Here is a 144,179-nt window from a genome sequence, read left to right on the forward strand (position 1 = left end):
AAAGGTGCAGGAGCAGGCCGTCCCCACGTGCCAAAAGATGAGCCGGAAGGGAAGAAGACCGGCCTGGCTGAACAGAGAGCTTTGGCTGGAACTCAGGAAAAAAAGGAGAGCTTACCACCTTTGGAAGAAGGGGCAGGTGACTCAGGAGGACTAGAAGGATGTCATGAGGCTATGCAGGGAGAGGATTAGAAGGGCCAAAGCCCAGCTGGAACTTAATCTGGCTACTGCACTAAAAGACAATAAAAAACATTTCTACAAATACATTCACAAGAAAAGGAGGGCTAAGGAGAATCTCCATCCTTTATTGGATGTGGGGAGAGACATAGTGACAAAGGACGAGGAAAAGGCTGAGGTACTTAATGCCTTCTTTGCCTCAGTCTTTAATAGTCAGACCAGTTGTTCTCCGGGTACCCAGGCCCCTGAGCTGGAAGACAGGGATGGGGAGCAGAATGAAGCCCCCATAATCCAAGGGGAAATGGTTAGCAACCTGCTACACCACTTAGACACACACAGGTCTATGGGGCTGGATGGGATCCACCCAAGGGTACTGAGGGAGTTGGCGGAAGCACTCACCAAGTCACTTTCCATCATGTATCAGCAGTCCTGGCTAACCGGGGAGGTCCCAGTTGACTGGAGGTTAGCAAACGCGACACCCATCTACAAGAAGGGCCGGAAGGAGGATCTGGGGAACTACAGGCCTGTCAGCCTGACCTCGGTGCCGGGGAAGGTTATGGAGCAGATCATCCTGAGTGCCATCATGTGGCACGTACAGGACACCCAGGGGATCAGGCCCAGTCAGCAGGGGTTTATGAAGGGCAGGTCCTGCTTGACCAACCTGGTCTCCTTCTATGACAAGGCGACCCGCTTAGTGGATGAGGGGAAGGCTGTGGATGTTGTCTACCTGGACTTTAGTAAAGCCTTTGACACCATTTCCCACAGCATTCCCCTGGAGAAATTAGCTGCTTATGGCTCGGATGGGCATACTGTTTGCTGGGTAAAAAACTGGCTGGATGGCCGGGCCCAAAGAGTTGTGGTGAATGGAGTTAAATCCAGTTGGCGGCCGGTCACAAGTGGTGTTCCCCAGGGCTCAGTAGTGGGGCCAGTCCTGTTTAATATCTTTATCAGTGATCTGGACGAGGGGATCGAGTGCACCCTCAGGAAGTTTGCAGACGACACCAAGTTGGGTGGGAGTGTTGAGCTGCTGGATGGTAGGAAGGCTCTACAGAGGGATCTGGACAGGCTGGATCGATGGGCCGAGGCCAACTGTATGAGGTTCAACAAGGCTAAGCGCCAGGTCCTGCACTTGGGTCACAACAACCCCATGCAACGCTACAGGCTTGGGGAAGAGTGGCTGGAGAGCTGCCCGGTGGAAAAGGACCTGGGGGTGCTGGTTGACAGTTGGATGAATATGAGCCAGCAGTGTGCCCAGGTGGCCAAGGCGGCCAATAGCATTCTGGCTTTTATCAGAAATAGTGTGGCCTGCAGGACTAGGGAAGTGATCATCCCCCTGTACTCAGCATTGGTGAGGCCACACCTCGAATACCGTGTTCAGTTTTGGGTCCACTCACTACAAGAAAGACATTGAGTTTTTGGTTACTTACAGCGGAGATAAGGTTAGAGGAGAGAGAAATTTTCACTCCTCCTGACAAATATCTAACAATAGAAGCAGCAGTGATACAAACTTCACACCTCTACACAGAATTATAAAACATGAGAAGGAAAATTTCAAGAGAAGTGAAATAACCAGACTTTGAAGTCGAGTCCATATAACTTCAAGCACTTCCAAATCTCTAAAAAAACCAAAATGATTCCTCTTAGTAATACAACTTGACTCAGTCAGCCATCTGTCTTCCCACTGAGTCTAAAGGATTAGAGAAGCAGAAACCTGGAGCCTTAGGATGCAGCATGACCACAAGGAGATGTATGGATGCTGATTTCCTTCATGGTCTGTGGTAGCTAGAATTTCTCTATTTTAATTTCTGTCCCACTTCTCCGCAATGACAGCTATTTTAGTCCTTCCTGATTTCTGCTGACTGCTCACGAGCCTCAGGCCACTTTGCGCTGTCATGAACACCAAAAGAATCTGAAGCCATTGACAAGCAGCACTGCAAAGTTTTTCAAACCATCCCTACACTTCCACAACAGAACTCCCCCAACCTTTCCTAGGAAAACAAGCTTCTTTTGTTAAAATATTTTAAAAATGTAATACAAGTGAGGACAATTTTGTTTTGCTGAAGTACTCTCTACATTTTTTTCTTTTTTAATCAAATCTTAAAAATTAGGAAGCTTAAATTTGCAGACACTATCCAACCAACTTGCATAGCATCTATATACAGCACTGAATACAGCTTTTACCGTGACAGTTGTGAAGATATGCACATAGCCTGGTTGGTACTCAAAAGACAAAAGCAGCACTCTTTACATGTTGTTCTGTTTGATTTGCTATGAACTTTTAAAGTGCATCAGTCTAAGTATCAAGATCAACATGATCTTGAATTTTTCAAGCGATGGCTTAAATTAGAAGGGTGGGTTGATGGGTTTTTTTATTGTTGCTCTTTTGAGGCGTTTTTAATTCGGGGTGTGTGCATGCTAAGATTTTAACCAAGATACTGAAAAAGCACAAAGTCAAAATTATTTGTTGGAAATTCCTTAAGCAATGTTACAGTTTGAACAGGGAAATTCTGGACAGCTGAATTGCTTGCTACATCTATGCATTATTTACTTTCTTAACCTATTAAAAGAATGCTGATTTTGAAAGACACCATTTTCTAGGGTAGAATAACACATACAGAGAACCGAACATGGCGTTTACTGTAACAGTTGTGAAGATAAGGATAAAGCCAGGTCAGTATTCAAAAGAAAAACAGCACTCTTAGCATACAGAATAGCATAGATACGATGCCTTTCAAAATCACAGCCACAGGAAAAAAAATTAGAAGACATTAGAAAAGCTTCTAATAACCACTATTCAATATTGCTAACCACGTTAAGGACAAAGACCAGTGTAGGGTGCGAGAAGACTTTGTCACGGTAACCCAGGATAGTTCATCTCCCCCATCTGAGTATGTAGAGTCCCAAGCACATCAGCGAGCTCGCTAGTGAGCAAAACAGGACATTGCATATGTATGATATGTTAATCGGCACAAGTTTTATTATCCACCTCTGCAGCGCTTTCCCTTGAGCTTCACTCCCGAGCAGGGCTCCACTGCGTCGGGTCCCCATTTGATTAGTGTCGGTGTCTCGGGGCTCCCACCGTGGTAACACTATGCTTTCAGTAAAGCCAAAGCTTTCACTTGCTGAGTGTCGTACCTCGTCCCTGGGGGTCCGCACCTGCTTTTTGCTCGTAACAACCAGCAGTTCATCAAACTATCACTCCAATTTAAATTACCCTTCAGATCAAAGAAACAGCAACAGACATAAGAAACCATAGAGAAGTGTCATGGTTTAACCCCAGCCAGCAACTAAGCACCACACAATCACTCACTCACTCCCCCACAATGGGATGAGGGAGAGAATCGGAAGAGTAAATGTGAGAAAACTCATGGGTTGAGATAAAGACAGTTTAATAGGGAAAGCAAAAGCCGCGCCCACAAGCAAAGCAAAGCAAAGCAAGGAATTCATTCACCGCTTCTCATCAGCAGGCAGGTGTTCAGCCATCCCCAGGAAAGCAGGGCTCCATCATGCGTAACGGTTACTTGGGAAGACAAACGCCATCATGCCGAATGTCCCCCCTTCCTTCTTCTTCCCCCAGCTTATATACCGAGCATGACATCATATGGTATGGAATAGCCCTTTGGCCAGTCTGGGTCAGCTGTCCTGGCTGTGCCCCCTCCCAGCTTCTTGTGCACCTGGCAGAGCATGGGAAGCTGACAAGTCCTTGACGGGCGTAAACACTACTCAGCAAGAACCAAATCATCAGTGCGTTATCAGCATTATTCTCATCCTAAATCCAAAACACAGCACTCTACCAGCTACTAAGAAGAAAATTTACTCTATCCCAGCTGAAACCAGGACAAGAAGACAGAACTTTACTATGGCAACCACACGCTTAGATGATGCTTGGCTTACCATTAGGACAGAAGATTACATCTGAATTTGAATTTCATTAGAGTTTTTATGGGTTTGGGTGCAAGAGTTTGGTTAGAGAGGATATCTTAGTAAACAACATACTATTATTTTCTATAAAGCAAATTAAATTAAGCCATGAAAGTTGAAAAGAGCCAAATTTAAGATTAAAATCTCAATATTTAACACACAATGCAAAAGTGAGGAATAAAAAACTTGCCAACTTACAACTTGCTAAAACAAGTGGAATTTTCTGCAATATATTTACCATTTATAGCTTGGCTCTATATTTAGACAGATATTTGCTACAATTCCTTGTATTTAAGAAAAGGCATTTATTTATGAGATCATTTTTATTTGTATATAGACTATGACAGCAGACAAAAGGAGAAAGAGGCACCACTAAATGGCTCCATGGTCAGTATTTTTCTCCAACCACACACAAAAACCAAGCTTAAGAACAGAAAGCTTTATTAAATGGTTCTCCAATGATAAATCTTACTCTCATTTCTAACTGACACCACATAGCAGTATTTCTCTAGAATACTTCTAAAGCACTGAAAACAATTAAAATATTTTTCTATTGAGTTATTACACTTTGTATATAAATGAAAGCATATTCCATGTGATACCTGACTTCATCTCAGCAAGTGCTATCAAAACTTAAAATTGGGAGTTTTGGCAAAGGTTAAACAGATACAGAGGTTGAAATTTCTCTTCCTAGCAAGTCAATGAAAAAAGCAACAATAAAAAAATGTTGATATAGCAAAAAAATACATTAAATTACTGCACTTACTCTGTGGATTACAAAAGGCATGGTCAAGTTAAAAATCATAACCATTTAAACAATGACAAAAACACCAGTATTTTCAACACAAACTATCATTGCAGAACATTGGGGGGGTTCCATTAGTAGGTCTGTACTTCCAGCTATGAATTTAGATGAGAGAATTAACTCTGTTAACTTATTCATGTTAACAGGTTTACTTCTGTTTTAACCATTTCCTCTTTCTTTACAGGTAATTTAGAAATGCCTGGGTACCATTCCTACTCCTGAAACTCCTTCTGAAAGACAATTCCTGTATCCTCACAGCAGGATTTATCATCTACAAATTTAAACCCTATCATGAAAAAAACGGCATCTGTGTCAGTGGTCTCTAGCCCTTAAATGATTGTTTCCAACAAAATATAGACCAGTATGGTAACACTTATTTATTCTTTGGGTTAGAGTTGGTAGAAAGATATACTTCAAAGAAACACGTACAAGCTAAGATATTCTAATAACCCAAACACTGCCTCAGACTAATAATATACAAGAAGTATACAATAATGATTAATACCACTAGTAACTGCAGTGCCAGAATGTTTTCATTCCACCCCTCCCTATGTCATTACAAGGTAATGCATCATTACAACATGATCTTCCTCTGGTAAAATCTAACAGAAACACACAGTAATCATCAAATTCTCCACCACTTCTACAGCCAAGAAAAGTGTTGAGTAGATGAACTGCTTGCAGTTATCCTCAGCTAGGGATTACAGCCTACTACACTACTCAGCAAGAACCAAAACACCAGTGTGTTATCAGCATTATTCTCATACTAAATCCAAAGCACAGCACTCTACCAGCTACTAAGAAGAAAATTAACTCTATCGCAGCTGAAACCAGGACAGTATCCACCTCTTATTCCATACCATATATGTCATGCCCAGGTCTTACACTTTCAAATACATTCCAATTAATCACTACCACTATTCCTGTCTTTTCTTATATTTAAATATATATATATACACACACATAGATATAATTTCCCTAGTCTATAGGCTATCCCTCTAAAATGTTTGTTGAGTTCATTCAGTCCATGACTTTGGGCTTCATCTGTCATAACAGTCTTTCAGGGCAGGAGAGATGGTGTGTGGTGTTGGACTGTTGCATGCTGAAGCCAGTTCTGGTTCCATCACCTCTGCACTTTGCTTGGTTTCCTCAGAGTTCATTCTTCATTAATTTGGGTGATTCTTACTGTATACTGTTGATATGGCACATAGTGATCATTGAAGTGATGACATCTAGTATTATATAGCAACTAACATCATACCATTCAGTTCATTGGCTGTTTTCACCCAAAATCAAATCTCCTTGAGGTACACATCAGAATTCCCCATCCTCCCGCATCACCCACCAAATACAACCAGGTCCTTGAGCAAAAGCAATCCCACAAATGGGCTTGCTTCTTCCTGAGGCAGGAGTAACCCAGACTGTCTTCCCCAGCATCTTTTTTACATGCACTACAGGGACTTTATCCCCCTCTACAGTATGTAAAAGTTTTGAATGGGCAGGGCCAGCTCGATTGGCAGATCCCCTAGTGTTGACTAACCAGGTGGCCTTTGCTAAATGTGTATCCCAATGTCTGAATGTCCCACCACCCATTGCTCTCAGTGTAGTCTTTAACAGTCCATTGTATCGTTCGATTTTCCCGGAGGCTGGTGCATGATAGGGGATGTGATACACCCACTCAATGCCATGCTCTTTGGCCCAGGTGTCTATGAGGCTGTTTCGGAAATGAGTCCCATTACGTGACTCAATTCTTTCTGGGTGCCATGTTGCCACAGGACTTCCTTTTCAAGGCCCAGGATAGTGTTCCGGGCGGTGGCATGGGGCACGGGATATGTTTCCAGCCATCCGGTGGTTGCTTCCACCATTGTAAGCACATGGCGCTTGCCTTGGCGGGTTTGTGGGAGTGTGATATAATCAATCTGCCAGGCCTCCCCGTATTTGTATTTCAGCCATCGTCCTCCATACCAGAGAGGCTTGAACCGCTTGGCTTGCTTGATTGCAGTGCATGTTTCACATTCATGGATAATCTGTGCAATGGCATCAACAGTCAAGTCCACCCCTCGATCACGAGCCCAGCTATATGTTGCATCATTGCTTCCTTGGTGGCCTGAGGTGTCATGGGCCCACCAAGCTAGAAATAATTCACCCTTATGTTGCCACTCCAGATCCACCTGAGCCACTTCAATCTTAGCAGCCTGATCCACCTGCTGGTTGTTTTGATGTTCTTCAGTGGCCTGACTCTTGGGTACCTGAGCATCTACGCGATGTACTTTTACAACCAGGTTCTCCATCTGGGCAGCAATGTCTTGCCACAATGCGGCAGCCCAGATGGGTTTGCCTCTGCGCTGCCAGTTGCTCTGCTTCCATTGCTGCAACCATCCCCACAGGGCATTTGCCACCATCCATGAATCAGTACAGAGAGAGAGCGTTGGCCACTTTTCTCATTCAGCAATATCTAAAGCCAGCTGGATGGCTTTCACCTCTGCAAACTGACTCGATTCACCTTCTCCTTCAGCAGTTTCTGCAACTTGTTGTACAGGACTCCATACAGCAGCTTTCCACCTCCGATGCTTCCCCACAAGACAACAGGACCCATCAGTGAACAGGGCATATTGCTTCTCATTTTCTGGCAGTTTATTATATGGTGGGGCCTCCTCAGCATACGTCACCTCCTGCTCTGGCGATATTCTGAAATCTGTGCCTTCTGGCCAGTCCACGATCACTTCCAAGATTCCTGGGTGACTGGGGTTTCCTATTCGAGCCCACTGTGTGATCAGTGCGACCCACTTACTCCACGTAGCATCAGTTGCATGATGTGTACAGGGGATCCTCCCTTTGAACATCCAGCCCAGCACTGGCAGTCGGGGTGCCAGGAGGAGCTGTGCTTCAGTACCAACCACTTCCCAAGCAGCTCGAACCCCTTCATATGCTGCCAATATCTCTTTTTCAGTTGGAGTATAGCAGGCCTTGGATCCTCTGTATCCCTGACTCCAAAACCCTAGGGGTCGACCTCGAGTCTCCCCTGGTGCTTTCTGCCAGAGGCTCCAGGTAGGGCCATTCTCCCCGGCTGCAGTGTAGAGCACATTTTTTACATCTTGTCCTGCCCGGACTGGCCCAAGGGCTACAGCATGAACTATCTCCTGTTTAATTTGTTCAAAGGCTTGTCGTTGCTCAGGGCCCCATTTGAAATCGTTCTTCTTGCGGGTCACTTGATAGAGAGGGCTTACGATGAGACTGTAATTTGGAATATGCATTCTCCAAAAACCCACAATGCCTAAGAAAGCTTGTGTTTCCTTTTTGCTGGTTGGTGGGGACATGGCTGTGATTTTGTTGATCACATCCACTGGGATCTGACGACATCCATCTTGCCATTTTATTCCTAAAAACTGGATCTCCTGTGCAGGTCCCTTGACCTTACTTTGTTTTATGGCAAAGCCAGCCTCCAGAAGGATTTGGACTATTTGCTTCCCTTCCTCAAAAACTTCTGCTGCTGTGTTGCCCCACACAATGATGTCATCAATGTATTGCAGGTGTTCCAGAGCCCCACCCTGTTCCAATGTAGTCTGGATCAGTCCATGGCAAATGGTGGGGCTGTGTTTCCACCCCTGGGGCAGTCAATTCCAGGTGTACTGGACCCCCCTCCAAGTGAAAGCAAACTGTGGCCTGCACTCTGCTGCCAAAGGAATTGAGAAAAATGCATTAGCGATGTCAGTTGTGGCATACCACTTGGCTGCCTTTGACTCCAATTCATATTGAAGTTCTAGCATGTCTGGCACGGCAGCACTCAGTGGCAGCGTGACTTCATTCAGGCCCTGATAGTCTACTGTTAGTCTCCACTCTCCGACTTTCGCACTGGCCATATGGGACTGTTAAAGGGTGAGCGAGTCTTGCTGATCACTCCTTGGCTCTCCAGCTGACGAATCAGCTTATGGATGGGAATCTGTTGGTGCGATATTGCCGCCGGTGCACTGTTGTGGTAGCAATTGGCACCTGTTCTTCTTTGACCCTCAGCAACCCCACAACAGAAGAGTCCTCCAAAAGACCAGGCAGGGTAGACAGCTGTTTAATTTCCTCCGTCTCCAAGGCAGCTATACCAAAAGCCCACCAGTACCCTTTTGGGTCCTTGAAATACCCTCTCCTGAGGTAATCTATGCCAAGGATGCACAGATCCTCTGGGCCAGTCACAATGGGGTGCTTCTGCCACTCCTTCCCGGTTAAGCTTACTTCAGCCTCCAACACAGTCAGCTGTTGGGATCCCCCTGTCACTCCAGAAATACAGATGGGTTCTGCCCCTTCATAGCTTGATGGCATTAGGGTACACTGTGCACCGGTGTCTACTAAAGCCTTATACTCCTGTGGGTCTGATGTGCCAGGCCATCGAATCCACACAGCCCAGTACACCCGGTTGTCCCTTTCCTCCACCTGGCTGGAGGCAGGGCCCCTCTAGTCCCGGTCATAGCATTCGTTACTCACTTCTTGTAAATGCGAATCAAAAACCCCTTTATTGAGATCAGAAGCAAAATCAGCCCTTCTACCCTGTCTAGGGAACTGCTCACTGGAAATTGGAGCAGCAATTTTCCTGGAAGAACCACCTTTTGTAATTGTTTTTCCTTGCAACTCACGTACTCGTGCCTCTAGGGTCGAGGTAGGTTTTCCATCCCACTTCCTCATGTCCTCTCCATGGTCACGCAGATAAAACCACAGGGTGGCCCGTGGTGTGCATTCACTATATCTTCTCTCTTGAAGAGAGGGATGCTTACTCCTGATGGCTGAGATACTGGTCCGTACAGGTGAGGAGTAGGACCTCTTTGAATCGCTGGAACTCCCGGGATAATTTCTCAGCTAGCACGTCAGGCAGTTTCTCCACAGCCGCGACGCAGGCCCATAGGGAGGAAGAGAGACTTTCTTTGTAGTGTCGGAGTTGGCCAGCCAATTCATCCACCGTTGGTCCCTCTTCATCTTTCCAGGTCATTATTGCCAAAGAGTTTGCATACAATGATGGTGTGCTCCGCACAAACTTCCACCACATGGGCCGTGTGCACCGGACTTCATCTGGATCTTTGGATAACTGCTCATTGTTCAAGTCATTATGCATCACCTCCAGCACGGCTCATTCCCTCAGGTACTGGATACCTCTCTCCATGGTGGTCCACTTGCCTGGGTGACATATAACATCTTCCTTGAAGGGATACCTTTCCTTCTTTCCTTCACACCTGACAGGAGTCGCCTCCAGAGGCTGAGGGCTTGTGCCCCTTTTCCAATCGCTTTGTCAATGCCCCCTTCCCTAGAAAGGGATCCCAGCTGCTTGGTTTCCCTACCCTTTAATTCCAGGCTGCTGACCCTGTTATCCCAGCATCGGAGCAGCCAGGTGATGATGTGCTCGCCTGGATGACGACTAAAATCTTTTCGCATATCTCGCAGCTCACTCAGGGACAGAGATCGGGTTGTTACCATCTCATTTGTGGGTTCTGCCTCTTCCTCCTCCTGTTCTTGTGATGGCCCTGGTTCATCATCAGCCCTTACTAAACGAGTTGATTTCCTTGTGTATTTTTTCTTCTGTATAGGGGCGACTGATACTGGCACGGGTTGGTTCTCTGGTGTAGCCACAGCGCCTGTTGCCGGGACTGGCATAGCCACAGTGCCTGTCGCTGGCATAACTGCAGCACCTGTCACAGGGGCTGGCGTATCGGCAGTGCTCGTCACAGGGGCTGGCATAGCCACAGTGTCTGTTGCCGGGGCTGGCATAGCTGCAGCGCCAGTTGTTTTGTTGTCAGATCAAGAGACCTTCTCTTCCCCTTGAGGGTTCTGAATAGTGTTTAATACGGCTCGGTAGGCATGGGCCAGGCCCCAGCACATTGCAGTGATTTGTGTCTCCCTAGAACTGTCAGGATGACAGCATACTTTTTCCAAATGTTCTACTAATTTTTCAGGATTCTGCACTTGTTCAGGGGTGAAGTTCCAAAACACTGGAGGGGCCCACCGTCCTAGGCATTTGCCCATGCTCTCCTGGCTTCTAATGTGGATTACACAATAGGGATGTTTTCGTTGTTCTATTAAGAATAATAGCTCCTTAAACTTCAAAACCAAGGCTTCTTTCAGTATATGTTTTAGTTGTGCCCTTTCAATGCGTTGCACAATTCCTACAGCATATAGTGAGTCTGATACAATATTTAGTGGAGTTAGAGGCCATTCTCTAAAAGCCATGGTAATAGTGTGCAACTCGACTAATTGAGGTGAACCCTCAATTTGTTCTATTTTGTGCTGCCATTGACCTTGTTTTTTCCATGTGATGACTGCTTTTCCTGTTTTCCCTGAGCCATCGGTGAACACCGTTTGACCCTTAACCGGTTGCCACTGGTATAGTGGCGCCTCTTCAGTTTTTACATCATTATTGTAAAAGGTGAACATTTTATGAGGGGGGTGATGAGTATCAATTCTTCCACTAAACCCTGCTAAGGCCGTTTGAAGTTCTAGACTATTTTGTAAGCACCAATCTAAGTAGTCCTTTACGACAGGAAGGACAATGAGATGAGGCTCTTCTCCAGCCATTTCTACAATTCGTTCTCTGCCCTTTTTTATCAAGGCGGCGAACATTTCGATACGAGTAGCCAGGGTTTTCGCAGGTTGATGTGGCAAAAACACCCATTCCAACATTATGAGAGGGTCTATTCCTTTGTTCTCCCATTGTCCGATGATTGCTAGAGGCTGTTGTTTTTGGTTGCAGATATATAATTGTATGGGTAAATTTTCAAGTCGTCGGTGACATTGTTGTAGTGAGAGTTTTTCATTTATGATTCTCAGTGCGTTTTTTGCTTCGGTCGTCCATTGGCATGGTGCGTTAATATCGGTATCTCCTTTAAGTAGCTCAAATAAGGGTGTTAATGTGTAGTTATCAATATCACACTGCGCTCTAATCCAATTTATGTTTCCCAATAGTTTTTGTACATCATTCAAGGTTTTTATGTCTGCTGAAATGATCACATTTTGAGGTTGGATACTTTGTTGTAAGATTTTCCACCCAAGATATTTCCATGGTGCTTCCATTTGAATTTTTTCTGGTGCGATTTGCAGTCCTTTGCTTTGCAATGCATATTTTAAAACAGGTAGTGCTTCACGCACCATGGTGTTCGTGGGGCCTGCTAGTAAAATGTCGTCCACATAGTGATAGATATACATTTCTGGGAATTTTAGTCATACAGGACGTATGGCTTTAGCCACATATGTTTGACAGATCGTTGGAGAATTCTTCATTCCTTGAGGCAGGACAGTCCAGTGGTGTCTATCCATTGGCTCACCTCGGTTAATTTTTGGTACCGAAAACGCAAAACACGGTGCATCCGTAGGATGTAGTGGGATAGTAAAGAAGCAGTCTTTTAAGTCTACTATGATTATGTCCCAATTTCGGGGTATCATTGTTGGCGAGGGCAAGCCGGGTTGGAGCGCTCCCATTTCTTCCATAGCTTCGTTTATTTGTCTCAAGTCATGTAGCAGTCGCCATTTTCCACTCTTCTTTTTTATAACAAATACAGGAGAATTCCAGGGGCTGGTTGTAGGAGTGATATGTCCTTGTTGAAGTTGTTCTTTGACCAGTTCTTGAAGGGCAGCGACCTTTTCTTTGGGGAGCGGCCACTGATCTATCCAAATGGGTGTTTCTTTTTTCCAAATAAGTTTCATTGTCGGTCGCTCATCAATGGCCGCTACTGAAAATTTTCAGGGCAATTTAAGGTGAATCCGCATTGGGACATTACGTCTCGCCCCAACAGGCTCATGGGCAAATTTGTCACATATGGCCGTACAGTAAATGTAGACCCTTCTTGGGTATTGATACTGAGCAGGTGGGTGCTTTGAAAGGTTTGAGAAAGGCCGCCGACTCCAATCAAGCCCTCTGTGGGGGTGGCTAACAGCCAACTACGTGGCCGGTCCTTAAGAGCTAAGACAGTAACATCGGCTCCAGTATCCATTAAGACTGATAGCTGGGTACAAGAAGGAGTTGCGCGTGGGTTGTGTAATGTAACTGTAAGTGTCGGTCTTGTAGTGGCGATGTCTGTGGCCCAAAAAATCGCAGGAGGCCCTGTTGATCCGAATCCCGCGTTGTGCCGCGTGCGATTTTCAGCTCGCGGAACTGTAGCTTTAAACAGGATTAGTTGAGCAATTCTGGTTCCCTTAGGTATAAATACTGGGGGAGAAGGAGTCCAAACCATTGCTTGAATTTGCCCCTCATAGTTGGCATCAATTACTCCAGGCAAAACAAAACAGCCTGTTAAGGTGGTGCTTGATCTACCTAATAATAGTGCACTATATCCTTGTCCAATGGGTCCTTTCACGTTTAGCGGGGTTTTTTGCACATGGGATCCCCAAAGGGTAAGATCTGCTATTGTGGCGACATCCAGTCCGGCACTCCCTCTGGTCTGGGCAGCGAGGGTGCCCACGGGGACGATGTCTGTTGCTGTCACTGTTGCAGAAACCGGCCTCTCGGCCAGCATTGCCCTTGGCCGGAAACCTGGCGTTGGCCGTCCTTTCGGTCCGGGAGGCGGTGGAGCTTGTGTCATTGCGCGGCTCCGCCCCGCACTCCGCCTCCCGTTTCCCTGCCGTGCTGGCAGGGGTTGTCCTTCCGCATTATATTTCGAGCATCACTGGTTAGCCCAGTGCCACCCTTTTCCACATCGTGGACATAGGGTAGGAGGATTGGGAGCGGCACTTCGGCTGGCCCGCTGTGGGCAATCAGCAGCTAGGTGTCTGGTGGCATGACACCGATAGCATCGCCGTTCCCCATCGGTACCCCTCCCAATGTTGAGGGCTGCAGCAAACGCTCCTGCCAACGCGGCAGTATGATGTTCAATAGATCCGACTCGATTACAAGCCTCTACCATCTGCACCAGTGTGGCGTTTACAGGTAGCGCCTGCAGTAATTTTTTACAATCGTCCCCTCTGGACGCCGCCTCCCAAATCGTCTCCCCTGCCTGTTCCCAAGTTTTCACATCAAATACTGCAGAGACTGTAGAGGGAGCCCCTTGCTTTTGCAATAACTTCAGTAATAATTTTATTTTATATGCGTCATACTTCACTCCTCGTTTCGCTAATAGCTGCATTAAAAGTTTAACTATAGCTTCTTCTTCAGCTGATATGTTAGCTCCCATGATTACTGCCCAGCTGCTCACCTGTTTCTTAAGGTGATGTCCCGGGATTAAAGCCGCAGTCCTGCCGTCAGCTTGAGTCGTTCAGCTGGGTTCCCTCCGGACGCTACTTGCAGTGCTGCCTCCTCCGGATCACATCGGGGTCACCATTTGAAGGGAATGAGACACGGACTCCGCATATGAGTTCAGGCGAAGACCCTTTATTTTTACAATCTATCCCTTTTATAATATGATCTAGTGTTCACGAGCAAGCAAAACTTATTTCATTGGTTACTGCCTTACGTTCACGCGTCTCTTCCGCGCTGCTTATTGGTTCTTCAAGTTGGTGCACGCAACTTTTCTCTTTCAGAAACGTATCTAATCACATCCTTATTTTGCTGCCTCTAAGTTTCACAAACTTGTTTGTAACAAGCCTCAAGGGCACAGCTGCATCCCTTCAAACCTGTTTGTAACAAGCCTCAAGGGCACAGCTGCATCTCATCACAGTCAAACACAGCCTCATTTATTCCCACAGGTATAATTGCTAATTGTCTCCATGAGGTGGTACCTGAAGTACAGTAATGGCTTCATTACAGAACCCAAATACCAGATAGCACTCAAGGTCAGTGTTTTAATAACAAATCTCCCAGGCAAAACATCACTAATCACGGCAGAGCACAGCAAACTGCAACACCCAACACCAATCTTTAACATGTACTGCAAAAACAAGAGCATGGTGCAAATCAGGGAGACTAATACCGAGAGCAGATGAATCAATATTATGACCAGAAACTGTTAACAGATACAAATTCCTTAATACACTCTGATTAATCTGTTATTATCTCAAACCCTTCGTGTCCCATCTGGGTCACCAAAAAGGACTGTCGTGGTTTAACCCCAGCCAGCAACTATGCACTACACTCGCTCACTCCCCCCCAGTGGGGTGGGGGAGAGAATTGGAAGGGTGAAAGTCAGAAAACTCGTGGGTTGAGATAAGAACAGTTTAATAATTGAAGTAAAATGAAATAGAATGGTAGTATAATAATAATAATAATAATAATAATAATAATAATAATAATAATAATAATAAATACAATAATAATATACAAAGCAAGTGATACACGACACAATTGCTCACCACCCACTGACCGATGCCCAGCCCGTTCCTGAGCAGCGATCGCTCCCCCCCCCGGCCAACTCGCCCCAGTTATATACTGAGCATGACGTCATATGGTATGGAATAGCCCTTTGGCCAGTCTGGGTCAGCTGTCCTGGCTGTGCCCCCTCCCAGCTTCTTGTGCATGGGAAGCTGAAAAGTCCTTGACTGGTGTAAGCACTACTTAGCAACAACTAAAACATCAGTGTGTTATCAACATTATTCTCATACTAAATCCAAAACACAGCACTATACCAGCTACTAAGAAGAAAATTAACTCTGTCCCAGCTGAAACCAGGACAGACACTTGTAAGATAAGCTCCTGGATACTCACCTTTAGACAGCTAGGCCTTGGGAGAGCAGATATGTGGAGCCATGAGGATAAGAAAGTTGCAAGATGACCATTAGACCAGAACAAACTGACCTTGAAGGACATAGTATACATGATCCCAGAACTGAGTTTGCGCAGAAGTAAAGGTCAGTCAGTGAACACAGTGAAGAAGACTACGAGCCTTCATCTGAAGACCCCCAAAGACCACCTGAAGACCACCATGGAAGATGATTGTGCATGCGGATCGGACATTTACATATGTTAATAAGTTCCAGGAAAGCTCATGTTTATGTAGACGAATTCTCGGAAATCCTATGAATATGTATATTTTCATAGTATATAGTTACTGAAAGTCTATCAAGCCTTCGGAGCACTTATGGTGGAATTATCCCCAGTGCTGCCTGGCGCCACAATAAAGAATGCCTGCTTTCTAGAACTCCAAAATTAAGTTTTAGAGAGTGAATTATTTTGCTGCTTTCCGGTAACAAGGCCAATGAAAAGATGAAAAGGTGAAGGCTTATTGCTGTATAGATCCCTTTCAGTGTACTATGCTGGCCTCTACTTGCATGTCCACATACTGGCTTATGTTCCATAAATATAACATGGTAGCACTCCTACCCCCCCCAGATGGCTGTTGTTGGGGAATTTTTATTGTAACCCTTGAGGCGAATTAAACACATTTTTGCTCAAGTATAAAGAGATTTAATGAACAGTGCATTGGACAGAGTCCTACCGCCTTAAGCAGTTCTACAAGGAGTCTGCAAAGATGTGGCACCAACGGATTCCTTATATGCACTTGGGCCAGCACCAATAGTATTGTTACAAGTCAATACTGTGGCATTTCTTATCTTATCAGCAAGGGAATCTACATTCCCCTATATGGAGTTGTTCCGCCTTTGGTATTCCTGCTTCTGTTGTTTAACCTGGTTCTGCAGTTAGGCCTTCTTGCCCATCACACCAGGTCATTCCTTGGTCTCGAATTACCATTGCTGAGCAGTTACAGTTTGAATTTCCCCTTCATTGTCATCAGAGGACAAAGAGATATTCAGCCCCCCTCTATTCAATGGCTTATGTATGTGGTGAAAAAGGAAAATATTGAAATCCAGCACATGTTGCAAGGCTGTTAATATCAAGTGGGAGCCTACTTCTAGGATGGCTATGCAGTCATTGACGGGGTGCTGATAGCTTTTGAACGTAATGGGTGCTTTTTCCATGGCTGTATCAAATGCTACCGTGAAAATGACTAGAACCCTCTGGCTGTTGGGCCACCTTCAGGTATTTGTCTCAAAGGATACAGAAAAAGATGGACCACCTGAAGAGTCAGGCTTCAACATCAGATATATATGGGGGCACAGATGGACCACCATGAGAAAATCAGATAAGGAGCTTGCAGAATTCTTAGCCAGAACCAAACTGCCTAGGCCGCTGAACCCCAGAGACTCTTTAAGAGGCAAGACAAACACCATGTTTCTGTATTACAAATCAGCCCCTGATGAAAAGATGATTATTGTGCTTTTACTGCTCTATATCCCCTTATCAACAAAACAAAAAAAATGCCCTCCTTGGGCACCTTGAAGTTATTTTTGAGAATTACAGCACCCTGATGGCCTATTTTAGGATAGTCAAAGTAAAAGCATAACCACCTCAAAGGCTCTTCCACCCCCCCACTTCCTGTGAGGGTAAACAGCAAGCTAACTGGGGGGGGTGTGTGTGGGGGGTGTGTTGGCTTCCTTAGTTTCATTTGCATATGAAAGCAGGGGGGGAACACAACAGTGCTTTTCAATAAAATGAAATGAGCTGATCCAGCATCCTTGCACTGCTATGGAGGCAGGCCTGGGAACATGATGTCCCAATGTCTGAAGAGTAACCTGTCCCTCCTGGAGCTGTTGACCTGGTGGTCCTGCTCCCGGCAGAGGAAAGCAATACTCTGTGCTGCTTCTGATGACCTGATAAAGGCCATTTCCGAAATTACTGTGAATACCTTGAAAGGGGAAAATTCCATTAACACCCTACGAGATACACATAGTGAAAAAGGGCTGCAAATTAATTAAAAGCCTGAGTAGTAAAAGTGTGTCCTTCAAAAGAAAGAAGCTGCTGGTGAAGCAAGCCAGAGGTTTTAGTAGTCCCCATCTGAGTTTTGCTCGTCCCTTCAAAACAGGGCTTTTGGTAAAGCAGTGATAGAATATGCTGAAAAGATGTATCTGGTACCTGCAAAACAGCTGGGGTAGCTAAGGACACCTTCGCTACCTGGGGAATATATTAGGACTGGTGGGACCCACTCCTTGGATGATGAAATGAGGGATATTATTCAAAAGCAGGCTTACTGGCACATGAAAAAGCCAAGCTGTGTACACCACCACTCTTCAGAAGTACTTGGCACACCTGAAGCAGAGTGAAAAGGGGAAATGAACTCCCATTATTCTACCATAGCAAAAGACAGAAAGGTTAAAGCCCCCTTAACCTCCCGAGAACTCTGACCTCATTGTTCAGGAATTCTTGAACAATGTGCACCCTCAGAATAGGAAGAATGGACAAGTGCTCCTTCATAAACTAGGCAAACACACTTTGGAAAACCAGGGGAGATCTGTATACAAAGGAGCAGTCATCAAGGGATCCAACCTGCTTGATCTCATCTGAAGAATACTTCTGGCCCATATCCCTATCAGCATGAAAACATCTAAACGCTGGAATGCTTTTATAAATGCAACGGCTGCTGCCAATATCCCATCTTTTTTCATGGGTAGTACCAGGAACTACTTAAACAATTGAAAGCAGGAGTGAACGAATGTGCTGGTTTTGTCTGGGACAGAGTTAATTTTCTTCATAGTAGCTAGTATGGGGCTATGTTTTGGATTTGTGCTGAAAGCAGTGTTGATAATACAGGGATGTTTCAGTTACTGCTGAGCAGTGCTTACACAGAGTCAAGGCCTTTTCTGCTTCTCACCCCACCCCACCAGCAAGTAGGCTGGGGGTGCACAAGAAGTTGGGAGGGGACACAGCTGGACGGCTGACCCCAACTGACCAAAGGGATGTTCCAGACCATATGACGTCATGCTCAGCAATAAATCTGGGGGAAGAAGAAGGAAGAGGGTACGTTCAGAGTTATGGCATTTGTCTTCTCAAGTAACCATTACGTGTGCTGGACCCCTGCTTTCCTGGGGATGGCTCTAAACACCTGCCTGCTGATGGGAAGTGGTGAATGAATTCCTTATTTTGCTTTGCTTGCGCGCGCAGCTTTTGCTTTACCTATTAAACTGTCTTTATCTCAATCCACAAGTTTTCTCACTTTTACCCTTCCGATTCTCTCCCCCATAGCACCAGGAGGGAGGGAGTGAGTGGCTGTGTGGTGCTTAGTTGCCAGCTGGGGTTAAACCACAACAACAAATTAAAACTTAAAGCCCAGTGGCTCACCCAGCAAGGTTTAATAATGAAAATAATCACAGAATCACAGAATGGTTGAGGTTGGAAGGGACCTCTGGGGGTCATCTGGTCCAACCCCCCTGTTCATGCAGGGCCACCTAGAGCAGGTTCATAGAATCATATCATAGAATGCTTTGGGATGGAAGGGACCTTTAAAGGCCATCTAGTCCATCCCCCCTGCAATTGGCAGGGACATATTCAACTAGATCAGGTTGCTCAGAGCCCCATCCAGCCTGTCCTTGAATGTTTCCAAGGATGGGGCATCTACCTCCTCTCTGGGAAACCCGTTCCAGTGTTTCCCTACCCTCATCGTAAAAAACCTCTTCCTTATATCTAGTCTGAATCTACCCTCTTTTAGTTTAAAACCATTACCCCTTGTCCTGTCGCAAAAGGCCCTGCTAAAAAGTCTGTCCAGACTTTCTGAAAGAAATAAGTCCTAGATTTGGGGCTCCAGAGGGATTGTCCTCTGATGATGGACCCCATTTTATTGCAGAAATAGTCCCCAGCCTGTATTGATACCGGGGATTGCCCCGACCCGAGTGCAGGACCTTGCACTTCTCCTTGTTGAACCTCATGAGGTTCACACAGGCCCACCTCTCTAGCATGTCCAGGTCCCTCTGGATAGCATCCCATCCCTCAGGTGTGTCGACTGCACCACTCAGCTTGGTGTCATCTGCAAACTTGCTGAGGGTGTACTCGATCCCGCTATGTCATTGACGAAGATGCCCATCATTGGGCATCATTGGGCCATCATTGTCATTGATGAAGATGCCATTGATGAAGATGCTTCATCAATGTTGCCCACGAACATGTTCAGATGGCTTTTGGATATCTCCAAGGATGGAGACTTCACAACATCTATGGGCAATCTGCACCAGTGCTCAGTTGCCCTCACTCTAAAAAAGCATTTCCTGATGTTCAGAGGGAACTTCCTGTGTTTTAAGTGTGTCCTGAGAATTAATTCCTTATTTTGCTTTGCTTGCGCTCACAGCGTTTGCTTTACATATTAAACTGTCTTTATCTCAGTCTGTTGAGGGTTAACTAGAAGTTCATTATTAGGAAACAGGATGTACTTAATAGACAGTTAGATTGTAGGAGTGTAGTCTGATGGATGGTGTTCATATATTAAAAGTTTAAATATAACCAGGATGTCCTTTGAAATGTCAGTAATAATTGATTTTGGATTCTTTGATGTAAACCAACCAAGGACACTGTGGAAACAGTGGACAACATACCTGTCCTTTCTATGAACTATCCTCATTATAATACTAAAAATCACACCCCCTACTGTGGGACCCTCCTCTGATTAAGGGGACCCCTATTCTCTGAGCATGCTCTGTAAAGATGTACTTATCTTGTTACCAAATTAGGAATGTATATTAACATATACCAATCAGGTAGCAAAAAGGCTATGTAATGGATTACATATGTTATGTTTGTGCTGTATAAAAAGGGCTGTTGGTAGAAATCTCGTGTGCTTGATTTGTGGGAAACCACCGAGCACCCAGGCTTGTGCAAACCTGAAATAAATAATCAATGACTCTCCTGAGTGTGTGATCATTGGCCTATGGCACACCGGGCAACGAATCCGCTTTTCGGACAACAGTTTTGGTGACCCAGATGGGACAGCCGTGAAGCCTTGCCTGGATCGACTTGCCAGCCACTGGAGGGGAGAAGCTGCTCTTTGGATTCCAGCGTGCACTGACCTGTTTGTTCAGGGACTCCGTGAGTGCTTTCCTCATCCGGAGCGGGTAAGTGACTCAAAGGTGCAATGCGTAAATTAGAGACATTGTAAGGGGGTTGTATAAAAGGTAAAAGTAAAAGGTATTCGTGCACGCTTGACGGTGACGACTCGAGTGCATGAAAACGTGGTTAAGAACGTTCTTTTTGGGTAAAAGTAAAAGGTATTCATGCACACTTGACAGAATAAGAACGTTCTTTTTGGGTAAAAATATGGGAGCGGGACACGGGGCAGGACAGTCTGTTCAACCTCCCCTCTGCTCTCCATTAGGATGCATCCTGAAACACTGGGATAAGTTTGGTGGGGATCCCCTAACAAAGAGAAAATTAAGAGAGTACTGCAGTCAATGGTGGCCGATGTATAAATTGGATGATGGGGAAAAATGGCCAGAAATGGGAATCTTGAACTGTAATACTATTTTGCAACTCATGTTATTCTGTAGAAGGCAGGATAAATGGGATGAAATCCCATATGTGGATTTGTTCTTTTCTTTAAGAAATGATCACGAAAGAAGAAAGAAGTGTAAATTATTGGTATCTGATTCAAATGTTTTAATGATGATGGAAGAGAAAAAGAAGCTACCTCGTTGTTGTTCTGCTTGTAGTATGGGGAAAAGATGCATGAAAATAGATGATGAGGAAGATGATGTACAATTGTTGGTTTCTTCTAGTAATGAACAGGATAATGGTTCCCAGAAGAGGGGTGATGAATTTAGCCCTATCGCGGGCAGGACTTGTGCCCAGCAAAATCCGGTGCTACAAGCCCCAAAGCGTGAGGCAGTGGGACTGGACGGAATGCCGGTACATGTAAAAGTGCCGTTTTCTACCTCAGATTTGATGAATTGGAAAGAATCTGCCGGGTTGTACCAGGAAAATCCAGAGAAAGCATATCGGGCTTTCCAGATGATAGTTGAATATCATAACCCAGATTGGAAAGATATGCAGGTGAGCTTTTGCTCAGGAGGAAGATATGAGGTTAAATACCAGGGATGGTCCAGATCGTTTTATGCCTGCACAAGAACCTGATTGGAATCCAAATACAGGAGCAGGGTGACTGATGGTTAAATAATATCAGCAGTTAATTTTGTGTGGGGTAAAGCATGGGGTACCTAAAAAATCTTGCAAAGTACAAGTGGTACAGAGTAAAAATGAGGACTCCTCTACTTTCTATGAGAGGATGTGTGAAACTGCGCAAAAGTGGACTGATTTGGATCCTGAGGATGAGGCTAACAGAATGACTTTTACTGTTTTGTGGTGCAATCAGCTCCAGATATAAGGAGAAAGTTACAAAAGTACATGGCACGTCTGGAATGTCAATATCTCAGTTAATAGAGATTGCTTATAAGGTTTATAACAACAGAGAAGAATTGGAAAAGAAGGAAAAAACAGAGAGAGAAAGTAAAGGAAAAGAAACAAAATGCTGCAATTTTGGCAGTCGCATTTGCCCAAGTGCAAACCTCCTCTCGGGGAAGAGGTTTTCCGAGAGGACGAGGGCATGGCAGAGGACAAAGAGCAGGAGGAAATATAGGGAGTAGAATCCCTTTGGGAAAAGATCAGTGCACAATTTGTCAGGAAAAGGGACACTGGAAAAATGAATGTCCAAAGAAACGATCAATTAATTGGATTCCCCCGTCTGCACCTGTTCCGGAGGCAGATCTGCTTATGATCGGTACGGAAGATTCAGATTGACGGGGACCGGGGATTGAGAAATTAGATTCCCCAGCCGAACCCCTGGTTTCAGTTAAGCTGGGGAATGAGACTGTTAAATTTTTAGCTGACACAGGAGCAACATATTCTGTATTAAATAGTTGTAAAGGACCTATGAGTAAATTCTCTATGTCAGTAATTGGTGCCACAGGAAAATGAAAGATTAGGCCTTTCTTTCAACCGATTAAGCGTGAAATTGGAAACAAAACACTTACACATGATTTTTTGTATATGCCAGAATGTCCCCTACCTCTGATGAGAAGGGATTTATTGAATAAATTGGGAGCACAGATAACTTTTGGTCAGAATAAAGTTCGAGTACATATTCTGCAAAATAATGCCTGGGAGGCACAAGTATATATGTTACAGGAATTGTCGGAAATGAAGAATGCTGAAAATAAGTAGGAAAAAATTGAAGTCCCCTCTGAAATCATGGATGGAGTGGTTCCTTTTGTCTGGGAACTGAGAAACCTGGAAGAGCCAAATCGTCAGAACTGGTAAAGGTGGAATTGAAACCAGGAGCGAAGCCAGGAAGATGAAAATATTCCATGAGACTGGAAGCTCGGGTTGGACTGGAGCCTCTAATTAATAATTTTCTAAAATATGGACTGTTGCGAGAGTGTAAGTTGGAATATAATACCCCGATTCTGCCTGTTAAAAAGCCACATTCACAGGAATATCAGTTATTACAGGATCTAAGAGCTATCCATCAAATAGTGATTGATGTACACCCGGTGGTGCTTAATCCCTTCTTTGGACACTCTCCAGCACCTCAATGTCCTTCTTGTAGTGAGGGGCCCAAAAATGAACACAGTACTCGAGATGTGGCCTCACCAGTGCTGAGTACAGGGGGATGATCACTTCCCTAGTCCTGCAGGCCACACTATTTCTGATAAAAGCCAGAATGCTATTGGCCGCCTTGGCCACCTGGGCACACTGCTGGCTCATATTCATCCAACTGTCAACCAGCACCCCCAGGTCCTTTTCCACCGGGCAGCTCTCCAGCCACTCTTCCCCAAGCCTGTAGCGTTGCATGGGGTTGTTGTGACCCAAGTGCAGGACCTGGCGCTTAGCCTTGTTGAACCTCATACAGTTGGCCTCGGCCCATCGATCCAGCCTGTCCAGATCCTTCTGTAGAGCCTTCCTACCATCCAGCAGCTCAACACTCCCACCCAACTTGGTGTCGTCTGCAAACTTCCTGAGGGTGCACTCGATCCCCTCGTCCAGATCACTGATAAAGATATTAAACAGAACTGGCCCCACTACTGAGCCCTGGGGAACACCACTTGTGACCGGCCGCCAACTGGATTTAACTCCATTCACCACAACTCTTTGGGCCCGGCCATCCAGCCAGTTTTTTACCCAGCAAACAGTATGCCCATCCAAGCCATAAGCAGCTAATTTCTCCAGGGGAATGCTGTGGGAAATGGTGTCAAAGGCTTTACTAAAGTCCAGGTAGACAACATCCACAGCCTTCCCCTCATCCACTAAGCGGGTCGCCTTGTCATAGAAGGAGACCAGGTTGGTCAAGCAGGACCTGCCCTTCATAAACCCCTGCTGACTGGGCCTGATCCCCTGGGTGTCCTGTACGTGCCACATGATGGCACTCAGGATGATCTGCTCCATAACCTTCCCCGGCACCGAGGTCAGGCTGACAGGCCTGTAGTTCCCCAGATCCTCCTTCCGGCCCTTCTTGTAGATGGAAGTCACGTTTGCTAACCTCCAGTCAACTGGGACCTCCCCGGTTAGCCAGGACTGCTGATACATGATGGAAAGTGACTTGGTGAGTGCTTCCGCCAACTCCCTCAGTACCCTTGGGTGGATCCCATCCAGCCCCATAGACCTGTGTGTGTCTAAGTGGTGTACCAGGTCGCTAACCATTTCCCCTTGGATTATGGGGGCTTCATTCTGCTCCCCATCCCTGTCTTCCAGCTCAGGGGCCTGGGTACCCGGAGAACAACTGGTCTGACTATTAAAGACTGAGGCAAAGAAGGCATTAAGTACCTCAGCCTTTTCCTCGTCCTTTGTCACTATGTCTCTCCCCACATCCAATAAAGGATGGAGATTCTCCTTAGCCCTCCTTTTCTTGTGAATGTATTTGTAGAAATGTTTTTTATTGTCTTTTAGTGCAGTAGCCAGATTAAGTTCCAGCTGGGCTTTGGCCCTTCTAATCCTCTCCCTGCATAGCCTCATGACATCCTTCTAGTCCTCCTGAGTTGCCTGCCTCTTCTTCATAAACTCTCCTTTTATTCTTGAGTTCCAGCCAAAGCTCTCTGTTCAGCCAGGCCGGTCTTCTTCCCTTCCAGCTCATCTTTTGGCACGTGGGGACGGCCTGCTCCTGCACCTTTAAGACTTCCTTCTTGAAGAATGTCCAGCCTTCCTGGACTCCTTTGCCCTTCAGGACTGCCTCCCAAGGGACTCTGTCAACCAGGTCCCTAAACAGGCCAAAGTCTGCCCTCCAGAAGTCCAAGATAGCAGTTCTGCTGACCCCCTCTCCTTACTTCTCCAAGAATCGAAAACTCTTATCATTTCATGATTGCTGTGCCCAAGACGGCCTCCAACCATCACATCACCCACCAGTCCTTCTCCGTTCGCAAACAACAGGTCCAGCAGGGCGCCTTCCCTAGTTGGCTCACTCTCCAGCTGTGTCAGGAAGTTATCTTCCACACACTCCAGGAACCTCCTAGACTGTTTCCTCTCCACTGTATTGTATTTCCATCAGGCATCTGGTAAGTTGAAGTCCCCCATGAGAACAAGGGCTAGCGACTGTGAGACTTCTCCCAGCTGCTTGTAGAATATTTCATCTGTCTCTTCATCCTGGTTGGGTGGTCTATAACAGACTCCCACCATGATATCTGCCTTATTGGCCTCCCCCCTGATTCTTACCCATAAACAGTCGACCCTTTCATCACCATCTAGACAGTCAATACACTCCCTAACATACAGGACTATCCCACTGCCTCTCCTTCCTTGCCTATCCCTTCTGAAGAGTTTATAGCCATCCATTGCAGCACTCCAGCTGTGTGAGCCATCCCACCTTGTTTCCGTGATGGCAACTGTGTCATAGTTTTCCTGCTGCACAATGGCTGCCAGCTCCTCCTGTTTATTGCCCATGCTGCGTACATTGGTGTAGATGCACTTCAGTTGGGCTATTGATCCTGCCACCTTTTTTGGGGGAGAAGCCCTAATTCCTATGTGACTATTCTCAGGCGCTTCCGTGGTTTCTATACACATCAATAACCCTTGCATCTTTGCTGCCGTGTGGCTCTCCATCCCCTACCTCCACTGAGATGGCAGACCGAAGGACCTTGCTAGCACACCATCCCTCAAACATTGGCGTGCTGCCCCCAGGCTTATCTCTAGCAAGCCTGGTTTTATCTCTGATTTTGATCTGATCATTTTTCAGTCTGATCTGATTCATTGCATGGCCTCACAAGCACATAGACTTATGGACTGGAGGGAGAAGTATGGGGACTAGAATGAATGGCTGGGTGGTCGGGGGGGGGGATTTTTTCAACCATCTCTATCAGACTGTGCCCCTCACACTAATGATTTGAAGGATGAAGAGGACAATATTTTTGAGGACAAGAGATAATCTGGTGGAAATAGTGCAGGCTATATATCAGCTGCCTACCCGGGTTGAGCTGAGGAAATGTGGGTTTTCTTGAATACTCAGGATTGCAGTCTGAGATTTTACCAGACCTTAACTGACTCTGAAAATGCACAGAACAAGTAAAGAGCATGGATACTTGTATTTTTAGAAGTAGCTAGAATTATGGTTTTTTTTTTCTTTGCCTCTTAAAATATGCTTTCAAACAAAAACATTATGTAAGATTTTGACTGTGAAGTTTCCTCAGGCCCACAATGGAATTTCTTGTCAAAACAAGCTGGAAGGATGGCTCTACTGACCTCGCTTTATGATGACAGCAGCGAGCTACAATGGTAAGGACACAGGGTCTAGGAGAGCAGAAGTGATTCTTTGTTATTGGAGGCATATGTGTTTTGCCAACACAATGACAGTATAAACTCCGGTTGTCTGGGATACCTTTTGAGGTTATGTAGGCTTTTCCTATAATCATTATTTTTATCTTGTCGTGGTTTAATCCCAACTGGCAACTAAGCACCACACAGCTGCTCGCTCACCCTCCCCATCCTGGTGGGATGGGGGAGAGAATCAGAAGGGTAAAAGTGAGAAAACTCATGGGTTGAGAGAAGAACAGTTTAATAATTGAAATAAAATAAAATAAAATAAAATAAAATAGTAATAATAGTGAAAAGGAAAACAACAACAACAAAGAGAGGAATAAAACCCAGGAAAAACAAGTGATGCAACCGCTCACCACCCCGCCGACCAACACCCAGCCAGTCCCCGAGCAGCGATTGCTCCCCCCCCCCCGGCCAACTCCCCCCAGTTCATATACTGAGCATGACATCATATGGTATGGAATAGTCCTTTGGCCAGTCTGGGTCAGCTGTCCTGGCTGTGCCTCCTCTCAGCTTCTTGTGCACCTGGCAGAGCATGGGAAGCTGACAAGTCCTTGACTAGTATAAACACTACTCAGCAACAACTAAAACATCATTGTGTTATCAACATTATTCTCATCCTAAATTCAAAACACAGCACTATACCAGCTACTAGGAAGAAAATTAGCTCTATCCCAGCTGAAACCAGGACAATATCCACCCCTTATTCCATACCATATACATCATGCCCAGGTCCTTGTCACAAATGGGTGATTTAGGATGCTTAAGGAATCACCAACAAAGGTATCAGCAAAAGCATCTTTAATATGATGATGTAAAAGTGTGACTTAACAAAGTTCAATGGCAAGGTTCACTGTATTATTTACTGCATGGAAGGATCATAGAAAGGAAAATTGAGCTACACTCGAGTTAGAATGATTCACAGAGAGACCGGAGATGCAAAGAATAAGGGATACCCTCCCATTGTGTCACGAGGTTCAGAGCAGACCCCCTTGCTTTCTAAACTCCTGATGGAGCTTAGGTGCGGGTAGGTTCACTCTTAGTCTCAGATTTGGTCAATGGTGTATGTCTAATGGAGTAAGTAAGACCCTCCCGTTGAGTCACGAGGTTCAGAAAGGACCCCCTTGCTTTCTAAACTTCTTCCTCAGAGAGGAGTCTAGGTGCGGCTAGATCCAATCCTAGTCTCAGACTTGGTCAACAGTTTATGTTTATGGGATTGTATATGCAAAATTCATATAATGTTTCATTAGCAGCAATTCAGCATGCAACCAAAGTTACCAAGACAAAATCAAAGTTACCATACTACAAGGTTATGGGCGATATCGGTCGCTTACCAAAGATCTGCCGTTGATAAAAGGTCTCTCTGCCTCGAGGAGCAACTTTGAGAGGTGTCCCAGCTCAAGGGGAGATAACTGCCATGCAGCCATGCTGCCTAGCAGGGAGAGCTCAAAGAAGGCTCACTTAGGCTGTCATATTTATAGGATAAAGTGGTTGGCTTGTAGTCAAATTACATGTGATAGAAAAGGTATGCAGGAGACTCCTTGTACCCACAACTAACTTTGTTCCTTGATAAAGGAGTCTTGGAAAAGCCACCTGCTATTCATGTGTCAATCGCATGATTGGTGTTCCAAGCTCATATACATCGATGCTCACTGTGTCACTCTGCTCCTTTGTGGGTTTTCAGAGAACAGATTGAAACTAGAGGAGTTCACGGCCTGGCTACAGCTCGGGCGTTTACCTCTTCCGGAGCCTGCACCAAACCATCGCCAGTCTGGTCAAGGGGTCGAGTGCATCCGTCACACTCCACCCCGTGACTACAGTCAATCCACTTTATCGACTCATAGAGTGGTAGCACGGTTACCTCTTGCCTCTATGTTATAAATATGTGGCGTGTTGTAGATCAGTGGTAAGAGCCCAATTATCTTAAAGTGTTTTAATTAATGTTAGTTATATACCATGTTACATACAAAATCAGTTGATTGTATACATTTTACATGCTGGATTGATGTAATTTGTTTCATTTTTTGCCAAACTCTGATATACAGAATGATTATAAGCAATAAACACAATAAGGTCAAAATCAACAAAACTGCAATTGCATGTAGCATCTAATTCAAAATTCCAGTTGCTGTTGGGGACCATCCAAAAAGAGTTTCCCACCAGTGATGTTCTCCATCGTTCTTCACTCTTTCCAGGACATGGTGTATCTCCTCTGCATCGTGATGGACAGTAATTAGGGGTTTTTGTCAGTTGTTCCGAATTCATTTTAACAATTGACTCAGGTCATTGTGTTGCAACAGTTTTCTCACCAATGTGAGATTCATTCCAATGGAGGTAGGCAATAAATCTTGATACGATGTATAGTTAGATTGTAAGAATTGGTGAGTTGTGACAGGAGCTGAATAGTTAAAGTTGCATCCTATGATTTTGGTAAAATTACAAATACAGATATTTGAGTGACTGTATATATCTATGGTGGTATTGTCTATAAATATAGAATCACAAAGGGTTCTCAAACACATCTGTTTCCAACATATACAAATATAGTTTCAGGGATTTCATCAGGATGTATTTCAAAATGACAAACATCTTGTTCAGTGTCAAGACAAATGTCTTGGGCCTTAATGGTATTACTTTCACAAATAAAACCCTGTTGTTCCCATCCAACACATGCATTGACATCAATAGTTTGCCATTTGTTCCCATTTTGTTGGGCCCATTCTCTATGTTCTAATGGATAGAGGACAGTTCCATGTTGATTTAATCCCAATGACTGGGTATATGGTGTATATCGAAGCATTGCGTAGCAATTATGTAAGGTTTAAGAACTGCCAGGGCTCTTCTAAGTAGTGATTTTAGCATCGTATAATTAATTGCAGCAGGTATTGGGATATCACCGAGTTCTCATCTATGCATGGCTTGTATGCAGGCAGCTTTTGTGATGGCTGTAGAGAGCTCGTTAAGAGATCTTATGGGGATTATAGAGGGTTCACCTCATTCCATAGCATCAATTCCTCCAGCCCAATAAGCTATCCTGCTAGTAATAGAATGGGATCCATCTGCCGGTTCTGGTCCTAAATTTAAGAGAACTCCTGGACCCCAAAAGCCATTTGCTTCATCTCCAGCCAGCATTATTCGGTCGCCGCCACTCAGGCAGACTCACCACAAATACTCTGTTTCAGTTTCACCTGGCTTTCTGCCATATTTCTCTTGCAAATTTGCCAGTTGTATTGGATCCTAGGGAGTGGCTCGTACAATGTATCATGGAGCACCACGCCGAGGTCCTTCAGATATTTCCCTTTTAAGAATAGGTCTGGCTTCATATTCAGGGGGATTTGAAGAAAGTAGAGTCATCATCTCCTGAATCACTATTATTGGGGTTACCCCATATATTCCCATCCCATACTTCCGGGGATGCAATTAATTTTCTAATCTGTACAATGTCAGGGGGATGAGGAGCATGCATAAGCTTCATTTTGACCCTTTATTCTAAATTTTTGTTTGCTTTCCTTTTCCTCCTGTAACTGTTTCTGCAGCTGTTCAATTTTCAAAGACAGTATTAACACAGCTGCCTTTCTGCCTTCAATATCTTCTTTTTGGTCCTGTTCCCTTTTATTGTTATTCCTCCTATATTGATGAGCAGCTTCTAAACAAGTACCTAGCATTTTGCAAATAATTCCTTTACCTTTTCCATTCTTTATACACCCTCGGGCTATATTTAGCTGTGTTTTCATAGCTTCCCAATCATGCCAATTCTCACAAGTCCATTCTTCTGAGAATTTGGGACTCAGACTTATTCCATGCTTTCGTAAGTAATCAGTGATACTACTTGCCATCCTGCCGACTATGCCAATTTGTCGCAAATGGGTGATTTAGAACACTTAAGGAATCACCAACAAAGGTATCAGCAAAAGCGTCTTTAATATGATGTTGTAAAAGTGCAACTTAACAAAGTTCAATGGCAAGGTTCACTCTATTATTTACTGCATGGAAGAATCATAGAAAGGAAAACTGAGGAGTTACACTCGAGTTAGAATGATTCACAGAGAAACCAGAGATGCAAAGAGTAAGGAAGACCCTCCCGTTGAGTCACAGGGTTCAGAGCAGACCCCCTTGCTTTCTGAACTAATGATGGAGCTTAGGTGAGGGTAGGTCCAGTCCTAGTCTCAGACTTGGTCAACATTTTATGTCTAATGGAGTAAGAAAGACCCTCCTGTTGAGTCACGAGGTTCAGAAAGGACACCCTTGCTTTCTAAATAAAAAAGAGGAACAAAACCCAGGAAAAACAAGTGATGCAACCGCTCACCACCCCGCCGACCAACAATAATTATAACCCCAGGCACCAGTATATGCTGGGAGGGCTGACCAGCTGGAAAGCAGCTCTGCAGAAAAGGCCCTGGGGGTCCTGGTGGATGCAAAATTGATCATGAGCTAGCAATGTGCCCTTGCTGCAAAGGCGGCTAATGGTATCCTGGGCTGCCTTAGGAGTGTTGCCAGCAGGTCGAGGGTGGTGATCATTCCCTCTGCTCAGCACTGGTGAGGTCACACCTGGAGTATTGTGTCCAGTATTGGGCTCCCCAGTACAAGAGAGATGGCGCTACTGGGGAAAGTCCAGCAAAGGGCCGCTAAGACGATGAAGGGACAGGAGCATCTCTCCTATGAGGAAAGACTGAGAGAGCTGGGACTGTTTAGCCTAGAGAACAGAAGGCTCAGAGGGGAATCTCATTATTGTAGATAAATACCTGAAGGGAGGGTGCAAAGAGGATGGAGCCAGGCTCTTTTCAGTGATATCCAGTGACAGGACAAGAGGCAATGGGCAGAAACGAAAACACAGGATGTTTCCTCTGAACATCGGGAAACATTTTTTGACTGTGAGGGTGACTGAGCACTGGAATAGGTTGCCCAGGGACGTTGTGGAATCTCCATCCATGGAGATATTCAAAAGCTGTCTGGACATGGTCCTGGGCAACTGCTCTAGGTGGCCCTGCTTGAGGAGGGGGGGCTGTACTAGATGACCTCCAGAGGTCCCTTCCAACCTCAACCATTCTGTGATTCTGTGATAATTATTTCTGTTTTTACAGCACTCGGGGAATCTAGCTGTCTTCAGATGAAGAAATAAAATTGGAATTGTCACCTCTGGTATCACTTTCACGATCAGGTAAAAACAACAAAAAACATTTGGAAATAGATGGATATTCAAACCTGTTTGGTTTAAATAAAGAGAGAAAGTTAAAATCTATTTTTCCCATATAGGAAGTGTGTAAACTGCATTTGCCCTTAGCTCCACCACTGCTCTGGGACTGGGCTGGGGAACTGCTTAGTTACATTATTGCAAAGATGCTCTCCCTTTCTGGTGCTTCTCTGTACTTTCCACCTGCAGTACAAGTCACTGGGAGGATGTCACATGTTTAGGGGGTTCAGATCCAGTGGGTTCTGGAAACCATACCAAAGCCACAGTATTAGCTTTTATTGCACATGCTGATTTGGTTTGCTGGCTGGAGGTTGTAGTGTGATCTCATTTTATCCCCTGCCTTTCACTAATTGCTACATCTCTGGTGTTTCCAAGGCTAGTTGTCAGTTTGGGGATCTAGAAATGATATTTTTCCCCATTGCAAATTAGCTTATTCCCCATCCATTTGGGAAAGGACGGGTCATTTTGAGGATTAGGTTACATTTATCACAATTTTGGCATGTGCCACAATGTTTGGAAAACCTAAAAAGGTACCAGATGACGGTCCCTGTGTCCTTGTGGACTATAAGGGCATTAGCACTAAGTTGATTGGTGAACAAGGGATGGGAGCAAGACTGTGTCTTATGCAGTTTACCTTCTGTCTCCTGTTTTCAGCCTGAAAGGACAGGTTGTGGCTTCCCATTGCAGTTACTGAGGCAATCCTGGAACTGCAGAAGGGCCGTAGCCTCTTTATGCCTCACCATCAGGCTTTTGTTCATTGTGGAGTTGAGAAACACCCCAAAACATGCTTTCTGGGTTATTGAACATTGCCAGTATTTGTTCATACATTTGTAGCCTTTCTCTGTAACTTTATTATTGTCTCATTGTTCCTATATTCCTATCTTTCATTTGATGTTTATCAGAGAAGTTACAGGGGTGGTGTAGTTCTCATATATAGGATGTAAGGAGCAAAACTGTGGGTTAGGTATTTTTATGAAAGCAATAAACATATTTTGAGGTGTGGTGGGTTGATCTTGGCTGGCTGCCAGGTGCCCACCAAGCCACTTTATCACTCCCTCTCCTCAGCAGGACAGAGGGGAAGAAAATAAGATGAAAAAGAGCTCGTGTGTCAAGATAAAGGCAGTTTAATAAAGAAAAGCAAAGGCCGTGCACAGAAGCAAAGGAAACAAAAAAAGAAGATTTTTTTTTTTCTCTACTTCCCATCAGCAGGTGATGTCCAGCCACTTCCTGGGAAGCAGGGCCTTGGCGATTGCTTCGGAAGACAAATACTTTAATAACAAATGCCCCCACTCCTCCTCCTTTCCTCGAGCTTTTATTGCTGAGCACAATGTCATATGATATGAAATATCTCTTTGGTCAGTACATGTCAGCTGTCCCAGCTATGTCCCCTCCCAACCTCTTGCTCACCCCCAGCCTACTGGCCTTTGGGGCGGGGGGGGGGCGGGTGGGGGTTGGAGAGTGCCTTGATGCTGTGAGCACTGCTCAGCAGTAGCCAAAACACTGGTGTGTTATCAACACCTTTCTAGCTACCAATACAAAGCACAGCACTATGAGGGGTGCCATGGGAAAAGTTAACTCCATCCCAGTCAAACCCAATACAATCTCCACCCTTTATTCCATACCATTTGTGTCATGCTCAGGTCCCACATAACTTAATACATTTATAGATCTTCTAACCATCCCATTGTATCTAATTCTCATTACTGAAATCCCTTCTTACCAACACTTACAACTTATACTGTATACTTAAACCATCTTTATACCCAGCATACATTCTCATTAACTACTCTCCCCTGTCCTTTAACAGATAGATAGATATTATCCTCTGTATTGGACCCCATGCTGGAGCAGGGGAAGAGTGTGAGGAGGAAGGAGCCACAGAGACAACGTATGATGAACTGACTGCAACCCTCATTTCCTGTTGCCCTGTGCTGCTGGGGGGGAGGAGGTAGAGAAACTGGGAGTGAAGTGGAACACCGGAAGAAGGAAGGGGTGGGGGAAGCTGTTTTTGAGATTTGGTTTTATTTCTCATTACCCTACTGTGATTTGATTGGCAATAAATTAAATTAATTACCCCAAGCTGAGTCTGTTTTGCCCATGACGGTAACTGCTGAGTGATCTCCCTGTCTGTCGTGGTTTAACCCCAGCCAGCAACAAAGCACCACACAGCCGCTCACTCACTCCCCACCCCAGTGGGATGGGGGAGAGAATTGGAAGGGTGAAAGTCAGAAAATTCGTGGGTTGAGGTAAGAACAGTTTAATAATTGAAGTAAAATAAAATAGAATAGCAGTAATAGTTGTAATAATAATAATAATATAATACAATAATAATATACAAAGCAAGTGATACACGACACAATTGCTCACCACCCCCTGACTGATGCCCAGCACATCCCTGAGCAGTGATCACTGCCTCCCAGCCAACTCCCCCCAGTTCATATACTGAGCATGATGTCATATGGTATGGAATAGCCCTTTGGCCAGTCTGGGTCAGCTGTCCTGGCTGTGCTCCTTCCTAGCTTCTTGTGCACCTGGCAGAGCATGGGAAGCTGAAAAGTCCTTGACTAGTATAAACACTACTCAGCAACAACTAAAACATCAGTGTGTTATCAACATGATTCTCATCCTAAATCCAAAACACAGCACTATACCAGCTACTGGGAAGAAAATTAACTCTATCCCAGCTGAAACCAGGACAGTATCCACCCCTTATTCCATACCATATACGTCATGCCCAGGTCTTACACTTTCCAATACATTCCAATTAATCACCACCACTTTTCCTATCTTTTGATATATATATACACACACACACACACAGATATCATTTCCTTAGTCTATAGGCTATCCCTCTAAAAGGTCTGTTGAGTTCATTCAGTCCGTGACTTTCGGCTCCATCTGTCATAACAGTCTTTCAGGGCAGGAGAGATGGTGTGTGGTGTTGGATTGTTGCATGCTGAAGCCGGTTCTGGTTCCATCACTGCTGCACTTTGTTCGGTTTCCTCAAAGTTCATTCTTCATTAATTTGGGTGATTCTTACTGTATACTGTTGATATGGCACATAGTAATCATAGAAGTGATGACATCCAGTATAATATATCAGCTAACATACCATTCAGTTCATTGGCTATTTTCACCCAAAATCAAATCCCCCTGAGGTACACACTGGACTTCCCCATCCTCCCGCATCACCCACCAAGTGCACCCAGGTCCCTGAGCAAAATCAATCCCACGAATTGGTTTTCCTTTGCCTGAGGCAGGAGTTGACTAACCAGGTGGCCTTTGCTAAATGTGTATCCCAATGTCTGAATGTCCCACCACCCATTGCTCTCAGTGTAGTCTTTAACAGTCCATTGTATCGTTCGATTTTCCCGGAGGCTGGTGCATGATAGGGGATGTGATACACCCACTCAATGCCATGCTCTTTGGCCCAGGTGTCTATGAGGCTGTTTCGGAAATGAGTCCCATTACGTGACTCAATTCTTTCTGGGTGCCATGTTGCCACAGGACTTCCTTTTCAAGGCCCAGGATAGTGTTCCGGGCGGTGGCATGGGGCACGGGATATGTTTCCAGCCATCCGGTGGTTGCTTCCACCATTGTAAGCACATGGCGCTTGCCTTGGCGGGTTTGTGGGAGTGTGATATAATCAATCTGCCAGGCCTCCCCGTATTTGTATTTCAGCCATCGTCCTCCATACCAGAGAGGCTTGAACCGCTTGGCTTGCTTGATTGCAGTGCATGTTTCACATTCATGGATAATCTGTGCAATGGCATCAACAGTCAAGTCCACCCCTCGATCACGAGCCCAGCTATATGTTGCATCATTGCTTCCTTGGTGGCCTGAGGTGTCATGGGCCCACCAAGCTAGAAATAATTCACCCTTATGTTGCCACTCCAGATCCACCTGAGCCACTTCAATCTTAGCAGCCTGATCCACCTGCTGGTTGTTTTGATGTTCTTCAGTGGCCTGACTCTTGGGTACCTGAGCATCTACGCGATGTACTTTTACAACCAGGTTCTCCATCTGGGCAGCAATGTCTTGCCACAATGCGGCAGCCCAGATGGGTTTGCCTCTGCGCTGCCAGTTGCTCTGCTTCCATTGCTGCAACCATCCCCACAGGGCATTTGCCACCATCCATGAATCAGTACAGAGAGAGAGCGTTGGCCACTTTTCTCGTTCGGCAATATCTAAAGCCAGCTGGATGGCTTTCACCTCTGCAAACTGACTCGATTCACCTTCTCCTTCAGCAGTTTCTGCAACTTGTTGTACAGGACTCCATACAGCAGCTTTCCACCTCCGATGCTTCCCCACAAGACAACAGGACCCATCAGTGAACAGGGCATATTGCTTCTCATTTTCTGGCAGTTTATTATATGGTGGGGCCTCCTCAGCATACGTCACCTCCTGCTCTGGCGATATTCTGAAATCTGTGCCTTCTGGCCAGTCCACGATCACTTCCAAGATTCCTGGGCGACTGGGGTTTCCTATTCGAGCCCATTGTGTGATCAGTGCGACCCACTTACTCCACGTAGCATCAGTTGCATGATGTGTACAGGGGATCCTCCCTTTGAACATCCAGCCCAGCACTGGCAGTCGGGGTGCCAGGAGGAGCTGTGCTTCAGTACCAACCACTTCCCAAGCAGCTCGAACCCCTTCATATGCTGCCAATATCTCTTTTTCAGTTGGAGTATAGCAGGCCTTGGATCCTCTGTATCCCTGACTCCAAAACCCTAGGGGTCGACCTCGAGTCTCCCCTGGTGCTTTCTGCCAGAGGCTCCAGTGAAAGGGTTAAAGCCAAGATAGACAAAGCCACTGCATCAAAATGCCTCCTGAAAAGCCTAGGGGCAAGGAGTATATTTAAATATCTTAGTCACTTAACTAAACACAAGAAAGGCCTTTGTCATTTAGGGAGTAGTTAGAAGGGTTGTAAGATAAGGGGGCTCTGGGATTATCCCATCTCAGACAACTGGGCCTTGGGAGAACAAATGCGTGGAAGATAGGAAGTCACAACAGGATGACGACAGCCTTGAAGGACACAGTTTACCTGATGCTGGGACTGAGTTTGCGCAGAAGTAGAGGTCAATCAGCGAGCACAGGGAAGAAGACTACGAGCCTTCATCTGAAGACCCCCAAAGACCACCTGAAGACCACCACGGGAGACAACTGCGCATGCGGATTGGACATTTGCATATGTTAATAAGTTCCGTGAAACCTCATGTTTATGTAAATGAATCCTCGGAAATCCTGTGAATATGTAGGACTTTATAGTATATAATCTCTGAAAGTCCACCAAATCGGGGGAGCACTTATGGTGGAGAATCCCCAGTGCTGCCCAGCGCTGCAATAAAGAATACCTGCTTAATAGTAACTTCCTTGCTATTGAGTTTCATTTCAGGGACTCTCTGAATACTCCGTTTCTCCCTTGGAGAGATTCGGACTGTGAGGAGAAGAAATATATAGGTGTGTTAAATCCTGCTTCTGGGAAGAAGTAGCTGAAGAAATGATTGAACACATTGGTCATTTCTCTTATGATGATGTCCCAACCTGGGTCCCTGGAGAGCACATGATCTTCAGCTGTGCCCTGTAACACTCGTCCCTCAATCTATGTTTCTACATGAGCTCGGGCTGCCTTTAATACAAGCTGCTTCTCAGTTTCAGTCATAGCCCCTAGCATAAGATCCACATCTTTCCAATCCGGGTCCAAATTCTTAGTAATCCACTCAAACCTTTTCGCAATCCCACTTGGGTCCTCCCTATACCTCTTAACTGCATCCTTCCACTTATCCACATCATCCATCTGGAAAGGCACTTTTCTTCTGCCTTTCTGGGTCTCTCTTTCACCTTCAAACACCTCTGTCCAATACTACATGCTGAACAACACTGCTTCAACTTCCCTAACTCTTTCTGATTTTCCTTTTCCAAAGCCAACACCATGGGATCTTGGGGAGCAAAATTAAAACCACAATCTTTCTGCCACTCAGGGTGATTTCGGAGGGTGAAAACCATATCCGCATACATAGCTTCGTCCCATTTTCCCTTCCTCCTTAAAAATAACAGGAGTTGCAGCAAGGCATTATACTTCGGAGTCCCATTCAAAGGCCACTTTTCTTCATCATCTAATTTATACAGTGGCCATCACTGATTACAATACTTAATTAGAGTTTTCTTATTCACATTTCCTCCAGGAGGACCCCCTATGTCCTTCCAGTGATATAAAATGCAACCTAGTGGAGATTTCTTTGGTATTTCTTTACTTTGTTGTGACCCTCCCATTTTATTGGTCCCAGTTCTCTCCTGTATTCCCACAGTATCTTAACAGTTAGTTCCACGGTCCACACTTTACCACTTAGAGGGTTACAGAATTACTGTTTTACATCCTTACAACCTTTTTCTTTCGCTTCGTCCGTCTCTGGCCGTTTCCCTCGCGGGACAACGAAACCGCGGATCAGGACTCCGCACTCGCTTCGTACTAAGAGTACGTCTCATTCACACACGCACAGGACAGCATACACACTTTTGACGACAAAACACTCAAATACCAAGTACGTCTCATTCACACACGCGCAGGACAGTATAGACACTTTTGACAACAAAAAGCTCACATACCAATACAATGAACAAAAATCCTAAAAGCAAACACAGAGCAACTACTTGTCCTTATAACATGCCAAACACAATCCCAAAATCAAATAACCGAGTTCCAAAGCCAAGATCCAATATACCCAAATGCAAGCGTTCCAAATGAGCACCGAAGTACTCCCAGATGAGCACAGAAGTGCTCCCAGATGGGCACCGAAGTGCCCCCAGATGAGCACCGAAGTGCCCCCAGTGTATACCTTTAAGGCGCTAGCAGCCCGGTATACTCCACCAAGCGTGAACCACTCACGGTTTACAGGGGTTTCCGACAGATGACTAGTCCCAAACCAAATTTAAGAAAGAATACCTTTTTCCGAAGACGGTCCTTGTCTGCTCCCGCAGCGATCCGATTGAGGCAAGGAGTCCCTCCGGAAATTTTCCGGGGGTACCCTGGGGAGTCCCGTTCTCAACGGGTCCTGCAGCCGAGCAGAGAGGGTCCCATCTGGGGTGCCAAAACTGATACAAAAATTCACGGATGCTTCTCCTCACAGTCCGAATCTCTCCAAGGGAGAAACGGAGTATTCAGAGAGTCCCTGAAATGAAACTCAATAGCAAGGAAGTTACTATTAAGCAGGTATTCTTTATTGCAGCGCTGGGCAGCACTGGGGATTCTCCACCATAAGTGCTCCCCCGATTTGGTGGACTTTCAGAGATTATATACTATAAAGTCCTACATATTCACAGGATTTCCGAGGATTCATTTACATAAACATGAGGTTTCACGGAACTTATTAACATATGCAAATGTCCAATCCGCATGCGCAGTTGTCTCCCGTGGTGGTCTTCAGGTGGTCTTTGGGGGTCTTCAGATGAAGGCTCGTAGTCTTCTTCCCTGTGCTCGCTGATTGACCTCTACTTCTGCGCAAACTCAGTCCCAGCATCAGGTAAACTGTGTCCTTCAAGGCTGTCGTCATCCTGTTGTGACTTCCTATCTTCCACGCATTTGTTCTCCCAAGGCCCAGTTGTCTGAGATGGGATAATCCCAGAGCCCCCTTATCTTACAACCATTTTAACTGCTCTCTAAATGACAAAGGCCTTTCTTTTGTTTAGTTAAGTGACTAAGATATTTAAAATATCCTCCTTGCCCCTAGGCTTTAATTCTTTCAGGAGGCATTTTGATGCAGTGGCTTTGTCTATCTTGGCTTTAACCCTTTCAGTCCTTCCCAGACTGGTCCAAGGGATACTGCATGAATTATCTCCTGTTTAATTTATTCAAAAAGCTTGTCGTTGCTCAGGGCCCAGCACAGTGCGATGAGTTGTGCCTCTTTGGAATAACCACAGCACTTCTTTTTCAAGCATTCTGTCACTTCATCAGGATCCTGTAGTTGTTCAGGAGTGAAGTTCCAGATCATTGGAGGTGAGAAGTTCTCTAAGTACCTGCCGGTATTTTCCCACATGCCGCGCCACCCATGACTGTCCAGCCTCAGGGCAGATCTCTGGCTAATTTTTTTAAATAGTTGTTTAAACCTAAACAAGACCTGAAACACATTCAGGAGACAGCAATAGGAGCATGCTGGTTTGAACATCCCAAGGATATTAAAAATTCTCGAGAGCTGGTGTAACTAGCCTGAAGGAGAAAGGGAAGGTAAAAGAACGGGGGAAAGCATCCCCCCCCTCCCGTCTTCCCCATAGATTGGTTCTCCGAGAAGAGGTGAAGAGTGTCATTATTAATTATTTCCGAGAGATGGCGTCCGAGGTACGGAGATGACAGCAATACCAAATAAAATACCAAATGAGTTTTTTGACTAGTAATATTATCGTATCATAAGCCGATGTTACACAGTACAGTAAAATGATAATCCTGATCCATCTCCCAGAGGTGATAAACAGCACCACAGGGAATGAATACTGCAAGTGAGGAATTACATAATACAACCATGCGAACAAATAAACCACCATTGTGACCAGCCACTATTAAACTAATATAATGAATGCTTATAAAAAATTTATTTTAACATGCATTGGTCAGATCTGTCGTTATCTCAACCTTTCGTGCCCCACGTTGGGCACCAAAAAGGACTGTCGTGGTTTAACCCCAGCCAGCAACTAAGCACCACACAGCCGCTCAGCCACCCTCCCCCTCCCGGTGGGATGGGGGAGAAAATCGGAAGGGTGAAAGTGAGAAAACTCGTGGGTTGAGATAAGAACAGTTTAATAACTGAAATAAAACAAAATAATAACAACAACAATAACAGTGAAAATGAAAACAACAACAACAAAAAGCACAACCTAGGAAAAGCAAGTGATGCAACTGCTCACCACCCGCCAACCGATGCCCAGCCAGTCCCCGAGCAGTGATCACTGCCCCCCGGCCAACTCCCCCCAGTTCATATACTGAGCATGATGTCATATGGTATGGAATAGCCCTTTGGCCAGTCTGGGTCAGCTGTCCTGGCTATGCTCCCTCCCAGCTTCTTGTGCACCTGGCAGAGCATGGGAAGCTGACAAGTCCTTGACTGGTGTGAGCACTACTTAGCAACAAATAAAACATTAGTGTGTTATCAACATTCTTCTCACACTAAATCCAAAACACAGCACTATACCAGCTACTAGGAAGAAAACTAACTCTAGCTCAGCTGAAACCAGGACATATCTACAGAGAACTTAGCTATCTTAAAGGCTCAACCTATCTTCTTGTGCACTGACATATCACGGTAGATAATACTTTTTAGGGATCTTCCAACTACTGGCTATATGGAAGAAGGTCTGTAATACATATAGTATAGAATCGAAACATGTAGTTGTCTATATGTACAGCTATAATTAATAACAGACCCTATGTAGACCACCTGTCTTGTCCTTAGATTTTATTTTTTTCATTGGTGTTCTCTATATCTTGAATAAGTTCATTTTTAATGAGTTGTTATGTCAACTAAATCAATCCCTGGATTCAATACCAGCATCATAAGAGAAATGACCAATATGTTCAATCATTTCTTCAGCTACTTCTTCCCAGAAGCAAGATTTAACACACCTATATATTTTTTTTAATTATCATCCACAGTCATGCATCTTGATAATGCCAATAGTTTAATATAGAGGGACTATTACCAGAAAAGTTCACACTGAATTTAGACTCCATTTCCCATTACAGTTCTTAATGTTCATCTGTATTATCAACTGTAGGTATGTTCTACTATTTGCTTAATGGATACACTCTCTTAGTAGGATGGAAGAATCTGGACAGCATGTATATAATGAAAAGCAATTTATTTCTGTATTGGGTCTGGCTGGGATAGAGTTAACTTTCCCCATATCAGCCCTCATAGTGCTGTGCTTTGTATTTGTAGCTAGAAAGGTGTTGATAACACACCAGTGTTTTGGCTACTGCTGAGCAGTGCTCCCACAGCATCAAGTCTGTCTCTCCAACCCCACCCCACCCCCAAATGCTAGCAGGCTGGGGGTGGGCAAGAGGTTGGGAGGTTCAGGACAGCTGAACCAAAGTGACCAAAGGGATATTCCATACCCTATGAGGTCGTGCTCAGCAATAAAAGCTAAGAGAAAGGAGGAGGAGGAGGGTCATTCATTATTAAGGCATTAAGGGACTTCACCTGACTGCCATGACTTTTCAAATATCATGGAGAGTGGCTGGCTTGGCAACTACATCAGCCAATTCCCTCAGGACTCTGGGATGCATCTCATCAGGACCCATAGACTTATGTATGTTCTGGTTCCTCAGGTGGTCACGAACCTGATCTTCGCTTACAGTGGGAGGACCTCTTCCCCCCTGATCCCCGTCAAATGGCCCATTGACTCGGCAGGTGTGAGGAGAGAGGCTGCCAGTGAAGACTGAGGCAAAAAAGTTGTTGAGCACCTCAGCCTTCTCCATCTGTTGTTACCAGCTTGCCACTTTTGCTCATCAGAGGGGGTACGCTTTCCTTAACCTTCCTTTTCTGGTTGACGTACCTGTAGAAGCCCTTCTTATTATTCTTTGCGTCCCTCGCCACGTACAGCTCCAGCCGCGCCTTGGCCTTCCTGATCCCATCCCTACACAACCAGGTAGTGGCCCTGTACTCTTCCCAAGATACCAGTCCCTTCTTCCAATGCCTGTGCATTCTCTTCTTGCCCTTTAGTTTGACCCACAGGTCATGGCTCAGCCATGCCGGCCTCTTCCCTTCCTTGCCCGATTTCCTGCACCTGGGGATCGAGAGCTCTTGTGCCCCATGGAAAGCATCCTTAAAGACCTGCCAGCTCTGTTCTGCTCCCTTGTCCCTGAGGGCCATTTCCCAGGGGGTCCTGTTGATTAACTCCTTGAAGAGCTGGAAGTTTGCTTTCCTAAAATTCAGGGTCCTGACTTTACTCTTCACCTGACCCTTATCTCTCCGGACTGTGAACTCTACCAGTGTGTGATCGCTGCAGCCGAGGCTGCCTCCAATCCTGACATCACCAATGAGCTCACTTGCATTGGTGACCACCAGGTCCAGTACTGCATCCCCTCTGGTAGGGCTATCTATTACCTGGCTTAAGAAGTTGTCCTCCATGCACTCCAGGAGCCTCCTAGATTGCCTACCGCCTGCCGTGTTACTTTCCCAGCAGATGTCGGGGTGGTTGAAATCCCCCAGCAGGACGAGAGCCTGAGAACGCGAAGCTTCCTGTAGTTGGAGAAAAAAGGCTTCATCAATAGGCTCCCCTTGATCAGGCGGCCTGTAGTAGACCCCAACCACGAGGTTCCCTTTGTTGCCTTGGTCTCTAATTCTTACCCATAAGCTTTCAACCTGCTCATGGCTATTCTTCAGGGACAGCTCTTCACATTCTATCCGTTTCTTGACGTAGAGGGCAACGCCTCCGCCCCTCCTACCTCGCCTGTCCCTTCTGAACAGCCTGTAGCCTTCGATAGCTGCACTCCAGTCATGGGATTCATCCCACCAAGTTTCAGTGATGGCAACCAGGTCATAACTTTCTAGCAGCACGGTAGCTTCCAGCTCCTCCTGTTTGTTGCCCATGCTGCGTGCATTGGTGTAGAGGCACTTCAGCTGGGCTGTCATCCGTGTCATCTTCTTGGAGGAACACCCCTTGGTTCCCTTGAGGAATTTCTCTGATATTTCCCTGTTGGCTCCTATTACCTCAAGAGCCCCCTGCTCATCCCTGTAGGACTTTGACTGTGCTGCAGTGTCTCCAGCACGCTGTGGGAATAAATGAGATTGTGTTTTACTTTGACGAGATGCAGCTGTGCCCTTGAGGCTTGTTACAAACAGGTTCGCAGGAATGCAGCTGTGGCCTTGAGGCTTGTTACAAACAAGTTTGTGAAACTCAGAGGCAGAAAAATAAGGATGAGATTGGATACATCCCTGAAAGAGGAATTCGCGTGCACCAACTTGAAGAACCAATAAGCAAAGCTGGAGATGCGTGGACACTAGATAATATTATAAAAGAGATAGATTGTAAAAATAAAGGGGCTTCGCCTAAACTCATATGCGGAGTCCATGTTTAATTGCCACAAATGGTGACCCCGACGTGATTCGGTCCTACGACGTGATTTGGTCCTAAGAACCGCGGACGAGAGAGCGGCTGGTCGCAAGCTCAGCTGAACTTTATTGCAGCGGACCATAGAGCTGAACTCTACTGCAGCGGACCAGAGAGCTGCTTGTCGACAATTAATCGCCTCGGGAAAAAGAGGTGAGCAGCTGGGAACGGGAAAATGGGGGCGCAAATGTCCTCGGAAGAAAAATCTATTTTGCGTATATTTTTGCGAATCCTTGCAAAAAGGGGCATAAATTATGATGAAGGAAAGGTTCGGTTGTTGTTAACTTGGCTGCGAAAAAACGGGCAACAAGTGACCGCAGCGACCGCGTTCCAGGTGGAGACTTGGGAGGAGGCAGGAAAAGTGTTATGGGAAGCGGCCACCAGGGGGGACAGTAATGCCACAAGTGTTTTGACGACGTGGCGTTTACTGAAAGACTCTTTAGAACAATTAAAGTCAGACCGAAAGGCTGCAGCCTCTGCTACCACTCCGGAGCTAACCCCGCAGGGCACGCCGGAGACACCGACATTGGGTTCGTCCTCCGACATATCTCTGTTAGTGGGGGCTCAGGCTGCACAACCCTCCACCCCCCCCCGCGCCGCCACTACCCTCTGCGCCGTTTTCTCCTTCACCTGCTCCTATGGCTTCAACACCTCCGCTAGACCTTCCGATCCCTGCAACCAGTACCCCTCCACTTCCCCGCCCACCCCCGGCCCCCGCTGCGTCGGCACTCTTACCGCCTTTCTCTACCGCTTCTAATGCTGATACTCCACAAACCGATAATCAATTGCCGCCCGAGGAATGGGGGGCATCAGCCGCTGCTACGAGGTGGCAAAGGATTAGACACCAAGCGTTGCAAGTGGGAGATACAGCTTTTTGTTCAGCGATCGCGTGTCCCGTCATATGCAGCAACGCAAATGTCCCCGATGAGCATGAACCTTTTGGCTATAATGTTTTAAAAGATCTACGACAAACGATTGCCGCGCATGGACTGGGTTCTCCTTTTACACAATCCCTGCTACGGGGAATATTTACAAATGAAATGGTACCATTTGATATATACACGCTTATTAATCTTATATTGACCCCAACGCAAAAGGTGATCTTTGAAAGCACCTGGCGTACCGCCTGTCAAAACGCCACAATTATCAATAAGCAGCGACAACAAGGCGACCCTTTACAAGGGGCAGGACTCCCTCAGCTTATGGGGGATCCGCCGCTAAATCACCCAACGTTATAGGCACGGTTACGACCAGAGATATTAGCACAAGGCAGAGACCTTGCTTTACAGGCATTACTAAGAGTGCCGGATGCCGGAAGAGCGACAAAATCATTTACATTAATAAAGCAAGGGGCAGGAGAGGGATATATCTCATTCTTAGATCGTCTTAAAGAGGCTTTGGAAAACCAAGTCAAAAATGCAGAAGCAAGAGAGGTCCTACTCCTAAAATTAGCCTTTGAAAATGCGAATACGGACTGTAAAAAAGTGCTTTTGCCTCTAAAAAATCCCTCCTTAATGGATATGACAGAAGCTACCCAGAAGGTGGGGTCAATGTCACATAATATGGAAACATTAGCTACAGCTTTTGCCACTGCAATGAAAGTACAGAAATCATGTTTCTTCTGTGGAAAAACTGGACATTTTAAAAGAGATTGCCCACAATTGAGAAGGGGAGGAAAACCGAGCGCACCAAGCGCACCTGGACTATGTCCAAAATGTAAAAAAGGAAGGCATTTCACGAACCAATGTCGATCGAAATATGACGTAGATGGCAAACCATTATTACCGAGATCGGGAATCTCGCGAGGGAGCGCAAAAGCGGAGCGCGCTCAGACAGCAAATACGCCGTTACAAGCCTTTCCGATTGTCTCCGAGCCAGCACCGCCGGCAGTGCCGGACTAGATGTTTCCACATTCACCACGAGGCCAAGCCATAGTAGAACGCGCACATCGCACTCTAAAATCCATGTTGCAAAAACAAAAAGGGGGAATGCCAGGGGCCGCTCCAGCAGACAGACTAAGTAAAGCCGTGTATGTGTTAAACTACCTGAATATGTCTGAAAATAATATTCCTGTTATTATCTCTCATTTTCTGTCTCTTCAATCAAAAGATTTAACAGCCACACCACAGAAGGCCCGAGTTTTTACAAAATCGCTACAAACGGGTAATTGGGAAGGTCCTTTTGATCTACTAACCTGGGGCAGAGGGTATGCTTGTGTCTCAACAGATGTAGGACCTAAGTGGGTACCTGCAAGGTGCGTAAGACCGGCTCTTGCATCGGATAACAGGAACGAGCAGCAGAAGACACTGAACTCCAAGAAGACTGATGGGGAATGACTTATCAGATAACTCCGAATCAATCCATAAAGCAATCAAAGATTTGAAGGAGGGGGTTAGCAAATTACAAGTCAGTGATGGATTTGGTTGGCTGAATCACTTACTAACAAGTTGGGGAATTGGCGGGTGGATAATGTCTCTAATCAAAATGGGTCTTTTGTTGTTACTAATATTTTGCGCTATAATAATGATAGTTTCTTGTCTAGTGTCTTGGGTACAGAAAATGCTACAGAATATGATTAAACAAGCTTTTGTGGTAGAAAAACAAGGGGGGAATTGTGGGAATAAATGAGATTGTGTTTTACTTTGACGAGATGCAGCTGTGCCCTTGAGGCTTGTTACAAACAGGTTCGCAGGAATGCAGCTGTGGCCTTGAGGCTTGTTACAAACAAGTTTGTGAAACTCAGAGGCAGAAAAATAAGGATGAGATTGGATACATCCCTGAAAGAGGAATTCGTGTGCACCAACTTGAAGAACCAATAAGCAAAGCTGGAGATGCGTGGACACTAGATAATATTATAAAAGAGATAGATTGTAAAAATAAAGGGGCTTCGCCTAAACTCATATGCGGAGTCCATGTTTAATTGCCACAGCACGCCTCAGATCAACAGGCTGAGGGCCCTCACTAGCACCCCATCCCCCGCTAGTACCCCATCCCTCTAACCATGGCGTGCCATCCCACCGCTTATCACAGGCAAGCCTGATATCAACCCCCTCCCCTTCAAGTCTATTTTAAAGCCCTGTCGATGAGTTCTGCAAGCTCCTCAGCAAAGACCCTCTTCCCCCTTTGAGAAAGGTGAATCCCGTCCAGATGCCAGCAAGCCTGGTGCCGTGTAGGCCATCCCATTGTTGAAAAACCCAAAATTGTGATGATGACACCAGCCACGGAGTCATGTATTAATGGACTGGATCCGTTTGTTCCTTTCAATGTTCCTGTCCTCAACTGGAAGGAGGGAGGAACAACTAACCTGTGCTCCCGATTCCCTTACCAACCGTCCCAAGGCCCTGAAGTCTCTCTTGATTGCTTTTGGACTACAGGTTGCAGCTTCCTCTCCACCTACATGGAAGGTCAATAACGGGTAGTAGTCCAAGGGTTGTACCAGGCTGGGAAGTTTCCTGGTGATGTCCTTAACCTGGGCCCCAGGGAGGCAGCAGACTTCCCTTTGAGGAGGGTTTGGCCGGCATATTGGACCCTCTGTCCCCTTCAGAAGGGAGTCACCTACAACTATAACCCTTCTTTCCTTCCTCGTGGAGGTGGTTGTGATACTGTGGGTAGGCCTATCTAACCTTGGAGACACCTCTGGTGTAGATGGACTATCATCCACATCCTTCCTTGACTGGCCTTCCACTTCCAGAGCCTCATACCTGTTGGACAGAGGCACCTGCGAGGGTGTAGTGGGCAAGGAGGGAGTTCGCCTTCTGCCCTGAGCATGGCCTTGCCTCCGTTCACTTCTTTCCTTTAGGCTGCTGCCTGGCAGTGGGAGGATACAGGGTCCCCTTGATCTTGAGTATTTCCTGTTTGGTGCTCCTTTTTCTGATCCAGGGAGGGCAGAACTTGGCTCCACCAGTCAATCTCTCGCTCAGCCTCCCTGATGCTTCTCAACCTTTCTACTTCCTCTTGTAGCTCTGCCACCAAGCTGAGCAGATCATCCACCTGTTCACACCTCACACAGCTGTTCTCACTACTGCCATCTGTTACCAGTGAAAGGCTCTGGCACCCTCTGCAGCCTGAGACCTGGATGGCTGCGTGGTTTGTTGGGAGCACAGTTTGGGTTGCCACATCCAGGTTGCACCAGGGGAGGTTCAGACTGGACATTAGGAAGCATTTCTTTACCGAGAGGGTGGTCAAACACTGGAACAGGCTTCCTCGAGAGGTGGTTGATGCCCCATGCCCATCAGTGTTTAAGAGGCATTTGGACAATGCCCTTAATAACATGCTTTAGCTTTTGGTCAGCCCTGAATTGGTCAGGCAGTTGGACTAGATGATCATTGTAGATCCCTTCCAACTGAAATAGTCTAGTCTATTCTATCTTTGAAACCCTCCCAGTGTCTGGTGTCATAGATAAGTAACTGTAGCAAGACGGTTATTGGTCCCAGTTCTCTCCTGTATTCCCACAGTATCTTAACAGTTAGTTCCACGGTCCACACTTTACCACTTAGAGGGTTACAGAATTACTGTTTTACATCCTTACAACCTTTTTCTTTCGCTTCGTCCGTCTCTGGCCGTTTCCCTCGCGGGACAACGAAACCGCGGATCAGGACTCCGCACTCGCTTCGTACTAAGAGTACGTCTCATTCACACACGCACAGGACAGCATACACACTTTTGACGACAAAACACTCAAATACCAAGTACGTCTCATTCACACACGCGCAGGACAGTATAGACACTTTTGACAACAAAAAGCTCACATACCAATACAATGAACAAAAATCCTAAAAGCAAACACAGAGCAACTACTTGTCCTTATAACATGCCAAACACAATCCCAAAATCAAATAACCGAGTTCCAAAGCCAAGATCCAATATACCCAAATGCAAGCGTTCCAAATGAGCACCGAAGTACTCCCAGATGAGCACAGAAGTGCTCCCAGATGGGCACCGAAGTGCCCCCAGATGAGCACCGAAGTGCCCCCAGTGTATACCTTTAAGGCGCTAGCAGCCCGGTATACTCCACCAAGCGTGAACCACTCACGGTTTACAGGGGTTTCCGACAGATGACTAGTCCCAAACCAAATTTAAGAAAGAATACCTTTTTCCGAAGACGGTCCTTGTCTGCTCCCGCAGCGATCCGATTGAGGCAAGGAGTCCCTCCGGAAATTTTCCGGGGGTACCCTGGGGAGTCCCGTTCTCAACGGGTCCTGCAGCCGAGCAGAGAGGGTCCCATCTGGGGTGCCAAAACTGATACAAAAATTCACGGATGCTTCTCCTCACAGTCCGAATCTCTCCAAGGGAGAAACGGAGTATTCAGAGAGTCCCTGAAATGAAACTCAATAGCAAGGAAGTTACTATTAAGCAGGTATTCTTTATTGCAGCGCTGGGCAGCACTGGGGATTCTCCACCATAAGTGCTCCCCCGATTTGGTGGACTTTCAGAGATTATATACTATAAAGTCCTACATATTCACAGGATTTCCGAGGATTCATTTACATAAACATGAGGTTTCACGGAACTTATTAACATATGCAAATGTCCAATCCGCATGCGCAGTTGTCTCCCGTGGTGGTCTTCAGGTGGTCTTTGGGGGTCTTCAGATGAAGGCTCGTAGTCTTCTTCCCTGTGCTCGCTGATTGACCTCTACTTCTGCGCAAACTCAGTCCCAGCATCAGGTAAACTGTGTCCTTCAAGGCTGTCGTCATCCTGTTGTGACTTCCTATCTTCCACGCATTTGTTCTCCCAAGGCCCAGTTGTCTGAGATGGGATAATCCCAGAGCCCCCTTATCTTACAACCCTTCTAACTACTCCCTAAATGACAAAGGCCTTTCTTGTGTTTAGTTAAGTGACTAAGATATTTAAATATACTCCTTGCCCCTAGGCTTTTCAGGAGGCATTTTGATGCAGTGGCTTTGTCTATCTTGGCTTTAACCCTTTCACTGGAGCCTCTGGCAGAAAGCACCAGGGGAGACTCGAGGTCGACCCCTAGGGTTTTGGAGTCAGGGATACAGAGGATCCAAGGCCTGCTATACTCCAACTGAAAAAGAGATATTGGCAGCATATGAAGGGGTTCGAGCTGCTTGGGAAGTGGTTGGTACTGAAGCACAGCTCCTCCTGGCACCCCGACTGCCAGTGCTGGGCTGGATGTTCAAAGGGAGGATCCCCTGTACACATCATGCAACTGATGCTACGTGGAGTAAGTGGGTCGCACTGATCACACAATGGGCTCGAATAGGAAACCCCAGTCGCCCAGGAATCTTGGAAGTGATCGTGGACTGGCCAGAAGGCACAGATTTCAGAATATCGCCAGAGCAGGAGGTGACGTATGCTGAGGAGGCCCCACCATATAATAAACTGCCAGAAAATGAGAAGCAATATGCCCTGTTCACTGATGGGTCCTGTTGTCTTGTGGGGAAGCATCGGAGGTGGAAAGCTGCTGTATGGAGTCCTGTACAACAAGTTGCAGAAACTGCTGAAGGAGAAGGTGAATCGAGTCAGTTTGCAGAGGTGAAAGCCATCCAGCTGGCTTTAGATATTGCCGAACGAGAAAAGTGGCCAACGCTCTCTCTCTGTACTGATTCATGGATGGTGGCAAATGCCCTGTGGGGATGGTTGCAGCAATGGAAGCAGAGCAACTGGCAGCGCAGAGGCAAACCCATCTGGGCTGCCGCATTGTGGCAAGACATTGCTGCCCAGATGGAGAACCTGGTTGTAAAAGTACATCGCGTAGATGCTCAGGTACCCAAGAGTCAGGCCACTGAAGAACATCAAAACAACCAGCAGGTGGATCAGGCTGCTAAGATTGAAGTGGCTCAGGTGGATCTGGAGTGGCAACATAAGGGTGAATTATTTCTAGCTTGGTGGGCCCATGACACCTCAGGCCACCAAGGAAGCAATGATGCAACATATAGCTGGGCTCGTGATCGAGGGGTGGACTTGACTGTTGATGCCATTGCACAGATTATCCATGAATGTGAAACATGCACTGCAATCAAGCAAGCCAAGCGGTTCAAGCCTCTCTGGTATGGAGGACGATGGCTGAAATACAAATACGGGGAGGCCTGGCAGATTGATTATATCACACTCCCACAAACCCGCCAAGGCAAGCGCCATGTGCTTACAATGGTGGAAGCAACCACCGGATGGCTGGAAACATATCCCGTGCCCCATGCCACCGCCCGGAACACTATCCTGGGCCTTGAAAAGGAAGTCCTGTGGCAACATGGCACCCAGAAAGAATTGAGTCACGTAATGGGACTCATTTCCGAAACAGCCTCATAGACACCTGGGCCAAAGAGCATGGCATTGAGTGGGTGTATCACATCCCCTATCATGCACCAGCCTCCGGGAAAATCGAACGATACAATGGACTGTTAAAGACTACACTGAGAGCAATGGGTGGTGGGACATTCAGACATTGGGATACACATTTAGCAAAGGCCACCTGGTTAGTCAACTCCTGCCTCAGGCAAAGGAAAACCAATTCGTGGGATTGATTTTGCTCAGGGACCTGGGTGCACTTGGTGGGTGATGCGGGAGGATGGGGAAGTCCAGTGTGTACCTCAGGGGGATTTGATTTTGGGTGAAAATAGCCAATGAACTGAATGGTATGTTAGCTGATATATTATACTGGATGTCATCACTTCTATGATTACTATGTGCCATATCAACAGTATACAGTAAGAATCACCCAAATTAATGAAGAATGAACTTTGAGGAAACCGAACAAAGTGCAGCAGTGATGGAACCAGAACCGGCTTCAGCATGCAACAATCCAACACCACACACCATCTCTCCTGCCCTGAAAGACTGTTATGACAGATGGAGCCGAAAGTCACGGACTGAATGAACTCAACAGACCTTTTAGAGGGATAGCCTATAGACTAAGGAAATGATATCTGTGTGTGTGTGTGTGTATATATATATCAAAAGATAGGAAAAGTGGTGGTGATTAATTGGAATGTATTGGAAAGTGTAAGACCTGGGCATGACGTATATGGTATGGAATAAGGGGTGGATACTGTCCTGGTTTCAGCTGGGATAGAGTTAATTTTCTTCCCAGTAGCTGGTATAGTGCTGTGTTTTGGATTTAGGATGAGAATCATGTTGATAACACACTGATGTTTTAGTTGTTGCTGAGTAGTGTTTATACTAGTCAAGGACTTTTCAGCTTCCCATGCTCTGCCAGGTGCACAAGAAGCTAGGAAGGAGCACAGCCAGGACAGCTGACCCAGACTGGCCAAAGGGCTATTCCATACCATATGACATCATGCTCAGTATATGAACTGGGGGGAGTTGGCTGGGAGGCAGTGATCACTGCTCAGGGATGTGCTGGGCATCAGTCAGGGGGTGGTGAGCAATTGTGTCGTGTATCACTTGCTTTGTATATTATTATTGTATTATATTATTATTATTATTACAACTATTACTGCTATTCTATTTTATTTTACTTCAATTATTAAACTGTTCTTACCTCAACCCACGAATTTTCTGACTTTCACCCTTCCAATTCTCTCCCCCATCCCACTGGGGTGGGGGGAGTGAGTGAGCGGCTGTGTGGTGCTTTGTTGCTGGCTGGGGTTAAACCACGACAGACAGGGAGATCACTCAGCAGTTACCGTCATGGGCAAAACAGACTCAGCTTGGGGTAATTAATTTAATTTATTGCCAATCAAATCACAGTAGGGTAATGAGAAATAAAACCAAATCTCAAAAACAGCTTCCCCCCACCCCTTCCTTCTTCCGGTGTTCCACTTCACTCCCAGTTTCTCTACCTCCTCCCCCCCAGCAGCACAGGGCAACAGGAAATGAGGGTTGCAGTCAGTTCATCATACGTTGTCTCTGTGGCTCCTTCCTCCTCACACTCTTCCCCTGCTCCAGCATGGGGTCCAATACAGAGGATAATATCTATCTATCTGTTAAAGGACAGGGGAGAGTAGTTAATGAGAATGTATGCTGGGTATAAAGATGGTTTAAGTATACAGTATAAGTTGTAAGTGTTGGTAAGAAGGGATTTCAGTAATGAGAATTAGATACAATGGGATGGTTAGAAGATCTATAAATGTATTAAATTATGTGGGACCTGAGCATGACACAAATGGTATGGAATAAAGGGTGGAGATTGTATTGGGTTTGACTGGGATGGAGTTAACTTTTCCCATGGCACCCCTCATAGTGCTGTGCTTTGTATTGGTAGCTAGAAAGGTGTTGATAACACACCAGTGTTTTGGCTACTGCTGAGCAGTGCTCACAGCATCAAGGCACTCTCCAACCCCCACCCGCCCCCCCCCCGCCCCAAAGGCCAGTAGGCTGGGGGTGAGCAAGAGGTTGGGAGGGGACATAGCTGGGACAGCTGACATGTACTGACCAAAGAGATATTTCATATCATATGACATTGTGCTCAGCAATAAAAGCTCGAGGAAAGGAGGAGGAGTGGGGGCATTTGTTATTAAAGTATTTGTCTTCCGAAGCAATCGCCAAGGCCCTGCTTCCCAGGAAGTGGCTGGACATCACCTGCTGATGGGAAGTAGAGAAAAAAAAAAATCTTCTTTTTTTGTTTCCTTTGCTTCTGTGCACGGCCTTTGCTTTTCTTTATTAAACTGCCTTTATCTTGACACACGAGCTCTTTTTCATCTTATTTTCTTCCCCTCTGTCCTGCTGAGGAGAGGGAGTGATAAAGTGGCTTGGTGGGCACCTGGCAGCCAGCCAAGATCAACCCACCACACCTCAAAATATGTTTATTGCTTTCATAAAAATACCTAACCCACAGTTTTGCTCCTTACATCCTATATATGAGAACTACACCACCCCTGTAACTTCTCTGATAAACATCAAATGAAAGATAGGAATATAGGAACAATGAGACAATAATAAAGTTACAGAGAAAGGCTACAAATGTATGAACAAATACTGGCAATGTTCAATAACCCAGAAAGCATGTTTTGGGGTGTTTCTCAACTCCACAATGAACAAAAGCCTGATGGTGAGGCATAAAGAGGCTACGGCCCTTCTGCAGTTCCAGGATTGCCTCAGTAACTGCAATGGGAAGCCACAACCTGTCCTTTCAGGCTGAAAACAGGAGACAGAAGGTAAACTGCATAAGACACAGTCTTGCTCCCATCCCTTGTTCACCAATCAACTTAGTGCTAATGCCCTTATAGTCCACAAGGACACAGGGACCGTCATCTGGTACCTTTTTAGGTTTTCCAAACATTGTGGCACATGCCAAAATTGTGATAAATGTAACCTAATCCTCAAAATGACCCGTCCTTTCCCAAATGGATGGGGAATAAGCTAATTTGCAATGGGGAAAAATATCATTTCTAGATCCCCAAACTGACAACTAGCCTTGGAAACACCAGAGATGTAGCAATTAGTGAAAGGCAGGGGATAAAATGAGATCACACTACAACCTCCAGCCAGCAAACCAAATCAGCATGTGCAATAAAAGCTAATACTGTGGCTTTGGTATGGTTTCCAGAACCCACTGGATCTGAACCCCCTAAACATGTGACATCCTCCCAGTGACTTGTACTGCAGGTGGAAAGTACAGAGAAGCACCAGAAAGGGAGAGCATCTTTGCAATAATGTAACTAAGCAGTTCCCCAGCCCAGTCCCAGAGCAGTGGTGGAGCTAAGGGCAAATGCAGTTTACACACTTCCTATATGGGAAAAATAGATTTTAACTTTCTCTCTTTATTTAAACCAAACAGGTTTGAATATCCATCTATTTCCAAATGTTTTTTGTTGTTTTTACCTGATCGTGAAAGTGATACCAGAGGTGACAATTCCAATTTTATTTCTTCATCTGAAGACAGCTAGATTCCCCGAGTGCTGTAAAAACAGAAATAATTATCACAGAATCACAGAATGGTTGAGGTTGGAAGGGACCTCTGGAGGTCATCTAGTACAGCCCCCCCTCCTCAAGCAGGGCCACCTAGAGCAGTTGCCCAGGACCATGTCCAGACAGCTTTTGAATATCTCCATGGATGGAGATTCCACAACGTCCCTGGGCAACCTATTCCAGTGCTCAGTCACCCTCACAGTCAAAAAATGTTTCCCGATGTTCAGAGGAAACATCCTGTGTTTTCGTTTCTGCCCATTGCCTCTTGTCCTGTCACTGGATATCACTGAAAAGAGCCTGGCTCCATCCTCTTTGCACCCTCCCTTCAGGTATTTATCTACAATAATGAGATTCCCCTCTGAGCCTTCTGTTCTCTAGGCTAAACAGTCCCAGCTCTCTCAGTCTTTCCTCATAGGAGAGATGCTCCTGTCCCTTCATCGTCTTAGCGGCCCTTTGCTGGACTTTCCCCAGTAGCGCCATCTCTCTTGTACTGGGGAGCCCAATACTGGACACAATACTCCAGGTGTGACCTCACCAGTGCTGAGCAGAGGGAATGATCACCACCCTCGACCTGCTGGCAACACTCCTAAGGCAGCCCAGGATACCATTAGCCGCCTTTGCAGCAAGGGCACATTGCTAGCTCATGATCAATTTTGCATCCACCAGGACCCCCAGGGCCTTTTCTGCAGAGCTGCTTTCCAGCTGGTCAGCCCTCCCAGCATATACTGGTGCCTGGGGTTATTCCTCCCCAGGTGCAGGACTTGGCACTTCCCTCTGTTGAACTCCATGAGGTTCCTGTCAGCCCATTTCTCCAGCCTGTCGAGGGCCCTCTGGATGGCAGCACCACCCTCTGGCCTATCAGCCACTCCTCCCAGTACCATCAGCAAACATCCTTCTGAGAGTATACTGAGTGTATACTCTGCCCCATCATCCAGATCATTAATGAAGATGTTGAACAGGACTGCACCCAGTATTGACACCTGGGGTACACCACTAGTGACTGGCCTCCAACTAGACTTCATGCCACTGATCACCACCCTCTGGGTCCATCCATTCAGCCAGTTTTCAACCCACTTCACCGTCTGCTCGTCCAGCCCATACATCAACAGCTTCTCTATGAGGATCTTATCAGAGACAATGTCAAAGGCCTTAAAATATCCACTACTCTCCCCTCATCTACCAGGCCAGTCATTTCATTGTAGAAGTTTATCAAGTTGGTCAAGCACGAGTTCCCCTTGGTAAAGCCATGCTGACTACTCCAAATCACCTTCTTGTCCTTCATTTGCCTGGAAATGGTTTCCAGGATTAGCTGCTGCATCACCTTCCAAGGGATCAAGGTGAGGCAGATCAGCCTATAGTTCCCTGGGTCTTCCTCCTTGCCCTTCTTGAAGATAGGAGTGACATTTGTTTTCTTCCAGTCCTCATTATACTTTATTCCTGCTGAAAAGACAAGTAAAGCATGGGCTGCTTGTTATACTGGCTTAACAGTTATACAGGAGATAGATAGCTATATAATACTATAAAGGAGCAGTATCTTGAGGTAGTTAATTGGCAAAATCTGGTTCCAGTGCAGTCATTTATGGCTGGTCCTAAAACTCTGCTGAAAGCCTGACTGTCCATGTCCCCTGAGGAAGGCAGTGGGGTCCAAATGTGACGGCAGGTGAAAACCTGTTTTGCAAGCTGCCCAAAAAAGCAAGGGCAGGCAACAGACCTATATAATTACCATGACCCAACATACACCCATTAATGCATTAATATAATGGTACAAATTTAGCTTTCATTTATTCACATTAAATCTGTTTATAGAATAAATTGCCCACAAAGAAATACAATAGTAAATCAGTTTTAAATCTTGTATGTGTTAAACATTGCAGCAATTACTGTTCAGTGCCATCAAAACAATAGATATAATAATATCTAATATTTGGGGAGGTTTAGGTTGGACATCAGGAAAAGGTTCTTCACCCAAAGGGTGGTGGAGCACTGGAACAAGCTCCCCCGGGAGGTAGTCACGGCACCAAGCCTGACAACATTCAAGAAGCATTTGGACAACGCCCTCAGACATATGGTGTGATTTTTGGGGTTGTCCTATGCAGGGACAGGAGTTGGACTCGATGATCCTTGTGGGTCCCTTCCAACTCAGGACGTTCTATGATTCTATGATTCTATATCCTTTAGGCATCCCCTTTTTATAGGCTCTATACTTAAAAAAACAATGCTGCCAATATTCACATTTCTTATCAATTTTGTACTCATTTCCACAGTCCTCAGATATTTCTGTTTGGAATTCAAATTGAGAGTGTAGCTTCACAGTTTTTGCAGCCTAACATACATATGAAAATTTCAAGTCAGTATTTACTGATGAATGGTTTGTCAATAGGAGGGACAGCAGGGAGGAAATAAAATGTTTAACTTTCTGAGTGCAGACTAGGAATTGCAGCTTGCTTAAATTATTGTTTCTGATGAAATGATCTAATGAGATCATTCTCTTTTTGTGTTTCAAAAAGAGAAGACTCTCTACAGGAGTATCCCAGTCCATAGTGTGAGATGGGTTAAAACAACAGAGGGACAGATGGGGAGGCTCAGTAACAGCTCAGGGGTTTCAAAGGGAAGATTTGCATTCCTTCTACTTGCCTTAACACTTTGCTTTCCTCGATGTTCCCTGAGCTTGAGGGAAATAAGTGGCAGTAACAGATCTTTTGGAGACAAAGCAATATAAGCAGGAAAAAATCATAATAGCATATTTGTTTCAATGACCCCGGTGAACTGCAGTGATGAGCACTTCAGGATAAAACTGACATAACTGGATAGAGAATCTCACCCATGATGCCTGATCTCTCTCAAATCTGTTTTTGAAGCTGCTTTTTGCTTAAATATGATCCATTGTTTGTCCTTGGTACATTTTTAATAGTAAAAGATGTTATGAACACATATTTCTATAAAAAAAGAGCAGAGTCCCAGCCTCAAGAGTCACTGGGAATTTCACTTTGAGTTCTTGGGACCCATGCCATTACCCAAGGTTTCTAGGTAGAAACAGATTGCAGTGGGTTGACCCTGGCCAGCAGGTTAAGCACCACACGGCTGCTTGCTCACTCCCCCATCCTGCTGGAGAACGAATAGGAAAGAGCAGGAGAAAATAGGAAGAGCAAAAGCGAGATATGAAGAGCAAAAGCAAGAAAAGTTGTGGGCTGAGATAAAGACAGTTTAATAAGTGAAGGAAAGAGGAAGAAAAAAAAAAGTGATGCAAAGGCAATCACTCACCACCTCCCACAAGCAGACCAATGCCCGGACAGTCTCTGACAAATGGCTACCTCCTCCCCCAAAAAACTCAGTTGTTATTGCTGAGCATGACATCATATGGTACGGAATATCCCTTTGGTCATTTTGTGTCAGCTGTCCAGGTTGTGTCCCCTCCCAAGTTCTTGCCCACCCTCGGCCTATTTGCTGCAGGTGCAGAGTAGGAAAAAGAGAAGGCCTTGATGCTGTGCAAGCACTGTTCAGCAATAGCCAAAACACTGATGTGTTATCAACACTGTTTTAGTCATAAATCCAAAACACAGCACCATACAGGCTGCTATGAAGAAAATGAACTCCATCCCAGCCAGACCCAGCACACAGATAAAATGTTTAGAGATCTGGCTGTGGAGTATGGAAGAAAGAACTGAATATAGGGATCAAATGAATTTGAATCAACGCTGTAAATGGTCATAAAAGAAAGCGGCAGAATACAATATCATATTTAACAAGTAGATTGTGTGCTGCTTTGGTAGTGCTTTCAGTTCAGCTGGTGAATCTCAGAATTTTGTTTTTGATACCTTTCTTTTAAAGACAACAGCAAACTGGAAACATTTTAAAGAGTAACAGAAAGGAGCAAAGCTTTGTAAAATTATAAAGAGAAGTTATTCTAGACAACAGAATCTCAATAATAAAAAAACCAGAAGATAGAGTGGAAATACGTTAATCACCTCTATAGCCATGTAAAGATGCTAGCAAGGAACTTGGGACTGGGATACCATCTGTCAGTAAGAATAGAAGTAATGGGATTTAGGTTAGATATGGAGAAAATGATGAAAATAAGAGTTATGCAATAGAACAAGTTGCCAAGGAAGACTGCAAAATCGCCATCTGTACATATGTTCAAGGTTATATATGACACTTGTCAATTAAGAAAGGTTTAAGAGCAATTAAACAAATCCTTCTGCAAAGGGGAGGATTGGATGACCCACTCCAGATCTGCTCCCTAAAAAGATTTTATGTCCTATTTCAACAAAATTAATTACTTGCTTACCTTGTTGCATAGAAAATATTCATATGCATTTATTTTCTGACTTTCACAAACTAGAGAGAAAGACTGTCTTTACAAGTATATTATCAATCTTTCCAGGTGTCTGGAGTAGATATAGTGGCTGAAGTATAATTTGGAGAAGAGAGAAACTAAACATAGAAAATGCTAAATGGGGGGTGCACAATATGTTCTTCATCTTCTTAGGTCATCTATCATTGAGTAGCTTGCAGCACAAGACTGATCTTGCCACCTACAGTGCAAAATTATTTCCATCTTTATTGAAAATACCGCATTTGGACAATCAGGGGCAGAAAAACAAGAAGCGGCAGCACTCGGAATTGTTTTATATGCTGATTTCTGTCCCCTTCTGGCCCATCTTAGATGTTTCTGCCCCTGAGGCAATGATCTAAAATGTTGTTGCTCATTTTTGCCTGAAAGGTTAGCCAGTCACTAGCGGTGTTCCTCAGGGCTCAATTCTAGGGCCAGTTCTGTTTAACATATTTGTCAATGATCTGGATGCAGGAGTTGAATGCACCATTAGCAAGTTTGCTGATGATACCAAACTGGGAGGTGCTGTTGACTCTCTCGAGGGACAAAGAGGCCTTGCAGAGGGATCTAGGTAGATTGGAGCATTGGGCAATCATCAATGATGTGAAATTTAACAAGTCCAAATGCCAGATTCTGCACCTGGGATGGAGTAATGCTGGGCACAAGTATAAACTGGGAGAGGAGTGGCTGGAGAGCAGTCCTGCTCGGGTGCTGGTTGACAGCAGGCTCAATATGAGTCAGCAATGTGCCCTGGCAGCCAAGAGGGCAAACCGCATTCTGGGGTGCATTAAACACAGTATAACCAGCCAGTCAAAAGAGGTGATGATCCCGCTGTATTTAGCATTGGTGCAGCCTCACCTTGAGTATTGTGTGCAGTTCTGGCTCTCTCAATTTAAGAAGGATGTTAAGGTCCATGAATGCGCCCAGAGGAGGGCAACAAAGCTGGTGAAAGGGCTGGAAGGCATGTCCTATGAGGAGTGGCTAAGGACTTTGGGTTTGTCTAGTTTGGAGAAAAGGAGACCTGAGGGATGACCTCATTGCTCCCTACAGCTTCCTGAGGAGGGGAAGTGGAGAGGGAGGTGCTGATCTCTTCTCCCTGGTATCCAGTGACAGGACATGTGGGAATGGTTCAAGGCTGCACCAGGGGAGGTTCAGACTTGCCATTAGGAAGCATTTCTTTACCGAGAGGGTGGTCAAACACTGGAACAGGCTTCCTCGAGAGGTGGTTGATGCCCCATGCCCGTCAGTGTTTAAGAGGCATTTGGACAATGCCCTTAATAACATGCTTTAGCTTTTGGTCAGCCCTGAATTGGTCAGGCAGTTGGACTAGATGATCATTGTAGATCCCTTCCAACTGAAATAGTCTAGTCTATTCTATCTTTGAAACCCTCCCAGTGTCTGGTGTCATAGATAAGTAACTGTAGCAAGACCAACTCCAGGAACACTGGATCAATAGAGAAGCAGATGGATGATGGCACTGAAGAAATATAGTTGCTTTGCAAAGTTTTACTATGATTAGTAATTGGTATTGTATGTGTTAAGTAGTGATTAGTCAAATTGTGTTGTACCTGAATGCTTGAAATATTTAAGAACCCTGTGTAAAACCACATTTGGTGTGCCCCAATTTGGTGGGGACACCTCATGCGCATGAATAAAAGAATTACCCTTGTAATTCTATACTTTGCGTCCTAGCCTCTCTCCTTGGTCAGCACGGGCCAGTTGCAATTTTTTTTGTAACAAGCTCCAAGCCTACAGCTAAATTAAACACCTATTAAATGTCTTTATCATGCCAAAATTCTTATTGAAGAACATTGCAAGCCTTGGATGTTGCAGGAACCTAGCATTTAACAGCAAGAAACCAAAACTTTTCCCAAGAGCATCTCCTGAAAGAGTGAAGAATCAAGCAGATTCTGTTCAAATGAAGGTCGATATTTTAGAGCTCATTCTGAGCACGCTGTAGGTTGGCATTCCCACTTTAACTTTTTGGCTCTGTCCTGCAAGCTCAGTCCTCTGCCATCCATAGCAGACTTCCTACACAGCCACCATGCACTTTGTACTGTGTGTTGTGAAACCATCTTTTGACACTTCCTTTGGCAGAAGGGCTGGTCATTTCAAAATGCCCCTACCTAGTACAGCACAGCCCCCAACCCCAAAAAACAGCAGAGGTGCATCCATTCCCCTGAAACACTGTAGCAAACTCAGGGTGAAAATGTAATGGACCACAGAGGAACTGTCAGGTTGGATCTGTAGCTTTTATAATCCCCCAATCCAAGACTTCACCGACCACAAGGCCAAGTTGGGAAGTTTTTCCCTTCCCTGTTCACCCTTCTGCCTGACTATTAACATGCAATCGCCATGTTTGCAAGGTCAGATTTCCAGCCAGAAGCTGTGCATCAATCTGTCACTGTTATCGCTCCGGGGACAAATAGCCCAAGCACTGGGCGCCCAACATAAACAGGAGCCAGACAGCAGAAACAGAAAGGAAAAGAGACGGTGGGCAGCCCGGCAGGGGGGAAATCCAAACCGCGGGGGGGGGGGGGGGGGGGCTGTGTGGGGTGGGCTGCGCTGGGTACGCGGCTTGTCAAGCGGGCTCCCAGCACCCAAATAAGTATGGGGGCGTTGGCGGCTACCGTATGGCAGCACACTGCCTGCGGTCGCTGCCGCTGTGGCTGAAGGCGGTTGAGAGCCGGAAGGTGGCAGGGAGGGCGCAGGGAGCCGCCGCAGCGGCGGAAGGAGGCTGCTTGGGGCTGCTCCTGCGGGGCAGGGCCGGGGGCAGCCCGGCGGACGGTACGGGTGTGGGCAGGTAGGTGCCGACTAAGGGCAGGGCAGGGGCACGCCAGGCGAGGCAAGGCGGCGTCCTCACACCACCGGAAAAATTCTGCCTGTGCTCCATTTCCTCTCTCCCTTCCTCTTCGATTGTTTTCTATAGGTGGCAGAAAGATCACGCTATCATTAAAAGCACATCCTTTCCCTTTGTGCCAGTGCTGGGGAAAGAGAGCGAGATGAGTGAGCAAGCACACCGAGGCAGACAGCTCGCTGCCGCTCCCGCGACGCCGGCCGCTGCCTGCGCTGCCGCCATGCCCGGCCGGGGAAGCCCAGGAGCTGACCGACCGACAGTCTGGGAGCTGCCTGCCCGGTCACCGCCCGCCGGCCCCGCCGCGCCCTGCCCCCCCGCCGGTGATGCGAGCGCGGCGATGGGGATGCTCAGGGTAAATCGCTTGTGTTGTTTGAACTGGGATTGCGGGGGGGGGGGGGGGGGGGGAGAGGGGATGACGACGGCTTGCATTTGGGGTTGCGCGTTTGCTTGTTCATTGGGTTGAGTTTCTTCCACCTGTCTTTAAGCAGTCTAACCTGGTGCTCAGAGACTCTGAGATCTCAGGGGCTGGAGAGGGAAGGGAAGTATTGCTGAGGTGTTCAGGCACACATCTGGATTCACTTATGAGTTTGCAAACTGCAGGTTGCATCCAATAAAGCAAACAGCTCTCAATACAGAGGACTTTCCACAGATGTCACCCTCAGGGGTACCTCGAGTATTTCCTCCTCCGCGCCTCAGTCACGTTCATTTCTTGAAGTCGAGGGGTGCGAGGGCAGCTATTGCTGGGCACTGCCAAGGAGGTGATGCAGGGGGCCGTGCTGGCAGTGTGCTTTCCCCGCAGGGAGCTCCCCAGGACAGGCGGCACGATGGGGCCCTCCATGCCCATGCAGGGCAGGACTCGCAGGCCCCTGGCCTGGCAGCTTGGTGTAAGACCAGGCTGCATGGGAGTACCCAAAGTGCGACCCATGATAGTGAATGCCTTTGCTTTACCGGGAAGAAGTACAAAAAAGATACTAAGGCCAGCGCATCAGTGAGGTTGTTGAGGTTTCATGGAGTTTCTGCCTGACAAGGTTTATGTTTGGGAGGAAAGATGGTGCGAGTTTCCGCAGGGAAGTGAGCAGGAAATGTGCTACCTCCACAGCCCTGGCAGGGGACCCCAAATGTGTTTTGTGCCTGCCACCTCCTGGTTGGCACACCCATGGCAGCACATCCCACAACGCAGGTGCAGAGTCACCTGTGGGCCTTGCCCTTGCCGCCATGCCAGGGCTGCTTGCCATGTCCATGTTGTCGCTTGTCTGATATGCAGGTCCTAATTTGCAGTGTCCCATCCCCTAGGAGAGCACAATATAGCTTTGACTCCAGTGAGCCATGCAGCGCTGTACAGTCAAATATGATGTGAGTACCTGGGTATGGTGGGGTACGAGTTACCAGGGGTGTATTGCCAGGACTTTTGCCCTCCTTACATGGACAGAGTACCACGGGGAAGGAAACGACGTGTTTTGCCAGTCACTTACACACTTTGCATCCTGCAGTGCAGTGAGCAGTACAAGAGGAGGCTTGTGCTGACTTCTGGAAACAGATGCTGTCCACAGGGGAGCAGCTCAGGCATCACACCTACCTTCTGGAAAATAAACCACAGTTTGTTTAAAATCCATTAATGTTTCTAGCATGTGTTTGACTTTTACCCACTTTCATTTAATTCTGCTTTTTTAGGGGGAGTGTCCTGCTGTTAGCTTGCTTTCAGCTGTAACTGGAGACGAATAGGTGGTAAAGATGCTCTGGTTACTATTTAAATACACTGTTACGAGCTTGTGTTGGAAGGGGCTCCCGCAAGACGGAGTTTCGCCCCCCTCCTTCCCGGGGGAAGCCCCTGCCCCGCGGGGTGCGGTGCTGCCCATCCCCCCCGACAGCGCGCCCGGCCCAGCCCCGCGCGGGCCACGGGCGCCCTCTCGCAGCGGCGGGGGAGAACGGCACCCCGCCGTGTGGCTGTCAGCGCAGCCAATCACCGCTGCGGGCTCCCGCTCCAACGCAGGCGCCGCTGTGATTGGCTGTACGCGTCCGGTCACGTGGATTCAGGGGCTGACGTGCAGGGCCGTCCCGCGACCACGAAGGGTAGGGTAGGGTGGACCGGACCTAGCCTGATCAAGCCAAGGGCTTTTTCCGCAAGGCACAAGGCAAGACACTAGGGGCGACAGGGGGAAAGGCCCCTCCCCACTTTTGAATCAGCTCTAGCGCGGCGGAGGGTGGGGCCTGTTGGATGGGGTGGCTAGCCAATGGGAGGTGGAAGGTGGGACGGAGAAGCAGCAGGGTCGGTGCGGGGAGGTTGGCCGCAGTGCGTTCAGCGGAGCTGGGCTGCTGCTCTTTCTTGTTCACTCACTGGCTCCTTCCCTTTGTGATTATCTCTCTCTCTGTACCGCGCCGACCCGCCCTACTGTGGCCCGGCAGTTTTTGCCCGTCCCTGCGCCTTTGGAGGAAGAGGAGGAGGAGGCGTCGGCATCCCGCTCGCCGCCTCATGCTGCGGCCCCGTCCCGCCTCCAACCCGGGGACCTGCATGGACGGGCATGGGGAGAGCAGCGCCTTCCTGCATCGCCGAGGCTGAGTGGCTACGCCGCCTGCCGTCCACCGCCCTCGGTCTTATCGCCGCGGTGGGGCTACTGCTGGGCTCAGGTATAGGGGGCGGACCGGGGAGGGAGGAGCCGATGCGCGGCCGCAGAGCGTCTGATGCGCGGAGCCGGGTCCTGATAAGGGGTTGTGCCTGCCTGCGCAGGTATACCTTAGACTTTAACAAGGCGAGACCGAGCGGGGGGTGGGGTGAGTACGCGTACTAGCGTGTTTGCGGCTCGAGCCGATGCGGAGTTTGTGAGTGGTGTCCTCAGGAAAACGTCCGTCAGTGTTTGCACCGTCTCGATGGCTCTTCAGAGGCCGCGCAAGAAGCGCGCTGTACGGGGGAATACGTGTGTGAAAACACTGATATAGCGCTGGAAATAGCGATTGCGGAACAGGGCAGGGTGTACAGGTAGCTGTACAGCAGCAAGCCGAAGGACTTGGAGAAAACATGCTTTTCTTCTGGGTTTTGGTTGTGGTTTTTTTTTTTTTGATAGAACAACTATTTGCCTGACTTAATGGAAACTGAGGAGAAGGTGGAAGATACACTGATAGTGCTTGCCTAAAGTATTTTTCACTCAGAAGTGATCTGATCAGTTTTACTTCTGTGAAAGTGTTTCTCTTTAGCTTGAGTGCTTTTAAGCATTTATAACTGTAGTGAAATAAATTGTATGTTTAAGTGCAGGTTTAGGTAATCTGAATTTAGTCAGATTGCTGTTTCACCTCTCCCCTCCCTCTATACTAAGAGCCTACTGAAAGCAGCAGAATTAATTTTCCTAAAGTTGCAAGGGGGCTTGGATGGGTAGATTTGTTTTGCTATTTTTGATAACTTGCCTTGCCCACCTAGACTAAATTATATGTGATTAAAATATCACAAATCATAATTTAAAAAAAATTGATGCTTTGAAAGTCAGGCTCTGAACCGGCATAGTCTATGTCAGTTTGCTTGGCATAGGTCTTTTTGCTTTGTGATCATGTACCTTAAAACACAGAATTTAATCTCTCTCTCTCTCTCTCTTTTTTTTTTGCAAAGCTGCATATCGCTTGCACAAAGATATATTGAGAAAATTATTGCTTACTCATATGCTTCATGGTCACACTTGGCTGTAGGTTAAAGGCTGCTTCTACTCTGTGGTGGGATTTTGACAGAACGTTTACTTTAGCTACATATCATAGGCAAAACATCCGTTGCCCTTCCAAATTCACAGATTGGATGTTCTGGGTATGTCATGTGAGTCCGGACTCACAGGAGGGTTGGTTAGGGGATAAGCAGAGAAATTGCTAATATCCTCTCATCATTGTGAATTGCAGAAAACAACTGCATTTAAAAATTAAAGGTTCAACATTATTCGGTCCTCTTTCACCCCCCATTTGTCAGAAACTTAGGAATATTTTAATTGGACTGTTAAAATCAAACTGAACTCAGCCCTATTTTACTTTGAGGACATACAAAAAAAGGTGGGAAATGGTGTAAAGAGAGGTATTTGAGGGGAGGGAAAGGAATAGCTGTAAAATATCTTTTCTTTTTGTTCACACTTTCATATGCTTCTGTAAGTATCTTTGTGTTGTTATAAATCTGTTTTATGAGCATTTGAAATTACAAATTCATATATACACAGTGAATTTTATTGGTCATAAAAGGAATAAAATAATGCAGCATGTTTTCAGTAGATAGTTTTTGGTGCTTGGATAGCTATTACATGAAGTCTTGCAAGTGTTCTTTGTGAAGTTTGGTTGTTCAGATTGGCAGCGATGAGGTAGCTGATAGAGGTACAAAGACGATCAAAAGGGATTTCAGAGAACTGGGGCAATTACTTGAAGGATCAGGACTCCATCCCTTCAGTAGCCGGGAGGAATACAGAAAGGAACAGGAAGACCCATCTCATTAACATGTGGCTCAGAGGCTGGTGCCAGCGGTGGAATTTTGGGTTTTTCAGTCATGGGGCAGTTTACATGGCACCAGGCCTGCTGGAGACAGAAGGGGTTCACCTGCCTCAAATGGGGAAAAGGATTCTAGCTCAGGAGTTAGCAGGCCTCACTGAGAGAGCTTTAAACTAGATTCAAAGGGGGAAGGGGATAAAACCAGGCTTGCTAGGAATGAGCCCAGGGGTGCCATGCCCGTGTTGGAGACGAGATCAATACCCCAATGGAAGTGCATTTACACCAATGCACGCAGCATGGGCAATAAGCAGGAGGAGCTGGAAGCTGTTGCGCGGCAGGAAAACTGTGATGTGGTCGCCATCATGGAAACATGGTGGGATGACTCGCACAACTGGAGTGCTGCAATGGATGGCTACAAGCTCTTCAGAAGGGACAGGCAAGGAAGGAGAGGTGGTGGGGTAGCCTTGTACGTTACAGAGTGTTTTGATTGTCTAGAGCTCAACGAAGGTAATGACAAGGTTGAGTGCTTATGGGTAAAGATCAGGGGGAAGGCTAATAAGGCAGATATCCTGGTGGGAGTCTGTTATAGGCCACCCAACCAGGATGAGGAAACAGATGAAGTATTCTACAAGTGGTTGGCTGAAGTCTCACAATCTCTAGCCCTTGTTGTCGTGGGAGACTTCAACTTACCAGATATTTGCTGGAAATACAACACAGCAGAGAGGAAACAGTCTAGGAGGTTCCTGGAGTGCGTGGAAGATAACTTCGTGACGCAGCTGGTAAGCGAGCCAACCAGGGAGGGTGCCCCGCTGGACCTGCTGTTTACGAACAGAGAAGGCCTGGTGGGTGATGTGGTGGTTGGAGGCTGTCTTGGGCTCAGCAACCATGAAATGATAGAGTTTTCAATTCTTGGAGAAGTAAGGAGGGGGGTCAGCAAAACCGCTACCCTGAACTTTAGAAGGGCGGACTTTGGATTGTTTAGGAGTCTGGTTGACAGAGTCCCTTGGGAGGCAGTCCTGAAGGGCAAAGGAGTCCAGGAAGGCTGGATGTTATTCAAGAAGGAAGTCTCAAAGGCACAGGAGCAGGCTGTCCCCATGTGCTGCAAGTCGAGCAGGCGGGGAGAAGACCGGCCTGGCTGGACAGAGAGCTTTGGCTGGAACTCAGGAAAAAAGGAGAGCTTACCACCTTTGGGAGAAGGGGCAGGCAACTCAGGAGGACTACAAGGATGTGAGGTTATGCAGGGAAAAGATTAGAAAGGCAAAGGCCCAGCTGGAACTTAAACTGGCCACTGCAGTTAAAGATAACAAAAAATGTTTTCATAAATATACCAGCGACAAAAGGAGGGCCAAGGAGAATCTCCCTCCTTTGTTGGATGCGGAGGGAAACACTGCCACAAAGAATGAGGAGAAGGCTGAGGTACTTAAATGATTTCTTTGCCTCAGTCTTTAACAGTCAGACTGGTCATCCTTGGGGTTTTCAGGCCCCTGAGCTGGGAGATGGAGATAGAAAGCAGAATGAAGCCCCAGTAATTGAAGAGGTAACAGTGACCTGCTCCTCCACCTGGATGCTCACAAGTCCATGGGACAGATGGGATCCACCCGAGGATACTGAGGGAGCTGGCAGAGGAGCTTGCCAAGCCACTCTCCATCAGCAGTCCTGGTCAACTGGGGAGGTCCCAGCTGACTGGAGGTTAGCTAATGTGACACCCATCTACAAGAAGGGCCGGAAGGAGGATCTGGGGAACTACAGGCCTGTCAGCCTGACCTCGGTGCCGGGGAAGTTCGTGGAGCAGATCATCTTGAGTGTGGGACAACCGGGGGATCGGGCCCAGCCATCATGGGTTTATGAAAGGGAGGTCCTGCATGACTAACCTGATCTCCTCCTATGACAAGGTGACCCGCTTGGTGGATGAGGGGAAGGCTGTGGATGTTGTCTACTTGGACTTTAGTAAGGCCTTTGACACGTTTTCCCACAGCCATTCTCCTGGAGAAGCTGGCTGCTCACGGCTTGGATAAGTGCACTCTCCGCTGGGTTAAAAACTGGCTGGATGGCCGAGCCCAGAGAGTGGTGGTGAATGGAGTCAAATGCAGTTGGCGGCCGGTCACAAGTGGTGTTCCCCAGGGCTCAGTGTTGGGGCCAGTTCTGTTCAATATCTTCATCGATGATCTGGATGAGGGGATTGAGTGCACCCTCAGGAAGTTTGCAGACGACACCAAGTTGGGTGGAAATGTCAATCTGCTGGAGGGCAGGAAGGCCCTACAGAGGGACCTGGACAGGCTGGACCAATGGGCCGGGGCCAACTATACGAGATTCAACAAGGCTCAGTGCCAGGTCCTGCACTTGGGTCACAACAACCCCATGCAACACTACAGGCTTGGGGAAGAGTGGCTGGAGAGCTGTCTGGCTGAAAAGGACCTGGGGGTGTTGGTTGACAGCCGCCTGAACATGAGCCAGCAGTGTGCTCAGGTGGCCAAGAAGGCCAATGGCATCCTGGCTTGTATCAGGAATAGCATGACCAGCAGGACCAGGGAGGTGATAGTGCCCCTGTACTCGGCATTGGTGAGGCTGGACCTTGAGTACTGTGTTCATTTTTGGGCCCCTCACTACAAGAAGGACACTGAGGTGCTGGAGCAAGTCCAGAGAAGGGCAACGAAGCTGGTGAAGGGTCTGGAGCACAAGTCTTATGAGGAGCGGCTGAGGGAGCTGGGATTTGTTTAGCTTGGAGAAGAGGAGGCTGAGGGGAGACCTTATTGCTCTCTACAACTACCTGAAAGGAGGTTGTAGCCAGGTGGGGGTCGGTTTCTTTTCCGAAGTAACAAGGGATAGGACAAGAGGAAACGGCCTCAAGCTGCGCCAGGGGAGGTTTAGGTTGGATATTAGGAAAAATTTCTTCACCGAAAGGGTAGTCAGGCATTGGAACAGGCTGCCCAGGGAAGTGGTTGAGTCCCCATCCCTGGAGATATTTAAAAGACAGGTAGACGTGGTGCTTAGGGACATGGTTTAGTGGTGGACTTGGCAGTGATAGGTTAACGGTTGGACTCGATGATCTTAAGGGTCTTTTCCAACATTAATGATTCTATGATTCTGTGATTCTGTAAGTTCCATTTGCTGTTATGGCTATTTTCTGCTCTTTGGACGGGAGGGTATCTGATTTATCATTTGCCTGTTTTCCTAGTTTTAATCCCTGTGGAATGTGTGCATCTGTGTTTCCTTTAATACATTGTGCAGCCTTGTTTGGTTTGTTTCTACCCCTTATGGGTTGCTTTGTGTAAAAGTTAAACTCTTAAGACTGGTGTGAACTGTCATGAGAATCTGGGAGGATTTTGGGTTGTGACCCTGAATGCTGTGGAAGAGAGGGCTGTAAAAATACCAGTTTACTTGCTGGGATGGTAATTGTTTTCTTTGCAGAAATCAGGTGACCAGATAAGGTGCAACAGTTTGGTATGGGTGGGTTTTTTTTCATCTTGTGGGTTTTTTTGTTTGGTTTTTTTTTATGTAATGTGAATTGTGTACCTGTTTACGTACATCTGATAAGTACTTCAGGTTTTGGTGGGGAGAGATGCTTTTTTTGCCCCTTGTCTCATCATTGTATTATGCTTTAAGAGGTGCTATTGCAGTGTTTGGATTACCTAGCTGGCAGCTTGAGCTTCAAACAGCTGTGGGTTTTCTCACTGTTTAATTCCAGAAAGCAAGCAGTGAAGCTTTAGCTATGGCAGTGCCAGGGAATTAAAGCAAATGGAGTTTATGGCCTGTCCTGTCCCATCCCCATCTGTGTCTGGTCCCGTCCCCCCCCCCCCCCCCTTTTTTTTTTCTTCTTTCTTGAAGAAGAGAAACTGATCTCTGCTTCATTCAGTTTGTTTGTGTCTAAACCTGTATCACTTGAACATGAGCCAACAGGGCCAACCGTGTCCTGGGGTGCATCAAGCACTGTATTGCTAGCCGGTCGAGGGAGGTGATTGTCCTGCTCTACTCTGCACTGGTGTGGCCTCATCTGTGTGCAGTTTTGGGTGCCACAGTACAAAAAAGAAAAAAAGCTATTAGAGAGTATCCAGAGGAGAGCCACAAAGATGGTGAAGGGTTTAGAGGGGAAACCGTATGAGAAGTGGCTGAAGTCATTTGGTCTGTTCAGCCTGGAGAAGAGGAGACTGAGGGGAGACCTCATCGCAGTCTACAGCTTCCTGACAAGGGGAAGAGGAAGGGCAGGCGCTGATCTCTTCTCCCTGACCACCAATGGTAGGACCTGAGGGAACGGCAGGAAGATATGCCAGGGGAGGTTTAGGTTGGACATTAGGAAAAGGTTCTTCACCCAGAGGGTGGTGGAGCACTGGAACAGGCTCCCCCGGGAGGTAGTCACAGCACCAAGCCTGACAGCATTCAAGAAGCATTTGGACAATGCCCTCAGACATATGGTGTGAATTTTGGGGTTGTCCTATGCAGGGACAGGAGTTGGACTCGATGATCCTTGTGGGTCCCTTCCAACTCGGGACATTCTATGATTCTATGACTTCTTAACCACATCCTTCTCAGGAACAGGATTCTGTTTAAAAGTTCAGTAACTTGTCATGTAAAGCACTGAAAGACTAAATGAAGACTTGCTTATTGACTAAGTGATTTAACTTAAACAAGATGGTGATGCAATTCTTATCATTTGCCAACTATGAGTCCAGCATTTCTTTTCCAGGAGTTAATGCTCTTAATCTATTACTTGCTATTGTCTAGATGAAATTCAAGTCATGCTTGGGTTGTCTCAGCCTTTGAGAGAGATGGGCTGTATTGCTATCTTCCACCTGTCCGCCCCCCCCCCCCCAACCCCTTTTTCTCTCTTACAGAATGTTCTCCCCAGTGGGTGAGCACTGTAAGTTCTTTAAGATGTTTTCTGTAGCACTTGTGAATGTGGAAGGAGTGTAGTAAAGATAAGGGCTGGCGACCGGAAGATCACGTGCTGTACGGAAAGAGTTAAGGGTCGACCCTCCCTTGTCTCCGCCCCTTATAACATGACACACCTACTGCTGGGGGTATAAAGCCCGGGTCGGCTGGAGATCTAGTGGGATAACCTTGATGTGTAGTGTTTGCTACACAGTGGTGACCCCGACGTGATCAGGCAACAGCGATGGAGCTCGCGGAACTCATAAAGGTACTAAAGTCGGTAACGACAAGGGTGCTCAAGAGGGGGTTTGCGGCAAGGCGGCGCCGACCTGCTGCACGTGGTGTGCTGATGGGGCATGAATCTCCTGGGAACGAAAAGCCAACAAGTTTAGTTTCGGAGGGGACACAGGCTGGCTGGGAAGGAGTGGCCTGTGGGACACAGACGGAACCGTTGTTACTGGGGGCTGAGCCAACGGAGGAAGGGGAGGTGCAAGGAGACTATGGCGCAGCGGGAACAAAGGAGTCGGGAAAGGTGTTCCCGATACAAGTGGGGAGTTTAGAGCGGCCGCCCACGGAACCTTCGGCACCTCCTGCACCGGCGGATCTGCCACTTCCTCAATACCCCTGGGGCGAGTTGCAACAATGTGTGGAAAGGGAGCTGACTGATAGGTTGCTGGATTGGGTCCCGGGGGCTGATGTGGGATCCCAGCAGTATCGTGAACTACGTGAAGGAAGATGGCGGGAAGGAGAAAAAGAAGGCAAAACACCTGAGGACGCCCCATTGTATCCCAGTGATCGACGAGTGCTGGACACACAGAGAGCGGAGCGCAGGACATCGAGGGGGGGTGGTAGGGCTCCCCCGGCACTGTCAGTGATACCTGAGCCACCAGAGAGAACCCCTATCCCTAGGGCAATGAGAAATCAAACTGGTATTCCCTCACAGTGGAGGGAGCCTGTACACGATTACCCCATGAGCTCTGATAGCAGTGAGGGCGAAGGGGGTGACGAGGGATCCTCGATTGTTGCTCATCCGCCCCCGCTTCCAAGACGGACTAACGAGGTTTCAAGGGAACTCGAGGCATTGATCAGCCGATTGAGAGGGGTGGTGGCAAATGCGGAAAGTCTTATGCCAGGGGGAATGCCGAAAGAGAGGGCAAATGGGACGGATTGGCAGATGATTGCAAAAAATTGTGTCTTGGAAGGAGTGCGATTCCAGGCCCCTCCGATTCAAGCATTTCCTATCCGAGCAGCCCCAGGTGGAGGATATGAGTGGCAACCGTTAGATGCAAAGTTGGTGAAAGAATTGGTCACAACGATGAAAAGTCATGGATTAAATTCCCCAGAGACCCAAGTCCTATTAGACTGTGTTTTTGCAACGCCGCTTGCACCTTTTGATATCATTCAGTTGATGCGGGCCGTATTGACCCCCTCGATGATGGTATTGTTTAGGGAGGAGTGGAGGAATCGGTGCACCCAAGTTGTTATTGAGGCGCAACAGGCCAACCATCCCATGGCAGGAGTGACTTTAGAGCAGCTGATGGGTGAAGGGCAGTTCGCAACTCCTCAGGCACAGGCTCAGCGAATGCGGGGGCGCGATTTTGCTGCATCTTCGAAAGCTGCCCAGGAAGCAATACGCATCATCGCAGCTCTTGATAAAAGGGAGCCTCCATGGGTCCAAATACGGCAATCGTTAAGTGAGCCCTTCACAAAGTTTTTAGACCGGCTGCAAGCGGCGCTCCAGGTTGCTCGACTTCCTGAGCAGGCTAAGGAGGCGATATTGCTTGACTGTGCACGTACGCAAGCAAACCCACAAACTGCAGTGTTGCTAAGACAGTTACCCATAGGGACCACGCTTTCACAGATGATTCGTTATGTGCTGGAACAGGAACAGGCGCAAAGTATGCAACCGGTAGTGGCCGCAGTCCATGCGGCCTGCCGCGGCGCACGACTTATGTGCCATAGGTGTGGGGGGCAAGGACACATGGCGCGACAATGCCCTTCAAAAATAAACACCCCCGGAACAGGGGAAGGAGAGAGAGACCTACGATGCTGGCGCTGTGGGCGACTAGGCCACAGAGCTCGACAGTGCAAATCGGGGAGTCAGCAAAGGAGACCGGGCTGGGGAAACGAGAAGAGGGGATGGCTGAGGGCCGTGCCATCCCCACCTGCCCCAGTGATCAGCTCAACAGGCCCGACGACAGCAGCGCAATGTATGGCACAGGGAGTCTCTCCTTCCCCGGGACCAGCACAGTCGCCTGCGGTCCCAATGATGCAATATCCAACTCAGCTGCCTTGGGGAGATGGGAGCGCGCAATAGAGGAGGCTGGGGATAGAGCCTCGCCGTATGTGGCACTCACCCTAAACATGACCACACGACCAGAAGTAGATATTATAGTTACCCCATGGCTCCCAGCGTTGGGGGGAACACCACGCCTCGTGTTAAGAGCCCTTTTAGATACAGGAGCGGATGTTACAGTAATCCCATCACATCTATGGCCAGATGATTGGCCACTCGAACCGAGAGGTTCGCTGCAAGGCGTGGGAGGCATGCAGACCTCGCATCAAAGCAGGAACCCAATGCAAATTATGTTGAAGGATCCGGAATCTGGACAAGCTAGGGTAGCATGGTGTAACCCCGTCATTGCTGAGTTACCCATTGTCATCTTGGGACGATGTTGCTTGCAGAAGATGAATATAGTGCTGCGTACAAATTTATCATAATGGCCACTGCCTGTATCCGCCCATTAAAACTCACCTGGTTGACAGATAAACCAGTGTGGGTAGAGCAGTGGCCATTGACAGAGGAAAAGAGGGCGGCTGTTCGACAATTGGTACAACGAGAACTTGACGCAGGACACATCGAACCCTCTACAAGTCCCTGGAACACCCCCATTTTCGTGATAAAGAAAAAATCGGGAGCGTGGCGACTGCTACATGATCTACGCGCAGTTAATGCATGTATACAAGACATGGGTCCGCTACAAGCGGGCCTCCCTTCTCCGGCCATGATTCCACCTGACTATCAAATAGTGGTTATAGATATTAGAGATTGCTTTTTTAGTGTTCCCTTGCATGAAGAAGATAGAGTACGCTTTGCCTTTACTGTTCCTGAGCCTAACAATCAACACCCGTGCGCCAGATATCAATGGAAGGTGTTACCCCAGGGCATGAAAAACTCACCAGTCTTGTGTCAAATTGCTGTAGCTGCTGCGATACGCCCTATTCGAGAAAATTTCCCTATGGTCATCATTTTCCATTACATGGATGACGTGTTACTGGCGTCCAACCAAGAGGAGTTACTGGAAAAGGCACGCGTGCAGCTGATAGTCAGTTTGGAGCGACATGGGTTACACATTGAGCCTCGGAAAACACAGGTAGGGCGTGCAGTAAAGTATTTAGGTACTCAACTGATGCCACGAAGCGTGACAGCACAATCATTTGAAATTCGGACTACAGTGACAACACTCCATGAGGCACAAAAATTAATTGGACAACTATTGTGGCTTAGAAACTTTATTCCAATATCTGAGGCAGAAATGACTACCTTATATCAACTCCTGAAAGGAGGAGATTCCCCCTAGCTCCAAGGACTCTTTCAAGAAACCATCAGGAGATTCTTAGGACAATTATGGAGCGAGCCCAGCATTGGGGTCTCGCTCGATTTACACCTGAACAACCAGTCACTGCCCTGATTTACATGACCGATACCGCTGGCCATGGTTTACTAATTCAAAATAATGGTGAAAAAGGCTGGCCTTTTGCTTGGTTGTATCAAGGCAAACCAAAGACGGCTTTAATTTCTTGGCCAACATTATTATCCCAGCTTATTCTCCGCTGTCGGAGGCAAACTCAACACTTAACAGGGAAGGACCCGGAGGTCATCGCATTGCCCTGTTCTTTGGCACAGTGGGAGTTGGTACTTCCACAAGTGGGGCTCCTGCAAGCGGCGATAGCTGAATTTACGGGTCGTATTGAAGGTCTAAGACCACACCCCTGTGGGGAGATAATCCAGGTACTCCATTTTTTGCCAGCTAGTGCCATAGTTGAACAACCCACCGGAGGCCGCACAGTTTTTACCGACGCGTCATCGATTACTGGGAAAGCTGTCGTTACATGGCAGGAGGATGGTCAGTGGACCCACATTAGTTATCAAGATCAAGGGCAATCCGTGCAGTATCTTGAGGCCAAGGCGGTATGGATGGCTCTCACTCAATGGCCCGAAGAGGCCTTGGATCTAATCACAGACTCTTGCTATGTATATAAGTTACTGAAGAAGTGCCGATGGGCACTTGGGGCAACGTCAGAGATTGCCGGAATGTTGCTCACCGCACTGCAAATGAGAACCGCTCCTGTCTGTCCTATCCATGTTAATAGTCATAGTTCCATACCGAGTTTTCTTTCTGCTGGGAATGAAATAGCGGACAGCTTAGCAAAGAGCGTACTGGCGGTTGAAGAAACTTCTAACCTAAGGCGAGCTTTCCGCCTGCATGAGCTCCTCCACTGTGGAGCTCGCGGTTTAGCTAGGCTCGCTGGCATTACGTTGCAAGATGCTCGCTCTGTGATTGCTGCTTGTCCTGTGTGTTCCAAAGGTCCCCTCTGGGAGGCAGGGGTAAACCCTCGAGGGTTGCAGCCCAACCAAATATGGCAGTCTGATGTTACGATTTATGAACCCTTTAATCCACGTAAGTATCTGCATGTCACAGTTGATACCTGCAGTGGAGTTATTTTAGCGACTATGCATGCTAAACAAAATGCTCTCGCAGTTATTTTACATTGGCAGGACTGTATGGCGCAACTTGGCATCCCACAAAAAATTAAAACAGATAATGGAGCGGCATATGTCAGCAAGAAGACAAAGGACTTTTGCGCGCGCTGGGATATTCAGTTGAGTCATGGCATTCCCTATAACAGTACGGGCCAAAGCATTGTAGAACGCGCGCACCGCACATTAAAAGAGTTACTCGACCGACTTAGGGAGGGGGAAAAGATAAGCCCAGGAACAGGGGTTCCCCCTCCCCTTGACCCTCCCTTATTTCGGGCACAGCGTCTGTTGACGACGGCACTAATTACCTTAAATCATACCATTTGAGGGAACACCTATAAAACCCAGACTGCAACCCAGGCACATTTCCGGCTCGATGAGAACGAAGGGCCTTACCCTTTGGTTCAAGTACGGGACCTGCAAACCCGTGAATGGGGGGGCCCTTATTCCCTCCGTTGCTTGGGACGTGGGTATGCGTGTGTGCAAACCGAGAAAGGGACGCTAGAATGGGTACCCAGTCGAAATATTCGACCGTATAGACATTAATCAATCTATTGAGTCTTATCTTGACAGGTTACCATTTCCCTATGCATCCTGATGGTGTGGGGGAGTAATGAGGGAGCCGCGACGAACTACTGGCTGGACTGGGCAAAATCTATGAACGTAACGGATGCGTGTCTGTATAAGTCTTACCATATATGGATTATTTTACACGCAGCTTCCCCAGCAAGATCCAGAACTACTGGAGCTAAGGGAGGGGGAAATGTAGTAAAGATAAGGGCTGGCGACCGGAAGATCACGTGCTGTACGGAAAGAGTTAAGGGTCGACCCTCCCTTGTCTCCGCCCCTTATAACATGACACACCTACTGCTGGGGGTATAAAGCCCGGGTCGGCTGGAGATCTAGTGGGATAACCTTGATGTGTAGTGTTTGCTACAAAGGGGATATTGCAATCTAAGAGGTTTGCTTGATTTCTCTCTGCCTTCTATTTTGTGCTTAGCTGACTGCCAGCTTCAAACACCTTGTCGAATCCAGAAGTGCACCACAGACTTCGTGTCCTTAACTTCACATCTAAACTCTGCTCTTGATGGCTTTGATTTGGAGTTTTGCAAGGCCCTGCGGACATACGCTGCTTGTACCTATCGCAATTCCAAAGTATGCCGTGGAAATCTAGTCTACCATTCTGCAGTGCTTGGAATCAGTGACTTCATGAGCCAGAGAAACTGTTCCAAGGATGGACCCACATCCTCTACCAACCCTGAAGTGACCCATGATCCCTGCAATTACAGTGGCCACGCAGGATCCAGAGAACATTGGGGAGAGGAACAGACTTCTCTTCCTTACCTATTTTGTGGTTTGTTTGGTGATCCTCATCTGAGAACTTTTAAGGATCACTTCCAGACATGCAAAGTGGAAGGTGCTTGGCCTCTCATAGACAATAACTACTTATCAGTGCAAGTGACGAATGTGCCTGTGGTCCCAGGATCCAGTGCTACTGCTACAAATAAGGTATGGGTTGTTCTTAAACACTGTGTATGCATACAGAAGTGGAAGGCCAAGACAGTAGAGGAGTAAACTACTTAACCCCTAACAGTTAAGGGTTGTAGTAGGTTGAGTGTCTTCCATGGAGTAGTTTGAGGAAAATAAAACTGCTGGGCTCATCTTTTGGAAAATTGCTTCTTTCCTTAGAAACAAACAAAACTTAAAACAGCTTTCCCCCCCCCCCCCCAATCCATAAATATTACCACATAAACATTTAAGAACAACTAAATTGATGCTTTAAAACAAGCATCAGACTGCAGCATCTGTGACTGTCCCCACACTAAGTGGAAATTTTAGGGCAGAAGGATGGAAAGAGTGTGGGTCTTTGCATTAATTCTTTACATTCTATAATAGAGAACAAAAAAATATTGATGGAGTGGCACAACAGATTAGTTACCCAGGATATTAAGTCTTTAATTGGAAAGGTATGTTTTGTGGGAGATGTATTCATTCACAAAACACTCCTGGCAATTTGTAGGTGTTTTGCATAGTTGTGATGCTGATAGTAAGGACATCTGTTTCTTCAGTGACTAAAGCTGTTATATATTCTATGGTCTAATTAAAACTTGCAATGCTAGTTTCTTTTGAGCTTGTTTGATCTGTTTATGCCTGTTGGCATAGGATCCCAGGGCCTTTCAGATGGAGAATGAAGAATTACTAAGTAGCTGGGAGACTTGAGTTCAGTCTTTTGTTTTCTTTTCCTTTCTTACAGACTTCCAGTATGAGTTTTGAGTTGGTCATTGGCATCTCTGTACCTGATTTCTCCAACTACAGAAGTAGAGCTCCCCAGTCTTTTGGGGATCTTCTGAGGCTTAATGGCTATTACAGGGGGCTGTAGAGGAAGCAGGTAGGAAGGGTATTGTAGAATGCCTTAAATAGAAGGGGTGGTGGTGTTTGGTGTTTGTTCCCCTCCAAATAAAGCATGCACACAAAAAAGTCTTTGCCTTTCATCACTATGACAGGTGTTCTGGATATCACTAGCACAGTTGTCCCTGAGTAGCAAATAAGGCAGAGGTGCTTGTACTTCCCTATGGAAAACTTTCCTTCTTGTTTGCAGTAATTGAAAACAGACAGGGAACTTTTCTTATCTGGGTTGCTTGAGAGTGAAAGGGAGGGCAGAGAAGGAAAAACAAACAGGCGGTGGAAACCCCAGAGCTTTTACTGTAGTGGGTTTACTGGTCATAAAGTTTTGAACCTGGGAATAGGTTGTATTAGCAGTGTAGTGAAACATTGGGCAAGTGCTCTTTTTCCCCAGAGTCAAAACACTTAGATATCTCTTTTGCAGTCTGATTTCTATTTTTTGTAGGAGGAGATCACTGGACTGAACAGCCTGTATTTACTTTCCTTTAAATAATTATTATAACACTTGTTTTCCAGTTATCATTCAGCTACTTAAAAGCAGGAGCATCAGAACACTGACCATGTGTGATTTAATTTTTTCATTTTTATAGACTTCCTGCCCAAGGTAAAAATGAACTTGGCTTTGTTTCTCAGAAGAGATATGTTACTGCTTTGTTGAAGGACTTCAGTCAAAAGCTGCTTTGTCCATGAGGTGGAGCTGATAACATCTTATCTTATAATGCAATGGGTTTTTTCCTATTATTGAAGAGTGGGGAGGAGAAAGAAGCAGTTTGGCCTGCGCGAGTTAGTGCTGTGCTTGGGCATACAGTTGGGCATAAACTGGTCAAATGGTTCAGCAGGTAGCTGTGGACAGCTTGAAAATGTAGATGCTGAAGCACTTTCTGTGGATTTGGGATATTTCTAAAAGGCAGAGGCTTGCCTGTGCCTTTAAGACAATGGCTCTGTTCTCATATCAAAAGCCACCTGCCTGTGCCTAAACTAGATGACTTATGATTGACTCTCCAGATAAGTAGTTGTTGAATCTCCCCTGTGAGCTGTATTCAATCTGGAGCTAGGGCAGACTGAAACCTCTTGGGGATAAATATGCCAGGTTTTGCCTTAGGATCTCTTCAGTGTATTTCAACTTTAAAATCTACCTCCGGTGTGTTTTATCTATTATATATCTGTATTTTCCTGATTGCTTGTCTTCATAAAAGTCAAGGGTGGGAGAAATACACTTATTTCATAACTCAGAGTGGTTGGGAGCCAACTGGTACTTCAGTCTTAATTGAAAGTTCTTAATTACCTTTTGATCATAACCAACTGATGGTTAGTTCATAGCGTGATGAAAACAAGTAGGCTTTTTGTTTGTTTGTTTTAAAATGGATGATCTAGAAGTTCTGGAGAAAGGCATGTTGGCACCATCCTGGCTGGAAGACAGGTTGTGAATGTAACTTTAAGGTCAGCTCCTTGGGCAGAGGCTGTAGCAGAAGATACTTCCTGTTGGAAGCTGTATTTTTCCCTTCTAATAAAATTCCTGTGTACTGGGCAGAAGATGCAAATAAGCTCTCTTTGGTCTTGTGTTTGGTTTTGGAGCTTGGACTTGTCTAAAATTAAGGTCTGTGTTTCTCTGATGTGACCTCAGCTCTGTGCTTGTGCCTTCAGCATTTTCACAGTTCTCTCCTCCATAAGGAAAGCTCATTTAATTCTGTCATGAACGTGTTTAGTATGTGTGAAGCTATGCTAGATTACACTGATGTGCCTTGTTGTTCCAGACAATCTCGTAAGAACAACAGGACATGCAGCAAGACTACCAATATCTTACTGGGCACAGGCAATGTACTGATTCTGATGATTTGCCAACAATTGGTGTAAAGATAAGCAATCCTGTTTCCTGGTGTTCAGGACAGCCTGACCTTACTAGGGGTTGTTTTGTAGGACAAGCTATGGAAGTTTATCAGGCACTAAACAGTTTTTCTGTCTCTGGAGCTGCTGGAGAACTGTTGCAGAAGTTTGTGTCTTGAATACCTTAATTTGGGGGGTGGAAAGGAGGCAGGAGCATGCACACATACTCAGTGGTATCTATCTGACTGTCTTTAAAGCTTCTGGGGGTTTCTTGGGGACAGAAAGAAGGAGAATAAAATTATAAATAAATGTGGCAGTGTTTTTCTCAGATGTGGAGATTAGAGTTTAATGTTGTGTGCTTAAACAGTCTTTACCTGCCTGTTACCATATATGCTTTACAAACTCACTACAGGGGAGAAGAGCCCTTCTCCTTGCACTGTCCACCTGGAAAAAAAAAGGAGGTGGAGTATTTTAAGCTACTGTTCCTATTGATTAAAGGACACTTAACTATTATGAAGTTCTGAGTAGTTTTGAAAATAATCAATAATAGATGTTAGATGTTTCTGGAGTTACTTATAAACAGTGACCTTCTTGCTTAACCACATCTGAGAAGTACTTTCCTGAGTGATCTTGAGTTTCTCTTTGGAAATCTTCTAATGCTGAACTCATTCTTTTTTTTTTTTTTTTTTTTTTCTCTCCAGATTGATTTCCTCTTTTATTTCTCTGTGCATGGAATTTACATACCTTTCCTTCCCATTTTCTTCTCTGACATGAGATGGTAACTTGTCATGGTGTAATCCGAACAGTAATGGAGTCTGACAATGCATTATAAACAAAAAAACCCAACTTCGAGGCAGAAGGAAAGATGTGCAACGATGTACCCATATGGCAACTCACCCAATCACCAATAGCAAGCACAGGATCATAAGCGATGCCATAGCTCCGGTGGACTGCCAGGGACACTTGGTCATCTGACCGCAACAGCCAATCATGCAAATGCCTTTTGAATCTGTGTAAGAGTCGTGCCACCCCTTGGCTCCACCAATGGCAGTGTGATTTGAGAGACTCATACCTTACATGGATAACGTGGGCAGCATCCTGCCTACGCTGCTGATGTTGGTCAGGGGGCAGAGTGTTAGCACTCTGTCTACGCTGCCGATGCTGGTCAAGGACAGGGTGTTGGCAGTCTGTCTACGCTGACGATGTCAGTCAAGGGCCAGGGTGTTAGGAGGCAGGGTGTCAGTTATAGGCTAGGGTGTTATTTGGCAGGTTGTTAGCTATATAATAAGCTATTATATTTGGTTGATATTCTGACACCTGCAGAGTATAAGTTATATAGTCAGAAGTTGAAAACTGGTGCATTACGAGATGGGTACTGTAGAATCGCCTCTATCAAGTATCAGTTGTGCTGGCATTTGGGAGGTGATTACTACAGCGTCTTCCCAATCGCTATGAGAGAGGTTGAGAAGAATTAGAATTCGGGGTTAAGCATTGGCTTATATCTAGTGGCCCCCGACCTGGGTTGGGGAGTGGCTTGACCATAACTGGGAAAATGCTTTACAACACAATCTACAACCTCATGATGCAAAACAAAGCATAAACAATGATAATAATTACAAAAGGTACAGCCAAAATCTTTTGTCAGCTACCCTGAGATCTGGGAACCAAGAGGTAAGTCATGACTACAATTTGCCAATTCCCCAATTGGTATTTTTGGTTGCCACCTGATGCAAGGGCTTTAGTTGTTCCCAGGTTTTCTTAAGGTCGATCTCAATGCGTAGATCTTGGTTGACATAGACACAGCAGGTAGTATTTACTAATGCGCAAACGCCACCTTGTGTGGCCAGTAAGTAGTTTAAGGCTAGACAGTTTTGTACGATATCTGGTGAATCAACAAGTGGTTATAGGACTGGTGCCACAGCCAGGGGTTCAGCTACTTAGGCCATGGGACTCGCTTTGAGAAACCTGGTCTACTGGGGACTGATGGGGTCCATCTGTCAGAGAAGGGGAAGAGTGTCTTGAGTCATAGGCTTGCCAAGCTGGTGAAGAGGGCTTTAAACTAAAGTTGCCAGGGGAGGGGAACCTCAATCCATCCCACTTCTACCAGTTGGATGCCAGGGCCAGCAACAGATGCCCAGAGCCTGGAGAAGGATCACAGGTCAGCAGGAGAGCACCTGAAGAGCAGCACAAAGGAATTCCAACCAGTAAGTCAGCTTCATTGGGGGCCCAACTTAAATGCCTCTATGCAAATGCACGCAGCATGGGGAATAAACAAGAGGAGTTAGAGACGTGTGCATGCCTGCAGGGCTATGATCTTATTGGCATCACGGAGATGAGGTGGGATGGCTCTTATGACCGGTGTGTTGGAATGGAAGGATACAGGCTCTTTAGGAAGGACAGGCAGGGGAGATGAGGAGGGGGTGTCACCCTCTATGTCAATGACCAGCTGGAGTGCATGGAGCTCTGCCTGGGGATGGATGAGGAGCTGACCAAGAGCTTATGGGTCAGGATTAAAGAGAGGGTAGGGACAGGTGACATTATAGTGAGGGTCTGCTACAGGCCACCCGACCAGGAAGACTGAGTGGATGAGGTCCTCTCTACACAGATAGGAGCAGCCTCATGTTCACAAGCCCTGGTCCTCATGGGGGACTTCAACCACCCCGACATCTGTTGGAGGGACAACACAGCAGGGCATAAGCAATCCAGGAGGTTCCTGGAATGCATTGATGATAACTTCCTTCTCTAAGAGCCAACAAGGAGAGGTGCTATGCCGGACCTTGTTCTCACCAACAAGGAGGGGCTGGTGGGGAATGTGAAGCTCAAGGGCAGCCTTGGCTGCAGTGACCATGAAATGGTGGAGTTCAAGATCCTTAGGGCACTGAGGAGGGTGCACAGCAAGCTCGCTACCCTGGACTTCAGGAGAGCAGACTTTCACCTCTTCAGGGATCTGCTCGGTAGAGTACCATGGGATAAAGTCCTGGAGGGAAGAGGGGCCCAAGAAAGCTGGTTAATATTCAAGGATCCCCTCCTCCAAGCTCAGGAGTGATGCATCCCAACAAAGAGGAAGTCAGGCAAAAACGCCAGGAGGCCTGCATGGATGAACAAGGAGCTCCTGGACAAACTCAAACTCAAAAAGGAAGCCTACAGAGGGTGGAAGCAAGGACAGGTAGCCTGGGAGGAATACAGAGAAATTGTCTGAGCAGCCAAGGATCAGGTTAGGAAAGCTAAAGCCCTGATAGAATTAAATCTGGCCAGGGATGTCAAAGGCAACAAGAAAAGCTTCTATAGGTACATTGGTGATAAAAGGAAGACTAGGGAAAATGTGGTCCCTCTCCAGAAGGAAACGGGAGACCTGGTTACCTGGGATATGGAGAAGGCTGAAGTACTCAACAACTTTTTTGCCTCAGTCTTCACCTGCAAGTGCTCTAGCCATACCACCCAAGTTGCAGAATCCAAAGGCAGGGACTGGGAGAATGAAGAACCGCCCACCGTAGGAGAAGATCAGGTTCAAGACCATCTAAGGAACCTGAAGGTGCACAAGTCCATGGGACCTGATGAGATGCATTCGCGGGTCCCGAGGGAACTGGCAGATGAAGTTGCTAAGCCACTATCCATCATATTTGAGAAGTCGTGGTGGTCTGATGAAGTTCCCAGTGACTGGAAAAGGGGAAACATAACTCCCATTTTTAAAAAGGGGAAAAAAGGGAGACCCAGGGAACCACAGGCCGGTCAGCCTCACCTCTGTGCCTGGCAAGATCATGGAGCAGATCCTCCTGGAAACTATGCTAAGGCACGTGGAAGATAAGGAGGTGATTGGTGACAGCCAACATGGCTTCACTAAGGGCAAATCATGCCTGACAAATTTGGTGGCCTTCTATGATGGGGTTACAGCATTGGTGGATAAGGGAAGAGCAACAGATGTCATCTACCTGGACTTGTGCAAAGCATTTGACACTGTCCTGCATGACATCCTTGTCTCCAAATTGGAGAGACGTGGATTCGACGGATGGGCCACTCGGTGGATAAGGAATTGGCTGGATGGTTGCACTCAAAGATTTGTAGTCAACAGCTCGATGTCCAAGTGGAGATCAGTGATGAGTGGAATTCCTCAGGGGTCGGTATTGGGACCGGCGCTGTTTAACATCTTTCTTGGGGACATGGACAGTGGGATTGAGTGCACCCTCAGCAAGTTTGCGGATGACACCAAGCTTAGTGGTGCAGCTGACACGCCTGAGGGATGGGATGCCATCCAGAGGGACCTAGACAAGCTGGAGAAATGGGCCTGTGTGAACTTCATGAGGTTCAACAAGGCCAAGTGCAAGGTCCTGCACATGGGTTGGGGCAATCCCAAGCACAAATACAGGCTGGGTGGAGAATGGATAGAGAGCAGCCCTGAGGAGAAGGACTTTGGGGGTGTTGGTTGATGAGAAGCTCAACATGACCTGACAATGTGCTCTCACAGCCCAGAAAGCCAACCGTATCTTGGGCCGCATCAAAAGAAGCATGGCTAGCAGGTCGAGGGAGGTAATTCTGCCCCTCTACTGTGCTCTGGTGAGACCCCACCTGGAGTACTGCATCCAGCTCTGGGGTCCCCAACACAAGAAGGACTTGGACCTGTTGGAGCAGGTCCAGAGGAGGGCCACAAAAACGATCAGAGGGCTGGAGCACCTCTCCTATGAGGACAGGCTGAGAGAGCTGGGGTTGTTCAGCCTGGAGAAGAGAAGGCTCCAGGGAGACCTTATAGCAGCCTTCCAGTACAAGAAAGCTGGAGAGGGACTTTTTACAAGGGCACATAGTGATAGGACAAGGGGTAATGGCTACAAACTGAAAGAGGGTAGATTTAGATTAGGTAGAAGGAAGAAGTTCTTCACTATGAGGGTGGTGAGGCACTGGAACAGGTTGCCCAGAGAAGTTGTGGGTGCCCCCTCCCTGGAAGTGTTCAAGGCCAGGTTGGCTGGGGCTTTGAGCATCCTGGTCTAGTGGAAGGTGTCCCTGCCCATGGCAGAGGGGTTGGAACCAGATGATCTTTAAGGTCCCTTCCAACCTAAACCATTCTATGATAGTCTGTGATACTTGAGCAACTTCTTGTTGCAGCGCTTGGATGGCATCAGTTGTTGCATTTTCTATATTTTCCAGCATAGCAGAGAGATTGACGATCACTTTCTCCAGCTCGGAGACCCCTAGCCAAGGAAGGAGGATCCAGACAAACTGGTGAAATCCGGATCCTTGTTTTACAAAAGAGTTAATACCACGCCAATGTCGCAGGGCGTTAGGGTAATTGCAGACATGGGTCGCGAAGAGGCTTTCTGCAACATGCATCCCAGGCACTATTCATCCGGGTGTGCAGGTCCCCTCTCACTTCCATGGGAGGGTTTTCACGGCATAGTTGCCACACAGCCAGTATAGGCTGGGGGCACCTATTGTGCTAAGGGTACGGCAGCGAGTGGTGTCTTTCAGGCAATTGTCGGTATTGACATGGTAAGTTTGCATAGTGTGGGATGAACCCCACCGCATGGTTTGTAGTTGATCAGAGGACAGATCATAGCCCATAAAGTTCTGGAGGACATAGAATTCTGATCTGTTTTTCACCAAGGTGGCAGTGAGTAGATGGTGGTTGAGAGATTAGCCTGAATGGAGTAATATCTGACAAAAGTTTTAGGTGCATGGCCCCATAATTCCACCAATACCAGCATTCCCACCACGGGAAACCCTTGGTGCCCAGATGCAGGATGTTGTGTACAAATCCCACAATCGGTTCCCTTTCTGGCATTTACTAGCGCCTGAGATGTGCGAAGTAACAAGTTAGAATCCCAACCAGCAAGGCCCTGGTGGACTGTCCCAAAGAACAGCATCCAGAGCACATTCAAAATTGGGGCTTGCATGGAACAACCAACAGTAGTACAAGTAAAACGACTACAATAAAGAGCAATATAGCAGGAGGATTTTTCCAGATTGTTGTGGTTGAGAGAAAGACAGTTTAATAGGTAAAACAAAAGCTGTGCACGCAAGCCAAGCAAAACAAGGAATTCATTCATTACTTCTCATCGGCAGGCATGTGTTCAGCCATTTCCAGGAAAGCAGGGCTTCATCATGCATAATGGTTACTTGGGAAGACAAATGCCGTAACTCAATGTACCCCTTCCCCTTCTTCCTTCCCCTAGCTTCTTGGGCTGTGCCCCCCCCCCCCCCCCCAGCTCCTGCAGCCTGCTCCTGCTCACTGGCAGGGCAGCATGAGAAACAAAAAAGGCCTTAACACTGTGCAAGTACTGTTCATCAGTACTGTTTGGTCACAAATCTAACACACAGCACCATAGGAGCTGCTATGAAGAAAATTAACTCTATAACAGCCAAAACCAGTACACAGATCAGTCCATCTATCTAGGGTGGTCCAGTAGTTGGGCTCAGTTAGCCGCTCTGGGCTCGTCATGGACGTTATCACTTCTTGAGATTCAAAATTGCTTCTAGGACAGCCCGAAGGGGTGGTCTGTGGATCCAACATTGAGACTTGGGCTCTGGTGTCCACAACAAAGGTGACTGAGCCCTGGTCATTCATGACAACTTCTAATCTGGACATAGGGTAAGCAAAAGGGTCTGCTGGGAAACAGAGCTAGGAGGTAGATCTCCATCCAGTGGTGGACACCCACCCATCGGTTCTCTGGCAGCACCTTAGAGAGAGGAAGGAGGAGGGGCTGAAGGGGTTAACACTGGGGTGTTGGAAGGCACTGCAAGGTGGGGGGACAATGGGACAGGGTGGACAACTAGAACAGGGGACCTGCTGATGGCCATTCAAAAGCTGTAACAAGACATTGTTTGGCAAATTATCAATTTGTTGGTGTCGTGGTTTAGCCCTGGTTGGCAACCAAGCACCACACAGCTGCTTGATCACCCTCCCCCTCCCCGTGGGATGGGGGAGAGAGTTGGAAGAGCAAAAGTAAGAGAACTCATGGGTTGAGATAAGAACAGTTTAATAATTGAAATAAAATAATAATAATAATAATAATAAATTGTTATGAAAAGGAAAACAACAAGAGAGAGAGAAACAAAAGCCAGGAAAAATAAGTGATGCAACCGCTCACTACTTGCTGACCGATGCCCAGCCGGTCCCCAAGCAGCGATCGCTGCCCCCCAGCCAACTCCCCCCAGTTTATATACTGAGCATGATGTCATATGGTATGGAATAGCCCTTTGGCCAGTCTGGGTCAGCTGTCCTGGCTATGCTCCCTCCCAGCTTCTTGTGCACCTGGCAAAGCATGGGAAGCTGAAAAGTCCTTGACTAGTGTAAACTCTGCTCAGCAAGAACCAAAACATCAGTGTGTTATCAACATTCTTCTCATGCTAAATCCAAAACACAGCACTATACCAGCTACTAGGAAGAAAATTAACTCTATCCCAGCTGAAACCAGGACAGTTGGGGTGTGTGGGTGTAAACCACCTTTCCAGCAGGAGCTGCCAGAGGTAGCCCCTCTTTGTCTGGCTGGTGGAGGTGCCCTGTCCTGTGCCCTGGCGAGGATTCCTCAGAATCTGACCACCAGGTACAGGAGCCATTGCCACAGCACCTGCCCCTACAGCTGGGATGTACAGAGCCCCAGCGTCCTGCAGTCCCCCTCACTGAGGTGAGTTGGAGCTGCCTCAGTGTGCCCAGATCCTCCCGAGCCACTCTACCCAGCCTTCACCTGGCTTTTTTACGAAACTGGTCGCCCAGGGAGCAGAACTGTTCCCCAGTATAGGCTTGCATCTGCTAGTGCTCGAGGCAGGTAGTGGAGGGGCAGGGGTGTCTTCTGTAGGGTTGCGAAGGGGGTCAGGGTCTAGGACCAAAAATGTCCCTGTTCCAATTACTATCCTTATCATCATCATCCTGGTAGATAGCAGCCCTAACTTGGGCTGTTGTACTGGGATGGTTGCTCTGGGCCTCGAGGGCCCACTGGGCCAAGGGGGCTAGCTTATGCCCGTCCCTATCGGCCCCTTGCTTAGCTGCTTCTGCCTGTTTGAGGACACCATGCAGCCTGGTAATTTCAGCCCAGGCAGTGTTGAGGACACAATTCAGGAGGCTGATTAAGACACCTTTGCCCTTTCCCTGTTAGCAACCACTGGCTTTACACCACTGTTCAAATTCATCACAAATAGCATGGGGATCTGCCCAATTATCTTGGACCCAATCCTCCCATTGCAGGGAGCTCCAAACTTGCTTCTTTCCTAAAGCCTCCAGTAGTTATTGGAAAGACTCCATCCTGTCTGTGATGCCAGTAATGTAGTCTGAACAGTAATGGAGTCTGACAAGACATTATAAAACAAAGCTTTATTGAGGCAGTAGGAAAGATGCACAATGATGCGCACATACTGTGACTCACCAAATCCCCGATAGCAAGCACAGGATCATAAGCGATGCCATAGCTCTGGTGGACTGCCAGGTACACTTGGTGTCCGGGTCATCTGGCTGCAACAGCCAATCGTGTAAATGCCTTTTGAATGTGTGTAAGAGTCGTGCTGCCCCTTGGCTTCGCCAATGGCAGTGTGATTTGAGAGAATCATACCTTACATGGATAACGTGGGTGGCATCCTGCCTACGCTGCTGATGTTGGTTGGGGGCAGGGTGTCAAGAGGCAGGGTGTCGCAGGGTGTCACATGGTGAAATGTCCTGTGGTGCTTCTGTAGGTGATCAGCAGGCTGATGAGGGATTACGGTATGTAGTTTTGTAACACCCCCAGCAGTTCTTGCTTCCAAGAACTTGGCACCAGCAGCATCACTGAAGCAGTCTCCTCTAAATCCCCCTACATTGGACTTTGAACTTTCCTATATTTATGGGCTCTAAAAGCTTTTGGACAGGGTTGTGAGACCCCTTTAGAGATTTCATGTATGCTGAAGGGGAAATTTAAATTTTAACTGCTCAGCACTGGTAATTTGTGACCAAGGAATGATCTGTCATGGAGGGCAGGAAGGCCCAACTGCAGAAGGGGTTAAATGGGTTGGAAGCAGGAATGCCAGAGACAGAAGGACTCCCTGTAAGGGAGTGGAGTTTCCCTTGGTGATAAGATAAGAAATACCTGCAACATTGTCTGGTAGCAGTCCTAGAATGTAAGCGCTCAGGGGCCACCTTTGGGCAGCAGAACTGGTGCTGGGGGATGGGGCTGAGGTGCCCCATGCTGATGCTCACCAGATTGGTGCTGGTGCAAGTGTATATAATGAATCTGCTCGTGACACATCTTTGCAGACTCCTTGTAGAACTGCTTATGGCGATAGGACTCTGTCCAATGCGTTGCTCATTAAGTTTTTATATTTAAGCACAAATGTGTGTTTAATTTACCCCAAGGGGTAAAATAAAAATTCCCCAATAATGCTATGCAGCTGTCTACCTATGAACTGCCTCCCACAGATCATTTAAGACATTCACAGGTCTCCCAGGGATATTTGAAGACCACTGGTCTAATATCATAAAACCTCTTGTTGAACCATCTTCCCACCTATTCTTCAGTGTTAAATGAAATCATTAGTAAATCACCGGGGCTGTGTTTCTCCTTAAACATAATCATTCCTTATCTTTTCCTGTAGACTGGAATGGTACATAATGAAAGGATTTGAATGCTTTCTCATGATGCCCAGCATGAGAGGCATGTGGTTTAAACTGCAGACCTATTCTGAAGATGAATAGCAAAGTTTCTTCTGCTGCATCAGATTGCCATCTCAGCAGTCTGCCTGTCCCACTGTGCTTTGCACATACAGATGTATTACATAAGCCCGCTGTGGGATCTCATCTGCTTCTGTGCTGTTCTCTGTTAGCAAAAGAAATGCTCAATAGCAAAATTTTATGTCATAAGAAACATTGTAAAGGCTCTGTTTCAGTGTGCATGTTCTACTGGTTGAGTGTACAGTTGTTAAATGCTTGAATAACCTCCTTGTTATAATCAATGTTCCTTGCCTCTCTAACTAGCTTTTCTTGTTATGTACCTGGATGCTGACTGTAACCTTTCCAAGACAGGTGCTGTGGCCATATGTGTTGGGAGTAGTAATTGGGGAGGAAGGGGTGGGTCTGAATTTTAGTAGCACCTTGAGTCCTCAGTGGTGTTGAGGTAGGTTCTGCATGAATGCATGCTCCTTGCCTGAAAGTACAACCTAGTTAAGACAAACGTATGCAGAGGGAGATGGACCTGGGGCTATTCCACTAAAATTGTGAGTGAAACTGGGCAAGATCAAAATCTTTCCAAACATAATAGAAACCTTCTTTCTTTTGATGTGTTTTCTTCTTAAGTAAAAAGAAAACAAAGCAAAAAAACAACCCCCCACCCACCCCCCAAAAAAACCCCACAACCAAAAACCACACAACAGAACTAATATTTTTCCAGATTCACTGTCCAGTAAGTAGCGTCACCTTCTTGCATGTGATACTGTCATGTTTGTGTTTTCTAGCATCTGTATGAAGTCTAGCCTAATTCTAGGCAGGTTTTGCCTGAACTCTCTCCTCGGGAATTTTGCCTGCAGTAGGTATAAAAGACTTGGGCATCTGAAGTTGCATTTCTAGATATGGGAGTTGAATTTGTGTCTTATTCTTATGGCTGGGCTAGACTGGGCAAGGAAAGAAATATTTTAAAATGAATAAGCAGAGCCAGAGTAGCTTGGGCAGAAGAAAAAGAAATGTTTAACAATGGTGTTGATGTTTTAGATAGCAGTACTGTCTATCAATAATAGATGGAGTGGTACAGTGCAAATGTGCCAAACTTATATTGCTTACTTGCTCAAACTAATCCATGAGGAAAGTTGCTATTTCAGACTTTTAGAAAGTCACCAAGGACATGCAATATATGTGTGGATTTATGTGCTGAAAACAGGATTTATTTCTGTAGCTCTGAACTGTTTTTTCTTTCTTCTGCTCTTTCCCCTGCTTGCTCCCTCTTTCCCTAGTGGAGTTCCATGAAGGGGGGGAAATGGAAACAGAAGCAGGGGCCAATTAAATGTTGGGATGTGATCTTGATCACAAGACTCTATAAGAAAACAACTGTATGCACAACCTTGTAATAATTCAAAGCAGATGAAGACTTTAATAGTCTGTGTGTATGTTGCACGTAATTGAGAAAACCCTCCAAACAAAAGACTAAAAGTCTAGTTTAGAGAGCCGACATTGCTTTATTCTGCGCAGGGTGCTCGGTGGTAATTCCACGTATCAAGCACACCTCTCTACAAAACTACAGCATATTTATCGGGCTACATGATTAGTATAAACCCACCTAAATTTACACTTATTGGTTAGTGATTAACATTTCATACACTATTGGTTTACTGTATTTAAATTAGCCTCGCTTGCTATGAAAATTAGCACGCATGCTCCCTTCAGGTGGGGGGGCAAGTCTTTTTGGTCCTGAATTGAGTCGGTGGTTGCGATCTCCCCTCGCCACATTTACCTTTCATGCAGTTTCTGCAGTTTTATCAGACTTCATGTTTCACTGGCCACTGTCCAGTCTTTGGTGCCAAGATGTTCCCTTTTATCGGCTTGTTAGCTCTTCTTCAAGGTTAGAGCCGTTAGTTTTCCACAGTTCATTATTTAAACAAATACTTCCATATCTCTTAGCTCCCTCTCAAATTCCTTTCCCAAGGCACAGGTGATTAGTAGTTTTGCTAATTGGAAAATTCTTGTTTCTGCAGGGCATAATTTCCCCCCTTTGGAAGTTTCAAATATCATTATTTGATACTTCCATATTCCTGGAGTGTCATTATTCTTCTTGCAAACAAAGTTCATATTATTGCCTGTTTTAAACATCTAATTATCATCAAAACTGTAACGATGATCATGATTATAATTATAAAGCTTTGTACCAGACTTGCCAACCATCCCGTTAAAGACCATCCTCCCAGATGCTGTAAAATTTTATTTATTCAATTAGTTTCCGCGGATTCCCGTAATTCCCTACTACTCTTTGCCACATTCCTCATTTTGTCAATTTGAGTCTGTAAATCTTCAATTACATTAGGGATATGTACACAACAATGTTCTGAATCCAGTTTAAGATATAGTCTGTGTTCTCGAGCTAACAGTAAATCTAAAGCTAATCTATTTTGCATCGCTGTTTCCGAGTTGGCTTGTACTTGCTTATTCACTGCCAATAACCCTTGCTCCGTAGCGTTCGCTAAGTTTTCAACTTGCCACCTTAGATTGGTTAACATCATACGATTCCCGTAGGCCATTGTACCTGGGGCAAAGAACGCCTGGAAACCCCACAGAATCATAGAATGCTTTGGGATGGAAGGGACCTTTAAAGGTCATCTAGTCCAACTCCCCTGTAATGGGCAGGGACATCTTCAACTAGATCAGGTTGCTCAGAGCCCCATCTAGCCTGGCCATGGCTCAGCCATGCCGGCCTCTTCCCTTCCTTGCCCGATTTCCTGCACCTGGGGATCGAGAGCTCTTGTGCCTCATGGAAAGCATCCTTAAAGACCTGCCAGCTCTGTTCTGCTCCCTTGTCCCTGAGGGCCATTTCCCAGGGGGTCCTGTTGATTAACTCCTTGAAGAGCTGGAAGTTTGCTTTCCTAAAATTCAGGGTCCTGACTTTACTCTTCACCTGACCCTTATCTCTCCGGACTGTGAACTCTACCAGTGTGTGATCGCTGCAGCCGAGGCTGCCTCCAATCCTGACATCACCAATGAGCTCACTTGCATTGGTGACCACCAGGTCCAGTACTGCATCCCCTCTGGTAGGGCTATCTATTACCTGGCTTAAGAAGTTGTCCTCCATGCACTCCAGGAGCCTCCTAGATTGCCTACCGCCTGCCGTGTTACTTTCCCAGCAGATGTCGGGGTGGTTGAAATCCCCCAGCAGGACGAGAGCCTGAGAACGCGAAGCTTCCTGTAGTTGGAGAAAAAAGGCTTCATCAATAGGCTCCCCTTGATCAGGCGGCCTGTAGTAGACCCCAACCACGAGGTTCCCTTTGTTGCCTTGGTCTCTAATTCTTACCCATAAGCTTTCAACCTGCTCATGGCTATTCTTCAGGGACAGCTCTTCACATTCTATCCGTTTCTTGACGTAGAGGGCAACGCCTCCGCCCCTCCTACCTCGCCTGTCCCTTCTGAACAGCCTGTAGCCTTCGATAGCTGCACTCCAGTCATGGGATTCATCCCACCAAGTTTCAGTAATGGCAACTAGGTCATCCTGCTCTGGTTGTGGTTCTCGGCTGCCATGGTTCATCTATTTCCCTCTTTGTCTTTCCCCACCATCTGGCACTTAAAGGACTATTCCTCCATAAAGGACATAAGGTAGGTGCCCCTACAGTGATTTGGTGATATGGTATATTCACTGGTAATGGGTTAGTTCACGTTCCATCACTTAAGACCCATACACTGTATCCTGGTGCGGGTAAAGTAGCTGTACGGCATGGGACTTTTCCTGAAAATCCCACATTACATCTTAAATTTCTACATGCGCAGCCAATAGCAACCGCATCATATACTCCCAGTACATCCTGTAACACACCTAAATTAGTACAGTTATATACCCAAGAGAAATTCCATTCAGAGGTAAAATTTCCTGGTTTAGGGTGAGTAATTTCAAATGCATTCCAATTAATCACTACCACTTTTCCAGTCTTTTGATATATTTTATATATATATACACACACACACATATAGATATAAATTCCCTAGTCTATAGGCTATCCCTCTAAAATGTTTGTTGAGTTGATTTAGTCCATGACTTTGGGCTTCATCTGTCATAACAGTCTTTCAGGGCAGGAGACATGGTGTGTGGTGTTGGACTGTTGCATGCTGAAGCCAGTTCTGGTTCCATCACCACTGCACTTTGTTCGGTTTCCTCAAAGTTCATTCTTCATTAATTTGGGTGATTCTTACTGTATACTGTTGATATGGCACATAGTAATCATAGAAGTGATGACATCTAGTATTATATAGCAATTAACATCATACCATTCAGTTCATTGGCTATTTTCACCCAAAATCAAATCTCCTTGAGGTACACATCAGACTTCCCCATCCTCCTGCATCACCCACCAAGTGCATCCAGGTCCTTGAGCAAAATCAATCCCACGAATTGGTTTACCTCTGCCTGAAGCAGGAGTAACCCAGACTGTCTTCCCCAGCATATTTTTCAGGTGCACTACAGGGACTTTATCCCCCTCTACAGTACATAAAAGTCTTGACTGGGCAGGGCCAGCTCGATTGGCAGATCCCCTAGTGTTGACTAACCAAGTGGCCTTTGCTAAATGTGTATCCCAATGTTTGAATGTCCCACCACCCATTGCTTTTAGTGTAGTCTTTAACAGTCCATTGTATCGTTTGATTTTCCCGGAGGCTGGTGCAAATTTGCAGAAGAAAATTAACTCTATCCCAGCTGAAACCAGGACAATGCTAAACCTTGTTTGGAAGTGCAATTCATGACCTTATCTTTTTAATCTTAAGTCCTAATGGTTTGCCTGTAACAGGGGTAACCTCCCATTTATCTGGTTCCTCTGCTTTCTTCAACCTGGAATAATGAATCCAAGGTCCAATTCCTTGTAGTTTCGCTGCAGTATATGTTTTCAGTAGTACCTGGAGTGGTCCTTTCCAACGTTTTTTCAACAGTTCGTTGCTCCAGGTTCGAAGATAGACCCAGTCCCCTGGTTTGAAGGTGTGCACAGGCATGTTCAATCTAAGAGGAGTTCTTAGCTGCAAATACCTGTTGATAGAAAACAATACTTTCCCTAGAGAAATCATATAGTTTTTCAAGTATCCTTCTCCTAAGATTGTTACAGATCCTGTTTTTTTATTACTCACTTTGTATGGTCTACCATACAATACTTCAAAAGGACTAAGCTTTTCCCTAGATTTTGGAGTTATTCTAATTCTCAGGAGAGCTAATGGCAATCCTTCTGTCCATTTCCATTGAGTCTCCTGACAAATCTTGCTCAGCTGTCTCTTTAGGGATTGATTCATCCTTTCTACCTGTCCACTTGACTGAGGTCTCCAGGGAGTATGTAAATCCCACATAATAACTAAAACTCTAGCTAATTCCTGAATCACCTTAGCAACAAAATGTGGTCCCCTATCTGATGACAAACCTATAGGAATACCGAGTCTAGGTATTATTTCCTTTAGTAATACTCTGCTAACTTCTCTAGCCTTGTTGGTTCAACAGGGAAAAGCTTCCGGCCATCCTGAAAAAGTGTCTACTAACACCAATAAATACTGATACCCATTTTGTCGGGGGAGCTCTGAAAAATCTATTTGCCAGTAATCTCCAGGAGTGTTCCCTTTTTTTATTTGTCCTAGGGGTGGTTGTGGTTGGATTTGTGGATTATTCTTCTGACATATTTCACATTTCTTCACAATGCTTTTAGCCACTCCTCTCATCCCAGCATTTGTAATTTCATATTATCTATGAGAGTTTCCGGTCCTCAATGGGTATTCCTATGTTCCTGTTCCATTGTTTCTCTTAGTACAGGGTTCGGGACTATTACCCTATTGTCTTCTGTGATCCACCACCCTGAATCATTCTTTGTAGCTTTTAACAGTTCCGCCAAGTGCTTTTCTTCCTTGTTATATTCAGGAATTCCCTTTAATTCTCGATATTTGTTGGGTAGCATTAGTAAAATTTGTCCTTCTGCAGCCCGCCTTGCGGCCTGGTCAGCTCGTCGATTTCCCAAAATCTCCGGGGTATGTCCTTGTTGATGCACTTTACAGTGCATTATGGACACTTGTTTTGGTAACAAAATTACCTTAAGTAGTTTCTGAATGAGTTCTCCATACTTAATGGGAGAACCCTGTGATGTTAAGAGTCCTTGCTCTTTCCAAATAGCACCATGAGCATGTACTATCCCAAACACAAATTTAGAATCTATCCAAATATTCACTCTTTTTCCGTCTGATAGCTCCAAGGCCCTAATTAGAGCTACCAACTCAGCTTTCTGTGCCAAAGAACTTGACGGGATCGATTTAGCTTCTGTCTCTAAGTCCTGAGTCACCACTGCATATCCAGCTTTTCGAGTCCCATTTTCTACAAAGCTACTATCATCCACAAAAATATTCATATCTGGATTTGGAATAGGTGTATCACTTAGATCTATTCTGCTGGAGTACACCTGTTCAGTTGTCTGGAGACAATCGTGGACTAGCTCCTCGTCTCCTGGGACTGGTAATAGGGTTGCTGGATTTAATGTGGTAGTTACTTTAAGTTCCACATCATCTTGTTCTAATAGCACAGCTTGATATTTCATCATACGGCTAGCCAATGACCCCCCTTTAGTTCCAAAACTGTGGTAACTGCATGGGGCACGAACACTATCATCTTTTGACCCAGAGTCAGTTTTCACACCTCCTGAATAAGAAGAACAGTGGCTGCAACTGCTTTTAAACACGACGGCCATCCTTGGCTAACTTTATCCAATTGTTTGGAGAAATATCCTACTGGCTGCTTCCGTGATGCTACCTTTTGGGTTAAAACTCCTAAGGCAACATGAAGCCTTTCATGAACATACAAAAGGTTTTTCTAAGTTTGGCAACCCCAAGGCGGGTGCAGACATCAGAGTCTGTTTCAGGCGGATGAAAGCACCCCAACATTCTGGTGTCCATTCTAATAGGTATCCTGGGCCTTTGATGGCTTCATATAACGGTTTGGCTCCAAAATTTACAATCCACGGGCGACACCACCCGGCCATTCCAAGAAATGCTCGAAGCTCATGTTTAGACGTTGGTTCAGGAATTTGGCAAATAGCCTCCTTCCTTTCGGCGCCAAGGCTCCTCTGCCCCGGGCAATAGTGAATCCCAGGTAGTTTACAACCTGTAAAGCAATCTGTGCTTTCTTTTTAGACACTCGGTATCCGGCGGCACCTAGAAAGTTCAAAAGATTGATTGTCAATAACACAGATTTCTCTTGAGTCTCTGCTCCCAAAAGGATATCATCCACATATTGAAGCAAGGCAGCTTCCGGATTTTCCTGTTGCCATCCTTCTAATTCTTTAGCAAGCTGGTTTCCAAAGACAGTCAGGCTATTTTTAAATCCTTATGGTAAAACAGCCCAACACAATTGTGCCTTTCGACCAGTCTGTGGATTTTCCCACTCAAAGGCAAACAGTTCTTGACTCTTAGTGTCCAGCGGAATACAAAAGGAGGCATCTTTTAGATCTAATACTGTGAACCACTGATCTGTGTCCTTTATGGTAGTCAAAAGGGTATACGGGTTAGCAACAACAGGGTGTACATTCTGTGTAATCTGATTTATAATTCTTAAATCCTGCACCAATCAATATTCATTTGAATGTGGTTTCTTTACTGGCAAGATAGGGGTATTATATTCTGATTGGCATTCTCTTAACAGTCCATAAGTTAAAAATTTTGTAATTAAATATTCCAAACCTTTCCTGGCTTCTAATTTAATAGGATATTGTTTCCATCTTACCGGTCTTGCTCCATGTTTTAACGACATGATTACCGGTTTCACTTTTCTTGATCTCCCTGGGATCTCAGCTGCCCAAATCAGCAGGTTTACTGCATCCAGTACTTCTTCAGGAATTTCGTCCTTATTCTCTTTTTCATTCTCTTCTATTTCCTGTAAAACAAAGACTTGCACCTCCAAGGCTTTTTCTTCTGGTATTTGTACACAAATAGTTCCTTGCTCAAAGCTTATTTGTGCATTTAATTTACTCAATAAATCTCTCCCCAACAAGGGCATCGAGCAATCGGGAATATATAAAAATTTGTGAGTAAAACTCCTTTTACCAATTCCACATTTAAGAGGTTGAAAGAAAGGCCGTACTTCCCATTTCCCTGTGGCCCCGACAACAGGCATAACTTAATTTCCCTTTGCAAGTATTTGATACTGAATAAGTTGCTTCCGTATCTATTAAAAACTTTACCTTTTCATTCCCCAACTTCAGGGTAACCAGGGGTTCTGTTGGGGAATCTTCCGAATTTACCCCCAGTCCCCTTCAGTCTGAATCTTGATCTATAGTTAATACACTTGCTACCTGTGGATCCTCCCTACTTCGGGGGGGTAATTTTCGGTTCAGAATTTGCAGGCATTCCCTTTTCCAATGTCCCTTTTGTTTACAATATGCACATTGGTCTTTCCCCAAAGAAGGCCCAAGCCCTCGATTTGAATTGAACGTACTTCTTCCCGGGGCTTGAACCCTTCTTGCTCTATTCTGATTCCCCTCAGCTATTGCTGCTGCTAACAGCCGGGCCTTCTGAGCTTCCTTCTGAACCTTTTCTTTTCTCTCTTTTCTTTTCTACCTCCTCTCGGTTATTATACACCTTCCAAGCTGCTTCCAACAACTTATCTAATGACCTTGCATCTGCCCCTTCTATTTTCTGCAACTTTCTTCTGATATCTGGATTAGACTGCCTTACAAACAAGGTTACAGAAGTTAAATTATCAGTTTCTTTTTCTGGGTCCAGGTTAGTGAATTTCCTGGCTGTCTCACACAATCATTCATAGAACGATGAAGGATTTTCATCTTTTCCCTGAACTATCTATCTGATACAATTTGGAGAGATTCCTCTGTCTAGGTGTAGCATTTTTAGCTCCAAACAACACGAGCCTCTGATATTCAGTAATTAACAACCTCTGTATCGGATTATTCGGATTCCATTCCAGGTTGCTCGAAGGGAAATGATCTTCTACCCTCCCGGCTTGGGCATCCTGAACATGAACCCTCTCTGCCTCTTCTTTTGCCTTCGCTAATACAAGCCTACGTTCTTCATAAGACATGAGATTTCCCAAAACTACCTGTATATCCCGCCAATCCGGATCATGATTCTCCATTATAGTTTCCAAAACCTTAACCATTTTATCCAGATCCTCCCTGAAAGTCCCTGCCATTTCCTTCCATGCTCTCAAATCTGCCGTTGAAAACGGGACCTTCACATATACTGGATTTCCATCCAGACCTGCTGCTTGTCTCAAAGGTGCCTGCAACACCACTCCCCCTCGCCTTGTTCTACTAGCTGCCGGGTCGGACAAATCTTCCTCTCCGTCTTCACTTTCCTCCTCCACCGGTGGCGGTGGGGGGGGGAAGTCGGAGGCTTCAGCCCTTCGTTCCTCTCTTTCTACTTGCGCTGCCCTTCTCCTAGGAGTTATTAACAATTCTACATCCTCCTCCTCCTCCGGAGGTTCTCTCAACTTCTTACATCTTTTTCCGATACTATAAGCTGAACAACATCGTTTTGGTACCTTTCCATCTCTTTCTTTCTCCAATGCCAACACATTAGCATCTTTAGCAATCAAACCACAATCCTTTCTATTGTCATAATCATTCCTTAACCCAAAAAACATGTCAACATATGGTATTTCATCCCATTTACCTTCCAGTCTACAGAACATCATAAGTTGCAAAATGGTATTATAATTCAGAGTTCCATTTTTAGGCCATTTCTCCTGATCTTCCAAAATATATAAAGGCCACCGTTGATTACAATACATAATTAATTTTCTTTTAGTTAGGGAGTCACCACCATATCTATTCCAATGACTTAAAATACATCCTAACGGTGAATTCTTAGTGATTCCCCCTTCGGTAGATGACAAGTTACCCATTTTAGAATACCCACACAACAAGATATCTTTTACAATCACAAAAACACCTAGGAGTACTCCGCAACCAAATCCTTGTGCTCCGGTCGTCACCGTAATATCGCACGGGGATAACCCGGGATGTTCAAATTCACAATACCTTTACGTAAATACTCCACCGATCTGTATCTCGAGCGGATACGAGTTACTCGGGGAATGAACCCAAAATACCAAATGAACCCAAAATAAATTAGCAATGTCTTAGTTTTGGATGTCTTCTAAGTACTCACCACCCACCGGGGGATCGCAAAACGGGAGTCCCTGAGGAAAGTCCTCTGGTGCCGGCTGGACTTCAATCTGCGATTCCCTCCGGCGGCGGCAACGTTCTAGCCAAGATCCAGACCGAATTCAGAGTCCCATCTGGGTCACCAAAAATTGTTGCACGTAATTGAGAAAACCCTCCAAACAAAAGACTAAAAGTCTAGTTTAGAGAGCCGACATTGCTTTATTCTGCGCAGGGTGCTCGGTGGTAATTCCACGTATCAAGCACACCTCTCTACAAAACTACAGCATATTTATCGGGCTACATGATTAGTATAAACCCACCTAAATTTACACTTATTGGTTAGTGATTAACATTTCATACACTATTGGTTTACTGTATTTAAATTAGCCTCGCTTGCTATGAAAATTAGCACGCATGCTCCCTTCAGGTGGGGGGGCAAGTCTTTTTGGTCCTGAATTGAGTCGGTGGTCGCGATCTCCCCTCGCCGCATTTACCTTTCATGCAGTTTCTGCAGTTTTATCAGACTTCATGTTTCACTGGCCACTGTCCAGTCTTTGGTGCCAAGATGTTCCCTTTTATCGGCTTGTTAGCTCTTCTTCAAGGTTAGAGCCGTTAGTTTTCCACGGTTCGTTACTTAAATACTTCCATATCTCTTAGCTCCCTCTCAAATTCCTTTCCCAAGGCACAGGTGATTAGTAGTTTTGCTAATTGGAAAATTCTTGTTTCTGCAGGGCATCATGTATTCTGAAGGCACGATGAGTGAAATAGTAGAATGCAATCTACAAAATAATAAAATACTTGATGACAAAATGAATGAATGCAGACCAGAGAAACAACTGTGCTACAGTGAAGAATTTTTTCAAAACTATAGTAACTGAAGGAATATTAACTTGGTAGAGTTGCAGACGCTTTCTTTTACAGTAGCTATTCACAAAGGTTTTTAAAAAAATAAGCTGATCATATGTTTGCCTCTTTCCCTGCTCTTAGAACTAATCCAGTTTACTAACTCCCGTTCTTGGAGTCATTTACCTAAGCAAGTCTGGGTTCCTACAGGAATGAGAATTCATCAGTTTGTGGTGATGCTCTGTTTGGTGTTACAACTGCAAAATAAAAAAAGTTTAATTTCTTGCATTGAAAAATGCGCTCTTCTCATGCTTAAGAGCAGCACATTAAGTCTCTTGATTCTTGTGGTATTTTTTCAGCTATTAGTACTTTATAGCAGGAAAGCTATCAAAACCTAATAAACAATATAATTACGAATAACCTGATGAAAATTTCTGTCTTAAAGAACACTGTCACTTTACTGCAAATGTGGGAAATTCAAGGATATGAAATGTACTGGGTTTCGTTGGGATGGAGTTAACTTTCTTCATAGCAGCTGTGCTGTTTCAATTTGTGACCAAAAGAGTGTTGATAACACACCAATGTTTTGACTATTGCTGAACAGCACAACAGTACTTAGCTCAAAACTTTCTCTGTTTCTTGCTCTGTGTGTGCCAGCCTCACCCTCCCTCAAGCTAGCAGACTGGGGGTGGGCAAGAACTTGGGAGGGGACACAACCTGAATGGCTGACCCAAACTGACCAAAGGGATATTCCATACCATATGACATAATAGTCAGCAAAAAAACCTGGGAGGTAGTTTTCCAAAGTAGCTGTTGCTCGGAGATGGGCTGAGCATCAGTCTGCTTCTGGGAGGTGGTGAGTGATTGCCTTTGCATCACTTGGTTTTGTTGAGTTTTTTTCTGTGGGTGTTTTTTTCCCTTATTAAATTGTCTTTATCTCAACTCATGCATTTTTCTTGCTTTTGCTCTTCCCATTCTCTTCCCCCATCCTCCTGGGGTGGGGGGAAAGTGAGCGAGTAGCAGGTGGGTGCTTAGTTGCTGGCTAGGGTCAATCTACCACACAAAGCTGTAGAATCTATGGTAAAATAGCACCTACTAACTACAGACCTACAGCACTGAAAGGAGGTTGTAGCAAGCTGGGGGTCGGTCTCTTCTCTCCAGCCTGTCGAGGTCCATCTTAAAGGCAGCACCACCCCCTGGCCTATCAGCCACTCCTCCTAATTTGGTGTTGTCTGCAAACTTGCTGAGGGTACACTCTGCCCCATCATCCAGATCATTAATGAAGATGTTGAACAGGACGGTACTCAGTACTGACTTCTGTGATACACCGCTAGTTACTGGCCTCCAAGTAGACTTTGCACGGCTGACCACCACCTTCTGGGCCTGGCCTTTCAGCCAGTTTTCAACCCACCTCACTGTCTGCTCATCCAGCCCATACTTCATCAGCTTCTCTACGAGGATCTTATCAGAGACAATGTCAAAAGACTTCCTGAAGTCCAGGTAGACAACATCCATTGCACTCCCCTCGTCTACCAAGCCAATCACTTCATTGCAGAAGGTTATCAAGTTGGTCAAGCATAACTTCCCCTTGGTGAATCCATGATGACTACTCCTGATGACCTTCTTGTCCTTCATTTGCCTGGAAATGGTTTCCAGCTGCTCCATCACCTCTCCAGGGATAAAGGTGAGGCAGACCAGCCTGTAATTCCTTGGGTCCTCCTTCTTGCCCTTCTTGAAGATGGGGGTGACATTTGCATTCCTCCAGTCCTCAGGCACCTCTCCCAGTCTCCATGATTGATAAAAGATTATAGAGTGGCCTCGCAATGACATCTGCCAGTCCCCTCAGCACTCGTGGGTGCATCCCATCAGAGACCATGGACTTACGTATGTCCAGTTTGCCTAAGTACTCCCTGACCGGATCCTCTTCCACCAACGGTACGTCTTCCTTGCTCCAGACTTTCCCCCCTGGTCTCTGGGACATGGGATTCCTGAAGGTTGGTCTTGCTAGAAAAGACTGAGGCTAAGGCAGCATTCAGTACCTCAGCCTTTTCCATGTCCTGTGCCACCAGGTCCCCTTTCTCATTGAACAATGGGCCTACATTTTCCCTAGTCTTCCTTTTGTCTTCTATGTACTTGTAGAAGCCCTTTTTTTTGTCTTTGACATCCCTGGACAGATTCAATTCCATGTGGGCTTTAGCTTTCCTAACCTCATTCCTGCATGCTTGGACAATGTCTCTGTATTCCTCCCAGGTTACCCCTCCTTGCTTCTACCCTCTGTATGCTTCCTTTTTGTATTTGAGTTTTGCCAGGCTCTCCTTGTTCATCCATGCAGGCCTCCTGGCACTTTTCCCTGACTTCCTGCTCATTGGGGTGGAACTCTTCTGAGCTTGGAGGAGGTGATCCTCAAATATTAACCAGATTTCTTGGGCCTTCTTCCCTCCAGGGCCTTATCCCATGAAATTCTTCCAAGCAGATCCCTGAAGAGGTCAGAGTCAGCTCTCCTCAAGTCCAGGGTTGTGAGCTTGCTTTTTACCCTCCTCCCTCCTTCCATTCAGGATCCTGAACTCCACCATCTCATGGTCACTGCAGCCAAGGCTGCCTTTGACCTTCATATCCCCAGCAAGCCCCTCCTTTTTGGTCAGTAGGAGGTCCAGCAGAGCACCTCTCCTCATTGGCTTCTCTGTCACTTGGGTGAGTAAATTGTCGTCGATGCACTCCAGGAACCTCCTAGATTGCTTATGCCCTGCTGTGTTGTCCCTCTTACGGATATCGGGGTGGTTGAAGTCCCCCATGAGGGACAGGGCCTGTGAACGTGAGGCTGTTCCTATCTGTTTGTAGAGGGCCTCATCCACTTGTTCTTCCTGGTTGGGTGGCCTATAGCAGATCCACCCTAGAATTTCACCTTTGTCTGTCCTCTCTTTAATCCTAACCCATAAGCTCTCAGTTGGCTCCTCATCCATCCCCAGGCAGGGCTCCATGCATTCCAGCTGCTCTCTCACATGAAGGGCAACTCCCGCTCCTTGTCTTCCCTTCCTGTCCTTCCTAAAGAGCCTGTATCCCTCCATTGCAACACTCCAGTCATGGGAGCCATCCCACCACGTCTCTGTGATCCCAACAAGATCATAGCCCTGCAACTGCACGTGGATCTCTTAACTCATGTTTATTCCCTATGCTACAGGCACTTCAGAGAGGCACCCCAGCATGTTGAGTTCCTGGAGAGGATTTGGGGGATTTCTCCATAATGGTGCCTTGTAGGCACTTCCTTTCTTACATGCAGGTGCTGGAGGTGACCCTTTTTGTTGACTTTGTGATCCCTTCCCATCACACCACCCCATGCCCTTTGCTCAGCAATCCTGTCCATCGCTCCTTCGCAGGACTGCTGGTTACCCTCTCCCTCCTCAGTCTTCTAGAAACTTCACTTGGGCAGCTTCAGAAGTTACGTGTTCAATAACACCATCTTTGAAAGGGGGAGTAATAATCTTTATGCTTGGCAGACTCAGTGAGGATGATGCTATTGGCATCTCTCTCTGTAGGAATGGAAAGATTTGGTCCAAAATGAAATGTTTAAGTGCAGCTTGAATGTGTGGGTTTTGTTGGGTTTTGTTTTTTCTTTAGTAACCTTAATGTAACTGAGATTTGTATAGTATACCCTGAGTTAAGTCTCTGCAACAGCCTTATTTTGGTCCTTTAGGCTTCCTCATTTGAAATAATTTAAGTGCTTTGTATGTGCCCAGAGTACAAAGCTCAGACACTGATATTTTTAAAACAGCTTTTTCTTTGTCTGAAGGTGTTCTGGTATTTGGGTTTTTCTTTCCTAGGTTTAGAAAGGGTAGCTAGTTTCTAGTATGTAAACAGTGACATGTAAGCAGCTGTGTGGGTGTTTTTACAATCCAGCCAAATTATAGAATCATAGAATGCTTTGGGATGGAAGGGACCTTTAAAAATCATCTAGTCCACCCCCCCCTGCAATTGGCAGGGACATCTTCAACTAGATCAGGTTGCTCAGAGCCCCATCTAGCCTGTCCTTGAATGTTTCCAAGGATGGGGCATCTACCACCTCTCTGGGCAACCCGTTCCAGTGTTTCACCACTCTCATTGTGAAAAATTTCTTCCTTATATCTAGTCTGAATCTACTATATCATCTAGAGAATGTACTATATGTACGTGTATGCATATAACACACAATAAATTTGTTTGTAAGGGTAAAAAGCATTCCATAGTGAAAATGGTTGCCTTGAAAATTTAAACAGAGAAAGCTCTGCAGCAAAATTTGCTTTATCTCCCTTTTCAATGAAATGTTAAGTATCTGTCACTACTAGGGTGTTGGACTGAGGTAGGAGCAGATCCGATCTCTGGTTTTACTGGTCTGGCCTGTGGATTAGATAGGGGTGACAGGACAGAAAATGCAACATCCAAACTTAATGTCTTGACCCATAATGTTTAAACATAGATCTGTGACCTTGGCAAGTCTTAATGGTCTCTCTGATTCCCTGTTGGGAGCATCCTTGCAAGGTACATAGAGGCCTTCATTCACTTAATAGTCATTCAGCCCTCATTCAATGTGCAACACTATTGCAGATCTTGCCTAGAGTGAAGGTCTCTGTTCTCCCTCTTTGTCTCTGAAACTGCATGTATTTCCTTTTTTCAGAGAAAGGAATTCTGGAGAGAAGAGCTTGGTGGTTGCTCTTATTGCTTCCTGTTAAGTCTTGTCAGGTCCCTTACTTAACTGTTATATCAAGTAGCCAGTACTGTGTCTCATTAAAACCATCTGTATTGTCAACTGCAGGCTTGTTCAGGTGCTGAGCAGATTTGCAGACCTTGACTTCTGTTGGAATGTAAATGACTTCCCTTGCAGAGCAAACACAAATGTTCTCGAGGAAGTAGGAACGCTTCTGTATCGAAGCAGGCTGAGATAGAAATCTGTTTCATCAAAACTGTGTTATATAGAATATAAGACCCGATTTACTGAATGTGAGGCCCTGGATTACGTGCAGAACATAGCAGTCACTTGACAGATTTCAGATATCTTCTCTCTGGGTTCAGTCCAGATAGTGATATCACTGATATCAGTGATAGTGATATAACTGATAGATATCAGTTCAGATATCTTCTCTCTGGGTTCAGTACTTAATGAAGCATAGTGATGTGAGATCGTCTTTACAGCAAGAAAGGTACTGAACTTCTGAAGGAAAAATACTTGAATGTTGTCTGGATTTGGGGCAGAGACCTTCAAGCATAGCTGTGGCCCACAGATAGGAGTTTACCGGAATGCTTGACTATATCTGGTCTCAAGCTAGCTATGTAACTGATTAAAGCAAAGAAAAACCATTGGAAAATTCATGCCACACAGCACCAGTAGGAACATGTGGAATTAAAATAGCAAGTACTTTCTGTATGTGTATGTGAGAGAGACAGAAAGACTGACAGTATGAACTAACTGGTGCAAACCAAACATTAAAAAATAATGTAGTTTAGTGTATGCCTGCATATTTGGAGGAGTTGTTGGGATGGGAGAAGGAAGAGGTGCTAGAAGGAAAGACTTGTCTTTTGCAACTGGTATGGAGAGGTGGGGCTAATAAGGGTCAAGGTTTTATTCAGATTGTCTGTAATTCAGCTATTAAACCTGTAGCTCTTATTTCAAAGCAGAGGGGCAAGAAACAAAAGCTGTTGTGCAGAAGTGTGCTGGTTAACTGAAATTAAAACACGTGGAGTTGCTAGTAAGTAGATTTTAAGGAAAATTGTCGTGTTAGTTTGAAAGTATCTTCTAATGTGCTTTGGAGTACTCTGAATCTTATATCAGACAGCTTAAATAATAGACTAAGTAGTCTTGATTTAGTCAGTCAAGGATAAAAGCGATGATTAGAAGCCCTATTTCCAGTGCAAAATACCCTTTGACCTTTTCAAGAAGTTACAATTTCCTCCCCTCTGAAACTGGAAAGGAAGAAGCATCTCTGTTTCTAATATTTATATGCAACTCTTCATTATACATTTTATTTTGGAAAAAGTCACTAGACACCTCAAACCCAGTCTTCCAAATAGCCTAACTATTTCCAGAGGATCGGAGGACCTACTGTTTCTATTGTGGCTTATTCAATAAGTGTAAAGGTTTAAAAGGCCAGTTGTAATCTTAAAAGAACAAGTAATTGGTTTATGCATCTGGTTTCTATGTTGGAAGTCACCCTTCAAAGGCATGTTTTGGGGTATTTTTCAGTCTAGTTTTGTTTCTCCATGGGCACATTCTCTAGTAGCAGTGGATTGGAAGTGTCAAATCTCCCAATTCCTAGGACAAATGGATCCAGGAGCTGTAACCAGTAATTTGACTAGTTGTTCTGGTAATGCATCTCTTGTCTCACTGGTTGTTGTATTGATGGTTGTGACTAAACATATCAATGCTTTTACAGTACTCTAACACAGCTAATCCTGGCAACTCTTCCAGTAAGAGAGGGTTTTTTTTTTCCATGATCACTAACTTTTCTTTTTTTCTCTTCCCCACCCCCAGATAACTATTATCTTTAAATCATACCGAGATTGTACAGATCAGAAAGTATATCAAGCAGTGACTGATGACTTACCTGCAGCTTTTGTGGATGGCACAACAAGTGGAAGCAATGGGAACACCAAGAGCTTGCAAATTGTGGAAAAAGTTGGTGGCAAATACATTGAAATGCATGCCAGGTACATTGGAACCACATTGTATATACGCCAACTTGGACACTACTTAACGCTGGCCATTCGCATGCCTCAAGAGTTGGCTATGGCCTACGAGGAGAGTCAGGATCTGCAGCTGTGTGTGAATGGTTGCCCTTCAAGTGAACGTATTGATGATAGCGGCCACTTGCCATTGTCTGTGATGGGCCAGTTACTCCCCCAGGCAGGTGCTACTCATCCCTGGTCAGTGTACACACTGGAAACTGCCACCACCAAATGCCATGAGAAGATACTGGTGAAGGACATCTATTTTTACTCATGTGTGTTTGACCTACTCACAACCGGTGATGTTAACTTCACAGCTGCTGCTCACAGTGCCTTGAAGGATGTGGAGGCATTGCACCCCAGAAAAGAGCACTGGCATATCTTTCCCAGCAATAAAAGTGGTGGTGGTGTGGGCAAGGGTAGCAAATTCTTTGTCAGTCCTGGTCTTGTGTGCTTGATCCTTGCTGTGTTTTTGTAGGGGGGGGATTGTCTATAACAAAGTTTTAAAATATATATTGTCATAATATATTGAGTAGAGAGGAGTATATATGTATATACCATGTATATGAAGGGATGCTTTGTCTTGGGATACCCACCAGACTGTATATATTGTGTTACTGTTTTCATGTATGTTGGATGTAGTATTCTTTGTATCTATTTGTTTTTCAGTTGGTGAAATGTTTTATAATGTCCCTGAATAGAAAGAACTTTATTTTTATGTATTTCAATATTTATGCATTTATCTGAGTAATTATGTATTATACACATGTACATATACCCAGTGCTCCTGCTTGACTTAACAAAATTTTGTTAATATATTAACTTGTTTATTTTTCTGTCCTTCCTATTACTGTAGAGGTCAGCACCTCTCTTCTCCTGTAATGACACTGGTGATTTGTTGGGTTCTCTAGTTAAAACCATTAAGAATGGGATCTTCTTCCGTCCCTTAAACAAATGGTCCTCCCTTCTTTGGAGGGAGAGTATGAAGCACTTCCTGTTAGCACAGAAAACCATCTTGGATAATTCTGCATCTCCTAAATATAGCATTTATGTTGCAGAGACATGAATCACAAAACCTTTATAATTCTGATATTCTAATTCCATAGCATGAGCTTCAGAAGAAGAAAAGTAGTTACACCACCTCTCACAATGCATTGGAGTTTATCCCTATTTTGTGTGTGGCTGAACTTCCTCATTGGTGCACTGAATTTAAAGATCTCATGGCTGAAAGCTAGTGGATAAAGCCTAGCATTTCTGCACTGATGCTCATACTTAGTAGACAGGAACCATTTATTAGTTAACTTTCTCTGTCTGTGGATCCCATGAGTGTGTGTGTCTGTATATGTATACTAGTGTTGAACTGTGAGCCCTTCAAATAAGTAATATTTCAGAAATGTAGTACTTCCTCTAACAAGTTTTCATTTTCTTGTTTCTGCTGTGGAATTTCTTGAGAAAATGTTATTTGCACGTGTTCGTTCTTGAAGTCTAGCATAGCTAAGAGAGCTTGGTTAATTAATTGAAGATAATGCCAAACGTGGATATTTTGAAGCTCATGAATGGTCTCTGAGGAGAACTTGAGCTTAGAGGGAACACTGGTTTTCACAGACACTAGGAATGGCTGTCTTTTAGAAAGCTGCAGATTTTATTTTCATGCATAGAAACCCCACAATGTGTCAGTCCTTGCTAAACCTTTTAGATGTGGTTCATGAATATACTAGTAAGTATATGTTTGTATAAAAGAGTGACTGTGCAGTGTGTAAATACTTTTAAATTATTCTGATAGAAAAACAAAGTTGCCTACCCCACTGAGGGACGTCTGTAATGTGGTATTAGTGACCCCTGGTGGGATGCAGAGAAATTGGGGATGTGGGCTGTGGTAGATATGTCATTGAAATGCTCTATGGAAACATCTGGCTGTAGGAAGCAAAGGGAGCTTTGAATATATATTTAATGTGTACAAAAGAAGGCCTTCGTTTCTGTAAGAGCTTACTTTCAAATGTGCTTACTACTGCAAGCTCTGTAGAAGGCAATATAGCATGGTCATTGGCATTTTAATGCAACAACTAGTAAGTTATTATTGAAGCTATCTGTTGTCAGCCTTTGTCTTAAAAAAAGTTAGCTAATGCCTTCTATGTTAATGGCATATTCAAAAGATTATTTTAAATCTCTTCTGTAACATTTCTAACCATTTCTCCTAACCCTGTGCTAATAGAACCTCCTTAACAGCAGATGAGGATAGTTCTCTGTTTTTGTAGCTGTGGAGATTGATGACTTGCTTAGGACACATTGGAAACGTTACGGAACCAAGCAGACAACACAGTGCTTAATCCTTCATCTTTCTTGTATGTACATATAGCTCCTAAACAAGGGTATTGTAAAAGGAAATGGTACGCTCAACTGACTGAAACCAAAAATTCTTTTTTCTCTTTCTCACACTCCACTTCCTGAAAAACCTGGCTGGAAGAATAATCTGCATAGAGCACCTATGAAGTGAGGCACAACTTGAAAGCAGGGTCTGAGAACAACCTACCATTCTTTCATGTGATTAAGTTAGGGCCCTTCCATATTCAAGCACATCAGTGACTCTCATTTCAAGCAGCTGCTGTCTTGCCAGCAAATAATTCCCCAACTATTTATATTCTGTAACATTAACGTTATGGATACCTGTATTGGGTTTATGTGGCAAGGTTTTGGTAGCAAGGGGCTGCAGGGGTGGCTTCTGTGAGAAGATGCCAGAAGCTTCCCCCATGTTGGACAGAGCCAGTTCCAGCCAGCTCCAAGATGGACCCACCACTGGCCAAAGCTGAACCAATCAATCAGCAATGCTGATGGGTGCCTCTGTGATAACTTATTTAAGAAAGGGTAAAAAAATACTGCACAGCAGCAGTTCAGCGAAAGAAGTGAGAAAAATGTAAGAGAAACAACCTTGCAGACACCAAGGTCAGTGAAGAAAGAGGGGGAGGAGGTGCTCCAGGCACCAGAGCAGAGATTCCCCTGCAGCCTGTGGTGAAGACCATGGTGATGCAGGCTGTCCCCCTGCAGCCCACGGAGGAACACGGTGGAGCAGATATCCACCCTGCAGCCTGTGGAGGACCCTACACCGGAGCAGGTGGATGTGCCCTGAAGGAAGCTGTGATCCCGTGGAGAGCCCACACAGGAACAGGAGCAGGTTTTCTGGCAGGACCTGTGGCCCTTGGGGAACCCATGCTGGAGCAATCTGTTCCTGATGGACTGTACCCCATGGAAAGGACCCATGCTGGAACAGTTCGTGAAGGACTGCAGCCTATGGGCGAGACCCCACACTGGATGGGGTCTTATGGGTCCCTTCCAACTCGAGATATTCTGTGGAGCAGGGTAACAGTGTTAGGAGGAAGGAGCAGCAGAGAAGAACTGTTATGAACTGACTGCAACCCCCATTCCCCATCCCCCTGTGATGCTCATGGGGGGACGTAGAAGAATTGGGAATGAAGTTGAGCCTGGGAAGAAGGGAGGGGCAGGGGGAAGGTGGTTTTAGGGTTTATTTATTTATGTATTTATTGCTATTCTATTATTAATTGGCGATAAATTAAATTAATTTCCCCAAGTCAAGTCTGTATTGCTTGTGATGGTAATTGCTGACTGATCTCCCTGTCCTTATCTTGACCCATGAGCTTTTCCATCTTATTTTCTCCCCGTCTTGCTGAGGAGGGGGAATGAGAGAGCGGCTTGGTGGGCATCTGGCAGACAGCCAAGGTTAACCCAGCACAATATTATGCATTTGTTTTATGTTTTTTGAGGATGTGAGAGCAGCTATTTATTTATTTTACCCCTAAATTAAACAAGCAGTGTTGCAAGATTGGCACCACCTAATGAGTGTTTCATTAGGGGACATGTTTAGGAAAAAAACCCAAGTGGCTTGTTTGTTTTCTCTCTTTTGTCAGACAGTGCAATTTCAAATCGTGTTCTCATTTTCTTCATATATGTACAGCTGGGGTGTATTACATCATTGAAATTTTCATGATTTGGGTTATTTTAATTCTCATCTGTGTCTTGAGTGATAAACAGTATTCCTTTCTGTCTTTGTCTATTCTAGGTATTGAAAAATGCTATCTACATAATGCCTAGACATGACTAGTAATGACTTAATTTGTTTTAAAAGCTATTCAGTGCTGTTTACAAGATACACTTTCTCTGTATCGTGCTGCTAGTTCTCTCCATTTATATTCAAAATGTACGAGGATTGTGTATGTCAGTGTTGTTCATTAGATTTTATTATTCTTATTAATTAGCTTGTTTTGAAGAGCAACATAGCCACAGATCAAATACAAGTATGGAGGTAAATTTATCGTGATGTTGATGATCTGATTCAGAATTCTTTTAATCTATGTTTGTAAATTACACTTCATTGAAATTAAAAGCTGCTGATTAGTAAATCAACTGAACATTAGGATTGATTACAGAGTTTGGTTACATGCAGGGGTAATCCTCAGAGCTGATAACTACGTATAAAAGGAACTTAATGTGTAGTATTTGGAGTTTCAGTAATTTTTATTTATAGGAATTAATTTCATAAGTATTGCTGTTTTAAAGCTTAATTTCCACTTGTTTGTACACTATAACAGTAGGAAAATAAACCATTAAAAATACAAAGTGCATACTTTCAGTTGATTTTAGTATATGCTGAAGGCTGTATCTACAAAAGATTTTAAATGCCTAGTTGGTGTGTGAAGTGTTTAAATCCAGAATTGAGATTCACAGCTTAAACCCAGAGCTTCCTCTCGGATCACTACCTCTCTTGCTATTAATCCAGTAAAATCCCCCAAGGAATCTGTATTTTTGCTGCTGGGGAGAGAAAAAAACGTCTAAGTCGTCAGGGTGGTGCCTGCAGATTCACAAATCAATCATTCATCTACCCAGTTTACCTGCAGGACATTTTTGGCAGGTATTCTAGCAGATTAGTCCTCAAGTCTACCACAGATGATGGTAAGAATTATTTATAGTGCAGTAGTTTAAGTATTCTGCTGGGGTTTGGGAGAGGCAAGTTAAAATGCCTCCTCTGCCTGTGCAGAGATTTGCTTTTTCACATCTTGAGAGTGCCAGTGCCTTAACAACTGTGAGGTATTCTCACATAAACACCATTCTGCTTTGTTAGAAAGTGATAGCTGTTGTGGTTTAACCCCAGCCAGCAACTATGCACCACACAGCCGCTCACTCACTCCCCCCCAGTGGGGTGGGGGAGAGAATTGGAAGGGTGAAAGTCAGAAAACTCCTGGGTTGAGATAAGAACAGTTTAATAATTGAAGTAAAATGAAATAGAATGATAGTAGTAGTAACAATAATAATAATAATATAATATACAAAGCAAGTGATACACGACACAATTGCTCACCACCCCCTGACTGATGCCCAGCCTGTTCCCGAGCAGCAATCCCTTGCCCCCCCCCGGCCAACTCGCCCCAGTTTATATACTGAGCATGACGTCATATAGTACGGAATAGCCCCTTGGCCAGTCTGGGTCAGCTGTCCTGGCTGTGCCCCCTCCCAGCTTCTTGTGCGCCGGGCAGAGCATGGGAAGCTGACAAGTCCTTGACTGGTGTAAGCACTACTTAGCAACAACTAAAACATCAGTGTGCTATCAACATTATTCTCATCCTAAATCTAAAACACAGCACTATACCAGCTACTAAGAAGAAAATTAACTCTATCCCAGCTGAAACCAGGACAGTATCCACCCCTTATTCCATACCATATACGTCATGCCCAGGTCTTTCAAATACATTCCAATTAATCACTACCACTATTCCAGTCTTTTGATATATATTTTTTATATATATACACACACACACATATAGATATAAATTCCCTAGTCTATATGCTATCCCTCTAAAATGTTTGTTGAGTTCATTTAGTTTATGACTTTGGGCTTCATCTGTCATAACAGTCTTTCAGGGCAGGAGACATGGTGTGTGGTGTTGGACTGTTGCATGCTGAAGCCAGTTCTGGTTCCATCACCACTGCACTTTGTTCGGTTTCCTCAAAGTTCATTCTTCATTAATTTGGGTGATTCTTACTGTATACCGTTGATATGGCACATAGTGATCATTGAAGTGATGACATCTAGTATTATATAGCAATTAACATCATACCATTCAGTTCATTGGCTATTTTCACCCAAAATCAAATCTCCTTGAGGTACACATCAGACTTCCCCATCCTTCTGCATCACCCACCAAGTGCATCAGGTCCTTGAGCAAAAGCAATCCCACGAATGGGTTTGCCTTTGCCTGAAGCAGGAGTAACCCAGACTGTCTTCCCTGTCATATTTTTCAGGTGCACTACAGGGACTTTATCCCCCTCTACAGTACATAAAAGTTTTGACTGGGCAGGGCCAGCTCGATTGGCAGATCCCCTAGTGTTGACTAACCAAGTGGCCTTTGCTAAATGTGTATCCCAGTGTTTGAATGTCCCACCACCCATTGCTTTTAGTGTAGTCTTTAACAGTCCATTGTATCGTTTGATTTTCCCGGAGGCTGGTGCATGATAGGGGATGTGATACACCCACTCAATGCCATGCTCTTTGGCCCAGGTGTCTATGAGGTTGTTTCGGAAATGAGTTCCGTTATCTGACTCAATTCTTTCTGGGATGCCATGTTGCCACAGGACTTCCTTTTCAAGGCCCAGGATAGTGTTCCGGGTGGTGGCATGGGTCACGGGATAAGTTTCCAGCTATCCGGTGGTTGCTTCCACCATTGTAAGCACATGGCACTTGCCTTGGTGGGTTTGTGGGTGTGTGATATAATCAATCTGCCAGGCCTCCCCGTATTTATATTTCAGCCATCGTCCTCCATACCAGAGAGGCTTGAACCGCTTGGCTTGCTTGATTGCAGCATGTTTTACATTCATGGATAACCTGTGCAATAGCGTCCATGGTCAAGTCCACCCCTCGATCACGAGCCCAGCTATATGTTGCATCTCTTCCTTGGTGGCCTGAGGTGTCATGGGCCCACCGAGCTAGAAATAATTCACCCTTATGTTGCCACTCCAGGTCCACTTGAGCCACTTCAATCTTAGCAGCCTGATCCACCTGCTGGTTGTTTTGATGTTCTTCAGTGCCCCGACTCTTGGGTACGTGAGCATCTACGTGGCGTACTTTTACAACCAGGTTCTCTACCCGGGCAGCAATACCTTGCCACAATGCGGCAGCCCAGATGGGTTTGCCTCTGCGCTGCCAGTTGCTCTGCTTCCATTGCTGCAACCATCCCCACAGGGCATTTGCCACCATCCATGAATCAGTACAGAGAGAGAGCATTGGCCACTTTTCTCGTTCGGCAATATCTAAAGCCAGCTGGATGGTTTTCACCTCTGCAAACTGACTCGATTCACCTCCTCCTTCAGCAGTTTCTGCGACTTGTCGTACAGGACTCCATACAGCAGCTTTCCACCTCCGATGCTTCCCCACAAGACAACAGGACCCATCAGTGAACAGGGCATATTGCTTCTCGTTTTCTGGTAGTTTATTATATGGTGGGGCCTCCTCAGCACGCATCACCTCCTCCTCTGGTGATATTCCGAAATCTGTGCCTTCTGGCCAGTCCACGATCACTTCCAAGATTCCTGGGCGACTGGGGTTTCCTATTCGAGCCCATTGTGTGATCAATGTGACCCACTTACTCCATGCAGCACCAGTTGCATGATGTGTACAGGGGACCCTCCCTTTGAACATCCAGCCCAGCACTGGCAGTCGGGGTGCCAAGAGGAGCTGTGCTTCAGTACCAACCACTTCCCAAGCAGCTCGAACCCCTTCATATGCTGCCAATATCTCTTTTTCAGTTGGAGTATAGCAGGCCTTGGATCCTCTGTATCCCTGACTCCAAAACCCTAGGGGTCAACCTCGAATCTCCCCTGGTGCTTTCTGCCAGAGGCTCCAGCTAGGGCCATTCTCCCCGGCTGCAGTGTATAACACATTTTTTACATCTTGTCCTGCCCGGACTGGCCCAAGGGCTACTGCATGAACTATCTCCTGTTTAATTTGTTCAAAGGCCTGTCGTTGCTCAGGGCCCCATTTGAAATCGTTCTTCTTGCGGGTCACTTGATAGAGAGGGCTTACGATGAGACTGTAATTTGGAATATGCATTCTCCAAAAACCCATAACGCCCAAGAAAGCCTGTGTTTCCTTTTTGCTGGTTGGTGGAGACATGGTTGTTATTTTGTTGATCACATCCATTGGGATCTGACGACGTCCATCTTGCCATTTTATTCCTAAAAACTGGATCTCCTGTGCAGGTCCCTTGACCTTACTTTGTTTCATGGCAAAGCCAGCCTCCAGAAGGATTTGGACTATTTGCTTCCCTTTCTCAAAAACTTCTTCTGCTGTGTTGCCCCACACGATGATGTCATCAATGTATTGCAGGTGTTCTGGAGCCCCACCCTGTTCCAGTGCAGTCTGGATCAGTCCATGGCAAATGGTGGGGCTGTGTTTCCACCCCTGGGGCAGTCGATTCCAGGTGTACTGGACCCCCCTCCAAGTGAAAGCAAACTGTGGCCTGCACTCTGCTGCAAAAGGAATTGAGAAAAATGCATTAGCGATGTCAATGGTGGCATACTACTTGGCTGCCTTTGACTCCAATTCATATTGAAGTTCGAGCATGTCTGGCACGGCAGCACTCAGTGGCGGCGTGACTTCATTCAGGCCCCGATAGTCTAATGTTAGTCTCCACTCTCCATTAGACTTTTGCACTGGCCATATGGGACTGTTAAAAGGTGAGCGAGTCTTGCTGATTACTCCTTGGCTCTCCAGTTGATGAATCAGCTTATGGATGGGAATCAGGGAGTCTCTGTTGGTGCAATATTGCCGCCAGTGCACTGTTGTGGTAGCGATTGGCACCTGTTGTTCTTTGACCCTCAGCAACCCCACAACAGAAGGGTCCTTCGAGAGACCAGGCAGGGTAGACAGCTGTTTAATTTCCTCCGTCTCCAAGGCAGCTATACCAAAAGCCCACCAGTACCCTTTTGGGTCCTTGAAATACCCTCTCCTGAGGTAATCTATGCCAAGGATGCACGGAGCCTCTGGGCCAGTCACAATGGGGTGCTTCTGCCACTCCTTCCCGGTTAAGCTTACTTCAGCCTCCAACACAGTCAGCTGTTGGGATCCCCCTGTCACTCCAGAAATACAGATGGGTTCTGCCCCTTCATAGCTTGATGGCATTAGGGTACACTGTGCACCGGTGTCTACTAAAGCCTTATACTCCTGTGGGTCTGATGTGCCAGGCCATCGAATCCACACAGCCCAGTACACCCGGTTGTCCCTTTCCTCCACCTGGCTGGAGGCAGGGCCCCTCTAGTCCCGGTCATAGCATTCGTTACTCACTTCTTGTAAATGCGAGTCAAAAACCCCTTTATTGAGATCAGAAGCAAAATCAGCCCTTCTACCCTGTCTAGGGAACTGCTCACTGGAAATTGGAGCCGCAACTCTCCTGGGAGAACCACCTTTTGTAATTGTTTTTCCTTGCAACTCATGTACCCGTGCCTCTAGGGTCGAGGTAGGTTTTCCATCCCACTTCCTCATGTCCTCTCCGTGGTCATGCAGATAAAACCACAGGGTGGCCCGTGGTGTGCATTCACTATATCTTCTCTCTTGAAGAGAGGGATGCTTACTCCTGATGGCTGAGATACTGGTCCGTACAGGTGAGGAGTAGGACATGTCCTCTTTGAATCGCTGGAACTCCCGGGATAATTTCTCAGCTAGCACGTCAGGCAGTTTCTCCACAGCCGCGACGCAGGCCCGTAGGGAGGAAGAGAGACTTTCTTCGTATTGTCGGAGTTGGCCAGCCATTTCATCCACCGTTGGTCCCTCTTCATCTTTCCAGGTCATTGTTGCCAAAGAGTTTGCATATGATGATGGTGCGCTCCGCACAAACTTCCGCCACATGGGTCGTGTGCACTTGACTTCATCTGGATCTTTGGATAACTGCTCATTGTTCAAGTCGTTATGCATCACCTCCAGCACAGCTAATTCCCTCAGGTACTGGATACCTCTCTCCATGGTGGTCCACTTGCCTGGGTGACATATAACATCTTCCTTGAAAGGATACCTTTCCTTCACAGCTGCCAGAAGTCGCCTCCAGAAGCTGAGGACTTTTGCCCCTTTTCCAATCGCTTTGTCAATGCCCCCTTCCCTAGAAATGGATCCCAGCTGCTTGGCTTCCTTACTCTCTAATTCCAGGCTACTAGCCCCGTTATCCCAGCATCGTAGCAGCCAAGTGATGATGTGCTCGCCTGGATGACGACTAAAATCTTTTCGCATATCTTGCAGCTCACTCAGGGACAGAGATCGGGTTATTACCATCTCATTTGTGGGTTCTGCCTCTTCCTCCTCCTGTTCTTGTGATGGCCCTGGTTCATCATCAGCCCTTACTAAACGAGTTGATTTTCTTGTGTGTTTTTTCTTCTGTATAGGGGCGACTGATACTGGCACGGGTTGGTTCTCTGGTGTAGCCACAGCACCTGGTACAGGGGCTAGCGTATCGGCAGCGCTCGTCACAGGGGCTGGTGTAGCCGTAGTGTCTGTTGCCGGGGCTGGCATAGCTGCAGTGCCAGTCGTTCTGTTGTCAGATCCAGAGACCTTCTCTTCCCCTTGAGGGTTCTGAATAGTGTTTAATACGGCTCGGTAGGCATGGGCCAGGCCCCAGCACATTGCAGTGATTTGTGTCTCCCTAGAATTGTCAGGGTGACAGCATACTTTTTCCAAATGTTCTACTAATTTTTCAGGATTCTGCACTTGTTCAGGGGTGAAATTCCAAAACAATGGAGGGGCCCACCATCCTAGGCATTTGCCCATACTCTCCCACACACCCTGCCACTCATAATTATCCAGCCTTGGGGCAGATCTCTGGATGATATTCTTAAAATGCTTATTAACTCTAGACAAAACTGAAACAATATACCCAAGAAATACCAATAGATGTATCTTAACTACCCAAGGATGTTCAAGATACAAAAAAGTTGTTGTAATGAAGGAGGAAACATTATAGAAGAAGGCAGTGAAGGTGCCATTCTGTATTTCCTCCATAAAAAGCCTCTCAGAGGAAGAGGTATAATTGCTAATTGTCTCCATGAGGTGGTACCCGAAGTACAGTAATGGCTTCATTACAGAACCCAAATACCAGATAGCGCTCAAGGTCAGTGTTTTAATAACAAATCTCCCAGGCAAAACATCACTAATCACTTCAGAGCACAGCAAACTGCAACACCCAACACCAATCTTTCTTTAACATGTACTGCAAAAACAAGAGCACGGTGCAGATCAGGTAGACTAATACCAAGAGCAGATGAATCAATATTATGACCAGAAACTGTTAACAGATACAAATTCCTTAATACACTCTGATTAATCTGTTATTATCTCAAACCCTTTGCCCCACGTTGGGCACCAAAAAGGACTGTTGTGGTTTAACCCCAGCCAGCAACTATGCACCACACAGCAGCTCACTCACTCCCCCCCAGTGGGGTGGGGGAGAGAATTGGAAGGGTGAAAGTCAGACAACTCCTGGGTTGAGATAAGAACAGTTTAATAATTGAAGTAAAATGAAATAGAATGATAGTAGTAGTAGTAGTAATAATAATAATAATAATAAATACAATAATAATATACAAAGCAAGTGATACACGACACAATTGCTCACCACCCCCTGACTGATGCCCAGCCTGTTCCCGAGCAGCAATCCCTTCCCCCCCCCCCCCCCGGCCAACTCGCCCCAGTTATATACTGAGCATGACGTCATACAGTATGGAATAGCCCCTTGGCCAGTCTGGGTCAGCTGTCCTGGCTGTGCCCCCTCCCAGCTTCTTGTGCGCCACGCAGAGCATGGGAAGCTGATAAGTCCTTGACTAGTATAAACACTACTCAGCAACAACTAAAACATCAGTGTGTTATCAACATTATTCTCATACTAAATCCAAAACACAGCACTATACCAGCTACTAAGAAGAAAATTAACTCTATCCCAGCTGAAACCAGGACAATAGCTTTATCCAAATAAGGTCTTAGGTGCCTTGAAAGAGGCTGGACTTTACCCTGTAGAGTTATTTATTTCAGCTAAATTCAGTAAACTAAACACGTATGCCTTTTCTGTAGTTAGTGGAGTCACAGGCACTATTTTAGGCTGGGATAAATTGTCTTCTGGAGGTGCCTATTGATGCCCTTCACTAGAGAGGGAACCCAGACATCTAATTTTTACATAACTAAAGTCAGATGAAGTGAATCCAGGCCTGATGGCTAAATTTAAAATTCCAACCTAGGTTCTTCCTCAGGGACTACCCACATTTACTAGAGACAAGCCAGCTGACCCAGGTGTTTCCTGCACAGCACCACACCTGTTTCCTACCCAGGTCTGACTGACGGAAACCTCTTGGCCTCTGAAAGCCTCACCACACCTGACCTCCTTGACCTGGTCTGAACACTGAAACTTTCAACACCTGATTTCTCTTTAAAATATACTTGGAGAAGGCAGCAAGGTTACCCCAGCCTGAGCCTTTCTCCCCTCCCAGAGCAGCTCTGTGCAAAAAAAAAAAAAAAAAAAAAAAAAGCAAGAGTCAGGGAACAAAGAGGAAAAAAGAGACTGTGAGTGGGATTATAGTGGGTAAGGCATATAACCTTAATTTTGGCCTTTAATTCCCAGAGTGTTTGCATTTTCTAATTAATGACACAAGTTATATAATATATGCCTTTGCATAGGAACCAGGGCTGTGTTTTCTAATAAGTGTGTTTTATCTTTTAGGCTGTCCTTTGGTGTGTCCCTTGCTAGCTCTGTGCATTTTGCAGTCCTGTACTATACAAGTGTTTTATAGAAAGCAGAACAGTTATAACAGGTGAGCTTGCTAAAGTCAGCCCCTTAAATACCCTATAGCCAAACAATCAATGTATTTGCCTAGAAAGTAAGAGATCTGTGTTTGTTACAATTCCCACTCTAAATTATGTAAAGGAGGTGTTTAAACAAAGGTTTCCTGCCTTCTCAGGTGCCTGCAATAACCACTATGCTATTGGGTATTTAAACTCCTGGCAGTGGCCAATGAAAGCAAAAGCTGCCTCCTTATTTGTGAGCTCTGCTGGAAGAGAGCACTGCTTCTGAGCTGGAGTTGTCATGTAAAAATCCTGTGAGAATTTTACTCCAGTATTTTTGTATTGGGTCTGGCTGGGATATGTTAAGGGCTGCAGCCTCCAGAAGCTCTGGCCTGGGACTCTCTCCTGCTTGGCCACTGGAGCCCAGTCTGCTGTGCCTGGGGATGCAGGACCTCTGCCCAGGCTGAGGGATGTGGTTGTCACTTTCCCATTTGCAGGTTCAACCAGTAGTAAAGCTGAGCATGTACTGCAGAAATATGCACACAGGACACCAATGTGGCTGGCTGCGCAGACTGCTGCTGGCAAGGTGCTGCCTTCAACAGCACCTATGTATAGGACTCACATAAAACATAAACACAGACAGACCCCTTTCTCCTCTTTGGCTGGTAGAGATAGGTCACTAGTGAATGCCCACGTGCATTGTCTTCTAGAGTCACAAGCACATGCATGTTTGTGGATTCCCTCAAGTACTGGCATGGTTTTCTCTGTCTGCCTAGTACCCCTGCCCAGATCCCAAGCCCTCTTACCTGCTTAATGAGTTCCCTATTCACCAGCTAGTCCAGCTTAATGCTCACTAGCAAACACAAACACATGCACTCACACGCTTGTCCTATGGGCACTCCACACTCACAAGTCCCCCTCCTACTCATCAGCTAGTCCAGATGGAAGTTTGCTAGTGTTGGAGATATGCGAGTGAAAAAAACAAAATAGAATTAAATTGCAAGCTTCTTTGTTGGCTGCTGCTATGAATGAGGACAGTTTTAAAGGACGTGGACGAGGAAGGGGCAGAGGTAGAGGGGGACCAGCGAGAGCAATGACAAGAGGAGGCCCTCAAAACCGGCCCTTAATAGGGCCAAACCAATGTGCATGTTGTCGGAAGGAAGGGCACTGGAAGAATGAGTGCCCAAATCAGAAAACCAAAAAGATGGGAATCCAGGAATTAATAGTGATCTTGTCATGTTAGAGGATTCCAATTTCGATTGATAGGGACCAGAGGAGATTATTAATGTTTCCCCAGCCGACCCTCTGGTTCCAGTCAAGCTGGGGAATGAAACTATTGATTTTCTAATAGATAGCAGGGCTACCCATTCAGTAATCACTAGTTGTAAGGGACCTTTAAGTAAAATAACAGTACCGATTGTTGGGGCAACGGGAAAGCGAACCCTAAGGCCGTTCCTAAAACCAATAGAATGTATAATTGGGAATACGAAATTAACTCACGAATTTCTCTATATGCCAGTGTCCCTTGCCATTATTAGGACGTGACCTACTGTGTAAACTAAATGCCCAAGTAACTTTCTGTGAAGACTCTGTGCAGTTACATATTCCACAGGAAACAGCGTGGAAAGCCCAGATTTGTCTATTGACAGAAGGAAACCCCACAGAGGAACTCAAAGACAACATCCCGGATACAATACTGGATGCAGTGATCCCTTTGTCCTAGATTTGAAAGATGCCTTCTTTTGCATCCTGGTGGATGAAAAAAGTCAGTGTCTGAGTGTCTCTTCGCATTTGAATGAGACAGGGAGAAAAGTACAGATGTGTTGGACCGTACTTCCACAAGGGTTTAAGAACAGCCCTACCCTGTTTGGTAATGTACTGGCAAAAGAACTGGAACTATGGCAAGGTAACAATCAAGATATAACATTGCTGCAATATGTTGATGATATACTAATTGGTGCCAATAGAAGAGAGAACTGTTTGAAAGCCACTATCGACCTGCTGAATTTCTTGGGACTAGCAGGGTACAGAGTCTCTAAGAAAAAGGCACAGATAGCAAAGGAGAAAGTTCAATATTTGGGTTTCGAGGTTTCAAGAGGACGAAGAGAGTTAGGTACAGAACAAAAAGAAGCGATATGCACAATCGCAGTACCCAAATCAAAAAGAGAATTAAAAGGATTCTTAGGAATGGCTGGGTGGTGTCGGATATGGATTCCAAATTTTGGACTAATTGCTAAACCACTATATGCTGCTATTAAGGGGCCAGGGGAATTGTTAGAATGGACCCCTGAATGCAGGAAAGGTTTTGATGATATTAAAGGAGAACTAATGGAAGCTCCTGCTCTGGGCCTGCCTGACATGACCAAACCCTTCCAACTGTACGTGCATGAGAGACAACAGGTGGCACTGGGAGTCCTGACACAGACCCTCAGCAGTTGGAAAAGACCAGTAGCATATTTCTTAAAGCAGTTAGATGAAGTGAGACAAGGATGGCCGGTCTGTTTACGTGCTGTGGCAGCCACTGCCTTATTGATTGAAGAGGCCCGCAAGCTAACTCTAGGGCAGCCCATTATGGTGTCTGTCCCACATGCTGTAAGTACCATCTTAAATCAAAAGGGACATCATTGGATGTCCCCGAGTCAACTGGCAAAATACCAAGCCACTCTACTGGAACAAGATGACACGGTCCTTGAAGTAGTGTCATCTTTGAACCTGGCCACACTATTGCCAATTGCGGAACAAGAGCTTTTGCAACATGATTGTCTAACCACTATTGAACAAGTGTATTCCAGCAGACCAGATCTACGGGATGAACCCTTGCCTGACGCAGAAGCGGAGCTCTTCACCAATGGTAGCAGCTACGTGTTGGAAGGAAAACAAAGAGCTGGATACGCAGTGGTAACAAACACCCAAACATTAGAAACCAGAGCATTACCCAGTAATACATCCACTCAAAAGGCGGAATTGATAGCACTGACTCGAGCTCTAGAACTGAGTCATAGGAAAAGAGTTGATATATATACTGATTCCAGATATGCATTTGGAGTGGTGTATGCACGCAGGGCAATTTGGAAAGAAAAAGGACTATTAAACTCACAAGGGACTCCAATAAAATATGGGGCAGAAAATATGAAACTTTTACAAGCAGTTCTTCAACCAAAAGAGGTTGTAATCATACATTGTAAGGCTCACCAAAAAGGAAATAGCGGAGTTGTAAGAGGTAATCGAAAAGCAGATTGGTTAGCTAAAGAGGCAGCCCTGAAGGAGCCAACTTCAGAAGAAGCCTTGATTCCAGGATCTCGTTTAGAACTATCACCACCAAAATACACTGACAAAGAAAACCAATTGGCGAAACAATTGGATTGCTCCAAAAATGATCGATGTTGGTGGGTAACACCACTGAAACAATTATTGGTTCCTGAGAAAATGATGGAAACCCTCCTTAAAAAGCTTTATGAAGAAACTCATATGTGAGCAGATGCTATGTTAAGTAGTGTTAAAAGATATGCTATAGGACCAAAAAATGCAAACTGCTGCAGACATTATAATGAAGAAATGTCAGACCTGTTGTGCAAATAATCCAAAAATACAAAGACAACCACCTGCAAGGGATGTAAAGACAGGAATCACCCCTGGGGAACACTGGCAGATAGATTTTTCTGAGTTACTAAGGTGCAATCAGTATAAGTATTTACTTGTTTTAGTAGATGATACCTTTTCAGGATGGCCGGAAGCTTTCCCTTGCTGTACCAGTCAGGCTAGAGAAGTTGTTAAGGTGATATTGAAAGAATCATAGAATGCTTTGGGATGGAAGGGACCTTTAAAGGTCATCTAGTCCATCCCCCCTGCAATTAGCAGGGACATCTTCAACTAGATCAGGTTGCTCAGAGCCCCATTCAGCCTGTCCTTGAATGTTTCCAAGGATGGGGCATCTACCACCTCTCTGGGCAACTGTCCTGGTTTCAGCTGGGATAGAGTTGATTTTCGTCTTGGTAGCCGGTATGGGGCTGTGTTTTGGGTTTAGGATGAGAACAATGTCGATGATACACTGATGTTTTGGTTCTTGCTAAGTAGTGCTAAGCTGTTGCTAAATAGGTGCTAAGTGGCGCTCACACCGGTCAAGGACTTTTCAGCTTCCCCTGCTCTGCCGGGTGCACAAGCAGCTGGGAGGGGGCACAGCCGGGGGGGTGCTGAACCCAGACTGGCCCAAGGGTTATTCCATACCATATGACTTCATGCTCAGTATATAAGCTGGGGGAAGAAGAAGGAAGGGGGGGGGGGGGGACACATTGGGCGTGATGGCGTTTTGTCTTCCCAAGTAACCGTTACGTGTGATGGAGCCCTGATTTCCTGGGGATGGCTGAACACCTGCCTGCCGATGGGAAGTAGTGAACGAATTCCTTGCTTTGCTTTGTTTGCATGCACGGTTTTTGCTTTGCCTATTTAACTGTTCTATTTTATTTTTCTTCAATTATTAAACTGTTCTTATCTCAACCCACGAGTTTTCTCCCTTTTACCCTTCTGATTCTCTCTCCCATCCCACCAAGGGGGAAGTGAGCGAGCAGCTGCGTGGTGCTTAGTTGCTGGCTGGGGTTAAACCACGACAGCAACCCATTCCAGTGTTTCGCTACCCTCATCGTAAAAAACCTCTTCCTTATATCTAGTCTGAATCTACCCTCTTTTAGTTTAAAACCATTACCCCTTGTCCTATTGCAACAGGCCCTGCTAAAAAGTCTGTTCAGACTTTCTGAAAGAAATAAGTCCTAGATTTGGGGTTCCAGAGGGATTGTCCTCTGATGATGGACCCCATTTTATTGCAGAAATAGTCCAGGGAGTGTCCAAATTCTTTCAGTTCAAATGGGATTTGCACACCTCTTGGAGGCCACAGTCTAGTGGGAAATAGAAAGAATGAACCAGACCATCAAAAGACAAATTGCTAAATTATGCTAAGAAACTCATCTTAAATGGGTAGGTGTCTTACCCATTGCCTTGATGAGAATTAGGATTACTCCCAGAGTTAGAGAAGGGGTAAGTCCATTTGAAATCCTATATGGTAAACCTTACCTGGTTAATAGTACTGTAACACGAGGCGATCAAATGCATATTAAAGGAGAAGAAATACTGAAAAATTATTTGCTGTCTCTTTTGCGGATTTTTCTCATCTTTACACAGGTATCTTAATCAACGAGCTCCTCTGCCTCTGGACTCACCTGTACACAACTTCCAACCGGGAGACTTGGTCTACATTTGACCCTAGAAAGACTGATTGTTGAAGGAAAAGTGGAAGGGACCTTTTTATTGTCACTAACATGTTTGTTTGTTGCTTGTAATTATATTGTACTTCAAAGTTTGGCACTTGATTAAGCAAGTAACCCTAATGAAATCGCCCGAAATGTGCATGCTCATGACAAAGGGAGATAAATCTCTTAAGCCTGAAAATCTCTCTCTGAAAAATAGAGAAGATGTCCAACTAGATTTATTAGCATCGGAAAACCCCCGCAGAATTTGGGAAAAGGATAGAAGAACTATATTATGCAAAGTGAATGAGACTTAAAGGATCTCAGGTGAGACTTTAAGTCTCAAAGGGGGGATTTGTTGGAGATGTGCGAGAAATAAGGCAAAGGATGTTAAGGCAGAGGACGTTAATCAGCCTCTGTAAACAGTTAACAAGACCTGGACTGAGAGAAGAAGCAGGAGGACACCACAAAACAGTCTAGCAAGGAAATACCAAGATAAGCACGAGAAAACAAGGCCGCTGATAAAGCCGAAGTGAGAATCACTTGAACCATGAGTGAACTATCCTAATTAACACAGTAAAAACCACACCTCCAGCAATGAAGCCCCCGGCCCAAGCAAAGACCCCTACCCACTGAGCATGCGCTGTAAATTTAAAACACACTGTACCTTTAAGTGGAGACGAGCCTTGCGAGAACCAATAGAAGCAAGGATGAATAAGCGGAATTGTAAAAACACTGATAACAGCTACTCAGAATGTATAAAATGTCACTGCATGTTAACCAAGGTGTGCTAGCTTTGTGGAGTTACCACCTAGCACCCATCTCTGTGCAGACATGAAATGAACAAATATCTCGACTGTGTGTGTTATTTGGCTTTTTTGCACACTGGGTAAAAGAACCCTGCTTTTTAGGACAACACTAGTGACTGACACGCGCATACCCACACACACCAGGTTTGGGGAAGATACAGACACTCGGCTTCCCCCCAGCAGCTGGCACCAGGCACACAGGTTCTGACCTGCAGTCCTGACACTGAGCCCCTTGGTTGCCTCACTCATGCTGGTCCCCCCACCCAGTTGCTGTTTTTTGGGACACACACCATTCCCACCCTAGTGACTGGTGACCGAGGGCCCCACCCACTCCAGTGACTGGCACTGAGACCCCCACTTGTTCCAATAACTGACACAACAGGCCAGGGGTACTTACACCCCCAATCTGACTCCAGCAGTTGGTACTCCAGGTTCAAAGTCTGTAGGACCCTCCTAAGATCCAGAGAGTTATGGCCCCTCCAACTGCTGACACTGGGACCTTCACTTGCTCCCAGTGGCTGACACCACAGGTCATGGGCACCTACATCCCCAGTCTGACTCCAGTAGCTGGCACCAAATACACTCATGCCAGTCCCCCAGTAGCTGGTATTTAGTCCTTGCAGCACATATATACACAGGATAGAGAGTGAGATTATGCAGAGAGATAGTTAAGAAAATCTTTAAGACGACGATAGGACAGACTCAGCCAAACAAGTATACTGACCAGCCCTTTTTACATTCTTTTCTGTCTACCCCCCCCTCTTTGTTCCTCCCTGCTCCCCCTTCATCTGCACATTCCCTCATTAACTAGCATAGTTCCACTGACCCCCCCCCCCCTCCAACATCCTAGATGCTCAGGTTTACATCCTTAGCAGTTGCAAAGTCCCATTTTGCCTGCAGTTTCTTGATAGCCCATCAATTAGTGTTACTGACCAGGTTTGTTTCTGGTTATTGTCTTTGTTAATGCTAATTGGTCAGGTTTTATGTCTCTATGTTTGTCTCCCTCCCTTTCCTTATCCTCCCAACTGAAAAATGAAACATTCTCACACTCCCCATATCCTTATCAATTAGTGTGACTGACTAGGTTTGTTTTTATCACTCCCTGTGTTCTGCACCGGGTGTGGGGGAGGGGAGGGTGTGGAGGAGGGAAAGAGAAATAGAGAGGGAGGGATCTCAATAAGAAAGGCCCAACAACAAATGGCTTAATAACTGCTTTAGTAAGACAGAAAAAAGAAGAGGAATATAGATAGCAAGTAAATCTTACATCCCTTCAGATGCTGGGCACCCCACATTCATGTAGCATTGGACTTGGCCCAGATGGATTTTTCCCACAGCATGCTTCATAGAACAGATCCTGTCCATGGAGAGAAGCTCTCCCTTTTTTTGTCCTTTGAGCTAATTTCCTTACAAAAACCCCAACTCTATTCCTAAAAGATGTTCTCATGAGAACTCCTTGCTGCACTGTTAGATAAAAGTGAGGCCACACAGGTGATGTAATCACTAGTACCGAGCAGGAGCTGCCTGCAGGCTCTTCTGGTATAGTGAGCTGGCTGAGTTTATCCTGTGGCCAAGGGATTTGTGCAGCACAACACAGGCCTGAAGGCCATGCTGTATGTGCAGCACAGGCCTGGGCCTACTCAGGTTAACTGCATTGTGGATCACTAACTCCTAAATGTGCAACGCTATCCCAGTCAGGATCACTACAACCTCCCTTATCATTTGTTGGTCAGGTTTGTTTCTATATTTTCTTGTTTATGGCTCCTTTGACCAAATACCCTTAAAGGAGCAGTCATTCTCCTTCCACGTACCCTTACGGAATGGAGTCAACTTTCTTCATAGAAGCCTATATGGTGCTATGCTTTGTATTTGTGGCTAAAAACAGTGCTGATATAACACATCAATGTTTTGGCTATTGCTAAACAGTGTTTGCACAGCAGCAAGGCTTTCTTTCCCACTGTGCCCTGCCCACCCCCACACAGTGAGTAGGCTGGGGGTGGGCAAGAGGTTGAGAGGGGACATAACCAAGACAGCTGACCCAAACTGACCAAAGGGATATTCCATGCTGTATGATGTTGAGCTCAGCAATAAAAGCTCAGTGAATTAATTCCTCTTTTTGTTTTGCTTGCATGCACACCTTTTGCTTTTCCTATTAAACTGTAATTATCTCGATCCCTGAGTCATCTCACCTTCCTTCTATTTTCTCCCCATTTCATGGGAGAGGAGAGCAAGCAGGTGGCTGGGTGGGTGTTTGGGTGTTGGCCAGAGTTGTTGCATGTAATTGAGAAAACCCTCCAAACGAAAGGCTAAAAGTCTAGTTTAGAGAGCTGACGTTGCTTTATTCTGCGCAGAGTGCTTGGTGGTAATTCCACGTATCAAGCACACCTCTCTACAAAACTACAGCATATTTATCGGGCTACATGATTAGTATAAACCCACCTAAATTTACACTTATTGGTTAGTGATTAACATTTCATACACTATTGGTTTACTGTATTTAAATTAGCCTCGCTTGCTATGAAAATTAGCACGCATGCTCCTTTCAGGTGGGGGGGCAAGTCTTTTTGGTCCTGAATTGAGTCGGTGGTCGCGATCTCCCCTTGCCGCATTTACCTTTCATGCAGTTTCTGCAGTTTTATCAGACTTCATGTTTCACTGGCCACTGTCCAGTCTTTGGTGCCAAGATGTTCCCTTTTATCGGCTTGTTAGCTCTTCTTCAAGGTTAGAGCTGTTAGTTTTCCTATTTTGGCACTCAACATGGGGCTTGAGATAACGACAGTTTTGATCTGAGCGTGCTATAGCTGTTGTAGTTGTTAATTGGCAGGCTTCTGTGCTCATCATGGAGTATGCTTTCTTTACTGTATATTAGACGCCAGGGCTTGTTAGTGGCTGCTTTTGGCTCTTGCTGTTTGCTGTGCTACTTATCACTTTATTTCACTGTGCCTGGGAACATTTTAATAAAAGCAATGCCCGTGCACTTGGCCCCAGGCTGGCATATGGCCCTGGCATTGATGCCATTCCTGTGCTGGGTAGGCTATCTTGCAGGGAGAATGAGGGATTACACCTCCCTCTTCTCCAGGAAGCATGTGTACAACTTTGTTGCACAGGCTCCTGTGGTTCTTGCACATCCTTATGTAAGCTGTTTGATCCTATTATCTAACATTTCTGCATAGCTGTTGAGTGCGTGGAACCTGGTTTCATCCTGGCATAAGAGTGAGCAACTTGGTGGTGATGTCACAGAGAAATGTGCTGCAAGTCGATCCCTGGATGGCAGGGTATGTTGAAGGATTTGGGCAGGTGCCTAGGGAGGTTATCATCATCTCTGCTAGCCTGGGATTTTACTCCTGAACAGGCAAGTAATCCTGGTAAACTGATGCACCACCTGATGGAAGGGTGCCTTGCCAACCCCAATGAGAACCAGCAGCTCCTAGCACTGTTTTGGGGCTTGGCCTGTGCCTATTGAGCCTCTGTCCAGCACCATCAGAGGAGCAGGTGAAAGAGGGCCTCTACATCTGAGGACACCGTCATTGAGACAGGGACCCCAAACCCCAACTACAGTAATCACCTCATTAGTCAAAAACAAATACTGGATGTGGAGATAAATGGGTCCATACCATTAATTAGTAAAGGAGGCGGAGGAGGAAGAGTCTGATCAGGAAGTTGGTCCTTCAGCAAAGAAATGGGAGGAAGAAGTGAGAGAAATCAGACAAGAGGCAGAAACCATCCAACTGCTAACCCTGAGTGAGCTGCAAGATCTGTGGAAAGATTACGGCTGCCAGCCAGGCTAGTGGATTGCTCTGATGCTGGGATACTGTAGCCAACAGTGAGGAATTAGAGGGTATGGAAGTCTAGCAGCTGTGATCCCTTGCTAGGGACCAGGGAATTGACAAAGAAATCGGAAGAGAGGCAATAATTTGCAGCCTCTGGAGGCGGCTCTTGTCGAGTGACATCCAGTGCACACAGTCCATGTGGAGGAGGTTTGTCTGAAATGCACTGGCACCCTAGCGATGACGGACCAGCCAGACCTCAAGATACCAGCTGTGGAGAATGTCTCACTGGCTTTGGCAATTCAAAGAGCATCTCTCTTCCTTCTCATCCTGTGGGCCTGCATCTCCTCTGTCATGGGTGCCCTACATGGTCATTCTCCCCTTGCTGGATGGAAAGGGAGCCCCAGGCGCATGCTGCATGGCACCCTCTGGTTCTTCCTGCGTGACCAGGGAGAGGGCATGAGGAAGTGGGATGGTGAGCCTGCCTCTAAGCTAGAAGCCCTCTTACGTGAACGAGGGGGAAGACAGCTGCTAAGAAGGGGTTCTCCAAGAAGGCTTTCACTCCAGTTGCTGTTGAGATGGTAGAAGGCAACCAGCAATCCCCCCCATACATAGAAGAAGGGCCGAGAATGCCTCTCTTCATGATTTTGATGAAGGGACTTCTGGTCTGACACTGCAGGGGTCAAATGATAGTGAATACTGTGACCTGGAGTAGAGGGTCCCTGCCTCCAGCCAGGTGGAGGAAAGGGACAACCAGTTTTACTCTACTGTGTGGATTCAATGGCCTGGCACATCAGACCCACAGGAGTATGAGGCTTTGGTGGACACTGGTGTACAGTACACCCTAATGCCATCAGGGCACAAGGGGGTGGAACCCATTTGGATTTCTGGAGTGACAGGGAGATCTCAACAGTTTTCCAACAGTGTTGAAGGCTGAGGTGAGCCTAACAGGGGACAAGTGGCAAAAGCATCCCATTGTGACCGGCCCAGAGGCCCTGTGTATCCTTGGCATAGAGAGGGTACTTCAGGGACCCAAAAGGGTAATGGTGGGCTTCTGGTGTAACCACTGTGGATACAGAGAAGATTAAACAGCTGTCTACCTTTCCTGAACTCTCAGAGGATCCCTCTGTTGTGGGGTTGCTGCATGTCGAAGAACAACAGGTAACAATTGAACAGAAAGTGACGATTACTGGTCAATGACAGTGCACCAGCGGCAATATTGCACCAACCAAGACTCCCTGGTTCCCATCCATGAGCTGATTCATCAGTTGGAGAGCCAAGGAGTCATCAGCAAGACTTGCTCACACTTTAAGCATCATATGGCCAGTGCAAAAGTCTGACGGAGGGTGAAGGTTAACAGTGGACTATCATGGCCTGAACTAAGTCATGCCACCACTGAATGCTGCTGTACCAGACATGTTAGAGCTCCAATATGAACTGGCGTCAAAGGCAGCCAAGTGGTATGCTACAGTTGACATTGCCAATGCTTTTTTCTCAAGTCCTTTAGCAGAAGAGCTCAGGCCACAGTTTGCTTTCACATGGTGGAGGGCTGTCCAATATGCCTGGAATTGACTGCCCAGGGTAGAAGCTCAGCCCTACCATTTGCCATGGGCTGATCCAGACTGCATTGGAATAGGGTGAAGCCCCTGAACATCTACAATACATCAACAACATTATCATGTGGGGCAAAAAAGCAAAGGAAGTGTTTGAGAAGAGGAAAAGAATAATCCAGATTCTTCTGAAATCTGGTTTTGCCATAAAACAAAGCAAGGTCAAGGGACCCACACAAAAGATCCAGATCTTGGGAATAAAATGGCAAGATGTATGTCGTCACGTCCCTATGGATGTGATCAACAAGATAACGGCCATGTCCCCACCAGCTAACAAAAAGGAAAAACCAAGCTTTTCTAGGTGTTGTGGGATTCCGGAGAATGAATATTCCAGGTTATAGTCAGCTTGTGAGTCCTCTCTACTGAGTGACTGTCCCGGTTTCAGCTGGGATAGAGTTGATTTTCGTCTTGGTAGCCGGTATGGGGCTGTGTTTTGGGTTTAGGATGAGAACAATGTCGATGATACACTGATGTTTTGTTCTTGCTAAGCAGTGCTAAGTAGTTGCTAAGTGGCGCTCACACTGGTCAAGGACTTTTCAGCTTCCCCTGCTCTGCCGGGTGCACAAGAAGCTGGGAGGGGGCACAGCCAGGGGGGGTGCTGAACCCAGACTGGCCAAGGGGCTATTCCATACCACATGACGTCATGCTCAGTATATGAGCAGGGGAGTTGGCCGGGGGAGGGGCAACAATCGCTGCTTGGGGGATGTGCTGGGCATTGGTCGGCGGGTGGTGAGCAGTTGTAGAGTGTATTGCTTGCTTTGTATTACTATTGTACTATTATTACTTGCTTTTATTATTATTGTTATTATTACTATTACTACTGCTCTATTTTTATTTTACTTTAGTTATTAAACTGTTCTTATCTGAACCCACGAGTTTTCCCCTTTTGCCCTTCCAATTCTCTCCCCCATCCCACCGGTGGGGGAGTGAGTGAGCGGCTGTGTGGTGCTTAGTTGCTGGCTGGGGTTAAACCACGACAGTGACCTGAAAGAAGAACTTTTTTGAGTGAGACCCTGAGCAGCAACAAGCCTTTGAACAGATCAAATAGGAGATAGCTTGTGCAGTAGCCCCTGGGCCAGTTCAGACAGGACCAGCTGTGCAAAATGTGCTTGACACTGCAGCTGGGGAGCATAGCATCACCTGGAGCCTCTGGCAGAAAACATTGGGAGAAACCCAAGGACAGCCTCTAGGGTTTTGGAGCTGGGGGGGGGGGTATCGAGTATCAGAAGCCCACTACATCCTGACTGAAAAAGACATCCTAGCAGCATATGAGGGGGTTCAAGCCACTTCAGAAGTTGTTAGTACAGAAGCACAGCTTCTTTTGGAACTGCAATTGCCTGTGCTACACTGGATGTTCAAAAGAAACATCCCCTCTACACATCACGGAACCAACTCTGCATGAAGTAAGTGGGTAGCACTGATAATGTGATAGGCTTGACTGGGGAACCCAACCACCTAGGAATTCTGGAAGAGATTGTGGACTGGCCAGAAGGCAGAGATTTTGGAGCATTGCCTGAGGAGGTGGCTCATGCCCAAGAGGCACCACCATATAATGAGTTATCAGAAGATGAAAGGCATTATGCTCTGTTTACTAATGGATCCTGTCATGTTGTAGAAAACCATCAGAAGTGGAAAGCTGCTGTGTGGAGTCCCATATGATAAGTTGCAGAAACTGTTGAAAGAGAAGGCAAGGTGAGTCAGTTTGCAGAAGTGAAAGCCATTCAGCTGGCCCTAGAGATTTCTGAACAAGAGAAGAGGCCAGTACTCTCTCTCTATACTGATTCATGTATGGTGGCAAATGCCCTGTGGGAGTGGCTACAGCAGTGGAAGAAGACCAACTGGCAGCACAGAGATAAACCCATCTGAGCTGCTGCATTGTGGCAAGGCATCACTGCCCAGGTAGAAAACATTTCTGTAAAGGTACATTATGCATAGGCTCACATGCCCAAGCACCACACTACAGAAGAACATCAAAACAACAAGCAGGTAGACCAGGCTGCCAGAACTGAAGTGGCTCAGGTGGACCTGGACTGGGAATGTAAGTAAGTGGGCCCGTGAAACACTGGGACATCTAGGGAGAGATGCAACATATGTACGGGCTCATGGTTGAGGGGTGGACGTGACCATTGACAGCATCGCATAGGTCACCCATGAATGTGAAACGTGCCACAGTCATGTGAGCCACACAAGTGTTCCTTAGAATAGAGGGCAGCAGTGGGGATATCAATATGGCAGATATACTATACTGGACCACTGCCATGAACCTGCCAAGCCAAGCGCTACATGCTTACCATGGTGGAAGCAATTACTGGGCAGCTGGAAACATACCCTGTAAACCATGCCACTGCCTGGAACACCATCCTGAGTCTTGAAAGGCTAGTTCTTTGGTGACACAGTACCCCAGAAAGAATTGAGTCAGACAGTGGGTCTCATTTCTGAAATAACCTCATAACTTCTGGGTCAAGAAACATGGTGTTGATTGGGTGTATTACATTCCCTGTTACCTGTAAGCATCCATGTACTGGGTCTGGCCAGGATGGAGTTAATTTTCTTCATAGCAGTCCATATGGTGCTTTGTTTTGCATTTGTGGCTAAAACTGTTGATAACACACCAGTGTTTTAGCTGTTGCTGAAAAGTGCTTGCACAGTGTCAAGGCCGTCTCTGTTTCTTGCTCCGAGGGGTGGGCAAGAGGTTGGGAGGGGACACAGCCAGGGCAGCTGACTTTTAAACTGACCAAAGGGATATTCCATGGCATATGACATCTTGCTCAGCAATAAAATGTGTGGGTAGTCTTTCCAAAGTAGCTGGGCATCAGTCTGCTGGTGGGAGGTAGTGAGGCCTTTGCATCAATTGCTTTTTTTTTTTTTTTTTTTTTTATTAAACTGTCTTTATCGTGAGTTTTTCTTGCTTTGCTTGGATGCACATCTTTTGCTTTCTCTATTAAACTGTCATTATCTTGATCCATGTCTTCTCACCTTTCTATTTTCTCCCTGTCTCATGGAATAGGGGAGTGAGCAAACTGTGTGGGTGTTTGGCTATTGGCCGGGTAAACCCACCACAATTTCCTACTGAATAGGTCCCTTCCAACTGAAATATTCTATTTTCTATTCTATTCTATGCTATTCTATGCTATTCTATGCTATTCTATTCTATTCTATTCTATTCTATAAAACTACAAAGCCCTGCTCTGGCTCTTAGTGATCTTATTTGCTTCAAGTTATCTCACTTAGGGTTGAAAAGTCTACTGGACACCAGCACAGCCCAAATGTCTGCATGCTGTGCTTCATAGCGCTGCAGTTCCTAAACAGTAGGTCCAGTATATGATTTAAGTGGTTTTTAAAAGCCAGCTTGCCAATGAAATCATTGCAGATGCCTATAAGATCTTCATTATAAATAGCTCAGTACCTAGGTTACACCTATATCTGATAAAAATAATTTAATTTGTACCCCCTTTTATGACTCCCACAGGCTTGATTCAGCAGCTGTTCTTTCCCAGAAGTACCACCCAGCTTTTTCATACCAGTCTTTTTGAGAGCATGTGAGCTAGCTCAGTAGTGGCCAACCCTTCTGGTGGCTAGGGCAAGTTAAAAAATAATGTAATGTACATTTATCAATTCGAAATCCTATATAAAGGCCCTAGATAATTAAACTGTGACTTGAACAAATCATGCTTGTGAGTCTTTGGAAGGCCACTATTTTGAAGGTGTGTTTTTTTTATATACTTTTATTAAAAAGTCACAAGTCTCGCTTCATCTTACAAATGAGATTGCCTTTATGTACAGTAAAGGGATTAATAAATATTCTCAATGGGAAATCAGATGTAGATATGCCTCAGGTGAAAAATAATTTCAGGTACATCTACTTCTGTGGCAATCAAATCCCCCCCCCAACTATTTTAAGCTCCTCAATCAATACATATGAAATCCTTCAGTGATGACCCTCCACGTTTTGAATATTTGAAAGCTTTCTACAAGTAGACATGCATGTTCACTGACAAACATAAGAGTTTCTTTGTCAGCAGAGATTCAATTAACCCTTGTAAGCTTGTGGATTATTGTTTAGCTTCCTCTACTGTAGTAAAGATAAGGGCTGGCGACCGGAAGATCACGTGCTGTACGGAAAGAGTTAAGGGTCGACCCTCCCTTGTCTCCGCCCCTTATAACATGACACACCTACTGCTGGGGGTATAAAGCCCGGGTCGGCTGGAGATCTGGTGGGATAACCTTGATGTGTAGTGTTTGCTACACAGTGGTGACCCCGACGTGATCAGGCAACAGCGATGGAGCTCGCGGAACTCATAAAGGTACTAAAGTCGGTAACGACAAGGGTGCTCAAGAGGGGGTTTGCGGCAAGGCGGCGCCGACCTGCTGCACGTGGTGTGCTGATGGGGCAGGAATCTCCTGGGAACGAAAAGCCAACAAGTTTAGTTTCGGAGGGGACACAGGCTGGCTGGGAAGGAGTGGCCTGTGGGACACAGACGGAGCCGTTGTTACTGGGGGCTGAGCCAACGGAGGAAGGGGAGGTGCAGGGAGACTATGGTGCAGCGGGAACAAAGGATTCGGGAAAGGTGTTCCCGATACAAGTGGGGAGTTTAGAGCGGCCACCCATGGAACCTTTGGCACCTCCTGCACCGGCGGATCTGCCACTTCCTCAATACCCCTGGGGCGAGTTGCAACAATGTGTGGAAAGGGAGCTGACTGATAGGTTGCTGGATTGGGTCCCGGGGGCTGATGTGGGATCCCAGCAGTATCGTGAACTACGTGAAGGAAGATGGCGGGAAGGAGAAAAAGAAGGCAAAACACCTGAGGACGCCCCATTGTATCCCAGTGATCGATGAGTGCTGGACACACAGAGAGTGGAGCGCAGGACATCGGGGGGGGGGGGTGGTAGGGCTCCCCCGGCACTGCCAGTGATACCTGAGCCACCAGAGGGAACCCCTATCCCTAGGGCAATGGGAAATCAAACTGGTATTCCCTCACAGTGGAGGGAGCCTGTACACGATTACCCCATGAGCTCTGATAGCAGTGAGGGCGAAGGGGGTGACGAGGGATCCTCGATTGTTGCTCATCCGCCCCCGCTTCCGAGACGGACTAACGAGGTTTCAAGGGAACTCGAGGCATTGATCAGCCGATTGAGAGGGGTGGTGGCAAATGCGGAAAGTCTTATGCCAGGGGGAATGCCGAAAGAGAGGGCAAACGGGACGGATTGGCAGATGATTGCAAAAAATTGTGTCTTGGAAGGAGTGCGATTCCAGGCCCCTCCGATTCAAGCATTTCCTATCCGAGCAGCCCCAGGTGGAGGATATGAGTGGCAACCGTTAGATGCAAAGTTGGTGAAAGAATTGGTCACAACGATGAAAAGTCATGGATTAAATTCCCCAGAAACCCAAGTCCTACTAGACTGTGTTTTTGCAACGCCGCTTGCACCTTTTGATATCATTCAGTTGATGCGGGCCGTATTGACCCCCTCGATGATGGTATTGTTTAGGGAGGAGTGGAGGAATCGGTGCACCCAAGTTGTTATCGAGGCGCAACAGGCCAACCATCCCATGGCAGGAGTGACTTTAGAGCAGCTGATGGGTGAAGGGCAGTTCGCAACTCCTCAGGCACAGGCTCAGCGAATGCGGGGGCGCGATTTTGCTGCATCTTCGAAAGCTGCCCAGGAAGCGATACGCATCATCGCGGCTCTTGATAAAAGGGAGCCTCCATGGGTCCAAATACGGCAATCGTTAAGTGAGCCCTTCACAAAGTTTTTAGACCGGCTGCAAGCGGCGCTCCAGGTTGCTCGACTTCCTGAGCAGGCTAAGGAGGCGATATTGCTTGACTGTGCACGTACGCAAGCAAACCCACAAACTGCAGTGTTGTTAAGACAGTTACCCATAGGGACCACGCTTTCACAGATGATTCGTTACGTGCTGGAACAGGAACAGGCGCAAAGTATGCAACCGGTAGTGGCCGCAGTCCATGCGGCCTGCCGCGGCGCACGACTTGTGTGCCATAAGTGTGGGGGGCAAGGACACATGGCGCGACAATGCCCTTCAAAAATAAACACCCCCGGAACAGGGGAAGGAGAGAGAGACCTACGATGCTGACGCTGTGGGCGACTAGGCCACAGAGCTCGACAGTGCAAATCGGGGAGTCAGCAAAGGAGACCGGGCTGGGGAAACGAGAAGAGGGGATGGCTGAGGGCCGTGCCATCCCCACCTGCCCCAGTGATCAGCTCAACAGGCCCGACGACAGCAGCGCAATGTATGGCACAGGGAGTCTCTCCTTCCCCGGGACCAGCACAGTCGCCTGCGGTCCCAATGATGCAATATCCAACTCAGCTGCCTTGGGGAGATGGGAGCACGCAATAGAGGAGGCTGGGGATAGAGCCTCGCCGTATGTGGCACTCACCCTAAACATGACCACACGACCAGAAGTAGATATTATAGTTACCCCATGGCTCCCAGAGTTGGGGGGAACACCACGCCTCGTATTAAGAGCCCTTTTAGATACAGGAGCGGATGTTACAGTAATCCCATCACATCTATGGCCAGATGATTGGCCACTCGAACCGAGAGGTTCGCTGCAAGGCGTGGGAGGCATGCAGACCTCGCATCAAAGCAGGAACCCAATGCAAATTATGTTGAAGGATCCGGAATCCGGACAAGCTAGGGTAGCATGGTGTAACCCCGTCATTGCTGAGTTACCCATTGTCATCTTGGGACGATGTTGCTTGCAGAAGATGAATATAGTGCTGCGTACAAATTTATCATAATGGCCACTGCCTGTGTCCGCCCATTAAAACTCACCTGGTTGGCAGATAAGCCAGTGTGGGTAGAGCAGTGGCCATTGACAGAGGAAAAGAGGGCAGCTGTTTGACAATTGGTACAATGAGAACTTGACGCAGGACACATCGAACCTTCTACAAGTCCCTGGAACACCCCCATTTTCGTGATAAAGAAAAAATTGGGAGCGTGGCGACTGCTACATGATCTACGCGCAGTTAATGCATGCATACAAGACATGGGTCCGCTACAAGCGGGCCTCCCTTCTCCGGCCATGATTCCACCTGACTATCAAATAGTGGTTATAGATATTAGAGATTGCTTTTTTAGTGTTCCCTTGCATGAAGAAGATAGAGTACGCTTTGCCTTTACTGTTCCTGAGCCTAACAATCAACACCTGTGCGCCAGATATCAATGGAAGGTGTTACCCCAGGGCATGAAAAACTCACCAGTCTTGTGTCAAATTGCTGTAGCTGCTGCGATACGCCCTATTCGAGAAAATTTCCCTACGGTCATCATTTTCCATTACATGGATGACGTGTTATTGGCGTCCAACCAAGAGGAGTTACTGGAAAAGGCACGCGTGCAGCTGATAGTCAGTTTGGAGCGACATGGGTTACACATTGAGCCTCGGAAAACACAGGTAGGGCGTGCAGTAAAGTATTTAGGTACTCAACTGATGCCACGAAGCGTGACAGCACAATCATTTGAAATTCGGACTACAGTGACAACACTCCATGAGGCACAAAAATTAATTGGACAACTATTGTGGCTTAGAAACTTTATTCCAATATCTGAGGCAGAAATGACTACCTTATATCAACTCCTGAAAGGAGGAGATTCCCCCCTAGCTCCAAGGACTCTTTCAAGAAACCATCAGAAGATTCTTAGGACAATTATGGAGCGAGCCCAGCATTGGGGTCTCACTCGATTTACACCTCAACAACCGGTCACTGCCCTGATTTACATGACTGATACCGCTGGCCATGGTTTACTAATTCAAAATAATGGTGAAAAAGGCTGGCCTTTTGCTTGGTTGTATCAAGGCAAACCAAAGACAGCTTTAATTTCTTAGCCAACATTATTATCCCAGCTTATTCTCCGCTGTCGGAGGCAAACTCAACACTTAACAGGGAAGGACCCGGAGGTCATCGCATTGCCCTGTTCTTTGGCACAGTGGGAGTTGGTACTTCCACAAGTGGGGCTCCTGCAAGCGGCGATAGCTGAATTTACAGGTCGTATTGAAGGTCTAAGACCACACCCCTGTGGGGAGATAATCCAGGTACTCCATTTTTTGCCAGCTAGTGCCATAGTTGAACAACCCACCGGAGGCCGCACAGTTTTTACCGACGCGTCATCGATTACTGGGAAAGCTGTCGTTACATGGCAGGAGGATGGTCAGTGGACCCACATTAGTTATCAAGATCAAGGGCAATCCGTGCAGTATCTTGAGGCCAAGGCGGTATGGATGGCTCTCACTCAATGGCCCGAAGAGGCCTTGGATCTAATCACAGACTCTTGCTATGTATATAAGTTACTGAAGAAGTGCCGATGGGCACTTGGGGCAACGTCAGAGATTGCCGGAATGTTGCTCACCGCACTGCAAATGAGAACCGCTCCTGTCTGTCCTATCCATGTTAATAGTCATAGTTCCATACCGAGTTTTCTTTCTGCTGGGAACGAAGTAGCGGACAGCTTAGCAAAGAGCGTACTGGCGGTTGAAGAAACTTCTAACCTAAGGCGAACTTTCCGCCTGCATGAGCTCCTCCACTGTGGAGCTCGCGGTTTAGCTAGGCTCGCTGGCATTACGTTGCAAGATGCTCGCTCTGTGATTGCTGCTTGTCCTGTGTGTTCCAAAGGTCCCCTCTGGGAGGCAGGGGTAAACCCTCGAGGGTTGCAGCCCAACCAAATATGGCAGTCTGATGTTACGATTTATGAACCCTTTAATCCACGTAAGTATCTGCATGTCACAGTTGATACCTGCAGTGGAGTTATTTTAGCGACTATGCATGCTAAACAAAATGCTCTCGCAGTTATTTTACATTGGCAGGACTGTATGGCGCAACTTGGCATCCCACAAAAAATTAAAACAGATAATGGAGCGGCATATGTCAGCAAGAAGACAAAGGACTTTTGCGCGCGCTGGGATATTCAGTTGAGTCATGGCATTCCCTATAACAGTACGGGCCAAAGCATTGTAGAACGCGCGCACCGCACATTAAAAGAGTTACTCGACCGACTTAGGGAGGGGGAAAAGATAAGCCCAGGAACAGGGGTTCCCCCTCCCCTTGACCCTCCCTTATTTCGGGCACAGCGTCTGTTGACGACGGCACTAATTACCTTAAATCATACCATTTGAGGGAACACCTATAAAACCCAGACTGCAACCCAGGCACATTTCCGGCTCGATGAGAACGAAGGGCCTTACCCTTTGGTTCAAGTACGGGACCTGCAAACCCGTGAATGGGGGGGGCCTTATTCCCTCCGTTGCTTGGGACGTGGGTATGCGCGTGTGCAAACCGAGAAAGGGACGCTAGAATGGGTACCCAGTCGAAATATTCGACCGTATAGACATTAATCAATCTATTGAGTCTTATCTTGACAGGTTACCATTTCCCTATGCATCCTGATGGTGTGGGGGAGTAATGAGGGAGCCGCGACGAACTACTGGCTGGACTGGGCAAAATCTATGAACGTAACGGATGCGTGTCTGTATAAGTCTTACCATATATGGATTATTTTACACGCAGCTTCCCCAGCAAGATCCAGAACTCCTGGAGCTAAGGGAGGGGGAAATGTAGTAAAGATAAGGGCTGGCGACCGGAAGATCACGTGCTGTACAGAAAGAGTTAAGGGTCGACCCTCCCTTGTCTCCGCCCCTTATAACATGACACACCTACTGCTGGGGGTATAAAGCCCAGGTCGGCTGGAGATCTAGTGGGATAACCTTGATGTGTAGTGTTTGCTACACTCTACTTGCTTTATTTTTTTAATTGTTGATCTATTTAGATAACCTGATAATCTTGATGTGACTGTTTCACCAAAAGAAGAGAAAAAAAAAAAAAAAGCCTTACAAATGGAAACACTTTCTACTTCTGGGTTTAGATTCCATGGTAAAATGTCTAATTTCACAATTACGAAACATGAGACAAATAATGGACTTCTTATTTATGTTCAAAAATGTATTAGGATATTGCTCCTATGTGGCCCAATGGAAGCAGAAATGTAGAGTGAAATCTTTGGTTCTGAAGATCTAGTGCCCACCCCTGCACATTTTGGAGGATTTTGCTTTGGATAAGCTCTACTCTGGTTCAAATAGACCAAACACTCATCAGCCGTTGGAGTGTATTATATACTCTTCTGGAGCACTTCTTCTGATTTAGTTTCATTTGAAAGGAGCCATTTCATGCAGTCCAAGATGTGACCCAAAGCATGGTGAGTGGGGACAATAAAGAGATTCACTTCACTTCAAAAGTGAAAATCTCTTTCAATATTGGGAAAAGATGACGTGCCTGGTAGTGCTGACAATTTTCATACAAGTCCTTAAAATCAACATGCAATGTTATAGTTCTCTGAGTAAAAAAAAACCAGCAATAATGAAAATCAACCCCACAGCCTAAAAGTAGATCATTTGTAAGTGAGCTGGTTAGTCAAATTACAAGAAGTAAAAAAAGAAGAAAATGCTCAAAATAGCACAAAAGCAGACTCAGAGGATATTTTTACCAGAGATTTAAACTGCCAAGTTAACTGGCAAGATATTGGCCTCTGGTGGGTTACTTGCCACAAACATACAACTAACTGCAGTTTAATTGTGGATAATAAGGGTTAGCTGACAATCATGAATAAAACTTCCCCAGAAAACAATTTAGGTTTCTTTTTGGGTAATTTACCCTCAGTGGGGGTTGTTCTTCAATGCTCATATGGATCACTATGTAAATAGAGTGTCTGCTTGATTTTTAGGCTCATGGTATCATTTTCAAATGTGCCAAAGTTACTTTCTTGGTGGTTTATTCCCCCTAAGACAATTAGGCATTTCTCATCTTGAATAAAGAGCATATCCACTGCTGACCCTTTTTGCCTCTCTTCCTTACCTGCAGAGTAAGCATTCAGTCTGTCCTGCCCATAAAGGAGAAATACAGTTCTTTCATACATTTCTTACAGACTCTCACTGAAGCTTTCCCCTGCCTGCCCCCCTCCATTGTAGCCTCCAAAGTTTTGTTTTGAGCTTGTGGTACTCACCATTAATGAAATTTTAATATGGAGGATCAAAACACTTCTCATAACTTCCTTACCCTGAGTTCCTTATCCTGTCAAGGAACCAGTGGAGCTGAAGTTATATCACTTGATCGCTAGCTTTTCAGCAATGCCTTCCCACACTCATCGTCACAAATCAAGCAAACAGATATGCATCCCACAAGAAACATTTCACATTTCACTGCTCAGTAAGGAGAGCTTTGTGTTTTCATTTTCCTGCACTTACAGATTTTCTACCTGGACTGTAAGCAAGTCACAACATAGGTTTCTACACATTAATAATGCCTAGCCCATTTCTGGGTTTACGTAAAGAAATGTCTTGCTAAAGCCACAAAGGAGAATAAAAATAACAAACTGGAGATCTGGAAATCTAGTGGCAAATGAAAACTGAACCCTTAAGGAGGATGAACATAGAAATGCATGCTCTTGGATGTAGGAAGGAGAAAGCACTGAGCTGCTCAGTCCCTTAAAGCCAGGGGATTGTGTGGACATGGGATCAGAAGCAGAAATTTAGAAAGGCAATAAATCTTATGTATTGGGTCTGTCTGGGATGGAGTTAATTTTCCCCATAGCAGCCCTCATAGTGCTGTGCTTTGTATTGGTAGCTAGAAAGGTGTTGATAACACACCAGTGCTTAGGCTACTGCTGAGCAGTGCTCCCACAGCATCAAGGCTGTCTCTCCAACATTCCCCCCTCACCAGCAGGCTGGAGGTGGGCAAGATCTTGGGAGGGGACATAGCCAGGGCAGCTGACCCAAACTGACCAAAGGGATGTTCCATACCATATGACCTCTGCTCAGCAATAACAGCTAAGAGAAAGGAGGAGGAAGTGGGGGGCGTTTGTTATTTACGACATTTGTCTTCTGGAGCAACTGCTACACGTACTGAAGCCCTGTTTCCTGGGAAGTGGCTGTACATCACCTGCTGATGGGAAGCAGAGAATAAAATCTTTGTTTTCCTTTTGCTTCTGCGCGTGGCCTTTGCTTTTGCCTTTATTAAACTGCCTTTATCTTGACCCATGAGGTTTTTTTCTATCTCATTTTCTCCCCCTCCCTGTCCTGCTGAGGAGGGGAGTGATAGAGTGGCTTGGTGGCACCTGGTGTCCAGCCAAGGTCAACCCACCACATCTTAATATAGAAAAATTAGGTACTTCAGGTACTACTGGATTAGGCAACAGCTGTGTGAAGGCTCTGAGGACTGCAGTGTTTTCTGCAATTCTTCTGGAAATTCTTCAATAGTTAAAGGTTGTAGTCCCCATAAATTAACAAGTTATTATTTCTGCAGATGGGGCAAGATTTTGCAACTTAATACTCAATATATGCCATTAGTTGGCTGGTAAAATTAGTTACTGCATTTTTTCACTATGTCATTTTAGAGAAATTGTATATTGATGGCATGATTCAATTAGAAGATGTTAGACTGAAATGAAAACAATGTGAGTTCAATATGTGATCTCTAAAATGTGAAAAGTTATCACTAAAAATGTTACTATTATCAAAGGAACAATCCAAATATTTATTTTATTAATGTTTATGATCACATATAGCTTAAATAAAGTAAAATAATGACTATCTTATAATACACACATCCTGAGACACCACAAGCTAAATATGATATTAATGGAATGTATTTTCCTTTCTTCACGCACCCATTT

At 45.9% G+C, this 144,179-nt stretch overlaps 1 protein-coding gene, 1 long non-coding RNA gene and 2 pseudogenes across 3 annotated transcripts; 2 read left to right on the forward strand and 2 right to left on the reverse strand.

The window, feature by feature from the left end:
* Nucleotides 1–29,111: 29,111 nt before the first annotated feature.
* Nucleotides 29,112–30,187, reverse strand: LOC148054181 (uncharacterized; annotated as a pseudogene).
* A 14,777-nt stretch (nt 30,188–44,964) lies between these two features.
* On the reverse strand, nt 44,965–53,845 carry LOC148054182 (uncharacterized; annotated as a pseudogene).
* Nucleotides 53,846–61,502: 7,657 nt separating this feature from the next.
* Nucleotides 61,503–63,252, forward strand: LOC148054183 (uncharacterized). Of its 2 annotated transcripts, XR_015707601.1 has the most exons (4): nt 61,503–61,610; nt 61,737–62,016; nt 62,958–63,017; nt 63,155–63,252. It is a non-coding gene; the product is annotated as an uncharacterized LOC148054183 (long non-coding RNA). The 2 variants fall into 2 exon arrangements; XR_015707602.1 differs by lacking the exon at nt 63,155–63,252 and having other exon boundaries at nt 62,929–62,984.
* Nucleotides 63,253–63,688: 436 nt separating this feature from the next.
* On the forward strand, nt 63,689–108,405 carry LOC104008504 (repulsive guidance molecule B-like). Its single transcript, XM_087770705.1, has 4 exons — nt 63,689–63,796; nt 64,068–64,289; nt 76,736–77,244; nt 107,072–108,405. Exons 2-4 carry the CDS (start codon nt 64,184–64,186, stop codon nt 107,741–107,743), a joined length of 1,287 nt encoding a protein of 428 aa, XP_087626831.1. The 5' UTR covers nt 63,689–63,796; nt 64,068–64,183; the 3' UTR covers nt 107,744–108,405.
* Nucleotides 108,406–144,179: the final 35,774 nt, after the last annotated feature.

Source organism: Nipponia nippon, unplaced genomic scaffold (assembly GCF_047370975.1).
Source record: "Nipponia nippon isolate SJK-2023a ecotype South Korea unplaced genomic scaffold, ASM4737097v1 scaffold_33, whole genome shotgun sequence".
Classification (NCBI taxonomy): Eukaryota; Metazoa; Chordata; class Aves; order Pelecaniformes; family Threskiornithidae; genus Nipponia; species Nipponia nippon.

What these genes read in the sequence shown, in the direction of transcription:
- LOC104008504 (XM_087770705.1), top strand. Translation starts at nt 64,184, where the DNA reads ATGGGGAGAGCAGCGCCTTCCTGCATCGCCGAGGCTGAGTGGCTACGC. An exon ending in GGGGCTACTGCTGGGCTCAG is followed by an intron (nt 64,290 to 76,735) that starts GTATAGGGGGCG and finishes TTTTGTGCTTAG; the next exon opens with CTGACTGCCAGCTTCAAACA. An exon ending in GTGCTACTGCTACAAATAAG is followed by an intron (nt 77,245 to 107,071) that starts GTATGGGTTGTT and finishes CCCCACCCCCAG; the next exon opens with ATAACTATTATCTTTAAATC.